The sequence below is a fragment of the Sorex araneus genome, chromosome 4 (assembly GCF_027595985.1).
Source record: "Sorex araneus isolate mSorAra2 chromosome 4, mSorAra2.pri, whole genome shotgun sequence".
In the NCBI taxonomy this organism is placed as follows: Eukaryota; Metazoa; Chordata; class Mammalia; order Eulipotyphla; family Soricidae; genus Sorex; species Sorex araneus.
In genome coordinates, this window is record NC_073305.1 from 60,231,306 (window position 1) to 60,353,201 (window position 121,896).

Consider the following 121,896-nt stretch of genomic DNA (forward strand, 5'->3'; position numbering starts at 1 on the left):
TCATCAGCTTTATACTGTTTATATAAATGTTGAACACTCAGTACTGCCCCTGATCCAACTAGGTCATTGAGACTGTACACTCTTATTGCAGGTAAGTATGTACAATCACTTTGCATTGGCCAATGTACAGTCTCAAGCAAATGGTTTGTTTTGATGAAAATATGTGAAGCAGGTGGTGCCAGGCCAAAATCATTAGCAATATTTTTACTGCCATTTCTCTACATCTAAACACAGGTGTAACAATGAAAGGAAATAAAAAAAAAGCTGGGCACTTTACACTGGAATTGCCTCAAAAAAGACGAGAAATACTGATTGGAGGAGAGGGTGGAATAAGGAGATGCTGAAAATAAGCATGTCCTAGTTACACTTGAGACTTAATTGTTGCTTGTAAAATGCTTTAGAAATAAAATCAAACAGAAATCAGACAAACTTGAGTTGAAATGATAGCACCAGCAGCATTTGCTATGTAGTTTTTTGTTTTATTTGGGAACACTCAACAGTGTTCAGAGCTACTCCTGGCTCTGCTCTCAGGGATCAATCACTCCTGTCACACTCAGGGCATGATATGGCATCAATCTCGGGTTGGCTGCATACAAGGCAAGCATCCTATCCACTGCACTGTCTCAGCACTCACTCCCCCCCACCCCACTAATCTTTTGGTGGTTTTGGGTGAGTGGATTAACTCCCACCGATCTCAGTTCCCTCATTTGTAAAATGAGGATAATAATCACTGTGGACTCCTCCCATGGGTTATTCTTAGTACTGAATGAGTTAGTGAATGATGCACTCTTTCACCGTGCTTCAAAGAGAGCATTTAATCCTTCTTGTTGTTCTCATTGTTATTTTGCTTCTAGTCCCTTCAGCTGCTTTCCTCTGTCCAATTCATTACTAACTTGTCCAATAGTATTTATTGAGTTCTTATTCAATGCTATCACAGAGCAGGCCCAGGAAACACAGAGGACAACAAGACAAATGTCCAACAGTCTATCCATTAAAACTGGTAATAAGCATGTAATATTTCTACTCTGATTGCCCCCTTGATAGTTTCAGTTTCACAGTATCTCTACATGTTTGATTCTGTGATACTTGAACCACAGGGATATTGCTACTTGCACCAGGTCACACAATCAGGTGACTGAGCTGGTTTGAACCAGGCACACTGGATTCCAACTCTGTCTTCATCACAAGAGGCTAGGATGCCCTCACCTGCAGACTTTACCCCAGATAGATTGATCTCTACTATATGACACAAAGTTGCCAACTTGAAAGCTATAAATTCAAGAACACTTAGCACTCAGCAAACCCAGCACATTTCAAGGGCTTTCAGGGGATAACAAATTCTTCTCCTACTAGACCAAAGTTGTGACAAATCTAATCCAATGCTGAAGCTACCTGATTGCTTGTGATTTACCCTGGATGAATGTCTCTGCTTCTCTTCATTTCAAAAAGCATCACTTCCTGTCTGTGACACACAGCCCTAGAGAATACATATTCTTTCCCCAGAAAATCAGCAAAAACTAATTTCCGAAATATTTCCAACAATCCTGCAACACAAAAGCCCAGACAAATGAAATTAAATTCTGCCTTTCCTGAAGGTGAGTCTTTTTTCCCAATGTGAGCAATAGACATGTTTCATTTCAAATTCTCAAACATTGAGGCTATTCATCTTGGTAAGAGTAAAGATTAATATTTCTGACTTTTCTGAAGAGGATACATAGGAAGACATCAGAAAATTGCAAGTAACATCTAATACTAGCACAATAAATACTTAGTAAGTGAAAGAAAATGTCAATATAAAAGGAAAATAGGAGAGGTAGGAGATAAGAACTTGTATTTTTAGAAATTTATATGTATATGAGAATCACAGAAATAATAACTCAGAAAAGTTACCATCTCAGTATTGTTGTTAGAATGGAAGCCTGCTCTAATCCTATCCCCAGAATTTGTATCTCTCTTCATGTCTGAACCTGTTATAACATTAAACTCAGGCAAGTGTGAAAAATACTTGGGTTTTCAGTAAGAAGCCTGGGACTAGGAGTAGAAAATGTCTTATCTAAAAGAAAGAACTGCATTCTAGGATATCAAGGGGACCATTTCCGATTGAACAAAATCAGTTTGGGTTGGATGACTATAACTTCTGAAATTAAGATATGGAACTCAGTGGCTTACTTAATGTCTGACTTACAGCCAGACATGGAAAAATCAATTTTGTATTGGGGTCAAAGTATTTTCCTTTAGAGACCCAGAGATACAGTTATTGTGGTGTATAACTGGAATCCATGAGACCTGGATTCCAGTGTGGTGTGGTTTCCAGAGTACCGCCAGGTTTATCTCTGGAGAAACCCGGCATGCCAAGGTGACCTGAGTATCCTTGGCACTGAAGGGCACTGGTAGCTTCACATACTTGGGTCCCTGCATTAAACCTCTTTCCCAGCCATTCAGAGCTTTTTCTTAAATTATGAATTAAACAAACTCATACATTTTTAAATGAACACTGTAGCATACTGAGATTGTAAGAAACCAATAGATACGTGCCCCTTAAAGGAGTGCCAGGCACATGTTAAGTTACCTTTTTAAACCTCTACTTCTTCATCTCTCACATAGGGATAATAATGCTTCCTAAATAAAGTGAGAACAGCTGTGTAAATCTCTTTACACAGGAGCCAAACTAGCTAAGTTTCCTAGATAATTAACTAGTGTTATTACTCCTGCTATTATTATTACCTTTGTGTTCAATTCTAGGTATTCTCTGTGAAAATAATTTATCGCCATCCCCCTCAAATACTTACAGTGCTTTTTAAATTTTTGTTCTTCAGTTCTTTTAAACACCAAGTATGAAGAATTTTCTAAAGCTGCTCTGGTAAGAAAAAAAAATTTCCCCTGAGTTTCAAATGATTATTCAGGTCAAGGAAGAAGCCAAAGTAGAAGAGGAGGATTATTGTCATGGGATACATTATATATTTACTGATGTAATTAAACCACGTTCACCTTGTTTCAAAAGTTCCATTAATGCAAGCCCAACTTTTACTTTACATGAAAAATGCAATAAAAAGATGACTTATAAGGTCAAGAGAAGGTGGAATTGGCTCTTTTAATAATTAAGACTAAAGTATGGAACTCAAATCTGTAATGTTTTAGTTTGTGAAAGGAGAGTGTTAGTAAAATGATTTGTAATATACATTATCATTGTCTTTGAAATTATGTGATCATCTCATAAAGATGTCCTGATGTTTGTGTGTAACTTTATGTTGTGTTCTAATTTCACACTAAGTACAAGAGCTAAAGTGTGTGTGTGTGTGTGTGTGTGTGTGTGTGTGTGTGAGTATGTGTTCCACTTTCACATTATTTCTTTTCCGATTTTTCTGTCTAGTTTTTGGCCCACATGCAGTGATGCTCAGGGATTACTTCTGGTGGTGCTTGGTGGGGACCTTATAGAGTGCCAAGGAACAAAACTGGGTCAGCTACATGTAAGACAAGCACCTTAGCAGGGTACTCTTTTTAGTCCCAGTTTACTTCTAACAGATGCTATGAGTGTCCTCCCAAATTTCCTGTGCATGACCTGCACAATTCTCTACCTTCTACAACTTTGGCTATTGACTACTCGAATTTGATCCTCTTCAAATACTTGCCCTTGATTGATGAGCTGCCAAGTCTAAATGTGTCTGAGCATTCTAACCCCCACTGCTAACAATATATGGACAATCACGTACCATTGTGGGAATCTATAAGCCAGAACTTTGGGCTGGACAACTTGTAGGTATTTTTACTACTCCAGAACTGCGCCTGCACTAAGATTGAACCCAGCCTGGCTAATTCTGTCAAGCCCATGTTCATCCTCGAACATGAATCTTGCTTGCCTGTCTCTACATCTTCGCTTGTGGCTTTTCCCACTCTGGAGAAGACTGTTACTTTTTACATGCAATTCCTCTTTTCTCCTCCTCTTATCTCCTTCTAAGTAAATTTTGTTCAACAAAATCTATCTTGCATCACTATTTCACCTCTTCCTGAAGCTCCTTTCTGTGAGAGAAGGAGAGGGATCCAGAATGACTATGCAAAGATTAGAAGAGACTTTTCTTTCATGCAAAGAGCAATTTCTTTTTTTTTTTTGATAGTTGTGCTTTAGGCATATAATATGTCAAAACACCAATTCTACCACCAGTGCCAACTTCTCTCCACCAGTATTCCCATACTCCCCACCCCAACCCCACCCCATCCCCACCTGTCAACTTGACAGGCACATTACAAAGTTCCAGTGGCTTCAGCTTAGATCTCAATTTGCAGTTCTGTTGAGTCTGTTGGCCACATATTTTGGCAAAGGCAGGATCAGGAAGGTAATGACTGTAACTGCAGAGCAATGTCTTGCTCCAGTCTCCTTGAGAAATATCCTATCTCCCTGAGAAATCAGGTGGCAGGGATCATCTTCCTCATCTTGCAGAACATGTGAACTGCAGGCACAGCATGATGACCGCTTTATAGGGCTAGTCAGAAGTGGCTGTGCCATGTAGTTGTTTGTAGCATACTTAACCAGTCCTGATACAAGCCAAATACTTTCCCAAGTGAGGGCTGCAGAAGAGTGTCAGCAGAGAGGTGGAAGCCTTCTTTTATTGAGTCTACCTGCTTCACTCCTCACTTTGCAGACCCACTGGCAATGCATTCAAATAGATAATGAGAACAGCTGAGGCAGGGAGTGGGAACAAAGGATGTTGGGGGGAAGGGGAGAGACAACTAATAAAATATAACTCACCTTATTTACTTCCTCTTTTTAACCTATCTCTTCCTCCTAAACAGGTCTCTGCTCAGGTACCCTTTCAAGGAACACACAAAATCTCCCCAGTAAGGTTGATCTTGTAAAGAATGCAGATTAAGATATTCATCCTTGGCAAGTCAAACCAGTGTCATAATGTTAATAGGGGCCTTTATAAAAGAGACTTTGATCATGGTGCATGAAAAAAATTGACCAAAGTGTAGAAAAAGGAAAATGTTGAAAGTAATAGATTAACATCACCATTCCCTTAATTTTCCATCACTATAGTAGGACTAAGTGATAGCACAGCCAACCCGGGTTTTATTCCTCTGTCCCTCTCGAACCCGGCAAGCTACTGAGAATATCCCAACCGCACAGCAGATTCTGGCAGACTCCCTGTGGCACATTTGATATGCCCAAAACAGTAACAAGTCTCACAATGGAGATGTTACTGGTGTCCACTTGAGCAAATCGAGGAACAATGGGATGACAGTGCTACGATGCATACAGTTTGCAATTTTTTTCTCATATCTCAGAGGAATGAGTACTGTCCCTCCCTTTTTCAAGATGAACAAACAGACTTAAAGAGATTGGACTAAGAATATCAAGATTCATAGTAAATATTTGCTAGGTATTGCCTGAATTAATTATTCAAATACAATGCCAGACAGATACTATAGATTCATTCTTTCATTACGATCCAGCCATCTTCTCTTCTGCTTCTCTTAAAACTAGTAAGGGCAATGATTCCTTTTCCTAGATCAATTAGCAGTTTTTGGCATTCATCCTACAAATCTCTGGTCAAATAAATGAAAACTCCTGGGAAGCACTTTTCTACTAAAATGAAAGGGCACAATCTCAAAATGAAATACATAGCTTCTACCTTCCTGCCTGGCACAGGGGTATGAGGCCAGTGTTGTTGCAGCAATGATTTAGGAATGAAAGAAGGATGTATAAATCCAAGAGTGGGAGATGGTGGAGCAAGACAAAGAACCCCAAAGAAAAGATCATGGAACTGGTACACAAGCCATAAACAGCTGCTCACTAATACCAGCTGCCAGATATAAATATTAACTAGACCCTAGTGCTTATTAGAAAAAAATTGGAAATGTTACACATGCTTAGAGAAGCTCAGTGTTATTTAAAAGGTTAGAAAAGGATGCGTATGAGAAACATCAGAGCGAACCAAATTTATTCAGGCTGCTGAGAGGAAAGTCGTGATGCTCATGAAAATTGTTATTCTCCAATAATATAAAACCTTACTCGAACTTCAAAAAGCAAGAGATCTCCGAGTACCTGGATGCAAACACTTTCATTACTACTGAACACAGTGCTAAAATTGTTTTGTTTCGAGACCCAGCAAAACCTCTTTCGGCATGGGCAACTCCTCGCAGAATGTCTCCAGCCTGAGAACTAAGCCTCGGCCCCGTGCCCGCCCAGGAGGGGAAAGGTATTTCTCTCTCTCGCCTCTTTCTCTCCGGGGATGAAGGGCGCGGTGTCCACCATATTATGACGACCACAAATTGGGTTTTCAAGCCTGCAATGATCCAATATCTGGAAGAAATCTCCCTGGACTAAGTTGTTAAAGTACGGAAATTCAAAACCGCGCGGCCGCACTAGACCTCATTTATCTTCACAGTAGGTCTGACTCTAGTGGGGTACTCCTAACAACAATAGTGAGGTTTGTGTTGAAATATTGAATTTAACCAAAGTAAACAGAAAGTAAAATGAAACTTATCAGTTACAAGGCAGGGGGTAGGGGGGCGGGATGGGAGGTGTACTGTGTGGTTTTTTTTGGTGGTGGTATATGGGTGCTGGTGAAGGGATGGTTGTTTCAGCATTGTATAACTGAGACCTAAGCCTGAAAGCATTGTAATCTTCCACATGGTGATTTAATAAAATAAAATTTTTATTTAAAAAAAAACAAAAAGATTGTTTTGTTTCCCCAAAATGTTATTATACAACATAACAGCCCACTGTGAGAATTTTGATTTATAATTTTCTCCTTTTTATAGATGAGAAAATCTAGGTTTGAAAGAAGCCCACTGGGGACAGAAATCTATCATTTGACAATATTCTTATGCAAATATAAATTATTCTAATTTGAACTTCACTTCATCAGTCACATCAGTCAAGCCTTTAGCATGCAATAGACACAGTGAACTGGTGGCTACCATATTGGACAAAACAGATTTATAATATTTTCCATCATGGTCAAAAGCTTCAGCTAGTAAACTTGCTCTGATTGGTGAAGACATAAACCAAGAGATTCTATCATTGTAAGAATTTGGGCTTATCCAAGGCTCTACCTCATCATTGAAAAGAAAATGGGTAAAATCTAAGGATATATTTTATTTCATTTGTAATGGTAAAAATAAGGAAACTAAAAACAATGAAATGAAGTAGATATCTCAATATTTTCACTGAACTTTAGCATACACACACGTAAACACACACACAATACACACTCAGAGAAAGATGAAAGGTATTCTACCATTTCTTGCATATTCAATCTCAGACCTAATTCTGATTCCACATACCTTTATATTCTATAGCATTTTTTCACATTTTGCCTCAGTTTTTGCCTCTACAATAATAATAGAACAAATAATAATAATAATAGAATAAATTACATAAAATTTAGCAATTTTAATAATTACTTAGAACCTTTCCTAAGATAGTATATTAGTTTCACTGTCACTGTCTCTGTCATCCTGTTGCTCATTGATTTGCTCGAGCGGGTACCAATAACGTCTCCATGGTGAGACTTGTTGTTACTGTTTTTGGCATATCGAATACACCACGGGTAACTTGCCAGGCTCTGCCAAGCGGGTAAGATACTCTTGGTAGCTTTCGGAGCTCTCCGAGAGGGGCGGAGGAATCAAAACGGGGTTGGCCTCATGCAAGGTGAATGCCCTGTCCACTGCACTATCGCTCCAACCCTATATTAGTTTACTATTGTTTATTTTAACAAATTACTATAAGCTTACTTACAATATCATAAATTATATTATTGGTTCTGAAATTCATATAAATAAAATAGGACTCTTGTTGGGAAAAAATTAAGGAATTGGTAGAGCGGTAGTTTGTTTGTTTTAGATACTTCAGGAGTTCAATTTACTGCCTTTTTCAGTTTGTAGGACTTCTCATCCCATTCCTTCACACTGAACTGAGTCTTCCTCATGTTGCCATCTCTCTGGTTTTCTCCCTTACTTCTTTTTTCCACTCATAAGAACATGTTTACATTAAGCCGACCTAGATAACACAGGACATTATGCCCACTCGAGTAAATTGATGAGCAATGGGATGACAGTGACAGTGACTAGCCAAATAAAAATATTCACTCTGCTCTAGAAATTCCATAAATTCTAATTAACATGATCAATGCATATTCTATGTTTCAATCCCAAAGAAACACTTCATTTAAAGGAGGTCCATGCTAGAGAAATCTTCAGGCTTTTGTCTTGGAATATGACTTCTTTTTTATATATATCATTAAAATCGTCATCTGCAGCTGAATAAACACACCTAAATTCTACTTATTCTAAATATGACAATTCAAACATTTTCTCCTCAATGTGACTATCCCTGAGGTTACTTCAGATAGCAGCTAGCAGCAGCGTCAGTGAAGAAATACTTGACTGCAGTTGCAAAGATGCTAAAAGTCTATGTGCCTCCTTAAGCGACTTTGAGAGGCAAAAAGTGAGGCAAAATGTAAAAAAAAAAATGCTATAGAATATGGAGGTATGTGGAATCAGAGTTAGGTCTGAGATTGAATATGCAGGAAATGGTAGAATACCTTTCATCTTTCTTTGAGTGTGTGTATGTGTGTGTGTGTGTGTGTGTTTACGTGTGTGTATACTAAAGTCCAGTGAAAATATTAAGATATTCATTTCATTTCATCTTTTTTAGTTTCCTTCTTTTTACCATTACAAATGAAATAAAATGTATCCTTAGATTTTACCCATTTTCTTCTCAATCTGTGATTGTTTACTGTCACCACAATGTCCAGGATGTCAGAGAAATAATTTATAAACTTAAAATAAATCTAGGACTGGAGAGATAGTATAGCAGTTAGGTGTTTGTGCCTCTAAAACAAAAAAAGAAAACAAAATAAATATAGGACTCCACAAAATGAAAAATAAAAACACATTTTTAGTGACATTTATCCAAAGTCATTTACAATAAGAAATTTCAGGGCCAGGAAAAGGAGCCTATCACTCAGGGATATTCCACTATCAAGAAGAATAAGATCATTTATGTACAGCAAAACACCAAAATGCAAGTCAACAAATTCATCTAGAATTAAACTAAAGAAACTTATATAACACTTCCAGTAGCTTTCTGGACTTAGTGAGAGTGCACAAAGTATACACGCAGTTATGAAATGTTCGGAAACTTGTTGATGATTTAAAGAATTTTCAAGAGTAATTTTAGCTCTAAACAATTTTTGTCTTATGTTCTGACTTTAAACACTAACTCCCACACAAGACACAGCTTCACTCTTAAATCCTTTAGCACCTGCAGCCTCGAGAATCATTCATATTATATGAGTTTCTTGAAAGGCTCTCTAATTCTAATCGAAACTGGTCCCACTAAATCCTTGTACTCGTGTTTGCTTTTAGACAGCTCACACCTTGGTTTAATACACAGGAGCTTTCCCCAGGCTTATTTTGACTACTTATTGCTTTGTGGGCTCTGACCCCAAAGAGTGTAGGGTCAGATGGGTTTTGAAGTTTAATTATTAAAGCAGCAATTACACAACTGAGAATGAAATTGGAAATGATTTTAGCAACTGAGAGTGGGAACAATTTGAGAGGAGTCCTGAGGACTGCATGAACTGAGCCAGCAACAAGATCAAGCCTTTCAACCAGCAAGGTTTACATATTCAAATGAGAAGTCAAGAGAACCTATTTTAATGATCTCAGAAAGAAGGAAATCTCACCTTCAAACCATTCTTTCACTTCAGCACCTGAGTCAATTATTTTAAAGGGAGCAACTGGGAATGTGGCTTAGTAATAGACTATACCCTTTGTACGTGTGAGGATATGGATTTATCCCAACACTGCTAAGAAAAGGGAAAAAAGAGTTTTCCTCTCAATGTGTTTTATGGAACACCACTTAGTGAAAAGTAATCCCCATATAAAAGCATTCCATGTTCAAAGATCATTGGCTTAGCAATTTCTCTTGCCTTATTACCTTTGGATAGTCATAATAGATGAGAAATCCTGTAATGTAGAAACTCAATATTTGCCAAATATTCTTTTTCTCTCAAGCACTGTGATTTACAATATTAATAATGATGGGATTTTATGCATAAAACTTTCCACCACCACACTCTTTACCAGTGACAGCTTCCCTCCATCACTGACTATTATGCCCTATCCCTATTTCCCCTCACCCCATTCAAACTTCCCGGCATGATATGCTTCCTCTGTTGTCTTGGGGATTTTGCTGCTTCATTTCTGTGTTTAAATCCTAGATATAAGGAAAATCATTCTATATCTGCCCCTCTCCTTCAAACTTCACTTAGCATGATACTCTCCAAATTTGATCAGATAGTGGCAAATTGCATGATTTTGTCCTTTCATATAGCTGAATTATATTCCATTTAGTTTCTTTATCCAGTCATCTGTTCTTGATATAGGTTGTTTCTAGATTTTTTTGTTTTGTTTTAATTTTATTTTTCATAAAGTAGTTCACAATAATTGATTACATTCAATATTTGAACAGCAATCCCACCACTATTACACCTTCCCACCACCATTATTTCAAATTTTCCCACCACCACTCAATAATCTAGCAGATGCTAGATAATTGCTTTTTTTAAAAAATATATTTTTTAATGAATCACTGTGAGATGCAGTTACAGACTTACAAACTTATGTGATTACATTTCTGTCATACAATGATCAAGTTCCCATCCCTCCAACAGTGCCCATTCTCTACCGCCAATGTCCCCAGTATCCCTTCCTCCACCCCTTCCCACCCCCTGCCTCTGTGGTAGGTGCACTCCCTTTTACTCTCTCTCTCCTTTTGGGTGTTATGGTTTGCAATACAGGTAGTAAGTGGCCATTGTCTTTGGTCTATAGTCTACTTTCAGCATGCATCTCCCATCCTGAGCGAGCCCTACAAGCATCATTCACTTACTGGTCCCTCCTCTATCCCAGCTGCCTTTTCCCTCAGCATGTGAGGCCGGCGCCCAAGCCGTGGAGCAATCCTCCTGGCCATTATCTGATTTTGACTATTGTGAATAGTATTCCAATCAAGGTAGCAGTGCAAATGCCATTTCTAAATAGAGTTGCTGACCCCTTAGTTTAGATGCCAGGAACCGGAATTACTGGATGATAATGTAATATTAATCCCTTGTGTTAAAGAAGTATCCATATCGTTATCCAAAATGGTTGAACTAGTCAACATTCCCATTTGCAGTGGATAAGGGTTCCTTCCCCATCACATCCAGACCTTGTTCTTTGTAATGTGTGCCAGTGTGAGAAAAAGTATGATTATTTTAATTTTCATTTCCCTCATGGTAAGTGATGCAGGGAATTTTGTTATATATATACCTTTTGGGCACCTGTATATCTTGAGAAAGTTTCTTCCCCTCACTTTTTGATATGGATGGTAATTTTTCTTGTGAAGTCCTACCAATATTTGTCTCTTGTTCAGTATTGTTCAATATTGTTACTCGATCAGACGAGTGTCCACAGTTCTTTGTTCAGTACAGTTAGATCTCAGAGGTGATGTTTTCTCCAGTGAATTTTCTCAGTAGACTCCAGGCAGGTTCTTGTATTCCATTTGGTCTTTGTATGTTCTTTGTCTTGGTGTCACACAAGCACTCATAGAGCACTTCCTTTGTTGCCCTCTTGGTCCCACCCTAATGTAACATTAATTAGAGTGTTCTAACATTAATTACTTTGAGAAAATAAACTTTCTGTAAGAGCTTTAAAGGTAATGGGTATTCTGTTTGTTTATATTGTACCTGATACAGAATAAATTTGGGATTGGCAAACTTTATTCTGTCAAGTCCAACTCATAAGTTAAGTGTGGCTTTTACATTTTTATGGTTGGGGGAAAATAAGATCATCATTATTTCCTATCATATAAAAATTACATAAAACTCAAACTTCAGTGTTTAAAATAGTTTTAAAATATGACCATCTTTATTTACTTGTGTGTTTTCTATGACTTTGTTCTATGACTTCCATTAGTAGAGCTAAAGAATTTTGAAAATGACTGTAATGGTCTTCAAAGTTTAAATTCTTTACTTAATCTTTAACCCTTTATAGGAAAAGTTTTCAACCCATCTCCCCTCCAAGAATAAACAATTAAATTGTGTAAACTAACAAATATCTATACTTGACACTCTCCATGCCAAGTACCTTATTATCTGGAGAGAGAATTAAAGATATAACTGGTTGCAGAATGAGATCTTATTTTTTCAAATTTCTCTTAATTATATCTTTTTATCATCTCTACCATAACTCAACAGTGATTGAGTCAAAAAACTGCTTGAATTCCAGTTAGCACCATACCTCAAGTATCAATTTGACTTAATGAGTCTTTCTTAGATGACAGTTACACTCAGGTAACAATGTCAGGAAAGAGAAGAAAAGGAGGAAGAGGAGAAAGGAATTGAAACTTTGGGTTTTCCAGGAGAAGATTGCAGGTTTGTGAAGGCCATATTTAATGGAAAAGTAATGGGCAAGAAGAGGAAAGATAGAAAAAGGCACTTTGGGGTGTGGAATAGATAGTATAGCAGTTAGGGCACTTGTTTTGTATGTGGATGATCTGGTTTGCACCCATCATTCCATATGATCCCCTGAGTCCTGTCAGAAATGATCCCTGAGGGGCTGTAGCGATAGCACAGTGGGTAGGGCCTTTCACACGGTAGACCAGGTTTGATTTCCAGCATCCCATATGATCTCCTGAGCACTGCCAGGAGTAATGCCTGAGTGCATGAGCCAGAAGTAACCCCTGTGCATCACCAGGTGTGACTCAAAAAGCAAAAAAAAAAAAAAAAAATAGTAATGCTACCTGAACACAGAATCAGGAGTAAGCCCTGAGCACAGCTGGGTGTGACCCCCCCAAAAAGGGGGGGGAAGGAGTAGAAGACACTTTTGACTTATTTGTTAACATTCTGATGTATAACCATAGAAATTAGCCCACTGAGAAAAGATCTGGGACATGTTTTCTCATTTTTCTAGCCCAACCTGAAGAAGCAACATAGAAAAACATGGTTGAATCTTGCCCTGCCACTTATTTTCTTTGGGAATTATATATAATTTGTCTAAAAAATAGAGACTCTGCAAGAATTAAATGAGAAAGTTATTTAATAATCACCACTGGAAGAATTAAATCTCCTATCTAAATCCTCACCATAGCTCTGTGAAAGAAACTCCCATTGTCATCCCTACTTTACAGAGACAGGGCTTGACCCTGGGAAGTCTGATTCTAGCTTCTGTGATAGCAATCGCTTACCCACACAGACTGACACATGTTAGTGTTGATAGATGTCAATTTTTAAGTGCCTCTTAAAATTAAAAATACAGAAAAACAATCAAAAACACACTACTTCCCAATACATGTGTAAAGATCAAGCCCTCTGAGATGAGAACAACTTAGATTTTATTCTTGACCCACTGTTTACTACTAGAATTTAATAAATTGTTACATGAAGACCAAGAGTGTTACTTCACTCCCAATGCCATGTCTAGAATATAGGTAGTAATTTTAATATACAAAAAATTAATTTTTAATGTAAGTGTGGCTTCCCAATTAATCAGGATGTACCTGCAGAGCACTTACAGAAAATCTGGAATACAATGATGGAAAATGTCACAGGGTAACTATTTTTAGTTCTTAGAACATCCTATTCTGCCTTCTCAACTTATGAAATCCTGTTTATTCTTCCAAGTCCACCTGAATCCTTCCTCAATTTCTCTTGGGCATACTGTTAGAACTTTTCCTCTCCTGAATCAGTGAGAGAATTTTATTTAGATCTGTCTGACCACAGATGAATTTCTGGTTTTAGGGTTGATGATTAGTTCATCTTGCAAAAAGCCTGAGCAAGATTTCACTTAAAAATACCATGGCGTTCCAGCGAGATACACCATCTTTTCACTTCATTAGAAATTATTCCATTTTTTCAACTGAATAATTTGATTTCTGTCATGCAATTCCTCTGCTCATCTTCCTTTACCACTCACTAGGATAACATCCTGAATCCTCACTCTGCCTCCAGGGGAACTTCCCATACCCCTTTGCACCATTTGCCATCCCTTCCTGTACTTCAGCCTTAATATTTTTCCTCTCTTCCTCAAACTTGCCAATTCACAGTTGCTGTTCTTTTGGCCATGAAGCTTCTTCCTCTCCATCACTCACCTCACACTCATCTGTTTTATTCTTCCTCACCCCTCAAATGGGATCAGGATCCTACTGGCTGCAGCCCTGTGCCTCTTTGTAAACATGTGACACCACAATAGTCATGAAACAGAGCACATCTACATTGCATTCACTGCCTGCCTCCCCTTTACATGGGGCTATTCTAAAGAACTATAATATGAGACCTAGATGTCATTTTAGAGGTTCTTATAGCCATCTCTCTAAAAAAAGAAAGGTGAAAGCAATTTAATTTTGCTAATATATTTTAATCAACTCATACAAAATATTATCACTTCAGTTAGTTATGAATATAAAATAATTGAAAAAGAGTCTCTTGCCCGCGTGCCTGGCTGTCTTCCCCGGGGCCCCTCGGAGGGGATGGGCTCCAGCTTCCCTCCCCACCCTGATCAGAGCTCCCAGCGGCCAAAGACCTCCAGAACCTAGCCACAGTCGTGCTCAAGGCCCCTCTCCACATGTTCGGACCTTCACTCATGAAGGTACCGGCAGAGGAACCAGGTGTGTGTAATCCCATCAATGGCCAACATACAGAGACTTAAAAGCAAGCTCCCAGTAGTGCACGGCCGCTATCTTATCTACTTCTCCCTCTGGGAGAAACTGGCAATCTTCTGAGAGTTTCCTGCCCACATGGGACAGCCTCGCAAGCTTCCCATGGTGTATTCATATGCCAAAGCCAGTAACAAGCTGGGTTTCATTCCCCTGACCCTGAAAGAGCCTCCTATGCGGCATCGTTGGGAAGGCGAAGTAAAGAGAGGCTTCTAAAATCTCAGGGATAGGATGAATGGAGAGGTTACTGAGACCGCTCGAGAAACTGACGATCAAAGAGATGATGATGATTTATGTGTATATACACATCATCATCATCATCATCATCATCATAATCATGTGTATATACACATAAATATGTCCAGGAGCCACACTCAGCTGTGGTCAGGGCTTACTCCTGGCTCAGTGCTCAAGAATCACTCCTGGCTGTTCTCAGGGAACCATATGTGGTGCCAGGGAGGAAACTAGTCATCAGCATGCCATCCAGCACTTTACCCACTGTACCATCTCCCTAGCCCTGAAAGTATATTTTAGTATGATTTTCAATACTAAGTTAAAGAAAGCACTAATGCAAATATGAATACAAAGTCTAGTGTATATGTTACATTTGGGACCAGCCACTTTTCACATGCTGAGTGGCTGCTTGTGGCCTGTGGTTGCCATTCAGTGCTAGACAACAAAGGTATGGGGACAGAGCAGCAGTCCTAAAGTTATATCTGCAGTACAAGGCTAGGGTTAGGTCAAGTTAAAAGCCAAATACATATTTGGATTTAAAAAGTAAAATGCTTATACATTGGGAGCCAGGGAGAATTTGTTAGTCACAAAGTTTATTAATGTAAATGAATGCCAACAACACTCCCTTCCCTCTCACTGCAGCCTATGCCCCAGGACCTCCTAAAATTTTTGCAGTCTTCTCTCAGATTCTCTACGTGAGGTAAAAAGATATTCCCAATGGTAATCTCAAAGCACATTTATTAAAGATTTTACCTTAAAAGACAGGAAAAGTTTGATATTGTGAGAAAAGTTTTCTTTCCATTACCTTGTAAATCCTATATATTGATAGGCATTATGTAAGAGGCATTAAAGTGCGATGCACTGGCTGCTGAAGATGTTATTTTGAAGCTCTCTGTGCAGCTATTGTATTATCAGCAGAGATTTCCTTCAGGATACAGCCTTCAATTTCTCTAGGTGAAGCTGCGAAGCTGTGAGTCAGAATTAGCGTTCATTCCCCGGGTTTGTGGGGGTGGGAGGTGAAGACAGGGACCCTGTTATGCCTCTCCAGGGCATGACCGAGAGAGCATGGACACCCTATCAGCACAGTTCACAATCCAAGCCTTTATTTCTTCCTCTAAAAAGCAGAGTTAGGGCATTCGGGCAGTCATAAGGAAAATGAAGTTACTGTAACCACACACAAAAGAGACAGAGAGAAAGAGAAAATGCAAATATTAGCGATCAGCCTGAAAGAGTTATGCAATGCTATATTAATATGACCTTCTGTTCACATGGGAAAGTCCCATGGAATGCTATTGTTGCCTTAGCTTTTAAGTAAATTACTTCTCTTTTTTTCATGCTCAAATTAGCTCTAAGGACAGAAACCCAGCCCTGGGTGCTATCAATCGCATGAAGAATGCAGCCTCCCCTGGTAAAATAAACAGAAATCCGCACCCACTTGCCAGCTCTCCAGAATTCACAGGTCCTGTAGGACTTGGGTGTGGGAGTCAGAAGGCTGACCCTAGGATTTGACAAAACTGGAATTCAACCTTCTTAACCAGGAAACAGGATACACATCCTCTTTTCTTCTGTTTTAGTGATGATTAATATAAGATTCACTTTATTTGCTCCTCTTCTAAGAGAACTCAGCTTGATCAGGATCTCCAGGAGATTGTTTCAATGAGTTGCATTTCGTTCACCCAGAGGAGGCCTCCCAATCAAAACTTTAGATCTATGGTTCTCCACCAAGTAGATAATACCAACCCCAGAGGACAGTGATTAATATCTGGAGCCATTTTCAGTTGTAGCTAGAGGCGGAATGGGGCTACATATGGAATTTAGTAGGAAAGGAGAGGGATGCTCTTTCAATGCGTTAGAGGAAAGCCCCCTCTAACGATGAGACCATAATACCATCAGTAGTGTAGAGATTGAGAAGCGATGACTTAGTAATGAAGGAAATTATGCAAAAGCCTTAGAGGTATATGCACTTTTATTGAAAGGAGCCATATAACTGGCAGTATTCTCCATGGCCTACAATCCAAGGGAGAATTAGAGTTTGTCTATTTTGATAAATTATCTTTGTGTTCTGAGCTCTCAGTGGGTGTTGAATTTAGGAAGAACAGGCATGGGAAATGGGTTTATTTTATTTTTTATTTTTATTTTTATGAATCACAATTCATTTTGATTCACAGCTTTGCGGCCACGCGGTCCAGGAATATGTTCACTCATGTGTGAGGCTCAGCCTGAGTGTGTGGAAAATGGCCTGGAGTGTGGCAGCGGTTGAGTAGTGGAGGTTGCCTCTGGCTCGCTCTGAGTGAAAACAGCCCGGTGTGGAGTCTGCAATGGTGGCACGGTTTGGGGGACCTAATTTTATGCTCTCTTCCAGGAGGAGCAGCCGTGAGTTCTGGAGGGTGGCTGATGAGGAAATTATCTAGCACCAGTAAGAGGTGGCTTATGGGTGTGATCCCCGGGTCGCCGGAGACTGGGGTAAGCAAGCAGAGGATCTCTGCTCCTGGTTCCCGTTGAACCCAGAATCCAAGATCACAAGACACATCATCATAGAGGGAAATAGATATATATACCCCTCAAAGAGCCCAGCAAGCTACCGAGAGTATCCTGCCCTCAGGCCAGAGCCTGGCAAGCACCCCATGGCACATTTGATATGCCAGAAACAGTAATAATGATGAGTCTCATTCCTCTGACCCTGAAAGAAGCCTTCAATCATTGGGAAAGACAAGTAAAGAGAGGCTGCTAAAAACTCAGGGCTGGGATGAATGGAGATGTTACTGGCGCCTGCTCGAGTAAATTGATGAACAACCGGATGACAGTGATACAGTGATATTTTAGTGAATCATCATGAGATACATTTACAGACTTACAGACTCTCATGATTGCGTTTCAGTCAAACAATGTTCAAACCCATCCCTCTACCGGTTCCCATTCCCCACCCCCAATATTCCCAGTATCCCTCCCCCTACTCCCACCCCTTCCCACTTCCTGCCTCTGTGGCAGGCACAATCGATCTTACTCTCTCTGTCCTTTTGGGTGTTATGGTTTGCAATACAGGTAACAAGCAGCCATCATGTTTGGTCCATAGTTTCCTTTCAACATGCATCTAGTATCCCGAGTGATCCCTCCAACCATCATTTATTTAGTGCTCCTCTCTCCAACCCAGCTACCTTGGGAGACGAGTTTAATTCTAAATGTCAGCTCCAATTTATTGGTGATGACTCACAGGTTAGGTTCTCTGGAAGAACTTGAGATCCAGCTTGGTGTACAAGATGTTGATTAGGGATCAGAGATTGTGAAGAGAATGAAGAAACCACAGGAGGGAACTGAAGGATGAAATGCAGAATAACAAGGCAAGGTTGAAAAAGCTTCAGCCAATGGGGAAGGAAGAGTCCCTAGCTAGCATGTTCCACCTGAGATCAGAGCTGGAAAGACTGAGTCCTTATAACTCCCTCATCTAGCCACCCACTGGGCTCAGTTGCCTCGTAAAAGCAGCCCTGCAAAGGGCACAGCTTCCTGACTAAGGAAGCCCTGCAGCTGAGGCCCACTTCAAAGATGCTGACAGCTGTGTGCTACCTAATTACATTTTCTACAGCTAGACAGTCCATGATTGAAAGGACTTCCCTTCCTTGAAAAGGAATTCGGGTGACCACAGAGTGCATTCGTACTTAGCAAGAAAGTGTGTCATGTTCCATTAATGATATTTGCTCTGTTCCATGTACACAATGACAGAATTTAGCAATCCTGTATTAAAAGCTGAAGCAATAACACAGTGTTTGCCTTGCACGTGTCCGACCTGGGTTCGATTCTTCCATCCCTCTCAGAGAGCCTGGCAAGCTACTGAGAGTATCTCTCCGGCTTGGCAGAGCCTGGCAAGCTACCTGTGTCGTATTCAATATGCCAAAAACAGTAGCAACAAGTCTCACAATGGAGACATTACTGGTGCCCGCTCAAACAAATCGATGAGCATTGGGATGACAGTGACAGTGACAGTGAGTGACAGTATTAGAAGCAAGAGCTATAGTTAAGACCTATAATTCCAACACCATGTTTATACCTAAAACAAGAAGAAAACTGAACTGAACACATAAGTCAAATGAGGAATGAAACCTGTCTGTCAAAAAGTTTACTATTCTTTGACTGCATTGAATATAGAATTATTCCTTTGTTTCTGATAAGAAACTTCTCATACTTCCTTTGTCTACGCAGATTCACTTATCTAGTAACCACTATGTGCTAAGCACAGTGTTTTGATGTGGGGACAGAACAGGGAACCATAGCAGGGAGCATAGAGCTGGTACAAGGGGTAGGACTATTGCCTTGCACACAGCTGACCTGGGTTCCATCCCTGACACCCCACCTAGTCCCCTGAGCCTGCCAGGCGTGATCCCTGAGTGCAGAGCCAAGAGTAAGTCCTGGCAAATGCTGGGTGTGATATAAAACCTAAAAATAAAGATAGGCAAAGCTCATATACCTAATAGAAGTAATAGTACTGACAATTAGTAATAATACCAGTAGTAAAAGTATTTATTATCATTTTTTTAAATTTAGCTACCAAGATTACAAACTTATTCACATTTGAGTCTCAGGCACACAATGTTCCCGCATAAAAGTAGTCACTACTATAATAAGTGTAATCAATTACTTTTATTCAATGCTATGTATTAGATATTTTACTAATCAATTTTATATCAATTTGAGTAGAAAATTACATATTGATTTCTTAAAAGTAAAAGGATAACAGAGAAAAATTACCACTGATAATTTTCATTCTTGAGTTTATCCACAATTAGGTAGCTTGACATTTGTTAAGAGGCTGCATAATGTTTAAAAAGGATCTATATAGTTTAATGCTATTTACTGTAATATATTCAGTTTATTTAATAAATACAAATTTAAAATATTTTAGGTTCTGTGAAATATCTATATTAGTTCAAGAGCCATATGTATCAGTAAGCACTGTTTGCAATACATCAAGATCACACCAAAACTGCTAATTTTTCCTATTTAAAGATGTCCATGGAGAATTTAGATGATGAACTAACAAAATGAGATTCTGTTAATTACATTTCTAGGTAATTGTGATCCAAAAGAGATCATTTTCCTTTTCCAACTGTAAGTAAATCATTTATTTTAAATGAAAAACTGTAATTTTGGAGCTGGATTGCATATAAAGTAACACTACTGAATGGAAGACCTTATGGAGATGCTCTCTTTCATAGGACCTTCTCTAATACTTCATGAAACTATGCCTCTTTCCTTCTTACTGAGGAAATAAAAAACTCACGTTTTTAAAGTATTTAGTTTAAATTTCTGTCAACTAAATATCCTCGCTCCCTGTAGGTGATATTCATTTTCATTAGTCTATTAGATATATATTTTACTAGTAATATTTCAAAGATTATTTAGTTTGTTTTCATGATCCTTTGTGTTTCTCTCTCTTTTTTTTTTTTTTTTTTTGCGTTTTGGGTCATACCCAGTGATGCTCAGGGGTTACTCCTCCTAGGTCTGTGCTCAAGAATTACTCCTGGTGGTTCTCGGGGGACCATATGGGATGCTGGGATTCAAACCAGGGTTGGCCACATGCAAGGCAAATGCCCCACCCACTGTGCTATTGCTCCAGCCCCATTGTGTTTCTGTCTTATCTGTGTTATGATGATTACCTCCAGTAAAATTTTTGCTACAACCTACCAGATCTAATAGGTTATCTGTATCTTTCCTTTTCATTGTTCTCTGAGTAATTCATCTTTCTTCTGATTTCTTCATTGACCCAAAATTTATTCTAAAACAGGTTCTTTAGTCTCTACTCATTCTGGTATTATCTGTTATCTTTTGTTGTTGATATCTTGTCTCTTGCCAATGTGATCAGAAAAGATGCTTGATATGATTTTAGTCTTTACAGACTTATTGACTTTTTATTTCGTTTTTATGAATCTATTCTTGAGAAGGTCCATACACCTGAGAGGAATGTGTATTCATTTATTTGGGGATGGAAATACCTGTATGTATCTTTTCAGTCACTAATGCCATCATTTCTTTGTTAATTTTTTGTCTGAACGATCTGTCCATTGCTCTAAGTGGTAATCTGAGATTCTGTATAGTAAATATGTTTCTGTCAATTTGTGATCTGTTGATAATTGGTTCCTATGTTTTAATGGTTTTGTGTTGGATACACATACATTGGTGACTATGATAGCTTTGTTTGAGACTTTAATGAACATATTCTGTCCATCTTTATCTTTTTTTAATTTTCTCTGACTCAATCCTGATTTATTTTTATTTTTTGGTGTCCCTGGGTGTTTATACTTATTTATTTATTTATTTATTTATTTATTTATTTATTTAGTGAATCACCGTGGGAGTACCGTTACAGACTTACAAACTTTTGTACTTGCAGTTCAGTCATACAATGATTGAATACCCATCCCTCCACCAGTGCTCATTTTCCACCACCAATGGTCCCAGCGTCCCTCCCACCCCGTCTCTGTAGCAGAGCATTCCCTTTTGCTCTCTCTCTCTCTCTCTCCTTTTGGGTGTTGTGGTTTGCAGTAGAGGTATTAAGTAGGCATCATGTTTGGTCTATAGTCTACTTTCAGCCTGCCTTTCCCATCCTGAGCGGGCCCTTCTAGCACCCTTTACTTGGTGTCCCTTCTCTATCTGAGCTGCCTTTTCCCCCAGTATGTGAGGCTGGTTTCTAAGCTGTGGAGTAATCCTCCTGGTACTTATTTCTGCTGTTCTTGGATGTTAGTCTCCCATTCTGTTACTTTACATTCCACAAATGAGTGCTATCTTTCTATATCTGTCCCTCTCTTTCTGACTCATTTCACTTAACATGATACTTTCCATGTTGCTCCACCTATATGCAAATTTCATGACTTCATCTTTTCTAACAGCTGCATAGTATTCCATTGTGTAGATGTACCAAAATTTCTTTAAACAGTCATCTGTTCTTGGGCACTTGTTGTTTTTTTTTTTTTTCAGATTCTGTCTATTGTAAACAGTGCTGCAATGAACATGTAAGTGCAGATGTCATTTCTACAATACTTTTTTGCATCTCTAGAATATACTCCCAGAAGTGGTATTGCTGCATCAAATGGGAGCTCGATTTCTAATTTTTTGAGAAGTGTTCATATTATTTTCCAAAAGTACTGAGCCATTCGGCGTTCCAACCAGCAGTCTTTGTGTGGCTGACTTCTATCTTCAGTGCATCATGGTCGCAAAGGTATATCTTTTCTCAAAGTTTTTAGCTGGAAGTCTACTTTTTCAGGTAAGAGAAGAGCTGTTTTTGGCCTCTTACATTATTGACTCACAACTGCTTGTTCCAGACTTTCAGTCTCTGAGTTTGTTTGTCTTTATATCTGATGTGAGTCTTGCTTATGTAGTATAGATTGATGCTGATTTTTGTTTTGCCTATCCAGACATTCTGTGATTTCAGACTATTCATTTTTATGGTGGTTATTGATTTGTAGGGTTTAGTCACTGCCATCCTATCTTTTGTTTGATGGCTATATTATATGTCTATTGTTTTTATTTTCATTTGTTTCTGTATCTTGCGAATAGTTTTCTCTGGTGATTGACTCCATTTTTCTCTTCTAAGTGTTTCTGCTTCCAATTTTGTTTTGTGGTTACTGTAATGGTATATCAAACTTAATATGTCTAAATAGTTTTTTTGTGTCTATTGGTATTGACTCATTATCTTTAGACTATATAGATTGTGTCACTGTCTTCATTCCCTTTTATGATTTTTTTGTTTTGTTATTTGTTTTTCCAGAGCTGTTTTTGGCAGTAAAGGTCTATTACCCTTGCCTAGAGTGCTGTTGCTATTTTTCATGGCTGGCTTCAAATTTTTTAATAAGGTGTGTGTATGTGTGTGTGTGTGGAAAGAGATAAATTAAAGGATGTCCCTGGTAGTAGTTATGTATAAAAAAACCAGTGACTTTGAACAATAATTTGTGTGGGTATCATAATTCACATAACTAAATATCAACTAAGGGTAGTAAGTTGACAAATTAGTTGCCTTGATAAGTTGGCCATAGTCTAGGATGACCTTGACTCGACATTTCTATTAATCTAATCTATATTCATTTATCTGCAATTAGATTACATAAATTAGTATGAGATAATATAGATTAGTATGCTAGTACTACTCTAGGTGGCTTGCATATAAGGCATGACAGATTGAAAATCTGCCAATACTTTCTCCTGTCTGAATCAGAAGCAAACTGTGAGAGGTCTCTAGGTCTCAAACAAATTAGATCACTACAGAGATCAGGTATACCGGGTCCCTTCCAACAACCTGAGAGTACAGAGTATTAGCCTAAAAATGAAAAATATCTCCCTAAATACTTGCAGATGCACAAAAAGTGTGTGCCATAACAAAGTCTTCTTTGTACCTAGAAATGAGAGGCAAGAAAACCTCTGCTGTCATGATATCTGATAACCTCTCTCTGTTCTACTTGAGATCACACACAGGATAGATAGCAGTGATAGTATCACAGCGCAACTTGACCAAAAGCAGCCAGAGAAAGATGACAAGAAACCAAGAAACTGAAGAGCCTAGAAGAGTCATAAAACAAAAATTAGTCATAGAACAGAACCAAAACATTCAGAATAAACCTCATAGACATATAGAAAAACCAACAAATCTCTAGATAACTTGGATTCATATGTAATGTATAAATGAACATATCTCTCATGTACATACACCAATATACTACACTCTTCTGTAACAAAACTTAAAAATTAAAATTTGATGAGGACGGGACTAACAACAGATGAGAGCTCAAGAGCTGGCACAGGAATTAAGGTACTTGCCTTGCATCTAACTATTCCAGTTTAATCTCTGGCACCACCAAATGAATTAGGGCATGGCTAGGGGTCACTGCTGTGCACAGAGATAACAAGAGTACTACTTATTTTACCCTCAATCCATCCACCTTCAAGAATATCTTTAGTTGAGCTAAATTGGAGGTAGTTACTGGTGAAAACTAAATAAGTTGTCCAGATCAAGAAAAAGGACATTTCTGAGACAGCAAAGTCATAATTTAATGGTTAGAAGTCATGAGATTATAGAAGTCATAAGAGATTTATTCTCTAAATCCTGAAGACTTAACAATAAAATAACCAGTTTTGCAAGGAGAAAAGAGACAGGTGGAAGAGCAACGATAATTATACAAATGAAGGAAGAAAATATCCCATGCTGTAGAAAGGTCTGAAACTAATGTCAAATTGACTTGAAAGAAAAGCCTCAGAGCTTCTACAGAATTCCAGAATAAAATATTATAAAAAGAAATGAATATCTTAAATTATCACCAGCAGATGATACATATTAACATACTCAAAATAGCACATGTATAAGGTTAGAAAATTCAACAGTTCATAAAACAATAGATGTGAAAAACGTCTTTCATTTTCTGCATTTTTCTCTACCAGACATTTTCTAAAAAGTTAATTATCTATTAACATTGTGATTTCTGGCTGCCCATAAAATGTATGTATACTAAGAGGTAACTGTTAGATGCTTTTTTTTTCTTTTTGGGTCACACCCAGCGATGCTCAGGGGTTACTCCTTGCTCTGCATTCAGGAATCACTCCTGGTGGTGCTCAAGGGACCATATGGGATGCTGGGAATCAAACCCGGATCGGCTGTGTACAAGGCAAACGCCCTACCTGCTGTGCTATCCTTCCAGACCCTAGATGCTTATTTTTATTTATTCACACTAATACATATTGTTTGGTTTATCACATTTTGTTATTTAATGTGCCTTTCATATAAATATACACCTAATTCTTTGTAATATCCATATTGTACTTGCTATCATATGAACATGATGTAATCTTTCAGCCATTCCCTTATTAATGAACATTTTTTATCTTATCCCAGTTTCTTTTCTCTTACAAAGAGAAACCGCCTAAAAATAAACTTTGCAGGTCTTTTATAATCACATCTACAGAGACATACTTTAAATTCCTAGGTCAAATACATTTGTATTTATTTGATAACTTCAAACAATCCTGGCATTATATCATAAATGCTCAATAAATGTTTTAAATAAACTAAAAAGGCCATGTTGTTCATAAAATATGCCTCCTTGGTATGTACCTACATTACTAACTCTGTAAGTCATTATAGTTCTTAGAATGGCAATCCCCTTGGGGTCAGAGTGATGTTACAGGTGTCAGAGTGCTTGCCTTGTACAATGCTGACATATTCCTGGCATCCTACAGAGTCTACCAATCTCTGCCAGGACTTATACCTGAGTCACGGTAAGGAGTAAGCATGAGCACCTGAGCACCACCAGATGGGGCCCCCAAACAAGCAAAAAGAATGGCTACACCCAAAATAAGTTGATGATAAATCTTCAGGATCTGTGAACATAATCTTTTTTCAAAGAAAATAATAACTTAGCAGATTTGATTAAGAAGCTTAAATGAGCAGATCATTCTGTATTATCCAGGTAGGTTCTAAAACAAATTATAGATGCCTTATAAGATTAAGAGAGACAACTTTATCAGACACATAGAGGAGACCTGCGGGGTGACACGAGGACAGTTGGACAGATGCCCGAAAATGGATGAGTTAAGGAAGTTTTCTCCTCTGGATCCTTCAGAAATAATGTGGCACTCCTTACAATTAGATATTAGGATTCCAGTTTTCTCAGTGGTTTGTACTAATTGATTATGACTGCCTCAGGAAACTAATATAATCATTATTGTTAAATTGGCACCTGTTAGTAAAATAGAAAAGAGAATCTCGGACAAATGCCAGGAGAATCACTCCGTGGTTTGGAAGCCAGCCTCATGTGCTAGGGGAGAAGGCAGTTGGGATGGAGAAGGAACCACTAAGTCAGCGATGGTTGGAGGGGTCTCTCAGGATAGGATATGTGTGCTGAAAGTAGACAAAGGACCAAACATTATGGCTTCACATTATCTGTACTGCAAACCAGGATGCCCAAAGTAGAGGAAGAGTAAGAAGGAAGGTGCCTGCCACGAGGCAGGGGATGGGATGGGGTGGCTGTGGCAGGAGGGATACTAGGGACATTGGTGGTAGAAAATGCATACTGGTGGAGGGATGGGTGCTCAATCACTGTATGACTGAAACTCAATCATGAAAGTTTTGTAACTGCATCTCACAGTAATTCAATTTTAAAAAAGAAAGTAAATAAGAAAAAAGAGCATCTTGGGTTTAGAGGCAAATTGATAACAAGTCAAATTGCAAAGCCCTTCTCTGAGAGCAGCCTTCATCTTCTTCTTTCCAACCTAATGCTGTTGCCAGCTTATACACTATCTCTTGACCACATATTAAATTGAAATTCAAAACAACTGAACAAAGGAAACACCAGCTTACTAAATTTTCTGCGTTGGGATACAGGTAGAATAAATTGTAATTGATTAAATCAAAACATTTTAAAGGGAATAAATAAGTTTCCCCTTAGAATCTGAAGAAGTGGCATATAGAAGTTTATTTACATATCTTCCTCCATCTCACTGTTATTACTTTAGGAATAGCCTTAATAGAGAAGAGAAGGAATTTTTGACAATCACTGGTCATTTCCCTGGTGAAAAATTATCATATTATGGGAGGAAAACAGCATATTACTTCACAGAAGTTAAGAAACTAATTATCAGTCAATGCTAACAAAAATTGGTTTAGAACTACAAAATGACTCTCTGTAATTCAAGCCACTGATAACTTACTGATAAATTTTGACTTAATGAAACTAATCTTATTTTGCACAAACTTAGTCAAGGACTGCTAAGAATATCATGGGATAGAATGGGGTAAGAAATTATTGTACACATTATTTTCAGAAGAAAGTTCAACTTTATGAGATGGCAACTTGTCCAAGCTCCATATTACAAATCCACCAATATCCTCCACAGCAAAATGCCTCCTTGAGGTTCTATCCATACCAACTAGTCATAAATGAAAATGATTGTTTTCAGATGGCCTCTTGTTCTGTGCGGCATCTTAGGGATCAGAAGGAATCATCTATGTTTTCACATGAATGGGGATCATTATCAAAGCCTTTCATCCAAGTTCTCATCTTCCTCTGACTCAAAGATTAGTTTCTTGCTCATAAAGTATCTCATTTTGTATGTGATTCATTTTTTTAAATTATCCCAAGGTGAACACTATTTTTTTGTTGTTAAATGTGCATTTGATCTCTACCGTAAATAATTGATCTGCACTACTAGTCTAGTGAATCTACTGATATTTATGGAGGAAGAGCACCAGAGAACCCATAAGTATTTTGAAAATTAATTTAGTACATAGCTTGCAGAAAATGTGATTCTTTCATTTTCTTAGTGACTCACTAATGAGTGAAGTTTTCAGGCTGGTCATTCTCTACAGTGCTGTAAAAAGAAAATTAAAATCAAGCTCAATTTTTAAAATTCTGTAAATAGGTCTGTAGTAAAGCCTGCATATTTGAAGTTCTGGAATCAGTTCCTGGCGCTATCTCTCAAATACCTAAAAGAAATGAAAAATAAAAATCTGAGGAAAAAAAATTTCATTTTTCATGACTTAAAGAAACCAAAGAAGTTCTATTCCATAAGTGATTCCCATTTCTATTTGCAGGTGGTAGGTATAATACATATTTTGAATTAAAGACAGAAATATAAAATCACATACTCGTGTTTATTTATCCACCAAATACATAGTGAGTTCACAGTGTGTGCCAAGCATATGAGGGGCCAGAGATAACTGCTAGCCTCGCACGTGGCCAACATAGGTTCAATTCTTGGTACCCCAAAATGGTTCTCTGAGCTCTGTCAGGAATGATCCCTAGCACAGACCCCAGAGAAATTTCTGAGTACCTCTGTGTGTGACCCCAAATAAATAAAAATAGATATGTGCCTAGCATGTGATGAGACTCTAGCAGCGAGCAGAGCAAACTTCCTAGTCCTAACACGTTTTTTATTGAGAAAAATAAGACAATGAGCACATACAGTCTCTATTTTTAGCAAAACATATTCAAAGACTCAAGATTGATCACCCCAACTGCCCTCATCCAGAACTAGAAGAATACCATGACCCATAAATATAAACAAAGCAGCTGACCTCACATCTACAAATGAATTTTAGATAGCCAAGCAAAAGCCCATGACAGTGACATATGCAAAAAAGATACCATTCAAAGACACAGGAAAATGTTATTTATGCATAGGAATTTTTAAGATTGTAGACTCTTCAGAAGAGTGGGCCTTTGGAAGGGAGTATATGCTCGCCAAGGACGACTCCTGGTGTCTCCTGGGGTCTTTCTTCCATTTTCTTGCCCCTGTTCTGCTGTTATACTCATACACGTTCCCAGAGACTATAAAATGAGAACACAAAACGCAGAGAAACTCAATTGTAATGAACTTAAGAGCATTTATTCACTCTATACTGTTTATGGAGTATTTGCTATCCTGCAAATTTGTAGTAATAAGAGTCTTCTCAAGTCTTGCTCGAGAAAGTAGAAGATAGAAACAAAATTTTAAGCAGTACATAACTTCACATGCATTTCATGTGCTCTGTTGGCGGCAGAGCTGTGAGAAAGGGGAGCGATCTGAGAGTGTTTCTGGGACCTCCAAGCCAAAACAGTACCAAAAGTTAAATAGGGTGAGGGAATAAATAAAAAGAAAATAAATTCTGAATTAAACAGAAAATCCTGTATGGTATGCTTTTGAGAAAATTCACAGAAGAACCCAGCCACCAGGACCAGAGTGATAGTACAGTGGGTAGGGCGTTTGCCTTGCACGCGGCTGGCCGGGGTTCAATTCCCGGCAGCATCCCATATGGTCCCCCAAGCACTGCCAGGAGTAATTACTGAGCACAGAGACAGAAGTAATCCCTGAGTATCGCTGAGTGTAACCCAAAAAAGGAAAAAAAAGAATGCAGCAACCATCTCCAGGAGTTACTTTGGAGTGGAACGGGAACAGTAGTTGACTTAAAAGAGCAAAACCTCAAGAAGTGGGTGAAATGGAACATGGGCAGTGAAGGTACTGGCTGCACTCTGGCAAAATGGAAGAGTGAGCGAAAAAATAAAAATGGACCAGAGCTTTAAAACTCAATAAAACCTGATCTGGAGGCAAGAAGCAACACAATACTCAGGGCAAACGCTTACAGAACATGTACATCATTAGCCCACTGAAAGCCATCAGGAAGCCACAAGTTTGAAACTTTTCAGACCAGACAAAACCAACTCCCTACAAAATCACTTCAGAATTATCGCAAGCAGAGAAGAAAATACCTAAAGCCAGAAAGAGCTTGCAGAGACTAAAGGCAACAGGTCTTTCTTTCATTCTCAACTGTGCCTGTGTTTAGCCTATATTTGAATAATTGAACTTTTGTTGGAATTCAATCCTAGTTAAATTTAGGATTACACCACAGGACACTTCCCAGGTTAATCTGAGCTTGGCAATACAGACTGCTAGGTGCCAGCAATAGAAACGCCCTAGCCCTAGCAGATATCAGGTCTGCTTAAGTGTTACTGAGCAAACCCATTTGTGCCCAAATCTTTTAGAAAGTGATACCAAAATCCTTGTCAAGTAGCATCAACTATGAACTTTAAGATTAATTAATTACTCTTTTGCCTGTCCTTATGTATATACCTGATTATAGTAAACTCTGGCCATAAATTTCTAGCAGCAATCCAGTGACAAAAATTGGGCTGGAGCAAGTGGGGGGCACTTGCTCTGCATGCCGCAGAACCAGGTTCGATTCCGAACATCCCATATGAACCTCCAAGCCCTGCCAGGTATGATCCCAAGCAGAGCCAGGAGTAAGCTCTGATCACAGCTGGGTGTGGAAAAAAAACAAAACAACCCCCCCCTTTCGCCGCTGCTGCCGCTCCAGCATGACCGAGGACACCAAAAGAGCTGCTTTGGACACCAGCAGCCCACTGAAATACTTCCAGAATGTGAACTGAGCATTTGCGCCAGGCTGCTACAGCGGGGGCCAGGTATCTCTCTCTAGGTTTTTCCATCTTATGAGCACCATAAAAGGGTAAAAGTTTATAGTGATATAATTTCTGGCAGAATTTTCCCTGGACTTTATACAGAAACCCAAAACCGCGCAGCCGCTGCTGCGGCCACGCAACCGAATGTCATCTAATCATCAGCAATATGAAATGGTTCCTTTGTAACGGGTTGGACTTTGGGGGGATAATCCTAACAAGAATAGTAAGTCTTTTGTTGAAATATTGAAGGCAATCAAAGTAGTAGCCATCTCTCTAGACTGAACTAAACTATAACCCCACGCCGGCTGAGGAGAAGAAATATTTTTCTCGGGAAGAAATGCGGCGTGGCATTAGCCATATTATGATGTCCATTAAGCAGACATGAACCTGGTGGCGTGGGAACGGGATGTAAGGAAAAAAAAAATTATGTACATGGAACAGCGGGACGCTGGTGGAGTCTCGAGCCGGGGCCGATACCAGCGCACTACTATTGGTTCCAGAAACTGCTTGCAGACAAGCTGCAAGACTGTCAACTAAGCTATGGCCCCACGCCAGCTGATGATGGGAAATAACCATCTTTCTCGGGTTTTTTCCCTTTGTCAGGCAGTGTGGCGTCAATCATACTATGAGGATTACTAAGCAGGCATGAACTCGGTGGCATGGGAAGGAGAGGGGAAAAAAAAGAAGAAAAGTTATGTAACAAACAGCGGGACTTAATATCTCTACATTCTCAGCAATGGAAAACTAACTATCAAACGCTTCCTTGGCAGTAGAACTGTCTTTTTTGGGGGGGGAACTCCAGCAACAATAGTGAGTTATGAATTGAAACATGGAACGTAATCAAGATAAAGAGTAAACAAAGTGAAACTTATCACTTATAAGGGCGGGGACTGGGGGGGCGGGAGAGGGCGGGAGGTATACTGGGGTGGTTGGCGATGGAATATGGGCACCGGTGAAGGGAAGGGTGTTTGAGTATTGTATAACTGACATAACCCTGAGAACTATGTAATTTTCCACATGATGATTCAATTAAAAAAAAAAAACAAACCAAACCCCCCCCAAAAAAAAAGACCCGGTTACCCAAATTCAGATCCACAGACTCTGGGTGGATGTAGTGGCCATGACCAGATTGCCATACCCTCACCCCTTTTTCTCACATTGCACCAGATATAGTGAAAAATCAAAGAAGTTCATCTGTACTTGTGGACAAGGACAAAAGTCCAGGAAGGAACTCCATGTACACGAGAGCTCTTTAAACTTTTCAATGGAAACTTGAGAGTGGTTAAAGACATCTGCTGAATTGAGGAAAGTAATAGAAGAGAACTTCAACTAGTAAAGATAAAGAATGAGAAAACTTCCATCAGAAATCACTCAACTGGGCACAGAGAGACAGTACAATAGGAAGGCACTTGCTTTGTACATGTCCAGCCAGGGTTCAATTCCCAGCACCCCACCTGGTTCCCTGAGTCCCCCTGAGTTTTTCTTGAACACAAAGACATCAGTAAGCCCGAACTCTGCCAGGTGTGTCCCAACACCTCCCCCTGAAGAAAAATAGAAGTCACTGAATTGGAGAATAGTGTAGCTAAACTAACTAGCATTACTGAGGAATTCAGCAGTAGAATCAGTAATTATTTCTTATAGGTCAGATTAAAAATCACTGTATTACTGTATCACTGTCATCCTGTTGCTCATTGATTTGCTCAAGCGGGCACCAGTAATGTCTCCATTGTGAGACTTGTTGTTACTGCTTTTGGCATATTGAATATGCACGGGTAACTTGCCGGGCTCTTCTGTATAGTCAAGATACTCTAGGTAGCTTGCCGGGCTAACATCCAAATATATATTTGTATTTTAATATAAATTATGTTACAAATGTGAATCATATTTTATTTAAAGATAAAACTGAGGTGTTAATTGACATTTATGTGAGAATAGGGGTGTAGACCTTTTTGAAAAAATTATGCATATAATTCACAATACTGTCAATGATGGAACTGGGGCCATAGCACAACGAGTAGGGTGCTTGCCTTGCATGCGGCCAACCCATGTTTGATTCCTCCATTCCTCTCAGCCCAGCAAGCTACCGAGAGTATCCCACCCCATGGCAGAGCCTGGCAAGCTACCCGTGGCATATTCGATATACCAAAAACAGTAACAAGTCTTACAATGGAGACGTTACTGGTGCCCGCTTGAGCAAATAATTGAACAACAGGACGACAGTGCAATGCTACAGTGTTGCAGAATAAGTACTAATGTTTCTTTACAGAAAACTTAACTATCAGTGATAAAGAATCAATAACTTTATGCCAAGTCTTTCAGAGTTGTCAAAATTAAACTTGCAATATGTCAAAAGTTGTTCTAGAGCCAAAGACTCATTTGTGACTAATACTTCATGTGAATAAAACATCACAAAATCATTTTTACATCTATTGCATTAATGTTTAAACCTTATAGTCACCCACAAAGAGAAAGCTCAAAGTACAATAGGAGCGTTAGATATGGCAAGTCCACATCTTTTAAATCCATAGCTATGGCTTTATCAATACCTCAAATGACTTTCAATTTCTACCCCTTTCTTTAAAGAAGAAATACATGGAAAGGGGGAAAAATACCTCTGGAATGTTTTATAAACAAAGAGATATAAAACCCTGAGATAATTTTGAGTCTAATATGAGATAAACCTTTAAGCAAAATCTATAACAAACCTTTAGACAAAATCTGGACTGTTTATTTTGTAAGTGGTTAAAAATGATGACAAATTCTTTGATTCTAATTTCTTGAGAGGTTTAGTATATAACATCTCTTTTATTCTGGGAAGACTCTGACTGCTTAGGCCAATAGAAGGTGTGGCATATAAGTGATGCCATGCTATTTTCTAGCTCCGGGCTTCATGGTGTCATTGTATGGTGTTACATAGTAATATATAACAGTTGATAGATGGGGATGGAGGGGTGGGCGAGAGTGTTCCATTTGCACTGCACGATGGAGTTTTTAAATTAGTCATCTACATGTAAAAATGGATTGACTTCATATAGCATGCTGAATTTAAGCTTCTTTTGAAGCATCAAAATTCTGGCAACTCCAGATCTATTTCCAATGTAACGTTTCCAATAGTAATCCAAATTACAATTTGAATGATCTGAGTAATAACCATGTCTCCAAATCATCAGTTACCATTGGTGATTGAATACCCTTGACTTGTAGGACCCCCTTCAGTCATTTATTTTATCTGTCTGGCCTGTAAATGATTTTCTTTAGTACATAGTCTCATAATGTAAAGCATAATTAATAATAATACATTCACACAGCTTAGCATCAATATAGACAAAATGGGGATGATTCAAACAAAATGAAACCACTATACCTGGGTCAATGGCTTCTCCGTCAAACACAGTCTCATATACAATGGTTTCCTTTTTAAAAAAATCACAAAATATTAGCAATAAAGTTGGATTGATAAAATTAGCTTCAACTTGTACTGAGTACTTTGAGTAGATGATTTCTTTTTTCCTTTTTAAAGCAAAATCCAAGTTTTACTGAGCTAAAGATATATGATCAAACTTTTCTTGCTCCTCATCTAATTACATAACCAGATGATTTCTTATAAATTATATGTCTGTAGAAAGCTAACAATTTAAGAAATTCTTAAATGATTTCCTATAAATTATATGTCTATAGAAAGCTAACAATTTAAGAGCCAAAAACTTACTGTTACTTTTTATTTCTTCCAGTCTCCTCCTCAATATTAATCTAACTACAATGACCTTAATCAAACTCAGATCTTCTTTTATAATTTTAAAAAATTATTATAGTTAAGACAATAAGGTAATATGTTTCAAATGGTGTTGACAGTTATGGTCTTGATTTACACAGTTACCTCTCACCATTAAAATTCCAGTATCTTAACCCATACCTTAGATACTTTTATTGATACAAAATCTCTTGGTTTTAAGGTTTTATGAGTTGAATTGATGTTCCCCTAAAGTTCATGTTAAATTCCTAAGCCCCACTACTTAAGAATATAATTTTTAGAGATAGGGTCTTTACAGAGGTGATTAAGGTAGAATTTAATTATATGGATGGTCTTAATCTAATATGCATAACATCATAAAAAGAGGATATGAGAGGGAAGAAGAAATAATAGAGAAAGGCAAGGAGAAGAGAAGAGAAAGGGGTATAGACAGCAACAATTGTGTGATGACTATGTGAAAACACAGGAAGTAAGCAGTCATCAGCAAGTGAGATAAACCTCAAATGAACCAAATTGGGTAAAAATTTAATCTTGGACTTCTGGGTTCCAGAATTGTGAGGATAATTAAATACAATTGCTTAACAACCTGCCTCCTCTGTGGTACTGTGCTATGGCAATCAGGGTTGACTAATACAGATACCTACAGGAAGGGGCACAGGAAGTGAGTACTGAAAGAGAACCTATGAGAATTGAAAAGTGAGTATGGAAAAAAGTTCATAAATTCATTCTATGGTCAGTCAAGACTCAGATGAGAAACTCCTTAATAAATGACAAGGCAGATGGAGTGGGGAAAGTTGGAGATGAAGACTAAGATGTCCTTTGTTATGCCATTCCACGTTTAAAATTTCTGGAACTAACCTTACCCTTGAACATGCGTGTCCTGCATCATTTATCAAATGAATTTCAGACAATTTAGAGAAAGTCTACACAATCCAGGGCACCAACTTTTATCATCTGCTAATATGTATAATGCATTTTCAAATTTAGATACTATTTTTAAGTAATGATATACAGTGCTAGACTTCCATTTGTCTAGATGTTTGCTGAATGCATATCTAATATTTGAGGCTAATTTTTGCTCAGACAAAATTCTACAAACAAAATTGGATCCACCATTCCATCTTTGTAAAAAAAGAGATTTTAAACAGAAGTGAGTACATTGAAAGTACTTTATTTCTTTTATATTATTCTTGAGCAAACATGCTCATATAAAAATTATAGAAACAATGTAGTTAGTTCTTTTTCTGCTACTGTAGAAGAATTGCAATGTATACTTACTGTTAATACTTCTAGCTTTTTGTTTCTGTTACTGGATACAATATTTTCCTTTTGGCTCTTATCTTCTGTTCAAAAATTTTAAAAAGCAGGTATCAGGTGAGTAGCTTTTTAAAAATAACATAACTAATAATAAACATGGGATAAGTAGAAGTATATAACTTACCTGTAATATACTTCATTCCTCTGTATAAAAATAAAATTTAAAAAATATCAGCTTCATTAGTTAATACATGGCAGAAGTTCATTTCTTTTTGCAATACATGACTCTGATCACTTCTCTCCCACTCCCATTTTTTTGACATATTGTCCAGGGAATAATAAAATGCTCTCACTAACCGTCACTATTCCCCTCACTCACATACATTATCTCTACTTAATAGAAATTCATATCCAGCTCTATTTTTGAAGGCATGATATCCTACACCCTGAAGAACTATTTTCAGACGGTAATAAATGCAGTTGCTTTTGCAATACAATTCTTTGGTCATTCTACTTCACAGAGCTTCCAAACAAGAATGAAGCAAGTTTATCTTAGCTGAATTTATTCCCTAAGTTTAGGCTAGTTTTCAGGGGTTGTAAAACACCTGCCAAAGAACTTCTTGCACATGAATATAATGAAAAGTTATCCCCTTGTCTTTTCACAAGCAGATTTGTTTAAAACATTCTCACAGACTCTATTTCATATATTCTAAGGTAAAAAATAATTTAAATATGTGTTTTTAAATTTTTTTTCGAGAGTGCTCCCACATGTTTCTGAGATAGAAAAGATTCACATCAACAATTAAAAGTACAGTTGTGTTTTATTATCTCAAGTACTTTCTTCTGCGCCCCTCACAGGAAAACTTGAACAGAAGAGCTCAGACCAAAGTCACTAAATATCAACCTATTTAACTCTTCAAATGCTAAGAATGGTAAACCACATACTTAAGTTTGGCTTTGGAGACATCCTTGGCTTTCTGGCAACATTCTATAGTGTTTCCGTATCGCCAAAGCAGGAAACACATCCAGGAAACCAAAGCAGCAAAGAAAACAGCCATCAGAGTGAAGATGAAAGGAATGTACCAGTCACTGGATTTGTATGTGTTGATAGCTGTGTACATAATGGTGAGACCTTTCCTTTGCTGGGAAATATTAATTCAAAGCAAACAAAGCATTAGTTTTTGTTTTCCAAGGGCATCTGTTTACACAGAATGCATCACTATAGAGCTGTAGTCCTACACAGAGTGGCAATTCACTCAGTTATATAAATTTATTTTTAATAATTAAAAAAATCTTCCCTCGTGACAAGAACTCTTTTCCTCCCTCCTCCTCCCCCCACTTCCTCTCCTGTGGTGTTGGGAATGCTAGGTTCCTACACTTGGTGAAGTACCTGCTCTTGGTTGTAATGCTCAAGAGCTCTACCCATCCTCAGGCATGCCTGAGGCTTCAGGCATCTGAGGCTCTACCACTGAGCTTTCTGGGCTCTCCATAGATTTTTATTTATTTATTATGTATTGAATACTCTAAGTTTCTCAATAGCTCATATTTAGTGTAAATAATAGCAGCAGAGAGTCTCTTGCCCGCACGCCTGGCTGTCTTCCCTGGGGTCCCTCAGAGGGGATGGGCTCCAGCTTCCCTCCCCGCCCCAAGCAGAGCTCTCGGTGGTCGAAGACCACCAGAACCTAGCCACAGCCATGCTCAAGGCCCCTCTCCACACGTTCGGACAAGCCTCACTCATGAAGGTACCAGCAGAGGAACCCAGGTGTGTGTAATCCCATCAACGGCCAACATACAGAGACTTAAAAGCAAGCTCCCAGAAGATACAAGATATCTTATAACATACTTCTCCTTCTGGGAGAAACTGGCAAGCTACTGAGAGTTTCCTGCCCACATGAGAGAACCTTGCAAGTTTCCCATGGTGTATTCATATGCTAAAGCCTGTAACAAGCTGGATCCCATTCCTCTGACCCTGAAAGAGCCTCCAACGCGGCATCCTTGGGAAGGAGAAGTAGAGAGAGGCTTCTAAAATCTCAGGGATAGGACGAATGGAGAGGTTACTGAGACGGCTCAAAAGTCCACGATCAACGGGATTTCATGATTCCTGATTCGTGAATAGCAGCAGAGAGTTCCTGGGCTACTTTTGCCTTTATGGTAACACTGTAACACTGTCATCCTGTTGTTCATCGATTTGCTCTAGAGCGGGCACCAGTAACATCTCCATTGTGAGACTTGCTGTTACTGTTTTTGGCATATCGAATATGCCACAAGTAGCTTGCCAGGCTCTCTAAGAGGGACAGAGGAATCAAACCCAGGTCGGCTGCGTGCAAGGCAAACGCCCTTCCCACTGTGCTATTACTCCACATAAAATGCAGTCATCTCACACTTTTGCATTTATCATTAAAATAATTTTTCTCCAATAAAAGGCTGCATATAAAATATTCATACATACTTTTTAGGGAGTAGAAAAGTTTATTGGAAAATAGAAGAGAAAGGAAAATGATCTCCCCTCAGCTGGAGATAGTTAGTATTTTTAAACACCACAGGTGGTAGCAAAGAATATTTAAGCCTAGAAAAGAACCCACTTTAAGGTTTAAAGACCTGAATTGTATGCAAAACTTTTTTTGTGTGTGAATCTAACAAACCATTTATACTCTTTGTCCTTAGGTTACTTATCTGCAAAATCAATGGGTTGAACTAAATGATGCCTGATGGCTATACTAGGTTTATATGTATCAGTTGCCTATTTAAACAAGATTAACTCTTTTGCAACTTGAGAAAATAGTGTGCAGAAAATAAAATATTTTTTAAAAATCTAGTGGCTATTTCATCCATATAGGAAAAACAAGCCTCTACTCAAAAGATAGATGACAATAAAATGTTAACATAAATTCTGCTCTATGGACTTTATAAAGCCATTCAGAAATTCTACAGAGGCTATCCATATGTATTTTTGAAAAAAAAGAAAAATAAAATTCTAAAGGGTCTGCTAAACTTTTAGTATAGCATATGTTGGACAAAATAACAGCCCTAAAACCATGTACTACAATATAAGCACACTGTGGGTGTCCATTAATATGAATAGCCTGATCATTAGGGAATACTATTTTATTTTATTTTAGTTTTGCTTTTTGGGTCACACCATCGTTCCTCAGGGGTTATTCCTGGCTCTGCACCCAGGAATTACTCCTGGTGGTGCTTGGGGGATCATATGGGATGCCGGAGATTGAACCCAGGTTGGCCACGTGCAAGGCAAATGCCCTACCCGCTATCACTCCAGCCAGGAATACAATTTTAAAGTGTCCATTGATATACATTTTTAAGGAACAGGTTTCATTAACTGGTGGATCTCCCTATTGAACATGACTCTTTGACCATTCAGACATAATCACTGAAATTCACAATGGATCCACGTACAACTGTCACAAATTCTTACACAGTTTATATTTACCAATTCACATTCTAATATGCCGGCTAGGAGCTAGAAAGGGTAATGCCCAGTGGAAAGGTTTATGGGAGCTGCTCTAGTAACCTTGTAGCCTTTCTGCACGAACTTCAATTTACAACAAGATATTTCTCACACAAAGATCCAAATTAAATTCCATAATTCTTTACTTCAAAATTAGTGGTTGGAGGTGGTGGAGTATTGGCCCTTGTCACATAAATATCTATAATAGCCGTGCCTGTCCTGGGGTTGGTGGCTTTGCTGTATTTCAGGTTGTCATCAATAATATGCACTACAAGATGGAACCGCCATTGCCGTTCAGCTCCAGATTCAAAGTTAAAGGGATTCTTCACAATTAATTTTGGAGAACTTGAACCACGAGTTGGGTCAAATCCAAAATGTTGTTTCTCATTTCCTTTAAAAGAGATCATTCAAAAGTTATAATTATTTTATGATTTATTCAATGATTATTTCCAAGCTACCTGACATAGCCTTTGAAACACAGTAGGTAAAAAAAAATTGTGTTCTTATTTCTTTTATATAAAGCTTATAGTAAAGTTGAGATCTACTAATAGATCAATTTCATTTCATATGAAAAACTTTTGTTTTAAAGACTAAATCACTTGAATCTGATCTATATATGTGATCAGTAATATTTCACTATTTTTAAATGATTCTGCCTATTTACCCTTCCTTTATCTCCCAGTTGGAGCTGTTTTATGCTCACATTCAGCACAGTTTCGACCAACATGAGATGAAGGTTTCCAATCATACATATTTATTGTACTGTTTCAAATCATTCAAAAGGTGTATAGATATGTTGTAAATAAGATTTATTTACTTCTCATATTCATGACACTTACTGTTCAGCAAGAGAAGCAGACGTGGAACTAGCCTTCAAAAATAATTGACAGTAGGCTTACTAATTAATATTCATGTTTCCATTCTTTTGTCAATGTAACAGAAAAACTGACCTCCATACTTTAAATGGGGTTATACTGTCTCATGACATCCAGAAGTTTTCCTTTAAGAAACTTGTCATACTTTATGATGTTATAATTGTTGATGTTTCTACTATTAAAATGAATAGAGTTCCATAAGTAAAAGATCTGTATTTTTTATGTTGCATACCATTTTCTAGCATAAATTTGGTTTTCTATAAATTTTTTCATGTATTACAAGATTCTGACTAAATGAATCTAAGAACAATACAGTTTAAAACATTTATTTTAGTGAATAGATGCTAACATCACATGGAAAAGCTGTTTTTAGCCTTTACTATTGAGAACTGATTTCTTTGTAAATTAACCTTCAGTGTCCCCCATGCAAGCCAAAGTGTTTTTATTGTTATATTCTTTGAAATCATTTATAGTTACAACATAGATTGGGCATGTGAAATAGGCTTTCTCAAGAAAAATCAATGCCACAGATATGAAATAGTTTAAATCTATGGGATTAATAACTTAAAAAGTGCATAACGACTACCATATTGATACATGCTTCTGATTAAAATAAATAATAAGATTATCCACCAGAAACCATTTCGAAGCGCATTTCAAAGTCTTGTGAATCTCTATCATGGCAGTTTAGGCTAAATCCATTGATGTTTGTTCCAGCAACAACACTGTCGAGAATGACTGCCTGATATAGAGACGGTGTACAGACAGGTGCTTCGTCATTCTCATCTTCAATGTTGACAGTGACCTGTCAGCAATAAAAGAAAGAAACATCGCATGTACATCATGTGATCATTTATATACAAAATTAGAAATAAATACTTGGGTAGAGCCAGGATATTTGGGATTATTAAATAAATTTAGCCTGGAGTTTTGAATTTGAAGAAAGGTTTCTGCAGATTAGGTTTCTGCTTGTCAATCAAGTAGTCAGTTGTCTTATTATTCTTGGGTCAACTGTGACATTCTCTGTGGTTATTAGGGAGAGCTTCGGGCTCATTAGAAGAGACGGGAGAGCTCACAAATTATGTAAATAATAAGGAAAGAAAAGTTGAAGAGTGATGACTCAAAAAATTGTGTTCCCTTACACACTTAGTGACTAATATATTCTGAGTTTGCTTCTCTCATAACTTAGGATTCTCCTCTGCACCATTCTCTCATGATATATTTTTGGTAAAAATATTATTTCTTTAAAAAGTGTGATGTGACTATAATTATGGACTATTATCACCCTTTATTAATTAAAATACCATAAAATAGAAAACTGTGGTTTACACAGAAAAAGATCAAAATATCAAAGATTTTTAAATGTCAGTGATCGAATATCAGTCAGCTTAGAAAGGTTATCTGCCTACCTCTTAGATGAGTAATAACTTCTCAACATCATTTGCAGAAGAATCCCTGGTGTGCTTATATTTGCAAGTATTATCTTTTTAAAATGTTGTCTATAATGTTTTAACAAAAGCTAAATTCTGGAGAGATAACTCATTCTTTAGTGCTACTCTGATGGATTAAATATAACTATGTGTTCTATTTAATAAGTGAGATGTCTTATGATTTTATGGACAATGTGATATAATGGAAACGGAATAGGACTTGGTATCATAAATCATTATTACAACCTGAGCTCACTATGTACCAGATTGTTTACTTGGTTCAAATGACTTAACTTTTTTTTTCCTCACGTTTAATTTTGTTTTTCCCCATATTTAAAAAAGTGATTTCCATCCCTCTCTTCCTAGGATTATTAAAGAGAAAAATTCATTCAATAAATATTTAACATTTATTATTTGCTAAGCACTGATAAAATCCAGAAATTAACTCCTTCCCCTATTAAAATTTCTATTCCAATAAAGGAGGCAAAATAAATATATCTAACAATGTCATATAGTTATTGTGCACTTTCTGCACGTTCAAGTGAGAGAAAAGAGCTAATCAAACTACACTGATACAATATTCAGAGAAAGTTCTTTATTTATAAGTCACTCTCCTATTTACTTTCTCTTCTCATATTTTATTTATGCCTTCATACAAGTAAATATCCTTACAAAATAAGTGTTATTTGGTCATGTGATTTTGATTTGCACAAATGATATTGTGCTATAGTTCTTTCCTGTTATCTACTTTTTAAATACAGCACTGTATTTTCTTATTCTCTCCATGTTGCTCGCTGTAAACTAGTTTCATTTCTTTCTGAGTATTCCATAGCATGTTTCTACTACATTTTACTTATTTATTCTCCTAGTGATGAACATTTAAGTTGTTTCAGAATTCCACCATCACACACAATAGAAAAGGTCTTGGTGAGCATGATTTCACTGGTATAAATGTAACTAAATTGAAAATCTGAATCAGGGGCTGGAACAATAGCACAGCGGGTAGGGCATTTGCCTTGCACGCAGTTAACCCGGGTTCGATTCCCAGCATCCCATATGGTCCCTTGAGCACGGCCAGGGGTAATTCCTGAGTGCAGAGCCAGGAGTAACCCCTGTGCATCGCCGGGTGTGACCCAAAAAGCAAAAAGAAAAAAAAAGAAAATCTGAATCATGCGTGTATATTGAGGACAAACATTTGTACCTTGGGCAAAGGCTTTTAGGAGCAAACATATTTGGTGTGTTGAAGAAAAGCAAGAAGTATATACAACCCAAATACCCAACAATGAATGAATGGATAAAGAAACCGTGGTGTTTACACACACACACACACACACACACACACACACACACACACACACACACATGAAATGGAATATAAGCTAAGAGAAAAGATAAACCATTTCAATCTGCTGCAACTTGGATGAAAGCCATTCTAATTGAAGTGACTCAGAACGAAAAAGACAAATACCAGATGATCTCACTCATATGCCAAATATAAAGAAACAAAGTGATTGATTAAAGACTCCCCAAAGAAAATATTCCTGAGATATAGTCCATAGAGTTATGATAAGAGGGTGCTGCAGAAAACAGGAAAGAAGGGAACTTGTAATAATGGTGGACTGATCCTGGCACTTTGTGGAGCGTGGAAATAAGCACTGGAGCAGATAAGACCTTGCAAAGTGGCCCAGAAATAAAGCCTGGCAAGAGGAAGTATCTGAGCAAAGTCGGCAAGAATAGGTTGTCAGCACAAGGTGTTCAGCCTTGACTCAACTCCCTAGTCACATGCACCAAAGACATAGAAACTGTCACATACGTTAAGCAGGTCATCCTGATTGCAGCATCTGGCCTTGATTGAGACTGGACTGAGGCAAAGCATAGTAGGAGAGGTGTTAGGTCAATAATGCTAAACTTTTTGTGATTGGACCTTCCTTAAAGCTGAGACACTCTATAAAATATTTGTGTATACTTGACAATAAAGTGAACAGCCCTCAGCTACTCCCGGAGGGTGTTTCTTTGCAAGCCCATCATTCTTCACCCCACATCTCCCCGGACTGGCGTGCACCATGTCCCGGCACGTTGGGAAAAACTGTTCCCCCACTACACTGTAGAGGTGGACATGGGGTAGCAGCACCACAAGTATAAGAAAAAGAAAAGTCAGTAGTAAAGTGTCTTGGGCACTTTGTGGTGGACTTTGTACATCAAAACCATAAATGTTAATGCAATTGCAATCATTGCCTTAATTACAGTAAAAATGAAAATTTAAAAATTGAAGAAGTTTGGGGCTGGAGAGATAGCACAGCGGGTAGGGCATTTGCCTTGTACGCGGCCTACCCGGGTTCAAATCCCAGCATCCCATATGGTCCCCTGAGCACGGCCAGGGGTAATTCCTGAGTGCAGAGCCAGGAGTAAACCCTGTACATCGCCAGGTGTGACCCAAAAAGCAAAAAAAAAAAAAAAAAAAAAAAAATTGAAGAAGTTTGCATAGCTGAATTGAAATTAAAAGAAGATTCAGATCATGCAGGAAACCTCATTATTTAGAAATAACATTGGTGCTTATGCCAAGTGTAATGGGAGCTTCAAAGAAGGACTTGTCATGTAAAAAGGATCAATCTTGCTGGTGTTGGAAGGATAGATTGTAAAGGGAGGAAGTGGAAGTCCAGATTCTGGTTAAGAGGCGGCTGCATTTAAGAGACGATAGTAACAACCAGTATTTTAGCTGCAGATGGGTAACAAGTCAGAGAATTCAGTATAAAAGTAGGACCGCAGAGATAGTAGAGTGGGGAACACACTAGGTTCCATCCTGGCACCTCCTAGGATCCCCTGAGCCCTGTCAGGAATGATTCCTGAGATAAGAGTCAGGAGTAAGCCCTGAGCACTGCCAACGAAGACCTCCAAACCAAAAATAAATGCATAAATAGAAAGAACATAGGCAACAATATAATTAATAGATAGAAAGAGAATTTGGGGTACATGATACATTATAGTGTTTAAAATATTTATAGTTAATTCTTCTATCTCTTTCTACATGTCTTAGCTGATGATCTTTTCAATTACTAACCCTAGAAAATGAAACTTTTCCATTTATAAGCAAAGAAATAGGTTACTACTTTATGGGAATGAAGACTAAATAAGATAGAAAATGAAAATTTGTCACCCCAAAATATGGCTTTGACAAACATTAATTTCATGGGAGGGGCTAAGAAGACTGGGTAGAAGTCACATCTTATGAAAACATTTATATGTAAACCTGTTCCTTGAGAATGTGTTACTGTGAAAGATCTTTTCTTCTTTTACCAGAGAAGCCTGACTTAGATCTGCATGCTTTTAATTATGCCTTACTTGGTAATTCTCTAATTGAGTTTTCTTTACTCCTTTCCAGTACCCTCTGTGTTAGCTAAACAGCTTAAGATGCCATCCATCATCTCTCTCTCTCTATCTCTCTCTATTTCTCTCTCTGTTTTTTCTTTCTCACACACACCCACTCACACACCCACACACCCACACACACACACACACACACACACACACAGAAATCTGGAACCATTTGAGTTATTCACTGTTAAGGAATGTCTCCCATACATACCAGTTATCTATATATGTATATATACTTTTACTTATATACATATGTTTATGTATGTATATATACATATATCCATATTATACATGTTAGTATTAAATTTCTTTTATCAATATGCTGATAGTGACAATGGTGATAATGAAGATTCCTAAACTTTGGGAGTCCCATGTTGGTAATTTAAAGTATATACTTATGTAAAGTACCTACTTATTTGTTACAAACTTTCATATTTTCATGCTAAAATGGTGAAGCTCTCTAAAGACATACATATTATCTTATACTTTTTTGTGATTTATGATATTGTGCACAGAGTAATAATTAATAAACATTTTTAAAGGAAATTAAGAAATGACATGTTCATGCTTTATCTTGAGGCAAAAGAAAAATTATTTTTATAAGTATAGAGTCACTTGAAATATTTTAATCTGCATTTCCTCCTTTATAATGAGTGATAATTGCATAAGTGTGTCACCCTATACTATTTGGGGAACTTTTTAATTTCTACAGGAAAAACTTTCACCGCTTCCTAAGTGCAAATATCTGTCTCATATTGGAGGTATCATCCTGAAACAATTAAGTCACATAATCTCATCTGCGAACTATAGTTCAGTCCCTGAAAAAGTCATCTAACTGTTGAAACGCATGAGCCTGACATTTCCCACACAATGACACACTCGGGAAACTGATCTCCACAATAGATGCAAACCACAGGGTCTCTGTACAGAGAAGGTGATGCACAGTGACTCATCAGGCCAAATGGGGCCTTAAAATTCTTCAGTCTTCCTCTGTCTCTTCTTCAACTAAAAAGTTCAAACCTTACTGTCATTTATAATTACTAATCAGACAATGGTTCACACCACAACATCAATACAGCACCAGTCACTTTTGATGTCTTTATAGAGTCCTTTGAAGTTGATAAAATAATTTTGAGGCTTACATTTTCCCCCACTGATGCTAAAAGAATAAACCTTGGTTAATGACCTTCCTTATAAATATACCACTCAGTGTGAGAGTCAGCCAATATTTGAATATAGCTCTGCAAATCTTATGAGTAAATTCAGACAAGTTTTCAATATCCTGTGCTTCATTTTCCTTGTCTGTGGAAATTATGATAATGTCAAAGCTTTTTACAACTTTGTCCCTTCTTTCCCCCCCTCCAATACTTAGGACTCTCTGGAGATAGAAAACAATAAAACTGATTATCCTGTAGTTTGTCACTGTCACTGTCATCCCGTTGTTCATCAATTTGCTCGAGCAGGCACCAGTAACATCTCCATTTTGAGACTTGTTGTTACTGTTTTTGGCATATCAAATACGCCCTGGGTAGCTTGCCAGGCTCTGATGTCTGGGCTAGATACTCTTGCCGGGCTCTCCGAGAGGGCCTGAGGAATCAAACTTGGGGTCAGCCGCATGCAAGGCAAATGCCCTGCCCACTGTGCTATCTCTCCAGCACTCTGTAGCTTGTAGTAACCTGTAATTTGGAGGGTGCAACAACCGTCTCTGGGAGAAGCTCCCCTGTTGCTTATTACTGGCTACAATTGTTCCAGTGCAGAATTTAAAGAACACTTTTGCACTGATAAGAACTCAAGGCCGTAGTCAGATGATACCAGCCAGTGGAGACTGGGGAATAGAACCCTCTTCCTAAGCTTCCTGGATCTTTAATACCATATTAAAAATACACCCCAGAGTATTTTTCTGTCGTTTTCTGTATATGCGATAGATGTTCTTTGTATGTTCTTCAAGTACACATGCTTCCCGTTGTCCCTCATGAAAATGTATGGGTTTCCTGAAAAACTACCAGAATATGCATAAGCCATTAAGTCAGTCTGTGGCTGCACATAAATCCAGAGCTCACTTCCTCTATTGGAAATTGTTCTTCAGACTGTGCTGGTGCACATCCTTCCCAATTGCAGTTGTTTCATGACCAATAAAGCCCCTGCATTCTATTGTTTCTGTGATTTTTCTAAGATGAATATATTACTGCTCACCCTGAACCTCACCAACATATCAATGGAGCCCGTACAGGAATGGGCACAGGAGAGGAACTAGATGCATATAGCTATTGTTACAAATTTTGTAACCTTATGAAAGTGAGATGAGTTATCAGAGTCTTCTCAAGCAAATCTTAAATTTCCAAGGTTTGTCAGTAATCTCTTATATAAGGGCTTAATGTCTCCATGGTGACATACAACAATCTTCGTTAACTTTATTTTTAGAAAACATTTTTTATCATACTTTTAGCAAATTATTTATAACAATCAATATAAAATAAATTATTGAGGGCCTGCTATGGGGGCAGGCTTAAGGTGTGATTGGGAAAATTGGAGAAAACAATGGTGGGAAGGTGCAATGGTGGTGAGATTGGTATTGGTATATTAGATGTCTATAACAAATTATTATAAACTGTAACTGTCATCCTGTTGTTCATCTATTTACTTGAGTGGGTGCCAGTAACGTCTCTATTCGTCCCAGCCCTGAGATTTTAGCAACCTCTCCTTATTCATATTTCCCAACAATTGGAGGCTCTTTTCAGGGTCAGGGGAATGAGGCTGTTATTGTTACTGTATCTGGCATATCAAACATGCCACAGGGAGCTTGTCAGGCTCTGCCGTGCAGGCGGGATACTCTGGGTAGCTTGCCAGGCTCTCTGAGAGGCATATATATATATATATATTTATTTATATATGCAAAATGCAAAAATAAGTTAATTAAATTAAATGCTTTCAGTGGGACTGGATCCGTAGTCCAGCAGGAAAGGCATTTGCCTTGCACATAGCCAACCCAGGTTTGATCCCTGGCATCCCGTATGTTCTCCTGAGCACCACCAGCAATAATTCCTGAGTGAAAAGTCAGGAATAAGCCCTGATCATCGCCAGGAGTGACCCCAGAAGACCAAAATAAATAAATTTTAAAGATAAAATAAAAGCTTTCGGTGTTGATTGCTTAAGCCAGCCTCTGCATCTGGCTGGCCTGCAGCAAGCGCCTCCTCTATCAGGGCTCCCCCCCTATCCCCCCACCCTGCTTACTTAACAACTTTGTAAAATATGAATTAATTAAAAATAAAACTGAAACACAAATTTAAGGTTATAGAACAAGAGAAAGAGGGTTCAAAGATTTGTTCTTATAACATATTACAGTTATAGATTCTTGGAAAGTAAGACAAAGTTCTGTGATTTTCCTATTGTCTGTGGTCAGTTGCTTGATTATTTTGATTGTAATATATTAGAACATAATCTAGTAGTTCTCTTCTTTTCAGACTTAGGGATCACTACTTACCACAGTTGTTGCTGTTCGAGGATGAAACTTGTCACAGTCCACCCCTTCCACAGTGAGGTTATATTGCTTCACAGTCTCGAAATCTGGTTGTGTGGTGAGTTCGATCATTCCAGAGAGAGGATGAATCCAGAATTTTTGTATAATCTGGACATCTCCATTAGTTATCTTGTACCTCACACAGCTGGGGTAGTCTTCATCAATGGCAGTAACTTTTCCAACTTTATAGAAAGCTTTAAAAATAAGAGCAATTATTTAGGCTCATTTTTGCCATGTAGATACACTGTTTTTACTTTATCTTGGGGGGGCCCTTTCAAACAGCTCTCAAAAGTCCTGAGAAATACTCTCAGTGATTCTTAATCTACCAGGTTGCTCAACTACATGCTAGAGTCAGAAGGGGGTGCCATTTTGCCTTAAAGTGACAGGGACCCCCAGGGCTACATATCCTGCAGTGCCTGGGGGCAGACATATTACTTTTTTTTGCTTTTTTTTTTTTTGCTTCTTATGTCAACCTAGTGTTTTTGGACAATGAGATGTGTTGACAGTTCCACTGTACATGACAGAAAATAGTCTTCTGCCACTTTAGATCACAATGATGAATAAAATTCTGTTTTCAATAATAGTGACTTTACATGCAATTTATGCTTATTTTTAACCATAAATAATACAAATATTGGAATCAGATAATATTAACCGTGAGAAATTGTTCAATAACCTAAGGTTGGAATATTCCTCTGGGTAAAATAAGTTTAGTTTAGACAATGAGGGCTGCACATGTATGCCCAGGCAGAAATTAGGTAATCATAACTTCAATGCTATATATTAATGGTGCATAGCTCTTTATCAATTTATGATCACAGTTAGGTAAACATCTCAGCCTTTTTCATTAATGTTCCTGCTAATTATTTTACAGGTACCTGTTTACAACTGTTCTTGATATATCTGAAACAATGGTCTTTGTGTTTGGAGCCAGGGAACCATGGTGGGGAACAGAAAACAGCATTCAACATTCAGTAAATGCCCAGCCTAGTCCCTTGTTTGGAGCTGTCTAGATTAGCTTTCAACCTAGATAAGCCATGGCATCTGTCTATCTCATTCTTTGCAACTAACCCTGCTGGACAGTAGTCAAAGTTGCTAATCTGATTGGCTTTTTTGTGATAAATTGCCACAGCTAACAGTACAGACACAGAAACAGAATTCCTAAATTCTAAATCTCAACTTTGCCACATGCTAGCTATACCTATTGGAAAATTCCATAATCTCTCTTGGCCTCAAGGACGAGAAATAATAAGAGATTTTATCACTGAAGGTTGTGAGAATTAGAGCATTTATAATAGTGGTTACTACAGAGACTGGAACAATAGCACAGCGGGTAGGGCATTTGCCTTGCACGTGGCCGACCGGGGTTCGATTCCTCTGTCCCTCTCAGAGAGTCCAGCAAGCTACCGAGAGTATTCTTCCGTTCATAGCAGAGCCTGGCAAGCTACCCGTGGAGTATTCAATATGCCAAAAGCAGTAACAACAAATCTCACAACACAATGGAGACATTACTGGTGCCCGCTCAACCAAATTGATGAACAATGGGACAACAGTGCTATAGTGCTATTATAGAGTCAATGCTATATGATAGTTATCATTAGCATATATTATCTCAATAAGTCTTCTCAACAACTTGTATAGTACTATACTGGTACATATGTGCTAGTATAGCTTTTATTTCATATATATTAAAACTGCAGCTTGGTAGTATTGTAATCATGGTAAAAATGAGGATTCAAATTTGTGTCTGTTGTATCAATAGCCCACATATTTTTTAATCACATTGCTGCAATTGCAGCATGTATTTCTCCCTAAGTAATCTTTTGGATTAAAGATGAGGACAGTAGAGTCCCATGTCTCCTCCTCTGCCTTGAGAACAAGCTTGATTTAGGCAGTGGGAGGATGAAAGAGGAGCCAAACCATCTAATCAAGCCAGTTCAAACAGTTAGATCATCAAAAGCCGTTTAGTTCTCACAATTTTGACCAAAGCAGTCCAGTCCAAAGGGACCCATCAACCTTATCTCAGGCTTATTTATTATTTTAAAGTAAATAAAATGCATTGTTGTATTATTCTAACTTTTGTAAGTTGAATTACACAGCATATAGTGATAATTAATTGATGCAATAAATTTGCCTCTCAACCATTTTTGATCTGGATTAGAGTCTCTAGGGAATTGCTTGGCCTCCTCTACTTTCTGAAATATCACAATTCAATGATTTGGCACCAACAACCTATGTATAGAACATTTTGCTTTGTTTTTTGTTTTTTAATTTGGGGGCCATACCCAGTGGTGCTAAATGTTAACAGGATTTACTCCTGGTTTTGCACAGTGATCATTCTTGGCAAGGCTTGGAGGACCGTATGTGGTGCCAGGGATCAAATGCCAGCCAGTATGGATAAAGCAAGTGCCCAAACTGCAGTACTATCTCTCCAGTCCCTGTCTAGAACATTTTGGTTACCGATAATCAAGAATTTAAAATCCTGTAAACAAATTAATTAATGTACTGTACCCAATACTTTCATTCTCAGAATTTCTTTCAGTTTGCATTTTCCTCTTACCAGATCACACCAGTCTCTAATACGATGCTAAGAAGGCAATGAATACAGCTCATACTAACAAAGCTAGAGAGAACACATTTGTGGGAAAGAATGTAACATTTCATATTGGGCTATTCATAGTATAAAGAAACTTATCTATTGTTTGTAAAAGCATCACTACTAAGATAAAATATGGTAAGATCACAGAAAACAGATTAAGGGTAAATTTTCTATCTCTATCATATTGTACCAACAAAGATTGGTAACATTTTCACTTTTAATATCCGATTAAGTAAAATAGTGAACTTAGTTCCTGTTAGACATAAAATCAATCATTTTTATAAAACTAAAATCGTCTTTTACTTGAGCACCAATACCTGAAGCTTAAATTAGAGTAGTTATGAAACTGTAACTCAATCAAACATATTGTCAATAATTCTCATAAAAATTATTGACAATAAAATATGCTTTTCCTTATGGTATGATACCCAGTGTGATTTCATTCTTTGTTTTCTCTAGGACAGTTACAACAAAGATGTTTTTGTGTGCTTTGTTTTACCTATTTCTATTACTTTCCAAACGTTTTTTGTCATTGAAAAGTTCAATTATTCATCATATAACATCATCAGATTATTTTTTTCATTTTAAAATTCAAAATCATTTGAGGAGGAAAAAAATCTTCATATAGTCCTCAAATCATGTGCAAGTGTGGAAGTATACTCTGTATCATTGAATATAATATTTTAACAAACATTAAGACTCATGATGTTTGGGGGCCAGAGTGATAGTATAGTGGGTAGGGCACTTGCCTTGCATGTGGCTGCCCTGGCTTCCATCTCTGGCATAGCATATGGTCCCCTGAGCACCGCCAGGAGTAATTCCTGAGTGCAGAGACAGGAGTAATTCCTGAGCATAGCCAGTGTGACCCAAAAAGCCAAAAAAATTTAATTAAATTTTTTAGTGTCCTCAAGGATAAATGTTTGATTTCTGAGGAGAGACAGTTTTCAGAGTAACTTCAGCTTTTCAGTTTCTTCCTTGAAAACAAAATGCCATTGTATTGTAATATTTTGTCTCCTTTGATGGGATCACCTTAAAAAAATTCCATAATTGATTCAATTTATATATCTTGGTAGGAAATATCAAAAGATGATTTTAAGAGGCAAAGGAGGGGCTGGAGCGATAGCACAGTGCGTGGGGCATTTGCCTTGCACGCAGCCAACCTGGGTTCGATTCCCAGCATCCCATGAGGTCCCTTGAGCGCCGCCAGGAGTGATTCCTGAGTGCATGAGCCAGGAGAAACCCCTGTGCATTGCCGGGTGTGACCCAAAAAGAAGAAAAAATAATAATAATAAGAGGCAAAGGAAAAGTTATGGAACATTGTAAATAAGTCAAATAATGTTAACGATTATTATATCACCATCAGCATTATTATTATGTTACATCAGCCCTAGTGTGTGTCATGTAGTTAACATATACACAATAATCCTCATTTTAATTGTCTGACACATTATTATAATCTTCATTTCCTAGATTAAGAATTGAAGGCAATCAGAGGTTATATATGCTGCCTATGTTCATTGTAGGTCATTTTGTTAGAAATATAATTTCATGATTCCATCATGGCTTTCTATTATATAATCTTGCTCCCTATGAAACGTAGAAGTCTTTGCCCTAGAAGTCTTCACTATCAGCTACTCTAAGATTAGTACATATTGTAATACTCCACACAAATTTTTATATGGTTTCTAGGGACTTGTTTTTACTCCCTTTTTTTTTTTTTTCTTTTGGTGTCACACCCGGCAATGTACACGGGTTACCTCCTGGCTTTGAAATCAGGAACTACTCCTGGCGGTGCTCAGGGGACCATATGGGATGCTGGAAATCGATCCCAGGTCAACTGCATGCAAGGCAAACGCCCTACCCGCTGTGCTATTGCTCCAGCCCTGGGACTTGCCTTTAGACTTTTAGTGACCTGTCATCAAAAATCATCTGTGAAAAGCACCCTGACTGCTGAAGACAGTTTTCAAACTAGAGATTTGAAAGTTGTATTTAGCCATCATTTCGGCCACTCGTTAGCTTTGCAACCAATTTTCTCTTCAGTCCCAAATCTCTTATAATAGAATAAAGAGGTTGAAGGGTCGGTAAAATAGATAGGGATTAAGGAGTGTGCCTTGCATGGGCTATCCTGGTTTAATCTCTAGCATCCAAATATTGTGAGGTGATGGGTAATTCCAGGCAATTTACCTCACATTGACCTGTTTGGGAGACATCCATCTCCTAAGAAAAGAGGTTGAATTTTTCCAGCCCATCCATATTGACAATACTGTATTTGGGAAATTCTAAATCCGTCTTCTTCTTCATCAAAATTTACATTTTACTGTGAATTCCCAGAAAGACAATTAAATCTCCCTAAGTGCTTTCATTATTTTTTGTCAGACTTGCCTATCCAGATATGATCGTTGCAGTTGGTAAAAGAAGGAAGATATTTCAACATAAATATTAACTGATGTTTTCATTTTTAAAGACTGAGCCCTCAGTGTGTTCCCCAAATAACAAAGAAAATGAACAAACAAATAATACAAAACAAAAAGCCAGAGCAGAGGCAATAGGGGAGAAAACAATACAATTAATGTCATGTGTACTTCTTGATCTGACATCAAATTTAATAGGAAGCTCTGGAGAACCATCAGGAAAATACATAAGATATTAACAATGAAAATGAACTTCTCTGGATATCTAAATCCTACAGTGTTTCCTCATCTGCTTGCAATTTATCATTGTATTTAATCTTTTCCATTGGTATCATTTGAAATATAGTAGATATTTCCTGTGCATGCTTTAACACCACAGGAGCAAAAATATCTCTTACCTCCTGATGTTTCTGGAACAGAGAATGAATAGTGCGAGACCTCAAACACGGGGCTGAAATCATTGGCAGGAGCAATCTCTATGATGACAGTCACAGTTACTGTTAAATTGAACAGTAAATAAACACTTTGTTGTGGTAGCAGTTTTATTCTACAAACCAGCTAAATGTGCCTCCAGCAGCACACTTTGTGCAGGATTTTAAGATTAAGGTAGATTTTTCCTGCACCCAAATGACCCCTGTTCCTAGAATGTACATTCTCAAGGAACACAAATAACGTTGATGCTAGTCAAAGCAACTTATCAAATATTGATAATATACATACGCCTCTGGGGAGCCACACCCATCAGTACTATATTATAGTACTGATATATAATATAATATATTATACTATATTATATTCTTGGAAAGTAAGATAAAGTTCTGTGATTCTCTATTGTTTGTGGTTACTTGCTTATTTTGATTGTAATATATTAGAACTTAATTTAGTAGCTCTCTTTTTTTCAGATTTGGGGACCACTACTTACCTCAGTTGTTGCTGTTCGAGGAAAAAACTTATCACAGTCCACCCCAGTACTACTCTCTGGCCAATGCTCAGTAGTTGCTCCTGTCAGTGGGTGGGAGATTATGTGGTACCAGAGATTGAACCTGGGCCTCTGTCATGCAAAGCATGCACACCAGTCCATTAAGCTCTCTCCAGACTCCTAGATGTCATATTTTATTTATGGCTTTATGTGTGTGTGTCATGTATAAATTTTTAATTATATATTTCTCCAAAAGACTTTATTATGTTTGTCATAAGTACAATCTCCTCCATTAGAAAGTTTATTGGGGTGTCATTCTCAACTGAGCATATGACATTCTACATTCTGAATTTAATATATATCTTAGGAGTTGAAATAGAATGAGACTTGGAAAACCTATGTTTAAGAATTGACTTTGACATATGCCTTGTGGCCTTGAACTAGCTCAGCTTCTCAGAGGCCCATTTTTATTGTCAATAAAAAAGGAATAACATCACTTTCATTCTCACACTTCAGAGTGTGTATTTAAAGACAAATTGAGATCATGCTCCAGAGGCTTTTTTCACATGATGAAAGGCTAAATGAGAAGTAGTTATTGCATTTTATTCATTCAGCCAGATGTTTGTATATCATGTCGTATAGAAAATGAATTATATATTTCATAGCAATCAGCTCAAATTAGCATATCACAAAATTTCAAAAAGAAAAAATTTAATAGCCATATGATAAACAACAAACAGGAACTTTTATAACAAAAATATAATACTAACTAGCATTTATTTGGTAAGGCACTAGCTCGGCATTAAGGTTTTTTCCCTCTTTTAACAGGAATAAGAACGCTTAAAGTTCACAGACAAATTCTTTGCCAAAGGTCATAAAACTAAGTTAGTCATAGAGTAGGTATTGGATTAAGTTATATTTGCCAAAATGTCCCAAAATGTCCCCTCTAACATGCTACTGTATAAAATGCAACTGAAAGTTAACTAAGATAAAAAGATTCCTTTAAGACAAAATTTCTTGGAGCTTCTAAAATACCTTATGTATTTTGAATCTCAAACTATACATTAAACCCAAATTTAGTTTGAGCATGAAACTTTTTAGTATACTAATGTGTAGAAATCATTTTCTGAAGAATATTTTATATTGCATGTGTATTTATATATTGCATATAGTAATCTGTTCACTATATATGTCAAAACATTATGTGGGATCCATAGAATCTTTTCTTCAGGGAATATATGATATTCTTTATATTTAATATCTTTTATTATTTGTACTTTTCTATAACAAGGTCCTGCAACTTTCATTACTGTCTCAAAGTTCATTCTATGAAGACACTGCAGATGAAGCACTGTTCTGTGGAAACAGATGATTTATATAAAGCCTCTATATTTCTTTCAATAAATTCCATTATGTTCTAGCACAGCAGATAGGGCATTTGCCTTGCACACAGCCGGCCCAGGTTCGATTCCTCCGTCCCTCTTGGAGAGCCAGCAAGCAACCAAGAGTATCTCGTCCGCACGGCAGAGCCTAGCAAGCTACCAATGGTGTATTTGATATGCCAAAAACAGTAACCACAAGTTTCACAATGGAGATGTTACTGGTGCCCTCTCAAGCAAATCGATGAGCAACGGGATGACAGTGATACTATGTTCTACAAGACCAAGTGCCATTTATAGCTTTGCCATGCTATGAATTTTATTGCATTCATAAGACTAAAAGCGGTGTTAATTACCTGGTATAAAAACAGAGAAAACTACGTGTGGGATGTTATAAGCACCATTTATAGGCAGTTGTTGATAAATATGCTAGGGAATGGATATTAGAGAGGAGGTGGATTTATGATGGAAAGATTTATTTTTGCTTTATATTAAAGAAATGCTTAGATCTGACTCACTGTCACTGTCATATCGAGTACACCACGGGTAGCTTGCCAGGCTCTGCCATGCGGGTGAGACACTCTCGGTAGCTTGCGGGGCTCTCAAAGAGGGGCAGAGGAATATGGGTTGGCCGCGTGCAAGGCGAATGCCCTACCGCTGTGCTATCGCTCCAGCCCTGATCTGACTCAAGGGGTAAATTTATTTATTTATTTATTTATTTATTTATTTATTTATTTATTTATTTATTTTGCTTTTTTGGTCACACCCAGCGATGCTCAGGGGTTACTCCTGGCTCTGCACTCAGGAATAACTCCTGGCGGTGCTCAGGGGACCATATGGGGTGCTGGAAATCGAACCCGGGTTGGCCGCGTGCAAGGCAAACGCCCTACCCGCTGTGCTATCGCTCCAGCCCCTCAGGGGGTAAATTTAATCTAGACTAGTTTGGAAACCAGGATGAACAACTGTAAGTAAAAGCACTTATTTTTTCTAAAATGGCAGTTAGGCAATGTGTCAGGTTGATACAAGAAACACTGAAATTCCACCAGTGTTGACGGAGAAATTGCAAAAACATTTCTGGACATATTCTTCTGCCTGAATATTCTACATTTCACTTCTCCATGTAACTGAGCCATTTCAGTCTACAAGTAATATCTGTAAACTTAGCTTCAGTAAAACCTTTATAGCAGTGTGTCAAGAGAAATTTAAAGAACATTGTCCCCACTGCTCAAAATTCAGCATTTGACTCCCTTAGTTTGTCAATACCCAGTACAGATGCACACCATCATTCCTCATTCTGTATCCATGACAGCTACATTTTCCCACTACTTCCAGATGCAGCCTGGATTCCTTCTCAACTAGTAGTGGGTACCGCACTTGCCTTGCACACAGCCCCCCCCAGGTTCTATTTCCAGCACCACATATTGTTCCCCAAACCCCACTGGAAATGATTCCAGAGCACAGAACCAGGAGTAATCCTTGAACACCACTGGTGTGCCCGCAAATAAATAAATAAAGGAAACTTTTTCAATTAAATGGTTAAGGCAACCACATGAGTTGAAAGAAATAAAACTCAAAATGCTTTTTTTAAGTCTTCCTCTCTTTCTATTTCTCTCCTAATTATTGACATTCTCTTACTAAGACTGTGTTCCCCATCTAATCACTCACATCTTGGATATTTTTATTTCAATCAGCTACTAGATCAACTATTTATATACCTTCCATATATAATAAATACTTGATATTAATAATAATAATAATAACTGCATCCAGAAAACTTTTAAAACCTCTTTTTAAAAAAACACTTCTGAGAAACAAATTCACTCTTCAAATGTGGTAATATGTATTAAAACATGTAAATGATCTTTTGTTCCTTAGGCCCCTTTTATTTTTAATCAGTTCATTTTTTTACAAAGTCATTCATAATAATTTGTTACAGGGATCCAATATACTATTGCACCTTCCCACCACCATTATCTACAATTTTTCCAACCACCCCTTAAGCCTCCCCCCATACCAGGCCCTCAATAATTTATTTTATATTGCTTGTTACAAATCATTTGCTAAAAGAATGCTCAAAAACTGTTTCTTAAGAAGAAAGCTTATAGAGATTGTTCTATTCATCATGGAGACACTAACAATCTTTAAAACTATAGTTTTACTTATAAAACTATAAGTAAAGGTTGACGAGTGGCAGGTGATTGGCTTAGCTCACTTACTAGCTGTGCACTCTGCTTTGACTCCATAACACATAATTTAAATCTGTATCCCAGAATGCTTTGTGATTGTCAAATATAACTATTGATTACAAATGCCAAGTAATCTGTGACCTCCCTCTTTTACCATTTGGTACATTATTACCTAAGCCATGCCAAATATTTTGCATTTTTACATTTAAAAGTCTAAAATGAATAGTCTATTTTAAGAAAAGGCATTTACTGCTTCTTGAAAAGCTTACCAAGCTTACCTGTGTGTGAGGAATGTAAGTCATCAAATACTGAAATTTTCATTTCATAGATATGTCCAGCTGCAATTATTTCTGGGTTTTCATAATCCAATTCCTTAGCAACCTTATTTCAGGAAACATTATTTCAAGAACAACATTATTTCAGGAAAAGAGGCTGAATTTTTTAAAATATAGATAATTTTAGAAAAATAATTCCAGAAAATACCACTCCCATTTAATAAAAATGACACTAGAATATAACTAAGACTGATAAAGACTGGCACACAGGGGCTGGAATGATAGTACAACATGTAGAAATATTTCCTTCTATGCTTTCTACCTGGGTTTGATCCCCTGGGTTTTGATCCCCATATGGTTCCCTGAGCCCAGCCAGAAGTGATCTGTGAGTGAAGAGCCAGGAGTAAGCCCTGAGTACCACCAGATGCAGCTGCTAAAAACAAAACAAAAAAAATCTAACACAGGAATAAATGTTTGGGTGGTCCAAAGGGATATCTCGGATGTTGCTTATTTTATTTTTTTTATTTCCTGTATTGGGGGGCCACCACAGCGGTGCTTAGGGTTTACTCCTGGCTCTGCACTAAGGGATCACTCCTGGCAGGCTCAAGGGACCAAAGGGATGCGGGGGAATCTAATGAGGTTGATCCTAGGCAAGGTAAATGTGTTACATGATGTACTCTTGCTCATCCCTAATGTTGCTTGTTTTTAGACAAAACAGTACAAAAAAAGGTACAATCATATCCTGTCTTCATTTCATGCCAACTATAGACCATGGGCAAAAATTTAAAAAAATATATTTGAAAGTACTTTGTAAATAATTAAGAACTATAACAAATATAGCCATCCCTATTTTAAAAAGTTATTCACATTTTAAAATATCATCAAATAATAATTCATTCTCAGGACAGGGTTTTGTGTTCTATCAAAAATATAACAATAACTAATATGAAATGACAGCAGTGACTGAAGACAGTTCAAACACACAGTGTTGGCATGGCTTAAAGTTGACATTAATTAGGATTAGTCAATACAACACCAGGTATCCAGGTATTTGCAAACAACTATACTTTACTTTTCAAATATCTTTTACTTCCACCTCAGAGAGTACACATGTAAAGTGCAAAATGTAGAGTACCATATGCTCAGTTGAGAAAAACACCAAAGAACACTCACTAATGTAAGAGAATGTATTTATGACAGACAATTAAAGTCTTCTGGGGAAAAATCAGATATATGAATATATATTATTTACACATGATATATACATAGCAGTATAAATAAAATGCTATTCAGGAGGCTGTAGAGATAGCTTAATCAACTAGACTTCATGCTATGCACGACAGAGGCCCAAGTTCAATATCTAGTACCACATGACCTCCCACACAGCCAGGAGCACCCCCTGAGCACTTACCAAAGAGTAGCCCCCAAAGTACTGCTTGGTGTGGCTCCCTAAAGATATTCATTATATTATAAAATGTTCAACTAATTATTTTGACTAGCTAGTGATGGTAGTAAATGAAATCTTGTAGGAATGAGTGGCATGTGGGACCTAACGGATGATTATGAAAATGTAGAAATTAATCAGGAGGTTGATGGGGGGAAAAGACCTGTTCAGACATACAGCAAGCATATGTGAAGTCATAAATGTTATTTAACATCACATTTACAAATCTTCCATCCTTTTCCCAACTCCACTTTTTAAAAATGATGGTTTTCAGTGCATTTCAAAAAGAACATCAGGCCAGGAAATCTCTTGGCTTTATGTCTAAGCTTCCAAAATCCACAACATATGCAAACATGTAGCTTGTAACTTGCAGTGTTTACGAGAATTTAGGGTGATAAACACAGAAAAAGATTCAACTAAAGAAAGGACCGTCAGGACTTTTCAAAAAATCTTCTAGCTGGGGGACATGGGATTGGTGATATACGAGTTAGAGAACAACAACTTTGAAAAAAAAAAAACAGTAGAAATTAAGAGAGGAATTTTTGTGTGTAAACAAATGGACATGGGGAGTATAATGCCGAGTAAAATGAGTCAGAGGGAAAGGATGGACACAATGATAGTACTCATATGTGGGATATTAAAAAAAAAGAGGTAACATAAGACTAGTACCCCAGGGGCTGGAGCGATAGCACATCGGGTAGGGCATTTGCCTTGCACGCAGCCAACCCAGGTTCAGTTCCCAGCATCTTGTATGTTCCCCTGAGCACCGCCAGGAGTAATTCCTGAGTGCAAAGCCAGGAGTAACCCCGGCACATTGCCAGGTGTGACCCAAAAAGCTCCCCCCAAAAAATAAAAGACTGGTACTCAAGGAGAGTGAAAACAAGGACCAAGATTGGAAGATTGCCACAAGTGGTAGAAGGTGAGGGCAGCGAGGATGAGAAGGCACCACTATGCCAATGGTAGTTGGAAAGGAACACTCTGGACAAAAACTGAGTGCTGAAAGTAGGTAAAGGGACAAACATGATAATTTCTTAGTCCCTGTATTGCAAACCATAATGCCCAAAAAAAGAGAGAAAGAGAGAGGAACAGAGAGAGAGAGAGAGAGAGAGAGAGGAACAAAGAGAGAGAAGTGTTTGTCAAAGAAATAGACTGGAAGTGGGAGGAGGAGAGAAACGGGGGACATTGGTGGTGGGAAATGTGCACCGGTGAATGGATGAGTAATGGAACATTGTATGACTGAAACCCCATCATAAACAACTTTATAACTGTGCATCTTGAATATTTTCTTGAAAAAGGTGGGGGTGGTGTAGCTTACTGTGTCTTTACTCTGTCACACTAAAGTTCATAACCTCAAGAGGCTGCAAAGAAGAGTCGCTGATCCTGACATTGGGAATACCAAGAGAATGAACTATTAATACACTTGTTTGCACAGACATAACCTGAGTAATAAGTGTTCTTATAGCCTCTGATTCATTTCCCTAGTTCAATAAGAAGTTAGTTATTTTATGCTTATCACGTGAATGAGAAAATGATGGCTGGCAGCAAGATAATGAAGAACTTGCCCAAATGCCTTCCAGCAAGACAAGAGACAGGGCCAGACCATGCTGTGTCGGAGCTTTAATTGAATCCTCCAACATCATCCCTACTGTGTTTATGAAATGACTGCATCCTCTTGAGAAAAATCCCTGGAGATATAGCAACTGGTGCTCACCTGGATAAAATTTTCAGCATTTGGCACTTGCTTAAAGAGTTGTCCAGCACCAATTGGCCCCAAGCCCGGAGCATAGTGGATGGTATCTGGTGGCTCATCTAGGTCATGGCACAAGAGTTTTGCAACTATTGTATCTTTTTTGATCACCTCTACACCTGTGTACCTGTTTTATTTTTAAAAAAAAAATTTTAAATATTATTTTGATGGCCTTTATAAACATAATGCTTATCCCATGAGGATTCACTACATTGGAAAGTGCTTATTTGTGATGGTTGGATTTATCTTGAGACACACTATCCTGTTTTGAAATATCTGTTGGGGTACCGTATTTCAAAAGATTCTATGAATTTCTTAAGATTTTGTTAGTTTATTAGTTTGCTTTTCCAAAACTATCTTTTCCTTTTTTGCTTTTGGCTTTTGGGCCATACCCAGTGGTGCTCAAGACTTACTCCTGACTTTGTGCTCAAGGATCACTCCTGGCAGTGATCAGGGAATCAATGATATGGCGCACTGGGGATCAAACTTGGGTCAACATCCTATATGGCAAGCACACTACACGTTGTATTTTCATTCTGGTCTTCAGTATTTATCTTTTGCATCTAACTGGTTTATTGTTTGGAAAAACATCAAAACTTCATTTCAGTGGAAAGAGATTGAGTGGAAATCAGGTCACTGTATCTGTATCACTGTCATCCTGTTGCTCATGGATTTGCTGGAGCAGGCACCAGTGACATCTCCATTGTGAGACTTGTTGTTACTGTTTTTGGCATATTGAATATGGTACGGGTAGCTTGCCAGGCTCCGCCATGCCAGCAAGATACTCTTGGTACCTTGCCGGGCTCTCTGAGAGGGACGAAGGAATAGAACCTGGATCAGCCACATACAAGGCAAATGCCCTAGCCGCTATGCTATTGCTCCAGCCTGGAAATCAGATCATTCTTTGGAATTGTTCCAGTTGCCATAATCAGTGTGGTGTGGCTGAAAATAATAATCCTCAACCATTTTATTATCACAGAAGATTTTCTTCCCCTCTATTTCTTCACTTAGATCTTTCTGCCCCAAACATTCACTCATAAGCCTTCATTCTCTCCATCCTATTCATCCTTCAAAGATTATCATATGTATTTCATTGTTTAGGAAAGTCTGTTGATTATTTCACTCTATATATTCTCCAATTTAACAATCAGAGCACACGACATTTAACTTGGCTTGTAATTACTTTGCATATTTTAAATTGTTTTATATACAGTAACTTTGCCACCATAACAAGATATAACCTTCTTAAAACAAAGGAGCAGTTCTCTTGTCATCCCCAGAGATTAACAAACTATTTTAGGTGCACCCAATGCAGTAGGTGTTAGGTTAATTAGCTGTGTCTTGCTGAGATAGGAAGATGGAAAAAGAGGAAGAGGAGGAAGAAGAGAAGTAGAGTAATTAGGGATCAAAACAGACAACATGGGTAATAATAAACAGACTAAATTTAACTTCATTGGATAATTAGGAATAAATTTTAGAAAGTGAAGTTTAGAAATTGCAGGGAGGAGGAGAGACTTTGAATAATAAAAGATACATGTTTTAAGGAATGAGTTTCAAACAATAAAATTAGCCACATTGACTAAAAAATAACTCATAATTCCCTATCCAAATTTTCTAGATTTTTTATAACTTATTTGTATCAAAATCTGACCTGATATTAAATTTATATCACCATAATTGTCATATCTTTCTTTTTTATTATTATTTTTCCCCAAATGCTAAACAGTTTTATTGTTTTATTGTTTACTTTAAAGTACCTCAACCCGGGGCTGGAGTGATAGCACAGCGGGGTAGGGCGTTTGCCTTGCACTCGGCCGACCCGGGTTCAATTCCCAGCATCCCATATGGTCCCCTGAGCGCCGCCAGGGGTAATTCCTGAGTGCAGAGCCAGGAGTAACCCCTGTGCATCGCCGGGTGTGACCCAAAAAGCAAAAAAAATTAAAAAAATAAAGTACCTCAACCCAAGAACAGTTATAGAGATTGTTGTCACATCTGACAGAAACTGAATAATTGTCATATCTTTCTTTACCCACTTTCTGTTTGTATGTACATGTATATGTATAAATTTCAGAGATATTTATGTATTTGAATACGGGATACCTGCATAATATATAACATGTGTACAATATTACCTTTCTAAATTTACAAAAATATTTTTATAAACCATCCAGTGTCAAGAATTTTAGAAAAGAGATTGTGAAACTATAATAAATAACATTTTCATATACTTAGCAGTGTGCTCAAATATTTCACAAATAATCCCATTTATTTTTTATAACCATTAAGAAGAACAAATGCTGTTGTATACCATTTTATAAAGAAATACACTGAAAAGCTAAGGAATTAAGCATATAGTCTAAGACCACACAGCTACTAAGTAATAGGACAGGATTCCAAGTCAGTCTCCAAAATATAAACTTTTTTTCCCAGTATACAAATCAATCCAAAGGCATAAAAAAGCCAGTAAATTGGGCTAAACCAGTGTATATACTGGATAAGGCTGAAGATAACAATGGATTCACTAATGAGGATTTTATTGTTTGGGTGCGCACTGCAACATTATCTACATTTTGTAAGTTGTATCGTCTTGTAGAGCAAAACAGTGATTTACATCCAACATTACCAGCTGGACAATACTATTTGAATATCTCATACAGTATCCTTTTTTTGTCATGTACACACACTGATAGATGCAAAAAGGAGTGTAGTCAAACCTTATCTCAGTTATGTTGCATGCGTACATTTTTGTTTTAGTTTTGTTCTCTGAATTTTAAAATATGTGTATCAGTGTATCACTGTCATCCCGTTGCTCATCGATTTGTTCGAGTGGACACTAGTAACGTCTCTCATTGAGAGACTAATTGTTACTATTTTTGGCATATCCAATACACACGGGTAGCTTGCCAGGCTCTGCTGCGCTGGGCTCGATACTCTCAGTAGCTTGCTGGGCTCTCCGAGAGGGGCGGAGGAATCAAACTTGGGTCTGCTGCATGAAAGGCAAACGCCCAACCGCTGTGCTATCGCTCCAGCCCAATGTCTCCATTGTGAGACTTATTGTTACTATTTTTGGCATATCAAATTCCCCATGGGTAGCTTGCCAGGCTCTGCCTTGCGGTGCAGGCGAGATACTCTTGGTAGCTTGCCAGGCTCTCTGAGAGGGGCGGAGGAAGTGAACTCCAGTAGGCCGCTAGCGAGGCAAACACCCTACCCACTGCACTATATGTGTATATGTTAGAATAATCTTTTAATATCTTTCAGAAAATTTTTTTCTTCTTACATATCAAATATTATCTAGTGTAATTATTTAAGGGCAGGAGCGATAGCACAGAGGGTAGGGTGTTTGCCTTGCACGCGGCAGACCCAAGTTCGATTCCTCTGCCCCTCTTGGAGAGCCTGGCAAGCTACCGAGAACATTGAGCCCAAGCAGCAGAGCCTGGCAAGCTACCCGTGGCATATTCAACATGCCAAAACCAGTAACAACAAGTCTCACAATAGGGACATTACTGGTGCCTGCTCGAGCAAATCGATGAACAACGGTACAACAGTGCTACAGTGCATTTATTTCTTGATAAAGACTATTTGATTTTATTTTTCTGTTCCTTATAACAACAAAAAATATTCTAAGATACACCTAATTCTTTTTTTTTTCCAGTACTTACTGTCAGATCCAAAAATCCGGTCATTTGAACAGAACATTTGAAGGACAATAAATAAGAGCAATGTGATGATCAAAAACAAACACTCTTATTGAGTCAATAAATAAATCAATACAGCCTTGCTCACCTAATCAGATATTGATCACAGAAAGGTTTGTTGTCATTAATGCCTTGAATATAGGCAGTCACTGAAATTTTCACACACCGCTGGTCCTGGTCACAAGCCTTAATGGTGAAGGACTGAACATGTGCAAAGCCAGCTCTCTCCACATCAAGGCGACCAGCAGTAACCACGATCCCATGCTCTGGAACAAAACAGCACATCCTGTTATAAACTGACTCTGCCATCATTTTCATATTACAACACAATAGAAAAGATAAAGTGTGAATTGTCCTTCCCCCTTTGGTTAGAATTAAGAAACTGATGCAAAATTTCAGCATGGTATATAAGCTTTATTCAACAAAATGCCCTCAGTTTTCCTATTGTGCTAGTTGGTATCGCTTCACTTGTATCACTTGTCATCCCGTTGATCTTTGATTTGCTCGAGCAGGTGCCAGTAACGTCTTCATTTGTCCCTGTTGCGTGGGAGTGCAGCCCAATGATATCTGCTTGCTCCAGGAACAGGAAGAACCTCAAATCGTTCATTCAGGGATTTGACGAAGAAATATGACCATCTAGTTGGTGGGTGGCCATGCAGTCTTCTGACATCCCGTGGAATCCAGTCGGTAACCACTCTAGTCCAGCGGTCATCTCTAAATCACATTACGTGACCGGCTCATCTGATTTTTGATGCCTTGGCAAACAAGACAGCGTCCCTGATTCTTGACCTTCGACAGAGGTCAGAACTTCTCTCACTTGAGTGAGACGTGATACTCCTAGCATAGCTCTTTTGATTCTTCTTTGGGATACCCAAGTAGTGTTCTCATCCTATTTGCATAGGGTCCAGGTCTCTGAGGCATATGTTAGTGCAGGAAGAACGGTGGAATTGAAAAGATGTGCCCGGAGTTGGAGGTTCTTTGTCCTCTTTACCACTTCTTCGACGCTCTTGAATTCATTCCATGCTGCTCTCTTCCTCCTGTGCAGTTCTGGCGCAAAGTGGTTCCTCATGTTGATTTCTCGACCCAGGTACACATAGCTGCTGCATTCGGAGATGTTCATTCTATTGAGAGCAAATGGAGCTTCAGGGACTAGTTTGTTTTTCATGAACATCGTCTTGTTGAGATTCAGCTGCAATCTGACCTTTTCACACTCGTGGTCGTAGTCGGCCAGCATTTGTGCCGCTTGGTTAATGTTTGGCATTATGAGAATGATGTCATCAGCAAAGCGGAGGTGGTGTAATTGCCGACCATCTATCTTCACTCCCATTCCTTCCCATTCCAGTCTTCGCATGATGTTCTCAAGGGTGGCACTGAAGAGTTTCGGTGAAATGGTATCACCCTGCCGCACCCCTCCCTTTACATCAATGATCACTTCCTTGTAGAATGGTGAGATCCTGGTGGTGAATTCACAATACAGCTCATGGAGGATTTTAATATACTGAGCTTGAACACCCTGTTTAGCTAGGGTTTTGATGACCGCTTCAGTCTCAACAGAATCGAAGGCCTTCTTTAAGTCGATGAATGTTAGACAGAGCGGCATCCACTACCCAGCCACAGCCACGCTCCAGGCCACTCTCCTGACACTTGGGCCGAACCTCACGCACGAGTGAAGCCCCACAAAACCAGGTAAGCAGAACTTTGTGACCTTGAACTCTAGGTTCAAGGAGACCCGGAAACAAGATCCTCTGCTGTCTCCTAAATCTCCAGCATCTGAGGGAGGGAGTCAAACCCAGACGCCCCACCCTACCCAAGCCAGATAAATAGCTCACTGGCCAATCCCCACTACATCCACTACCCAACCATCGCCACGCTCCAGGCCACTCTCTGGATGGCGATTGGAGGCCTCCCTAACAGCCTCCATCCCTCTCGGAGAGCCCAGCAAGCTACCGAGAGAGAGTATACCGCCCACATGGTAGAGCCTAGCAAGCTACCCGAGGCTTATTCAATATGCCAACAACAGTAATAACAATCGGCCTCATTCACCTGACACCAAAAGAACCCCCAATATGGCAGTGTTAAAAAGGATGAGCAAGGAGAGGCTGAAAAAAATCTCAGGGACGAACTAGACTGCCAAAATGAAGAAAGACTAAAATGATTGTCTGTAATTTAAATGCACGTACACTAGCATCAGAAGCATTCATTGAGGACCTGATGGTGCAAGCACAGAAGATCAAGTATGACATCATTGCTCTGACCGAAACGAGAATACATCAATCACATCATGTCATTTTCAACACTGGAGAAGAGTTTTTCCTTGGAACATGCGACAACAGAGAGGTTGGTGGCATTGGTATCCTTGTCAACACGAACTTGCCATGAGCATTGATTCATTTGAATGCCTAACAACCCAAATCAGATGATTACGCTTGAATAGATGTGACTTACTGCTGGCGGTTTCTATCTTCGTTGTCTACACACCAACTTCCAACTACGATGAAGAAAATGAAAGGTTCTACATGGAACTGGAAAAGTTCTATAAAGAATACCACACCTTCTACAAGATCATTGTTGGTGATTTTAATGCCAAGAAGGTCGCCCGAAGAACTCCACGTTGGGACCCATGGCCTAGAATGAAATTACCAGGGTGAGAGACTGTCTGAATTCATCATGTGGACCAAGACCAACCATGGTAACTCACAGTTCCAGAAGGCCAAATCTAAACATTGGATATGGGAGCCTCCCGGTGGACAGTTCCACAATGAAATTGACCACATCATATTCAATCGAAGGTTTTGCCTGACCGATGTCACTGTTGTCTCAAAATTTCAAATGGGATTGGACCACCGTCTCCTTTGTGCAAAATTCTACTTCACAGAGTGGGGAGAAAGGTCTGCAATATTTAAGTCTAAGAAGGCAACTCCCAGAATGACCACCAACTGGGAGCTCTTTGGCACTATTGCAGCAATGTGGGAAGATGCTCTCCTTGACAACATCAAGGAGGAATACGATTGACTGGTTCAGCACCTCCATGACTGTGTGAAGAATGCTAAGAGTGAGAAAGCCACAGATGCCTGTCTTTGGAAACTCTCGAGCTCATTCATCAACATGGTTTGGCGCAAGCCTCAGGCAACCACAAGTTAGCGTCCGAACTCGAAAAGTTGTGCAGAGATGCAGTAAAGAAAGACCTCATAGAGAGAAGAGCAGCAGTGTTGGCCGATACAGCAGAAGCCAGGAAAAGTATTCGCAATGCTCGCCTATCCTTCGCCAACTACAAGACCAAGATGACTGCCCTCCGATGTCCTGATGGATCTATCACATCTTCCAGAAAGGCAATGGAGAGGATTATTCACAACTTCTACTCGAATCTCTTTGACAGCCATGTCCACCTGCCCACGTACCAAATTCCGCAGGATGGATATGTCATTCCCAACGTCCTCCCTTCAGAAATCTGACACGCCATTTTGTTGGTAAAGATGTGTACATCACCTGGTTCGGACAAGGTCAGACCCAAACACCTGAAGAATCTGCCGCCAGTACTCTTCAATACACTGGCTCGGCTCTTTACACACTACCTGTCTGAATGCAAGGTTTTGTCTCAGTTTTGTCTCAAACCCATAGGACCGTTCTGTTGTACAAGAAGGGAGACATCCACGACATCGCCAACTATCGCCCAATCTGCCTGCTGTCTGTCGTCTATAAGTTGTTCACTTGTGTCATCCTGAATAGAATAGGCAGAACACTAGAGGAAGGACAACCATGCGAGCAAGCTGGGTTCCGAAGGGGATTCAGCACGATAGACCATATCCACACAGTGACCAAACTCATTGAAATTTCGTGAGAGTTCAAGATGCCGCTGTGTCTGTGCTAGTTGGTAGCAAAATTAAACTTGTTTTGGTGTAGAGCAACAGGGAAGATTTTCTATAAGAAGAGACCTTTAATTTAGGTTTTGAAGGAGGTATAGGATAGAAAATGATGGGGTGTAGGAGATGATCCTCAACAGAGAGAAAATCATAAATGAAAATACCTTAATGAGATCATAACTCATTGAATTTTAACCCCCCAATCCATTCAGATAATCACTCTACAAAAACATATGGAGTTTCAAGTATGTGCCAGTAACTGTGATGAATCCTATATATTCCACAATGTATCCCTTGCTTTTAGGTTATTTATAATTGGGACTGAGAAGCAAACCATAAGACAAGTGGTTCAAAAAAATGAGCTTAAAAAAAGACAACTTGCTATTGTTTTAAGAAAGCAAAATCTGTGACATGATTTAAAAAAACTGCCTAATGGTCAGATTCTAAAAATGTAAAAGGAGAGATGTGAAAGCAGTGGATTTACAGGGCTTCAGTGTAATGGACAAGGCAGACAGGATAAGACTGGAGACAAAGACAAGGGTCAGAGAAAACAGGACCTCTGGAATGAAGTGACATGCCTCCTATCATTCTAAGTACAAAGAAAAATCCACCGAAGGATTTTACCCAGAAATACAATGCAATATGACTTCTCCATTTACTCTGTCTGCTCTATTGAGATAATTAGATGAGAAGGTAGAAACTCAGTTAGAACATCTGTGTCATGGTTTGAATAAGAGAAGACAGTGTTTGTCTAGAATAAGGGTCCCTCAGAAGTAATACCAGAATAGTATAAGAATAACTAATGGTGACATACAGTAGAACCTAAGAAATAGTTTACAGACCTAAGTTTACCAAGGGTAGAGATGTGGCAAAGGGACCAGGAGGGGAACCTGCCATAAAATTGGAGGGAAGCAGACACTCTGGGGAAGGGTGCAGCATTGAAAACTTTTATGCACAAAACTGTCTCATCAATTGCATTGCAAATCACACTGCTTTGAAGTTTTTTTGGATTGGGGTGATAGCACAGCGGGTAGGGTGTTTGCCTTGCACACGGACGACCCGAGTTCGATTCCTTCATCCCTTGTGGAGAGTCCAGCAAGCTACCGAGAGTATCCCATCCTATGGCAGAGCCTGGCAAGCTACCCGTGGCATATTCAATATGCCAAAAACAGTAACAACAAGTCTCACAATGGAGACGTTACTGGGTTACTGAGACGTTACTCAAGCAAATCTATGAGAAATGGATGACAGTGATACAGGGATATAGTGATATCAGAGAAGAGAATTTGAAGGAAGTAATTTATTTGGGGAGGTGGTCCAGGACATGTGGCCTGGGGGAAGTGAAGAGAAGGGAAGGTTGCCAATAAAAGTACATATAAAGTACTTGATCATTCTGTCCACAAGATTTTAACACTGGGGGAACTCTGGAATCCAGCAGAAAACATGCACTCAAAATTGGTCCATACTAGAGACAAACATCTGAATTATATTATTTATATATGCCACTTATCTTCTGTCCTTGGTTATGAACTTATGGGTAGAGGTAGTATTTTTTCAACACTTTAAAACTACAATTGGTGGGGGGGAGGCGATTGGGAAAGATGTCAGACTCCAAACAGTACTTCAAGCAAAGATATGTAGGCACAAGCTGATGTTGAGTGTTGAGGGAACACTGTATCTGCGACAGTGACTAGACCTGTGAACGTGTTCAAAAGGACCAATTTTCTCCTCAAATGAATCCCAGAAGTCTCATGGCATAATTTGACCTACTCCTATTCCCAATTTCCATCTCAGACATTGCTCTTTGGATAAAAATCTCAATTAGATTCTCCCTCACAAAAGTTTGAACCAGAATCAGATAGATGAGTAATTTAGATGTGAGCAAATGATTTAGAAGATTTGAGCAGAGAACAAAGGAATCATGAGGAGTCATATGTTAGTTCATGAGAGAACAAAGAACTGTATCTCTAAGAGAGCTACTCAACACATATTATTGCACCTACTAAGCACCCACTACGTGATCTCATAAGGACTTTAAAAATGTAGACAATCTCATTGATAGAAAATGTAGACAATATCCCATAGATACCCTTAATAAACTCAGTCTTAGATAGGATACTCAATATGAATAGATGATAACATTTAAGAGATACAAAATGCTGAGCAATCTCAATTACCTTTGTCAACTGCAAAATGAATATTTTGTGGCTCTAGTTGAAAGGTTAAGTCTCCCAAGTTATCTTCATCAGTTGCCTGGCATATTCCAACTGTAGTACCAATTGGGATTTCTTCATTCAGTGTGATATCCACTTTATTGTGTAGAGTTGAATTTACAGAAGTAGTATTTGACAGAGAGTTTTCAGTGCTGAATAAACTTGTTTCAAAAGAAAAAACAATTAGAGTGGTACTTGCTTTTTATCCCATGATGGTTGCACAGGGGTCAGTTGACTAGAGGTAGTAATGTGGAAAGTAGAAAATGACAACTAGGTGAATTGGCATACCCACTTACAGAATGCTTGTCTATAGTTTAGATACAATTCTCAGCATATTTCATATTTTATCATTTATTAATGACAGAACCGCAGGAAATTGGTACCATTTTTTGTTCTTTTACAGGTGCAAAACAGATTTTGAGAAATAGAGTCATTTTTAAAAATAAATATCTAGATACCTGAGATCTGACCCCAGGTGTATCTGGCTCCAGACACTGTATACTTAACCACTGGCTCTTACTAATTATTAAAACTACTTTCTTAATATTAATAAAATGGCTTTATAAACTTTCTGGTGATTAACTTTACCAGAATTTTTTCTTGAGAAGTAAGAAATAATCCAGTCCAGTGGGCACTAACATTTTCAGTACTAATATACTTTTGAATTATTTTTATTTTGATTTATTCTGCCTCTCTCCAGAATCTTCATCTTTAGTAGCAATTTTCCATAGGACAGGTAAATGTACAAGGAGTAGAGGACACACCTAGCAAGTGCACACTCAGGGTCAGACTCTCACACTGCATGATGACCTGAGAACCATGACCCAAGTGACCCCTTCAGTTCCATAATTCATATAAGCAGAGCTGTGCCAGGGTGACCAGAGGTGATGTCTAGTCAGAAAGAAAGAAAGAAAGAAAGAAAGAAAGAAAGAAAGAAAGAAAGAAAGAAAGAAAGAAAGAAAGAAAGAAAGAAAGAAAGAAAGAAAGAAAGAAAGAAAGAAAGAAGAAAGAGAGAAAGGGAGGAAGAGAGAAAGGGAGGAAGAGAGGAAGAAAGAGAGGAAGAAAGGAAGGAAGAAAGAAAGAAAGAAAGAAAGAAAGAAAGAAAGAAAGAAAGAAAGAAAGAAAGAAAGAAAGAAAGAAAGAAAGAAGAAAGAGAAAGGGAGGAAGAGAGAAAGGGAGGAAGAGATGAAGAAAGAGAGGAAGAAAGGAAGAAAGAAAGAAAGAAAGAAAGAAAGAAAGAAAGAAAGAAAGAAAGAAAGAAAGAAAGAAAGAAAGAAAGAAAGAAAGAAAGAAGAGAGAACGAAAAAAGAGAGAAAGAAAGAAAGAAAGAAAGAAAGAAAGAAAGAAAGAAAGAAAGAAAGAAAGAAAGAAAGAAAGAAAGAAAGAAAGAGAGAAAGAAGAAAGAGAGAAAGGGAAGAAGAGAGAAAGGGAGGAAGAAAGAAAGAAAGAAAGAAAGAAAGAAAGAAAGAAAGGAAAGAAAGAAGAAAGGAAAGAAAGAAAGAAAGAAAGAAAGAAAGAGAGAAGAGAAGAGAGAGAGAGAGAAAGAAAGAAAGAAAGAAAGAAAGAAGAAAGAAAGAAAGAAAGAAAGAAAGAAAGAAAGAAAGAAAGAAAGAAAGAAAGAAAGAAGAGAGAAAGAAGAGAGAAAGAAAGAGAGAAAGAAAGAAAGAAAGAAAGAAAGAAAGAAAGAAAGAAAGAAAGAAAGAAAGAAAGAAAGAAAGAAAGAAAGAAAGAAAGAAAGAAAGAAAGAAAGAAAGAAAGAAAGAAAGAAAGAGAGAAGAAAGAGAGAAAGAAAGAGAGAAAGAAAGAGAGAAAGGAAGGAAGGAAGGAAGGAAGGAAGGAAGGAAGGAAGGAAGGAAGGAAGGAAGGAAGGAAGGAAGGAAGGAAGGAAGGAAGGAAGGGAGGGAGGGAGGGAGGGAGGGAGGGAGGAAGATAATCGTCTTAATTTGGTGTAGTCACATTCTTTTTTGTTTATTTCTGTTTGCTTGACCAGTGATATTGAATCACTGAAGATGCCACTAGAATCTATGCCTTGAAGAATCTGTTTTCTTCAATAAAACTATGGATTAACGTCTCACATTGAGGTCTCTAATCTACTTTGAATTGACATTTGTATAAGAGGTGAGATAGGAGTCTTAATTTGGTCATGTGACTGACCTGTTCTCCCATCACCATTGTTTAAAAGGTCTCCCGTGCTTACTTCACATTTCCAGGTTCTCTGTCAAAGATTAGCTGATATTAAACCTGATGGTCTATCTGTGGGCCCTCAGTTCTATTCCATTGATCTGAAGTTCTGTCTTTATTCCAGTATTACACCATCTTGGTTACTTTAAAGTATAACTTAAGTTTTCTTGCTTTAATTATACTTGCTTTAAAGTATAATTTAAAGTTTGGGAAAGAAAAGTCTCCAATGTTTTTAGTTTTTTTTTTAAGGATTGTTTTGGCTATTTGGAAATGGAATGTGGGTGGGGTATAATTATCCATATAAATTTTAACATCTGGTTTATGTTTCTAAAAATAAAAACTATGGATATTTTATAGGGACTGTATTCAATCTACATATTGTTTTGAGAATGATAGTCATTTTGACAATATTAACCATGCTGATCCTAAACAGAAAATGTGTTTCCACTTCCTTGTGTCTATCTTCTAATTCTTTTGTCTTCTAATTCTTCTAATTTTTCTAATTCTTTTTGTAAAAACATAGTTTTATTTGTTTGTCTTTTGCCTCTTTCATTAACCTGATTCTCAGAGAGATCATTTTTGAGTGTGAAAGAAACAGTGATTAGAATAAAAAGATAACCCACAGAGTGGGAAAAATATTTGCTCACTGGTCATCTGATAGTGTTAATATTCAAAACACACAGAGCACTTGTAAAACTTAGCAACAACAACAAACACAACCCCATCAAAAAAATGGGGGAGAAGAGATGAGCAGACAGTTCTTTAAAGAAGACATTCAGATGGCAAACAGGTTTGTGGGGAAAAAAATGCTCTTCAGAATGATATAGCCAGATATCCAAACCACAGAGCCAACAGTACTGAAAACAAGGTCCAAACTTCAACAAGAAGACTTAAAAATGTACCTGTCAAGATGGCAGGCTGAGAATGTTGGGGGCGGAGGGGGTGGGGAATCTGGGAATCCTGGTTTAGGGAAAAAGACACTGGTGCTGGGATTGGTGCTGGAACATATGTATAATTTTGTAAGTCATAGTGCATTATCTTAAAATTATTTGTAAAGAAGAATGGATCAGAGATCAGACCAAAAACTTAGAGACTATATTAGGCCAAATTCAAGTAAATTAATAATAGAAAAAAATATACTTAACCACTTATCATCCAGGAAATGCAAATCAAAACAGCAATGAAATATGACCTCACTCCAGTGAGATTGGCATAGATGAAAAGGAACCAAAATAAATAAATAAATAAATAAAATCAATTATGGTGTGGATGTGGGGGAAAAGGAACCCCCACTCTCTATTTGTAGGAATGTATACAGTTCAATATTTTAGAAAACGATATGGACACTTCTAAAAATAAATCTAAGCACTGAACTTTCATAGGACTCAGCAATTCCACTACTTGGAATCTACCCTAAGGGCCCAATAACACTGTTTCTAAAAGACATCTGTGAGACCAAAATGATAGTACAGAGGTTAAGGGGCTTGTGAAAGACCAAGTCCAGTTTAATCCCCAGCATCATCTATGGTTCCCTGAGCACACCAGGCGTGATCTATGAGCACAGAGCCAAGAATAAGTCCTGAGTAATGCAAAGTGTTGCCCGAACAGGAAATAAGATTAAAATATATATATATGTATATATATATATATATATATTTGTGCTTCTATGTCCATTGCAACACTATTTGCAATAGCCAAAATATGGAAACAACTCAAGTGCCCAAGAGCAGATGACAAGATAAAATATGCACAATGAAATACTACTCAGCTGAAGGGAAAAAAAATGAAGTCATGCAATTTTTTGTTATGTGAATGGAACTAAAGGGTACCATACTGAGTTATGTCAAAGAGAAGGAGAGGGACAAATATAATAAAATGATCTCTTTCATATGTGGGTTACAAATAAAAATATTAGTGGAACAACAAATGGTCAAAGGCAATAGAACTAGAGTGTTGATCTACAAACTGACCTAACCTGGGGGAAGGGAAGATGGGATTTGAGTGAGGTCCGTGGGACATTGGAGGAGGGAAGCAGGCACTCTGGTGGTGAATGTGGGATTGGGAAAAAATGTATTTATTAGCCTATCATTTACAGTATTGTAATCACAGTATCTCAATAAAAATGGGAAAAATAATTTAAAGCAAATTTAAAATGAGAGACAAAAAACTATTCCATTCTAATAAAAATTTTGCTAATGAACTTTAAATACTATGTTTTCATATTAAATCCTCAGTGTATTTTTAAGTGATATGTATTTTTTCCTTACCTGCAGGTAAGAATAGGGTTTTTGTTGTTGACATTGATGAGAAAAATCTTTAAATTCCCAGCAGTAAACAGTCCTCCAGGATCGACCACTTTAATAACTAATGAGAAACTGAAAACGCAGCCAAGAAATGATTACTAAGACATTATAGTAACTAACAGGCTTTTACAGAAATAGAATCTATTTGGCTTAACTTCTCAGTTAAAACAACTGCCTCTTTTAGTTAAAATATCAGTCAAACTTCATATTTCCAGTCAAAAATGGTTGACACTTTATTAGGGAACAAATTAGTCAAATCCGTTTGCATAACACAAAGAACCTTTGAAAAGTCTATTAATCCCCATTAATAATAAAAAATACAAAGGGAATTCTTTAACATAATAGAACAAACAAAACTATGGTTGTAAGTTCTTACCCTTAAACACTGACTTTTCAATGTGAAAAACTGTTAAGTACAAAGGTATAAGAATGCTCCAAAATAATTAAGAGAATAGGAAAATCATTATGATGGTTGGATGACTAAAGGGTTTTTATGTCATCAGAGGTGTTTGTGGGTTTGAGGAATGAAAAAGCTTGAAATGGGAAAATTAATAAATCCTGATGGAAAAAATTAGTGTTTTATATCTAGAGACTGTGACCTAGAGTGACCAATCCACCAGATTTGTCTGCATCTGTCTTATTTTAGCACTAAAAACCTCATGCACATTCTGGGAAATTTCTCAGTTCCAGGCAAACAGGGACAGTTCACCATTTTCAGGGGAAAAGCATTCTGTTTTTCATTTGAACGGAATTGATAATTTAAACCAAAATTACAGTTTTTCTTCTATTATCAATAAAATTAAACCATCTATGCTTCAATTTTCTTCTCATTTGATAACTTTTCCTATAAGATGATTATTTACAAGATGACTCAATAAAAATGATATTTAATCCACTGTTAAGAGTTGAATCATTCATTTAGCAATTCTGAGAATTTTTTTGTGACAAGAATGAAAGGAATAAGGTACAGACAGCATTCCATAGTCCTTGAGACTTCAAATTCATTTGGTCTACTATAATCTATAGAGCTTACTATAAGGGAATAAGAAAAAAATGAGTCTTTCACATTTTTTGTCAGTATTTAAACAAACACTTTCATGGTCTCTATATTTCCTTTGAATGAAGAGAATTATAAGAAATGATGAGGCATTCCAAATTTCCTTTACTCCTACTTAAAGGTCTATTCAGTGACCTGAAAGCCTCAAGCTAAACAGGAATTAATAAATGGTGTGCTATGTATGGAATTTTAGAGAAAATCAACTGTAAAAACCTTAACCAAATAATTATTTATTCTTCAAACAGAAACTTCATTTTTTTTTTTAGGGTCAGCTGCTCCGATTTCAAAGATACTAAGAAAAACTTTCATTCTCATTTACCAAGGAAAAAGGGTTGATTTCTTAGGTTATAATCAATGATATTTACTCCCATATTTTAGCAAGCCTTAAGACATACAAATATCTTGAAGTTTGCATAGTATTTTATACATATTTTATCCAAGTTCCAAAAAAAAAGGAGAGAAATGCCAAACACTGGGTTGCAAAAAGAGTTAAAAATGTAGAATGTATGCCTGGCAAACACAGGCTCATGGTTTGACCCTTGACACCAAGTGACATCACTACACTGCCAAGTGCAGCTCTGGTGTCCCCCAATACTGATAGGGACCACCCCAAATAATAGAAAGATTTCGATGAGTGCTATCTATTAATCCCAGTTATTGTGAGATTAGCCAACACGAGGCAGAGGAATTGGGGAGTAGAGGAATATGAATAAAAATGCTGGTGATTTCTACCAAAAATATAAAAAGCTAATACAAATTTAGGAAGAGTCTTCACAAAAGGGGAAGGAGTAAGCACACAGCATTCTGAATTTTAAATCTGTGCTACTGAAGATGCTAACGCTTAGGTTAATAACCCAATTTCAAAAGTCGACTTTTGAAATTGGGAAGAATTGTCTTGTATGATTCAGGAGCACCCTGTTTGCAAGGGCTAAAATGTTCATTTCCTTTTCCTGTAAAACACTGTGACACAAAACCTTATTAGTCTGACTAATAAGGGTGCTCATAAAATCTATTGTAAAAATAATAAATTTCTATGCCAATAGCTACCCATTTGACAGATATTGGGAGGAAAGAAACTTTCAAAGCTGCTTGGATTATATGAATTCTGTGCCCTAAATACCCAGGGAAAAGTTCCCACCCTCTTCTACTGCAGGTTGTGAACAGCATCATTGAAATTATTTTGACATTTGGTTCTGGATGATGCAGAAAGGGGACAGTACCTAAATCAGCAATTGTAAGACTGTAGTGTAGATGATCATTTCATATTTTAGGCAAAGCCTAAGCATCTTTATTCAACATTAAGGAGGGATGGGGGAAAACATTCATCACAGGGGAAATATGAACCAAATTATGGGTATTTCAGGGAGTAAAGAGCCCAGAGCAGTATTTTTTACCTTCTAGCTTCACTTTCAAAATCAAAAACTGTTGCTGTAGAAATTGTTCCAACGCTGTCAATTGTAAAGCCAGAGCCCTCCGGGGAAATGAAGTACTGTTTATTGGACAGTAAAGAGAAAAATAACTTATATATATATGTATATATATACATACATATATATTCGGTTCCATAGTGATATCTCAAGCCCAAAATTTCTTGTGCTCACTCCTGAGGTCATCCCTGCTCTGCGGCTGTACCCCCACCCTCACCCCATCCACACTCATTACATGTGAAGACCAAACAAGAAAACTCTACATTTTGTTTCATTAAAAATGTCTCCTCCACTCCGACAGGATGGCCTCAGAAGAAAGGCAAAGTTTTTCTTTGCTGTTAAAAGTCGTATGGCGAGAGGAAAGGAAACATTAGAAAGGTCCATAGTTCAAGTTTGCCTCTGTCATATTTACCAACTACTGGAAGAAGTGATATGAGATCAATGGCTGACTGTGCCCTCAAGTCTAGAAAGTTGCCTTTTAGAATGGAAGCAAATAATCTTTGATCTATGTATCTTCCCAAACACAGGTAACCTAGTTCACTGTAAGATCAATAGATGACTTTAAGTTATGAATAATGCTATTCATATCATTAGCTAAGAATGTTAGAAACCAACCTTTTTAGTTAAGTGGAAATGTAAGAAATTAACTAGATACCTTCTTTTCTATGTATTCCTTCGATGTGTGTTGCTTACCTCTATCGTAAACCAAACTTATGAAAATAGGTCAGTCACTCAGAGAAATCCATTACCTCAGGTCTGGGTTCACAGATTACTCCTTCTAAAGAAACTCTAATTAATTGCTCTCTTAAACATCGAATTTGCTTCCTAGCAGTGATTATTTCAGTCAACACACCAATAACGATGATGATGAAATGACATGTCAGCCCACTGACAGAAATAGATTGAAAATCAGATGTGACCCCTCAACCCATTAAGAAGCCCAACCTGCAGATTCCTCAGAGAATGTGTCTCCAAGCAAAACACTGCCCAGCCTACAAATCCTTGAAGGCAAAGTAATCACGCCTTTAATTACAAAATCCTTCCTGCAAGGCAGGAAAGATTGCCTCCCCCTTGCACCTCACCTAGTATTAAGCAACCTGTGTTCTATGCCTGACCTTCCCTCAGGGCAGAACAACTCCACCATTTTAGGCCCTTTGCAATTAATCTCTCTGAGACTTGCCTGCCAGTAAGGCCCCATGTCACACAGATCCTATTTATTAGGTGTGCACAGACCAGCAAGCCACATGCAGTTTCAGCAGTTGAATGCAGCTTTCAAATCTTACTTGCTAGAACTTAAAACCTCTGACCATGCTCCCTTTGGAGACCCATATACTCAATTCTGTGCTCTCTCCCTTGAGTTTGCGCTCAAACCCCTCCTTGTCCTTTAGTAAACCGCTGTCTTCAATAAACTTGACTTGGAAAAAAGTCTGCCTTTTGTAATTTTGGTTTCTGAAGGACCAAAGAACCCAGCGTCTATAATAAGCTGCCCAAACAGTAAGAAATTATTTTTTTCTAATCTCTTATTGTGAGTAAATGAAAATAATAATAAATCCGAATTGGAGTGATTCATATAAGGCCCCACTGAGCCTAAAACCTCACCTATCTACACTTAACCTCTCCCAAAGTAGGATTTTAAACCAATCAAATGCTAACTAGCACAAAAATTCCTAGTCTTGCATCATAAGATTGCTCTGGTTGAAGGTGGCTTTGCTGGAAATAATCTTTCTTCTGTCGATAAACCTGTCCCATCCTTTTTCTCACTAAAAAAATTTTTCCTTTTTCTGTATACCCTTTGCAGAGACATTTGACTTCTTACATGAGCTGCTGCGCAACTAATGAAACATTTAATTAACCCAATCAGATCTCTGAATTTATTCTAAAGAATTTTGTTTTTTAGCAGTATGTTATCCAAACATTTCTCACTTGTAATATTCCACCCAAAGCTAAAGTTAAATAAAAATTCATTACATTCAGAGAAATACGCTGTTTTGATGAGAACTAAGGGATTATTTTGTTTGTTCAGTGGTACTAAAGATACACTTGGGGTGGGGGAGTAGAGGCAGGGAGATGTAGAAAGAAAAAGCTGAAATACTAGAACATCTGTTCCTCTCACTTCATGTGATAGACACAGGCAATATTTTATCAAGTTGTTTTTCTTAGTGTCTCATTGACTTTCATTCATGCTATTTTCTATTTATTCTGCAAAGTTCTTCAAGTAGATTATCTTCATTCCCAGAGCACCTGCCACAGGTACCTATAGTATTCCCATGACAAAAATAGGAACGCTAAGCCTTAGAAAATTTAGGTTCTTTTCCCCCAGTCTGAGAGCTGATTTCATTCTTCATAGTACTCAGTTCATTACCTTGCATCCCTAAGGAAAAAAAAATTTGATGAAAAAAAGATATGGCTATAATTTCTAGAACCAATATTCAGATGATTTATTAAAGCCAGGGAAAAACTCCATGAAAGAATTAATATCAAGAGTTAATTATACCAAGGGCTACTGACTTAATAATTGAGTAGACTCAGAGATAATTTAATAGAAAAGATTAAATCCAGACAGACTGCAAAGCAACCTGAAAATGATTTGGAGGAATTAGTGACCTTTTAATTTATTGACTTTCTGATAAATCTTGGTGTTCAGATTAATTTAAATTTATACATCCATTTCTGCACATATAAGTAGGATGGAATTGATTTCTGCTTCTTCCATGGAACAATGTTAGAGAATATCAGCATTAAAGGACTACAAAACAATCGATCACATGTTTACTTTTAGAGCAAATGCAAGAATAATGATTCTGTTTCATGGTGAAGGGCGGAGGACGGCTGTGGCTACATTACCTAAGAGTGTTCAAAGCACCGCATCTGGTTATATAAAAATGTATCTGACTTTTTAAAGGCCCCACATTTATGATTGTAGTCACTGAAAATTTTGCAGTCTGTGATTCAATTTCAGAATAACACTGCTGTCATCAATTGTTTGGAAACAACACATACTGGGAAGCTATATTTTCATGGGGGTTAATTTTTCATAAAACAAAATTGTCTTTTAAAAAAAATGCTAACACTGCTATGAGTGACTCCTGCCATTGTTCGGGAGAGCTTCGAAGATGGTGGTTGCTAGGCAGCAGTGAGGGCCATCCCTGGGAAAGCTGCCTAAATGAAAACTTCCATGAACAGGAAGGCAGTCCAGGGGATGAGAAATTTACTCTCTGTGGGGTCAGACAACTTAGATTAACTTTGCCTCTGCTTCTCTGTAATAACGGCATCAGCTTGTTAAGAAATCTTAAGGGTAGTCCTATTCCCAGGAACTGACAACAGTTTACAAGGGAGTGTGAGAGGTTTGGGAATAAGGTCCTTCTGGACGGACTTATCCGAAAAATGAAATTCCCTCCATTATCTGAAAGACTTAGTCAGCAGTATTTGCCCTCAGAAAATCTTGGGAATTGAAACTGTTAGAGTCCATACTGCAGGCCAGACCCAATAAAGTGTTTGTGCTGCAAGAACTGCAGAACTGGACCAAGCTGGATTCTTTTGTGTTTGTAGCATCAGTAACAATAAAAACAACTCTGGGGGATGACGACAGTGACTCTGACCCAGAATCTGTGCTCAGTTTTTTTCTCAATTCTTTTGTTTAACCCTAATGGTGATGCCTTGCCATTGCAACTTTTCTCAACTGCCCTACAGGTGAGGATGCACTCACAAAGGTTAAGGAAATGGTCCTTAATATCCACACGTAGCGAGTGAATGGTCAAGCAGGAATCAAGTCCATGGTTCGAACTCCAGAACCATGATGGTTTCCTTCCTGGATAATATAATGGGAAAGTCAGGTGGGAGGAAGAGAGAGAGTGAGAGAGAGAGAGAGAGAGAGAGAGAGAGAGAGAGAGTATGTTCATCTGTTTTAGTGGAGAAATAAAGAATCTAGGTGTAAGAAAACAAAGTGACTGAGCAATTGGGTCTTATGGTTTACAGAGGAAATGGGAAAGGAAGGGGAAGGAAAAGAAGAAAAGGGAGGAAAAATAAAAGGTGAAAAAAAGTGGGAAGAAGAAAGGAAAAGGAAGCCTAAGATGGAGTCCAGAATAACTTTCAAATTTTGAAAATCCAACAAAGGACAATTTAGAAAAAAAGTAGAAAAGGTAAGAAAAAACAAGAATTGATTTACTTAGGCTAATATCAATAATAATATTTATATAATATATACTATTAATAAAGATGATTCTTTTAAAGTGATTATCATGTTAGAATTGCAATAGATTTACTTGGGGGGTTTAAAGCATGTCAATATTCAGAAACCTCTAGGCTAATGAAGTTAGAATCTCATAAGATAAAAGCTGGCATCTGTCACTGTCACTGCCATCCTGTTGCTCGTTGATTTGTTTGAGCGGGCACCAGTAACGTCTCTCATTGAGAGACTTATTGTTTTCTGTTTTTGGCATATCCAATAGGCACGGGTAGCTTGCCAGGCTCTGCCGTTCGGGCTCACTACTCTCGGTAGCCTTCGGGTCTCTCCGAGAGGGGTGGAGGAATCGAATTTGGGTCGGCCGAGTGAAAGGCCCACACCCAACCGCTGTGCTATCGCTCCAGCCCGTAACAACAAATCTCACAATGGAGACGTTACTGGTGCCCGAGCAAATCAATGAACAACGGGATGACAGTGCTACAATGCAGTGCATAATTTCCAAATACAGCCACGTCTAAGATATACATATGATATAGTGCAACCTGCTGTTTCTCACACATCAATGCAGGAATCTATCTAGGTCCCACGTTTATCATGGATTGGAAAAACACATTGTCATACATTCTTTATCATGTTCTCACCCAATGGAACACTACAGGATTCTAACCTTAGTTTCCACCGATATTCCTACAGCCCAGTAGCCTTGAGTTTTAGCATTTACCTTAAGGGGTCCCCAGGAAGAGATTCTGGGATTAAAAAAAAAAAATTAAATAATGTGATTTATTTAGTGTTCCAGGAGAATGAGGGGTGTTAGGACCGAGACCAACCCTCAGTATTCAGAGAGACGAAGAGTCCAGCGGGACTGCAAAACACACACCAAGACTTTATGATTCCAGCTAGCTGGGGCTGAGCTGTCCTGCCGAAGCAGGATGTCAGAGCTCGACCCAAGAGCTTACAGCCAAGGGTTTATATAGCCATGCTGGGCACACAGGCCTCAGGAGTTGGCACAACAAGTCCAAAAGCAGAAAGAACTTCAAACATTTCATAATGAACAGAAGCATATAGGAAAAAAAAACAGAAGTAGCCTAAAATATATCATAATGAACAAAAGCATACAGGAACAATGTATCAATATGAAATTCCCAATTCCATACATCAAGAAAGCAAGGCATTTCCATACATTGAAGAAAGCATCTTTGTAGGTAGACACTTATCAGTTAGACACAGGATACAAGACGCAGGTGCCATTGACGACTCCTGGCCTTCCAGTTCCGTGTCTGTGAAAACACCGGTGAGTTCCTTTAATTCATTAATTCAGACATAAATCCTTCATGGCCAAGGCTGCTTCCCACCAAGTGGTACTGTTAAACAATTAGCTCAGTTAAATCATATATCCCTCCTGGCCCAAGCTGTCTCCTATACACCTTATGGCCAGAGTGAGAAGGGACGAGTTCAGCCCCGCCACCCCCCGCCCCTTTCCTATGATTATACTGAGGAATCTGCCTCTCACAGGTGGAAATTGGAGAGTTGGGGGATTTGGATAGGGAAGAGGAGGCAGACACATAAAGAGCGGCACCTTCACAGCGGCACCTTCAGCCTGATCCCATAGCCGAGCTCAGCACAGGAGCTGAGAGCCATTCTCATCCAGGAAGAAATCAAGTTACATAACAAAATCCAACAGAGTTGATTGTAAAGACCTAATTGTCTTTATTAAGTGTCTTTTGAATGGGACAGCATTCCTTCTGGCAAGCACAAAAGCTCTGGAAGAAATTCTACAAAATACAAGGTTTCGATTATTTCAAGCAAAGCCACCTTCTATTAGAGGAAGGTAAACTGGGTCTTATGAAACAAAACCACTTCACTAATCCAGATGTTGAGCCTCCAGAATAATTCATTTAAAATTCTACCTTGGGGGTCAGAGAGATAGTGCAGGAATTTATTTAGGTGCTTGTCTTGCATACAGTGACAGTGACTCCTGCATTGCTCCCGAAGTACTGCAGGGTGTGGCCAAGATAAAAACAAAACCTTTGGCCTCAGATGGAAAAAATTCATATTACTAAGCAGTGAGGGAAGAGAAAGTGGGGGGAGAGAGGGTGGGGAAGAGAAGGTGGGCAATGAAGAAGTGACTGAAGGATAATGGTGGAAGGGGTCTTGGGCAAAGGGGAGTGGAACACACTCACTTCTTTTTTTAATGTACAAAGACTGCTATTTATTCAGCCACTGATTAAGCTGATTGAAGTGGACATGAATTCTACATTACTTTTCAAAAAAAAAATTTTTTTTCTTTGCTTTTTGGGTCACAACCGGCAATGCACAGGGGTTACTCCTGACTCTGCACTCAGGAATTACTCCTGGCAGTGCTCAGAGGACCAAATGGGATGCTGGGATTCGAACCCAGGTTGGCCGAGTGCAAGGCAAATGCCCTACCCGTGTGCTATCGCTCCAGCCCCTCAAAATTTTTTAATTGAATATCCGTGAGATAGACCATTACAAAGCTGTTCATAATTGGGTTTCAGTCACACAATGATCCAGCAACCATCCCTCCACCTGTGTACATTTCCTACCACCAATGTCACTTGTTTTCCTCCCTCCATCCCCCAACACCACCCCCCTCCACCCACCCACCTCCCACCCCAGCCTCCCTCTATGGGAGGCAGTCTCCTTTTTGCTCTCCCTCTCCTTTTCTTTTTGTGCATTATGGTTTGCAATATAGGTAGTAAGAGGTCATCAGTAACACAGTAACTATACATTAAAGCCATAAGCACTAACACTATTCTAATCATGTCATCAAAAATATTTTGCTCTGAACAAATAAACAAAAACAAAAGTCTTCACATCACCATGACAAAGAAAGAGAAAGAGAAAAAAAAAGGGCCTCCTTATACTGGAATTATGCTTCATACTGCCACTATTGTTTGATAGCTCTGAAAACAGGTCGGCTCACTTCAACTCTGAATTGATTGGTTAAGTACACCCAGAGGATTATGTTGATGAAAATGAAAACTGTCAACTTAGGTTGATAAAGTTGCCAGAATTAATTATTGATGCCTGCAAGCAAATGAGTATTTTGATGTCTGAGGGAAGTTTAGAATACCTGGCAGCTTTCTGTTTATTTATTTTGGAGCCACACCCAGAGGTGGTCCTTACTACTAGACCACTACTAGATGGGCCCAGTCAAAGGTGAAATAAACTGGGGGGGGGTTGAGAAAGTGCTTTATGAAGTAATATGACAACAGGTAGAAAGATGGCAGACTTATGTCCTAGGGAATCATATGAACTGCATTGAATTCAAAAATAGTTGTAATAAATGGGGTGGAGCAATAATACAGTGCATAGGGCACTTGTCTTGGATGCGGCCAACCCAGGTTCAGTGATCCTCAGAACCCTATATGGTCCCGTGAGCCCCACCAAGAGCAATACCTGAGCACAGAGCCAGGAGTAATCCCTGAGCACTGGGTATGGCCCAAACTAAACTAAATAAATAAATGTTTTAAACGGGGTGTTTGCTTTGCGTGCAGCCCACCTGGGTTCAATATCCAGCATCCTATAAGGTTCCCTGAACAGCAGAGCCAGGAGTAAACCCTGAGAACCGCCTAGGTGTTACCCCACCCCCACACCAAAAATAGAAATAGCTTTAATAGACAAGAAAGTCTATTCTTAGAAGGTCACATTGCACACTCATGTTAGGATTATCAATAAAGTCTCTTGTGGACTGATCTGAGATATACTCTACTATATTCATCATTGTATCATCATTATCATCCCGTTGCTCATCGATTTGCTCGAGTGGGCACCAGTAATGTCTCCATTGTGAGATTTCTTGCTTCTGTTTTTGGCATAATGAATACGTCACCGGTAGCTTGCCAGGCTCTGCCATGTGGACAGAATACTCTTGGTAGCTTGCCAGTCTCTCCAAGAGGGATGAAGGAATCGAACCCAGTTCGGCTTCGGGCAAGTCAAACACCCTACCCGCTGTGTTATCACTCCAGCCCAATGTATTCATGAATTTAAAAAATATTTATGATTAAGGGTTCATCCTACATGTAGTTTTCCTTCAGTATGTTTTTCTAGGGGAAGAACGAGGTAAGCAAAACATTCTTTACATCTTCATTGACTATAGCCCAGAGGAGTTCACTAGTTTTAATTGTGAGTCTAGCCCTTAATTCTCCTAGGCCATTTTAATACTAATTCCTGAGTCCCAGGTTACATCTGCAGCGATTTTGATTTCATCTGAAAAAGGATCCTGGCATCTGTGTTCTGTTAAAAGCATCCCAGGTGATTCCAGTATTGCCTCAAATATAAAGAACCACAGTAATATTTAGCATGAATTACCATGATATTTCCCAGTTGTCTCAGGAAATGTTTTAGGGATATTTTCAAATAAAGAAATAAATCTTCCTCAAATGTAAATTGTATTCACAATTTCTTCCTCTGTGACATAAAAAAAAATCTCTTCATGCACAAAGGGCTGAACATTTTTGTTTAATTGGCCTTTCAATATGGAGTCATTTTTGAATAAGCTAATCATTGCCAACCCTCCTTTTGTCGTGTGTGAATAAGTTATTGATCTTTTTCCACATAGTTACATTTCAAAATTCATATCCTCATAAGAGCCTTTATCTATAAAAATACAGAAGGTATATACTTGCAATTTGTAAGGCAAAATAAGAGTTCTGTGGGAATTTTTTGTTGTTATTGCTTATTACAATGTGGGTTAGAAATAGCGGCTCCTGGCTAATGTATGTTACAAACTTGTATGCCATCTTGTGGAGGATGGAGGGATAAAGTAAATTGTATGCAGAAATGTTTATTTAAAATATGATTGTGGTTTTTCTCCAAACATCAGCCTTTCATGTGGAGAATTAAAGATTTTTTTCTAGGCAATTAAAGCTTTTCTTAAAATCATTTTGCCAATTACATACTATTTCAAGCAAAATTGCTCTTTAGCTTGAATAACATAGATAATTACCTCAATTCTCAAATTCACTTGACTCAACTAAATGACATTTCACCACATACCAGAATCAGGAAAAACAAGACCCGCTTAGGTAAATGAAAGATGCAACTGCAGATAATGCAGCTTCAGGAGAGCATTGATTAAACTGTAAGGAATGATGAAATCATGCAACTTGCTGCTACCTGGAGTGAACTGGACAATATCATATTAAATGAAGAAGTAAACCAGAAGAAGGATAAACACAGGATGCTCTCACTTTTATGTGATATTTATAGTAACTGGATGAGGGAATGTAATTAATTGAAGAGGGGTGCCCAGAGAAGGAAACGGGAAAGACAGTGAGTCGAGGGTGGAGGGAGAGACAGATGAGAAGCAACAAGAGTCAAGGGTCAATGTATGCCAGTGAGGTTAAAGAGTGATAGGGCTAAATATCCAAACTGAAGAGTCAGAAACACTGAAATCATGAGACTGAAACTTTAATAACCAAACTTAAAAAGGTATCTGTTGGGGCTGGAGCGATAGAGTGGGTAGGGCGTTTGCCTTGCACCAGGCCAACCCGGGTTAGATTAGTGGGAATTATGTTTTGTCATACACATACTGAGAATTTATCATGTTTGTTCCTTTACCTACTTTCAGCACGCAGCTCTTACCCAGAGTTAGCATTTCCCACTATCGTACCCAGAGTGATTCCTTCTCTAGCCCAATTGCCTTCTCCCCCAGCTCCTGAGGCAGATTCCAACAGTGCACCAATCCTCTTGGCCCATCTTTCTACTGTCTCAAGGTAGTTTTTTTTTTAACGAAACTTGTTTAGAAATATGTGAGGAGAGAAAAAGAGGAAATGTGCTCAAGAGAGAACACGGGCTTCTCCAGAGTGGAAATAAGCAAGCAAAGTAGAACATAGAGACAAGCAAGTGATAAATGTGTTCAAGGCAGAACATGGGCTTGAAGAGTAAGCCACCAAGGCAGGTTTTTAGGAAATCAAGAAGAGATTTTGCTGCTCACAATAGGATAATGACTATTATTCTCCCCTCAGCAACAGGTTGTGCAGCAAGTTCACCAACACACTCAACTTCCTAAGACACTCATTTCATACCATAGTTCTAGTAGCTGCAGGTTATCCCGTTTGTATTCTCACCAACAAACTCCCCTATATCTTGTATCCCCTCTCTGAATCTGTTTTCTTCACCACTATTCTTCCTAGAATACCACTTGGACTCGGTAAATATTCAATTAATAATTATGAAGCAGTAATAGAATAAAAATAAAACCACTATTTCTACTAATATTTCTTCTAATCTATGTGTCCTCTTTCTTTTTCCTTTTTGGGTCACACCTGGCGATGTACAGGGGTTACTCCTGGCTCTGCACTCAGAAATTACTCCTGGTAGTGTTCAGGGGACCATATGGGATGCTGAGAATTGAACCCGGTTCAGCCTTGTGCAAGGCAAACACCTTACCCACTGTGCTATCACTCCAACCCCTCTATATGTCCTCTTACATCCCACATCCCTCCCTGTTTCTAACATTTCTTATTGTCAAGCTCCCCACCAATGTTTTCTCCTCCAGACTACTCAAAGTCCTTATTCCAGCAAGTGTTGCTACTATGTTCAATATTTACTTTCTTCTCTATATATCAGCATAAATTATGACATAATCTCTCATCATTCAAATACAAAAGTTTCCCTTAACTCTACATCTTTGAACAATTTCTTTGCTCTGCAGTTTAGGAAAATTCTTTGAAATTTGTGTCTTCTCATTATTCCCATTACTTTCCCCAGCTTTCAGTTTCTTGAAATATCTGCAAGCCTTCATTATCACAACTCCATGGAGCTACTGCTCTTATCAAGTTCACCAGAGATCTCCACTGATTAACTCACTTTGAACACCACTATGTTGGGTACAGATCTGAGTTCTGTCTGTTCACATTTTGCCCCCATCAAGTGATCAGTCATTTTAGTTCTTATCTATCTCAATAGCTTAGCAACACTTGCTCTATCCTCCTTCTTGAGATAATGTCCTTCTGGGAGCTTCTCGAATTTCCTGAATTTTCTTTTACCTTACTCATCCTCCAAACTCATTTTTTCAATTTTCTTCCTCTTTCTAACTTTCAAATGGCGGGGAATCCATCAAAGCTCAGTTCTTAAAAAAAAAAAATTCTCTTATATCTACACTTATTCTCTGGAAAATCATTTCATTCAAAGTTATAAATACAGTGTCTTAGCAACTAATACTAAATTGATACTCTAGCCTTCATGTCTTGGCTGGACTATAAATATTTTAGTCTAGTTACCTGCTCATTGTAGATGTCTAATTGGCGTCTCACTCTCATTGAGTCCCAAAACAAACATTGCTTTTCCCTCTCAACTCCACTTCTTTTCAACCAGTTGCTCAAGCCAAAGTTCTTGAAACTATCTTCATATCCTACATTCAGTTTGTCTACAAGTCTGTCAACATGATTTGAAAATCATTTCCATGTTTCAGAGTGAAGAATAATGACTGAGAAAAAAAATAGGAATGGTGGGTAATGCAGATATGGCAAGAAGTAAGAAGATATGGATGTTCACTCTCATTTTTTTGTGGGAAAGGGGACCCTTCCAAGCAGTGCTCAAGAGACCCTAGGGGCCCTTTTGGCCACTCTCATACAACTGGACCAACAAACACTTCAACGCAGAGATGTGTTATTGCTCAGGTCCTGAGCATTGGGGGTTTCCAGGCACTCCTGGTTGTGCTCAGAGGACTCCAGAACCATACCCAGTGGTACTTAGAGATCCATGAGATGTTAGAGATCAAATCAGAGTCAGATGTGCTGTAACCCGTATACTTTCTTTGTGGTCCCTTACTCTCAATTTTTAACTCATCTTTTCTATATATATGAATTTTTTCATAGTAATATATAAAAAATTGGTAAAATCTAGTGACTTTTTACCCTTCCAGTTGCCTCCATCATAGACCATTATCCATCATTCTTTTTCATTTGCATTATTGTATCCACCCCAAATCAGAGGTTCCCAAAATTATTTGACCTACCACCCCATTTTTCAGTAAAAAATGATTTTTCAGCACCCCTTGAAATCCATTTTATCTAAGTGAACAAATAGGAAGGCAACCTTAGTTGTACCTGGGGCTATTTGTTTTTTTAATTTTATTCAATCACCGTGAGATAGTTACAAGCTTTCATGTTTGGGTTACAATCACACAATGATCAAACACCCATCCCTCCACCAGTGCACATTCCCCACCACCAATGTCCCCGGTATATCCCCAGTATACCCCCCTTTCCCATCCTCCCCCTGCCTCCATGGCAGACAATATTTCTCATACTCTCTCTCTACATTTGGGCGTTATGTCTTGCAACACAGACACTGAGAGGTCATCATATTTGGTCCATTATCTACTTTTGACACACATGTCCCATTCCAGCTGATTTTCTTAGTGATCTGGGGTTACTTCTACCACCACCACTAACCCCATTGCCATATCATCCACTTCAAGAAACATTGTTCTAAATGGTCTCCCTGCTTCCAGTCTTGCCTCTTCCTAATAAGCCTTTTTCCATACAAAACCAGCATTATCTTTGGAAAATAAAACTAATGTCAGGGCCAAAGAGATAGTGCAGGGATTAAGTATTTACCTTCCATCCAGTTTATCCAGCACCACAAATGGTGCCCCAAGTACCATCAGGATTCATTCCTTAACTCTAAGCTAGGAACAGCAACTGTGCATCACTAGATGTAACCCACTTCATTAAATGTAACTAATATTGTTTATTCCCCTAACCAAACTTTCAAGAAAATGTCACACTAATTAAAATGAAATCTACAGTACTTAACAATGTTTAAAAGAAATTACATAGGGATTCAGGGGTAGAACATAAATCTTGTAGTACGTGTGAGGCCCTTACTTCAATCCCTGGGCTCCTCACGTACATTTAAAGAACATAACATAGTTGCTGGCTAAAGTGGCAATTATCTTGCTAACCTTTCATCTCTCACTTTCTTATCAGTCACCTTGATTTCTTTGTAATTTTAAATATGCAAAGTCCAAGGGTCTTTGCAATTATGTTTGTGTCTGCAGAATCTATTGTCTTTGACTGTTATATGCTCCCAAAAAATATAGATGCAATTTCCTTCCTTACTTCATTCAGGTCTCTGAGGAAATCCTCAGAAAGGCCTCAGTGGATATAAGAATTCAAATAACACACACCATCACTCACTTCTCTTCCTTCTCATCACTTCCTTTTCCTTTTTCCTACTTGAATATTTTCCGCACCAGTCACTAGCTAACGTGATGGCATTTATTTGTTTTTATGGTTGGTGTCAATTTTTTCTCACCAGACTCTGAACTCCAGGAATGCATATGGCTTATCCTTTTCTTAATTCAGTGTTATCTTTCGATATCTAAAGCAGTAGCTACAAAATTGGCACTCAAAACTATTCAAAGAATAAATTAAGGTTTCAAAACAGTTCTAACTGCTTTGAAGTAAACTTTTTATGTGTGAAACTATATCAAATACCAAAACATTTTTATCTATCTTCTCTGAAAATGTTTTGTTTTATGGTCTTTCCCATTGAGTTTAGTTTTTATTTACTAAGCACTTCATAGACACCATGTTACTTAAAAACAAAAACGGAAAACTCTCGTTTTTATGGGGCCTATAGTTTTAGGATAAAGATTATTTTCAATTACAAAGCATTATTGGTATTATAAAAAAAAAAAAAAGCAAGGAGAGTAGCCAGAGTGATAGTACAGCGGGTAGGGCATTTGCCTTGCACGAGGCTGACCCAGGTTTGATTCCCAGAATCCCATATGGTCCCCCAAGCACTGGCAGGGGTGATTCCTGAGTGCAGAGCCAGGAGTAACCCCTGAACATCGCCAGGTGTGACACAAAAAGGGAAAAAAAAAGGCAAGGAGAAATAATATTTTTGTCAAATATTTCACTCTAACAAGCTAATTATTTTGAACAATTTCTATTTCAAATTTCATTCAGGTCAAGCTTTCTTTTATTTGCAACCCAGGAATTTGGCTTTCTGGAGGACGAAATAGACCCTATTCATCAACCATATCTGTAAAAAATATATAAATGATACAACACTTAGAACAGTTAGATATATCATACTTACATATTGTGTTTTCTACCCATATATGAAGCTTAAAAATAGAGAATGTAGATGCTAGTCAAAGATAACATGACTTTCTCCCTAAAGTGATTATACTAAAAATCAATTCATTAAGAACAAAATTGCCATTTCAAATTATAAAGCAAAATTTACATATTCAGATTTCTAATTCAATAGACTCATCTTTTTCTACTCTTTAATGTTTGTTTTACAGCTGAGTTATAAAATAGGAGTATGTAATTAAAATCCTCAGATCTATAATTATAAGCTTTACTGCAGTATAATTGTTGTCTTTTGATGAGTCCATCACTAATTATGCCCCTTAGAATTTCTAAATGTCACTTCATCATAAAAATCTGACACAGTCAGCCTTCAGTCACTATACATGACTGAATAAAAATATTGTTTATTCCTATATATAATTTGTGGCCTATAATGATTCATTGGACTTATTTTCTCAAAGAGGAAAAATAATGAAAGCAGAGAAATAGATTTATATATATTTTAGTGGTACATCTTTATTTCTATCAAAAAATTTACTGGAATTTTACTTATTACTACAGGATTTTTTGCTACTGGATTATTACTACTGGAATTTTAAAAAATATTTTTTAAAAATTATTAAAAAGTTGATATATCTGATAACTTCTTTATTCTACATAAACTGTCCAAATGAAAAATGCATTTATTAATAAAATGACAATGATTATCAAAACTCTTTATTCAAAGGTTTGTTACTAACTTTGAAAAGATATGGAATAAAATTTTGCCTTAACATGGAACTATTAAACCTGACTTCATGAAAATGTTCCAATCATCCTAATTTCAAATTTCCTACCTTCTATCCAATTCTCATTCTTCCCACTACTCTATAAAGCTGTTTGTCCTTACCTGGGTAAATAAATATACACCTACAATTTTTTTTAAATACTTATAATAACTTCATGTTGTCTCTTTGTTGCTCTCTATTTCAATTCTTCTATAAGTTGATAATTTTCTGGCTTTATATTACATTATTTTTAATTTGTGAATATCTTAACACATTATGAAGCCTTGCATGTTGATTAAAGTCATGGAAATTTGAGAGGGGGCCTACACCCAGCAATGCAAGGCAAGAGCCTTACCCACTATACTATCACTCTGGTGCTCTGCAAAAATTTTATTTTGAAACAAAAAAATCTGTTTTGCTTTAAAAAAAAAACTGAATTTATTTCCTCAAGATGCTAATAAACTGTTTCATGGACACATTGTTTTGAAAGATAACTTTAGGTTGTGTTTTATCTAACCATTAAGAAATGAAACTGCACATTTAGATATTACCTCATACTTATTATAATGGCTTTGTCAAATAAGAGATACAAGTATTGTCAAGGAAGTGGGGAAAAAGAAGCTTTTTACACTGTTTATGGGAATGTAAATTGGTGCAACTTCTATAGAAAATAACATGAAGATTTATCAAAAACTTAGACTAGAACTATCGTATGATTCAGCAATTGTACTTCTAAGTATCTATATCCAAAGAAAACTAAAAAAAAATTAGAGATATATATACTCGCATGCTTATTGTAATATTATTGGCAATAGTCAAAATAAAAAACAACCTGAGTTTTTATTGGCTAATGAGTGGATTTAGATGTGGAACATAAATGCAACTGATCATTATTCTGTCATGATAAAGGAGAAAATTCTGCCATGAATGATAACAAGAGTGAATCTTAAAGGTATTATAAGATATAAGAAGACAAATATTATTTAATACAACTTATATGTGGAAGCCTTATTTTAAGTCAACAAATAGAAACAAAATATAAAACATAACTACCCAGGGTTGGGAGGATAGAGAAAAATAAAGTATTAGAGTACAAATTTATAGCTATAAAATTTAAAACCTCAGAGGATAACATGAAAAACATGGTAACTATGTTTGATAGCACATATGTCTATCAGTATGTCTGATTTTTTTCCCTAGAAAAACAGCTATTTTCACCAAAATTAAAAGAAGGAATAAAATAGGTGAGGTGGAGAATGTATTAATTAACCAGATGGGGTAGTTCTTTTACAATATATTTGCGTGTTATACAATCATGTAACACACAACAACAAATATACTGCAATAAAATGAATTTTAAAAATAAAGAAAAAAAACCAAACTCATCTCTAGATAGACAAGCTTTTTCTTCATTTGTTGTTTAACAGACAGAGTTATCCATGCTGTCTCAGGAGGTAGGGTTTTCAAACTAGAAGTGAAGTGGCTTCCAAATATGGGCTATGGAATATTTAAACTTCCCATGCTGACTTTTGATACAATAAATAATAGAGAAAGTCAAAACTATTCCCACCACCACTGAATCACTAAGTCACGTGAGTGGTAATGTTCGGATTTTAAAATATATATGGAGTGTGATAGGAAGAGTTGGAGAAGAGAATCAGGGAAGCATCTGAAAGACTACTTTAGGGACTAGGGACGAGCTTAAGTCACCAAGAAATCTCATCAGTAGGGTATGAGCAGGGAGAAAGATTTTTTATCTGCAGTCATGTTTTAATCAATCCATGTTAGACTCTACATATTGCTGACTGATCCTTTCTTGACAGTCTCTACTGCAAACTCTCGAGTTTTGTTTGTTTGTTTGTTTGTTTGTTTTTCAATTAAATCACCATGAGATACACAGTTGCAAAGCTGTTCTTTATCCGGTTTCAGTCATACAATGTTCCAACACCCAGTCTTCCACCAGTGTATATTTCCCACTTCCAATGTCCCCAGTTTCCCTCCTGCCACCCCTTCCCCAGTCGGCTTCTATGGCAAGCACACTCTGTCCCCTCTCTCCTTCTCTCTCTGTCTCTCTCTGTCTCTGTCTCTGTCTCTTTCTGTCTGTCTGTCTGTTTCTCTTTCTCTTTCTCTCTCTCTCTTTCTCTTTCTTTCTCTCTCTCTCTGTCTCTCTCTCTGTCTCTCTCTCTGTCTCTCTCTCTCTCTCTCTCTCTCTCTCTCTCTCTCTCTCTCTCTCTCTTTCTCCCCCCTCCCCCTTTATGGCATTGTGGTTTGCATACAGATACTGGGAGCGTATCATGTTTGGTCCTTTACCTATTTTGAGCATGCAGTTCTTATCCAGAGGGATCATTTCCAGCTCTCATTATCACAGTGATCTTCTCTATCCCAAGTGTTTTCGTTCTTTCTCCCCCCTGCCCTCCCCAGCACTTGAAGCAGCCTTCCAACCATGACCAATCCTCCAGGCTCATGCTTCTACTGCCCTTGGATGTTAGTCTCATACTCTGTTTTCCCCACCAAGTGTCCAATTTTTGTCTGAAATGCTACACCAGCTTTCCTGGATCAGAGTTAACATGGTATATATTTCCCAGTCTATTTATAATTTAAGGTTTTGTATTTAAAATATTTTTCTACCAGACAACATATAATCAAGCCTCTTTCGTCTGCTCTGAAAATCTCTCTGAAGCCATACATTTAAATTAATGAATAAAATAGATTATATTTGAAACTTTTCTATTTAGGGTATTCATCTTTTTTTCTCCCTTTTTGTTTTAGTTGAATGCTTTATATGACTCCATTTTTTCTCATTTTATCAATTTTACTGTTAAAATTTTTTTAGTTATTCTATCAGCTTTTTTCCAGTATACTTTCATATATGTTGTTTTTTGAGTCACACCCTGCTGTGCTCAGGGCTTACTCCTGGCTCTGTCCTCAGCAACATTTCCTAGAAGGCTTGAGACTACATGGGGTGTTGGGGCTTGAACCTGGGTTGGCTGCACACAAGGCAAGTGTACTCATTGTATTATTTTTCCAGCCCCAACATTTTCAGGTAAGTGTAGCTTCTGTGATACTCTGGTACTTTATCATGAGTATTTAGCAGAGTAATCCCAATTCCTTCTTATTGGGACTTACTTCATTAATTTCACTTATCAATATGGTACAATCTTATAACACATTGTTTTATATAATATATTATAATAATACATTATAATACTTATCTAAAAGTTTTCTTTTATATAAATCAAAATAAATTATTTCATCCTCATTTACTCTCTCATATACTTCATTTTGATCATCTAAATTTTTGACCTGTATGACTTTCCTTCTTGTTGATAAACTTCCTCAAGAATATCTTACAGGTCAGGTATGCTTATAATGAATTTCATCAGCTTTTGTTTTATTGAGAAAGTCTTTTCTTTGACTTTTAAAAAATATTATTAATAGATATGAATTCTTAGTTGATTGAAATATGTTATTCTCCTGTATTCTCATGTTGTTTCTAACAAAAGTCTGCTGTAACATTGTTATTCTTCTGTATGTAAGGTGTTCGATTTCCTACGTATCTCAAGATTTTTGTTTTCTTTGTCTGTTTTTTTCTGAGCTTTGAACATTTGCCTAGGATGGGGGCTGGAGAGATAGTATAGCAGTAAGGCATTTCTCTTGCATGTGGTTGACCCATATTCAATCTCCAGCATCCCAGATGGTCCCCCCAAGCACCACCAGGAGTGATTCCAGAGTGCAGAGCCAGGAGTAACCCCTGAGCACTGCCAGATGTAGCCTAAAAACAAACAAAAAATCGATTTCACTAAGAGTGTGTGTGTGTGTTTGTGCATGTTTGTGTACATGTGTGTGTCCAAAATGATATAAAATTTGGGATGTTTCTTGACCTGCAGAGAAAGCCTTTATTATAAAAAAAAATTGAGGTTATTTCACATTGTTTCTCTTTCTCTCTCAGAGACCTGAGGTTATCTTGCTTTCACCTTCACTGTGAGAATCTAATGGAGTTCCTGATGGTAAAACTGATAAAAGAGTGGGATCCCTGCCCGTCCAATTTTCCTACCCTCATTCTAGCTATTCACCAAAATTACCACCAAAGTCTCTATACACTTTATGGTTCTAATCATTCTGCTATCAGATTATGCTATTAGATGCTGCTATTATGATTATGAACCTCTGGAATAACCGGGGTCCCAGTTGTCGGAGAGCTGGTTTACCCTGGTGGATCTCAAAAATTTGAATTTTTTTTTACCAGGATAAGGGGTCTTTTGTCTGCATCTTAGAATACCACTTAAAACAGTGTGCCATATATTTGGTAATGGGTCCAATAACAATTGAATACAATACAAAGTCAGTCCTAGAACTTAAATATCTGGGTATGAATTAAGCCATTTTCGTTGTATTAATAGCTATTAATTCACCATGACCATCATCTTTCAACATTATAACAACCAATATTTTCACATTATGTCAATATCAGAGAGGTAGCTAGCAAAATTTTCAGACTTTGTGGACTATTAACAAGTACAACATAAAATCAAGAATTTATATTTTCTTTAAAATGTGTTATGGTAAAAACATCTAGTTAAACCAATTACTTTTGAAAACCACTCAGGGCATTTAATATGTTGTTTACTATGAAATCCGAGGAAACATTATGTAGACATAAATTTCCAAAATTATTTAAAGCACAAAATTTTTCTCTTTTCTCAAGGCATATTTGTTGGAATTTGGATTCTGTAGAATTGACTTTGTCGGTATGGTAAGAAATCTTTAGACTTTAAAAATATACTTGAGTTTAAATCTCGGTTCCACTACTTGTTCTTTAGTCAAATCTCTTGATCCTATTAATTCAGTGAACATCATCCATAAATAAAAAAAAACAATACACCTATTAATCCATTAGTTAATATCATAGTAGTTAACTGCATCTATTTTAGGATTTGGCACAGAAAGTCAGTGATATCAGTATATGCCTGTCACATGATAAAACACTGTTATTGATATCATTATTATTACCATCAAACGTCAGACTCCAAGAGGGTGGTAAGCTTATTCCTAGATTAGTGTTTCTGTGAGTCAATGTTAAGGTTTTAATAAATAAAAGTTGTTGCCCAGTCATAAATAGTTGAAAAACACATCTGGTCTGACCTACTGTGTCAGAGGATGTGTGTAGGAGTGCATCTAAAAGTTTTCCCAGCTTATTTCAACACTGAAATGTCATTCCACGTTTGGTATATTTGCAAAGAACATAGCATGAGCCTTCCAAATATGGTCCAGAAACCAATTCTGTTCAAAGAAAAGTATAGGGCCAGAGCCAGAAGTGTTTAATCTGTGTGAGCAAGCATTAGAGAGTCTTTCATTTGAAATGAATTACTTGCATTAATTGGCTGCTAAGTCATTGTTATTGCATGTTAGACTCACAAGTAAACCCTATTGGACTGTGATATGTTTTCTACCCTAAAATGTCAACATGGTGGGTGAGCCACCAGGAAAAACACCAAGGAAGCAATTGAGATATGATATTGAATTCCTGTGCTCTCAGAGTTGCTCAGTGCTGGGTTCAATACTATAATCTTGAACATGTTGATTGGAACAATATGCATGATTAGGTAGCTTAATTGTATGTTTCAGAGGAAGCTGTGACCTTTCTAGATCCATTCTGGATGTGGCATGGTGCTATTGGGAAGAAGATGAGACAAATGTGTGTGGGAGTCATGACATCAGTGCTCCCATGTGTAATTACTCAAGTGTAATCAATACCTTTAAAAACCATGTGGACAGTACCTCAGATATTAGTGGCCACCTATTATTTAAAGAAATTTTTCTAAAAATCAAGTTTCCCCTAGCAAGGATTTAGTATCATGGCCACTAAATCAAAATTTAGAAAATTCTAATTTTCAGTCAATTTGGGAAAGCAATACAATATTATCAATTAAAAAATGATATTCTTTGACTCACTAAAATTATGACAGCTTAATAAGGCCATAATTATGACATCAAAATTTAAGATAATAGTAAAAATATTCTCATTTGCAAAATGTATTATATTTTTAAAACTACTTTAATTTTTATAATGTGAGGGAATATGGGAGAAGATACATTTTTCTCTGTTTTATATAGAAACAGAAAAAGAAGAAATGCTGAATGACTTGCACAAGTTAGTACTTTTACCTAAACATCTTAGCACCAAGCATGTAGTTTGGTCTCATTCCTATGGTATCTATAATTGGAACACACTTTTCTGGAAGCAAGAGCATTCTGAGCATTATAACGTCTATAGATGAGATCTAGCACTTGAAATACAAATGAATTCTTTCAGAAAATGTATTGCTTTATTTATGAAAGCAAGTATGGCCAACACAACTATGAATGAAATAAACTGTTTTGGCATAATTTGCCAAAAGTTACCTAAGGAATACATTGGACCTGCATCCGAAGGGTAGAAAGCACAAGAGAGAGAAAAGCTATGCAGACAACCTAGCTTTCAATCATTTTTACCTGAAATATCCCAATAATTGAAGAAAGCTCTCTTTGGAAACTGAACTGAGGGTATAATTGACCTGGCCATTTCCATTGCTCTATATGTGAACGAACTCACACATAAAAGCATTGGAACTCATAATATCTGCCCTGAACTATAAATTACCTCCAAAACAGCATCCTCTGGATCCTTGGCCACTGCTCTGTAAATGATTGTGCCTAGGGCAGTGTCTTCCTGGATATAAATCTCAGTAGCTGAAAGAAAATATGAAATACATTTGTTTGAAGGAGCATCACTATTATAAGTACCGAAGCATGTCATCCAATTCTAGGTTTAGTTTCATGTAAGACAGGCATTGAACTTGTTCAACATGTATGTTCTTGTAGTGTAATCCCATTATCAGTAATAATCACAATAATAATTATAATAACAATAACATAACAACAGGATCTACTTATAGAGTGTCTATTTAATATCAATATAGAGCAAATATTTTATGAATTGAAACAGTAATAATGTTGCGCATCATCCGAAAGCTTATTAATCGGTAAGGACTTAAGTAATTGGCAACCTGATTGTTACTTCCATCTTACTGTCCTTTAGAAAGGATAACCAGTGGACTCCAGGTCACACTGCTAATATATTAATATTTTCTGATTATTTTATTAATATTTATTTTTTACATTGTTACTTCTATCAATTTTTTAAGTAGTGGAGACAAAGGCTTGAGGAGATGGCTCAAAGGAATGGAGCACATGTTCGCATGTGGGACTTCCAGGTTAAAACCCTGCACCACAAGATTTCCCTGAGCACAGTGCCTGGAGTAGCCCCAGAAACCATTGAGCCCCTAAACGCCTAACCAAAAACTCTTTGTGACACCACTAGGTGTAGTGCAAAAACAGACAAAATAGGGAGCACAAACTTGATATTTGCTGATTAAGACGCTCTTTCCGGGTCAGAAACACTGGAGCAGTGGCAGTCCTCTATGCCTAAGGCAGAAACCCCACCCAGAAAGCCTACTGTCCCCATTTGCCAAAGGGATAGATTTGTGGACAGCAACTGAATCCAAGACCAACTTGGCCTCTTACAAGGACACTGACAAGGCTGTCTTATAAACAAAGGCTTGTGGGGATTTCACAAGCAACCTGGCACTTTGTTCACTGCTTTAGAAGTTAAAAGAGCAAAATTTGACCCTGCATCTTCCCTGGAAGGATTCATCATCTTTTTTGGTAAGAGATTGGAAAGACTAACATTTATTCATCACTTACTCGCTGTCTGGTACTAAGGTTGGCATTTATTAACACACTATCTCAGGTAAGCTTCACCCAGAAGGGATTAGTAATTCAATTTAACGAAGAAACTGATGCGTGGACAAAATTAGTAATGCTCCCCAGTTAATGATGATTTCATTGTCTAAATCTCAACAGTTTGTGTTTTCAGATGAAATCATGAAGGGACCAAAGTTATGGTTCAGAGGTTAATACCGTGCCTAGCCTATGAAGGCCACAGGTTCGAACTATGTCACTACCCAGAACCACCAACTAGCAATCAGAGGTATGTGAGCTTTACAGCCAAGTATGCAAGCACTGCAACAGAGGCACCATGATCAAGTGTGCAAGGACCAGAAACAAGTAACCCCTAGAACTATCCATAACAGCAATGACAACCAAGAGGAGGGAATAGGAAAGAAATAATATAACAATTTTACTGATAAAAAAGTTAAGAGAATATAGATTATCTGCACATAATGCTATTTGATTAGACTCAAAAGAAGCAGAGAAAGAATGAGACACAAGTAATAGAGATTCATACCTAGTGAAATCTAATAGAAAAAAATAACATGATTACTGCCCCCATGAGCCTTCTAACTTAGTGATATAGATACACTGTTAATTAATCCCACAAATATAGGAATAATTTTCATACACAGTTATAAAAAAAGTAAAGTAAGTCTAATACTGTGCATGTTACTTTACCTTTCTGAGTCTATAAAATATAAATTCTATATTTATAAAATAAATACAAGTAGTCTCTCCTCTTAGCAGTTGCATTAAATAGGCTCATTTGTCTGAAGCTCTTTAGACTTCCTGATACAGGTGTCTAGTAAGCAGAAGCCAGTTTCACAAGCTCTGTTATTTGTATCACTATTAAATCATTTAAGTGCAAGAGCACACAGGGCATCAGAGTCTGTCCACTTGATCCTTTCTCCCCCGACAAGAGATCTGTACCTTGATCTTCCTGAGCAAGCGAACCAATGAAGATGGGTGGCTCATTCACATCTGCAATCTGGATTATCATGGTCTGGGATGCTGTAGCCCCTTGGTCATCTTTGGCATAGAGGACCAGGGAGTAGAGTGACACTGTTTCAAAGTCCAGCTTGGGTTTTCCAGTGGTGTGTAACTGTTTTTAAAGAATAAAAAAAAAATACAAGTAAATGACAAGCTTCAGATGGATAGAACCAGAAAAGTTTAAATTTACCACTTTCAATCTGAATAAACACCTTTTTAAGACATAAAAATCTGGTATTCAAAATGTGAAAGCTAGGTAATATGGTTTACTTTTAAAATCCTCATGAGTAGAGACATAATGCATTTTATATCAAATAGGTCTTCTTCAAACTTCCCACCTTTCTATGTTATTCTTCCTAATAACTGTGTATTGAGTCCCTCTTCTAACTATGATCTGTCAGAATTATCTGTCAGATATTTACAAATATCTTCTATCCTTGCTATTGTGAGTGAGTATTATTATTGTATTTACAAATTTGTACAGTACTATTTTACAGATACAGAAATTGAAGGCTGTACAGATTTGACAATGATCAAGTTACCACAGAGAGAAATACAAAGGCTCTGGACTTCATCTGATTTCACACTCACAAACTGAAACTACTAGCACTGAAAAAAAATGGAAGAAAAGGAAGCATACAAGTCTCTTTCGTTCCTCTCCAATCAGACTCCTCACACTGCCATATGTGTTTCCTGTTGGTTTAATGCTGGGTTTTGAGCAACTTTCTTGAAAAATCCTCAGCTGTTGAATCTTAAGAGAACTGGACACAAGCTCTACATCTAATATGAAGTGTCTCTAAACTTTCACTAAGACCTTTTTTTTTCAGGTGTCCTACTTGTATATCTTTACCCTGACATAAGAGGCTGGAATGTTCTTATCCTAGAGAAGAATGTTCTTATACTTTTCAGCCCTAGCTTGATGCAGGTAATTTAGAAAAAAATTGGCTCCAAGGCTTCAACATTGAAATAGTATCAGAAAACTAAAATTTTACTGAGTAATGAAACAAATTGAAAAGGCTGAATACATATTTTTGGGTATATGTTATACCTTGAACTCCTTATCTACAATATCACTGTCATTGTCATCCCATTGTTCATTGATTTGCTCAAGCAGGCATCAGTAACTTCTCCCTTGTGAGACTTATAGTTACTGTTTTTAGCATATCAAATACGCCATGGGGAGCTTGCCAGGCTCTGCCCTGCAGGCAAGATACTTTCAGTAGCTTGTTGGGCTCACCAAAAGAGATGGAGGAATCAAACTCAGGTCAGCCACGTGCAAAGCAAAAGCCCTACCCACTGTGCTATCACTCCAGCCCTATAATAATGATCCTAAAATAATATTAGCTCACATGTGTTTATAATGTGCCAACTGCACATGATTAAAATTATATATTTAATTCTGAAAAAAAATGTGACTGGCTAAATGTCTGTTTTGCAAATAAATTTAGCAGACTTACAGAGACCACCAAGAAAGGAACAGAGAATAGGATAAAATTTCAGGCTTTGATACCAGAGTCCAACCCTTTAATTCCACAAATTGCCTACCAACATGTCTACCTTCCCAGGTAATAGATTCACTGAATCTCAGAACAATGGCCAATCAGGCCACCCTGCCGACCTCCACTCACAAGAATAACTTTTATTGAGTACTTTCTGTGACAGGTGTTGCTTTCCGCTTTCAAAACCTCATTAAAACATCAAAATAAATCTTCGAAGAAAATACTACTATAAGCCCCCTTTTTTTCCTAAACAATGAAGTTGAAATTGAGATTATATAAAACTAGCAGAGTCTTGCTGTGAGAGACAGAATGAGAACCTGAGGCCTGCTCATCTGCCCCAGGATCTTTTACTGAACCAATACTACAGCAGGATGCAAATCTGAATATTTTCCTCCCATGAACACCTATCAGCAATACATTATATTTGACACATTTCCTCTACCAAATACAACACAGGTATTGTACTTTATCTTTCTGACTCATGAGGTAAGTCATATTATCACCCTTGAGCTAATAACCAGGAAACTGAGGTGCAACTGTAGAAACCTAAGTAACACAGCTAGGCAGTGGCAAGGCTGAGATTTAAAGTCAAGATTTCTTTGCTGAGAGTGAAGACTCTATGAGCTTGCGCAGCTGTGGGCAGGCTTGACTGTTAGGGGAAAATTCCAAATAATAGTGAGTTCTCTATTGAAATATTGAATGTATTCAAAGTACAGAGAGAATAAAGTGAAGATCATTAGCCACTCAGGTGGGGGGGGGGTGGGAGGAGGGTATATTGGGGTTCTTGGTGGTGGAACATGTGCACTGGTGAAGGGATGAGGGTTTAATTATTATATGACTGAAACTTAAACTTGAAAGTTTTGGTTTTTTTTTCACGGTGATTCAATTAAAAAAAAAAAAGTCAGGATTTCTTGACTATAAACTTTTCCTTTGCATCACATCAGAGGCTTGCTGATAAGATAAGGTAATTTTATGGTCTGCTTTAAACAGGCAGAGGATTTTCTACTGCAATTAAGCCCAGCATTGTTCTCAATGATTTCCTTACCAAAAGGCGCCTAAGGTCCAGCTGGCCCTACTAGCTATGGGGCCCTTAGTAGCAGCAATTACATCCTTCTTGTTCCCTACATCTTTACATGGCACAAGGCTCTTACATAACTGAATTTTTTAAGATGCAAATGCTATTCTCCATACTGGAAGAAGACAGGAAGATGGTAAGTCCCCCTCTGGTTGATTACTTCCATCCAGGGAACAGATGCACTTGCACATGCAGATGCTCATTTGGAATCTTTTTGCCATCCTGCCTGTGCAACCCCATTTATGACGTTCAGTGATAGGTAGCAATTTGAAAATTACATAACTGGAGCACACCTTATCTCACTTTCCTTGATACATTTGTATAATCAGTTCACTTTAAGCTCTGGTTTTGACTGCTTGGGTTATTTATTTATTTGACAGTCTACCCAATCATCTGTCCTAAACTCAGTCATCTGCAAACTAAACAAGCATATATCCAGCAAAGCCAGAAATTTTCAAAAAGAATGATAATATGCGTAACCTCAAATAGAAAAGTGTATGTCTTTTCATGCTGCAATATTGTAGAAACAGAAATTAGCTCATTTGGCTTTGCCTTTCTGCAGATTTATTACTATGATGGGAAAATGTTTCACATTTGAGCTATTTCCAAAATTATCTAAAGCAGCTCTATGATAGTTGTGATAATATGGCTTTTTTATAGTTTGCTATTATGTAATTTTATTAGAGTAGTGCTAAATATTAAAGTATAAATATGTTTATTATAGCAGCACTATTGTGTGCTAAATTAAATTAGCACACCATCTTATAGGCTCTTCTTACCAAGCTCAGTGACATTGTAGTAGCAGTAGTCATACTAGTAGTAGCAGTATCATCATCATAATCTATTTTTATATAAGAAAGAAAAGTTCAGAAAAACCAAGTAACTTTCTCAAGATCATATTGAGAAATGTGAAGCTATAGTTAACTAGAGAAGGAGAAGTTGTGGTTCAAATCTAAGTATATCAGACCTCTTCCACTGTGCTCAAAATAGCTGATTCACTACATCATGTGCACACATGAATGCACACACACACACACACAGAAACAATGGGCCCAACAACCAAATACTCTTTACTCCATTTTGCTCTTTAAACAAGTGAAAAAAATTGTAACTTATTCAAAGAGGAAAAGAAACTAACTGCTTAGGAACTTAAGTATGGCAAACTTCAGTATGGAAACTCCAGTTGAAGCTTCTGTGTTAGCAGGTAAATAAAATCAGGTTTGCTAAGTATGGAGAGTTCTCAGTAAACTTAGAATTGAGTTTACATATGATACAATAATTTCATTGTTGAGCATCTACTCCCATTCATTTGGAAGGTTGAATGCACACCAATATTCATTGGTGCACTTAGTACAATAGCTAAGATATGGAATCTTCCTTGGTATCCAACAACAGATGAAGGGATTATGAAAGTATGATACATACCTATATATAGATATATACAATGGAATACTATGCAGCTGCAAGGAATGATGAAATCATGCAATTTGCTCCAATCTTGTTGAAACTGGATATCATGTTGAGTGAAGAGAAAAGAAAGACAAACACAGGATGATCTCACTTATCTCTGTATGTAGAATAACTGGAAAAGGAAATGCAGTAAAGGGGGGATGCCTACATCAGCCTTGACCCCAGAGTATCAGGGGGAGAAGGACAAAAAAAGAAATAAAGAAAGGGAGGAAGGAAGAAGATGAGAAAGGGAAGTAATGGGAGAAGATTTTAAGTCAGGGACTTTGATTATTATGGTGATGCGGAAAAGTGGTATAGCTATATCCAAGCACAGACACTAGACCAAAAACATGAGAGCTAAACTGCAATCACTGAACTTTGAAAATGTGCCCGTCAAGGTGGCAGGCAGGTGGAGGCAGGGGGTGAGATGGAGAAAAGTTGACACTGGTTATAAAATTGGTGTCAAAATATTGTATGCCTAACATTCAACTATCAATAATGTTATAAATTGTGTTTCTTTAATTTAACAAAATAAAATGTTTTCAGGGGCTGGAGCAATAGCACAGCGGGTAGGGCATTTGCCTTGCATGCGGCCAACCCGGGTTCGAGTCCCAGCATCCCATATGGTTCCCTGAGCACTGCCAGGAGTAATTCCTGAGTGCATAAACCGGGAGTAACCCCTGTGCATAGCCGGATGTGTGTATCACAGGTGACCCAAAACCAAATAAATAAATAAAATGTTTTTGAATCAGGTTTTCCAGACTAAGGAGACAGGGTACCCAGGAAACTGCTTCCTGGGAGATCAGATTTGAAATACTCAGCCCCTTCAGAACATGATTCCACATCCTTTCCTTGACTCAGTGGCCAATTCCTCCTCAATACTCCCTACTGATGCAGGTATTCCCTGCTTTTAAAAAAGTTGGATTGTGTCACTGCACTTTTATGAAACATGTATATTAGTACATATTTTACTAATTAAAAGAATTCTGAAGAAGGTTTTTATTTTTATAACAGAAGGTGAAGTCAAGAGGAAGAAATAGCATTTGGCATTGGTTGGGAGGCAGTTGTTATAGTGCTGGTGAGTGAGCTGAGCTGAGCACCCAGGATTACGTCACACACTGCTTCCAGGGAACTATTTTATACAGGCTGAATGTGAAGGACATTATTCCTGTTTTTTTTAATACATGGCAATTATATTTGAAACTTTATGTGTTATTTTGGTATGTGGGTGATTTGGGGGACTCAGAATGCTCACAAAGTTTTTCATATATGTTAATTGTATTTTTTTTTTGCATGACACCATTTTGACTTAGCAACGGACACTCCACTTTTGGATATCAAAGGAAACTCTATCTGGTTTTTATGAAATGCTGTATTTCTAGGCTTTTATTGATACTCTTTCTCTGTGCTCTTTCCTATGATATCTTGAAAAGATGTTAGTTCCCTGACACAGCCTTTCCCATGCCTCTTAGTTTGGATTTCTCCTGCACACAACTACTCTTTGCACTAAGCCAAACTCTTTCTAGCCTAGAGCATCCTTGAACTAACATAGTGGCATCATGATAGTACTGACTGACCCCAGGCTGATGAATGCCACTAAAATGTTCCAAGTACTTGATTTACTTAGTATTGTTATCTAGGGAGCTGTTGTTCTTTTCCCCATTTTATATACATGACAAAAAATAGGACACAGAGGTCAAGTAACTTATGTAAAATAGTCGGTTTGAACCCAGGCAATTGGCTCCATCATCCCTGCTATTACACGTTCTTTCAAATGCCCCTTGTAAGTCATAAATGGTTATTGTGATTATTTGTCCAACCCGTGAGTCTTGGGATTTCTTCCTTTTATTTACATGTGCCCCAAGCATAAAATAGCTCTGGTCACCAACACAGGCATTGAGTTAGGATGAACGAAGGACCATCTGCTTTGCCTCTAACTGATATAAGAGCAATACTACCAATGAGGTATAACTTTGTTCATTGCCAGGGATATTTAGAATTTTTTTAAATCAGAAACCAGCTCATCTCTCTCTCTCTCTCTCTCAGGTGAAAACTGCACATTTCCCTAAAGCACAGAAACCAATAGGGGCTTCATAGTCGCATTGATTCCCCTTGTTCTCATGGAGAGTATAGAAAGGGCCTGTGTAAACATTGCACCTAATTTTTGAGGAATTCTGAGTTTAGGAAGCCAAATAATTCTAACTGAGCATTAAGATTGACTAAATTTTTTCCCAAGAAAAAGAAATTAGCTATATTATATCATACTCTTATTAGCAAATAGAACTTTCTATGCTACGGATCACTCCTGACAGGGCCCTGGGGAGCATCTGGGATGTGAAAGATCAGACCTGGGTTGGCCACATGTGAGGAAAGAACCCCACCCGCTCCAGCCAGAACTTTCTAATATGATTCACAAGTCCTAAAATTCATTCCTCTCCTTTACCACTCTGCCCCCACAACACACACAAACACACAATCTCCCTCTCAAGTCTAATCCCTCACTCTGCCCTTTAGCTCCTTTCAGTGATCTTGTCTCCTAAACCACTCTCCATCTTACAGGGGGTTTCATAAATTGCTATTCCCTTCGTCTGGGGAAGGCCCCTTTCCCTCTCATCAATTTAATTATAATGAATTCTGAAGAGTATCATGTAACTTTTTCTTCAGGAAGCCTGGTTAAGTCAAATGTCTATTTAGATATTCTCTTAGACCCATGGCCTTTCAGGGAAGAGAGGAGATGCTAATTTTACTTTAGAATATCTATGATAGAAGTGATACTGTTTGTCTCCAAACATACTTACTTCCCACTGATGTGAGGATTTATGAGACAGCACAAAGGGATGGACAACAGGATTCATGTTAATGATGACAGGATCTCCAATCAGGGAAGCATGAGGTGAGACAGACACAGTAATTGTGGCAACCAATGTATGAATGGAGGCATTTTCCAGAAGGAAGTCAGCTTTCTCAATGACAAAATTTGGAAGAGCTAGAACACCTTAGATAAAACAAGAAGACAAAAAATGTTTCTTTTAAATACTTTGCATTGCTTTCTTATCACCTTTGTATTTTAAAACCAGAAAGGAAATAGCATAATACATAGTTACTTTCTCAATAAGGTTTAAAGTCTGTTGAGTTCACTTGGTAGGTTCATTAAAAATAGTAAAACATCTGAGAATTTACTGTACTTTCAAGCTTGCAATTTAAGCTGCTAGAATTTCAGACACAGCAGAGTCCAAGATTCTTGGATGAGAGACTGTGATGGTTAATTTTATGTGTCATTTTGTCTAGGTCATGAGGTGCCCAATCTTTAGCCAAACCTAGTTCTGGATGTGTCTGTGCCAATGTATCTGAATGAGATTAACATTTAGTTCAGTGAAAATTGCTATGAACCAAATGGTGCCCCCTCCTTCTTATATTGAAGCTAATCTCCAAGGTGACTATTTCTGGAAATAGTATCTTTAGAAGGTAATTAAGGCTAAATGAGGTCTTAAAGTTGAGGCCCTAACCTGGTAGGACTGTTTCATTCTTTAGATAAAAGAAAAGAAAAAGGAAAAAGACACTTCTCTCTCCTTCTCCCTCTTATTCCCATATTCACTCCCTCCATCTTCTCCATCTCTTCTGAGCCTTCTGAGGACACAGCAAGGTCATGAAAAGATCTTGACCAGAACTGAGATGTTTGCACCCTGATTCATACTTGTAGTGTCTGAAACTAAAAGGAAATGAAAAATCTGCATCCTACCTCCCAGTCTATGGCACTTTGCCCAAGCTAAGAGTAGCTTTATATTATATTTATATTTTACGTATGTATACTTTAGTGTATGGTAAGCAAACTGCTTCTGAAGAATGACACTATCTCAATCACTATGTAAATGTTCTAGCAAAGTGATCGAGAACACATGTAGCCAATGTCTAGTCATATGTGAGAATGCAAAGTCTCAAAAAAAAAAAAAACAACTATCCTGGCAGGGCTGATCTCTCTTCTTATTCTTCTTCTTCCTCCTCCTCCTTCTCCTCCTCCTCCTTCTCCTTCTCCTCCTCCTCCTTCTCCTCCTCCTCTCCTCCTCCTCCTCCTCCTCCTCCTCCTTCTTCTTCTTCTTCTTCTTCTTCTTCTTCTTCTTCTTCTTCTTCTTCTTCTTCTTCTTCTTCTTCTTCTTCTTCTTCTTCTTCTTCTTCTTCCTCTTCCTCCTCTTTCTCTTCTTCCTCTTTTTCTTCCTCTTCCTTTTCCTCCTCCTCCTCTTCTTCCTCTTCCTTTTTCCTTCCCCTCCTCCTTCCCCTTCCCCTTCTCCTCCTCCTCCTCTTCCTTCCCCTTCTACTTTTTCCCCTTCTCCTCCTTCCCCTTCTTTTTCCTCTTCTCCTTCTCCTTCCCCTTCCCCTTTCTCTCCTCTTTCTCTTCCTCCTCTTCTTCCTTCTCTTCCTCCACCTTTCTCTCCTCTTTCTCTTCCTCCTCTTCTTCCTTCTCCTCCTACACCTTCTTCTTCTCCTCCTCCTCCTCCTCTTCTTCTTTCTTATTTTGTTCTCCCTCATGTTTAGAAATGTGTAGCAGGTGTTATGTCCCACCCTAACTCCCTTCATACTCATCTCTGTGTGCAGAAAATTCCTGAGATCATGAACAATCCTCAGCTTGGTCTATATGAGGGGCAAGCCAGAATGCCAGGGAGTTTATGTGCCTGGAAACTGCCCTCATCCACTAATGAATAGGGATCTGAAGATTAAGTACCTCAACCTTCTGTATGTCAATGTAGAAAACCCAGCTCCAGACATGTTCCTGTCGTAGTGCCAAGCTCCCCAAGAAGAATCCAGCTCTAGTTAGTGCCCTTGATACTACCAGGCTTGACAGCACCCCCTTTCCCAACTGCTCTCCACCTGTTAATCTCATTTTCTTATTCTTCCTGTGCTTTCGGGGTTGGTCTCACAAATAAATTCACTTGAATCTTGGTTTTCACTTCCAGGAGAATCCAAGTGGTGTGATAGAACATAACTGCTGTTTTGGAGTCTACAATAAAACAAAAGGAACATAGCCGTGGCCACTCACATTCAGAGAAACTGCTCAGGGAATTCGGGCATCTGTATATGGTCAATACTAACCTTTTTGGGGATCAAATCCCTGCCTGCTTCTCTGGTCTGATCTCACTTCTCTATTTACCTCGTCATATTCTAGTGCAGTTATTCTAACTTTTTTCTTGCTCTAGCCAAGCGGTTCGCAAATTTATTTGAACTGTCATTTCCTTTTAAAAAAAAATCAATTAATAACATTCCGTCTCCTCTGAAATCTCTCTTCTTAAAGTGAACAAACAGAAAAAAAACCTGCAAGAATACAACAGGCTACTACTGCCCCCTATATCATTCCACCAGGAGGCTACAGATGGGCAGTGGGAGGAGAAGGGTTCTGTATTGCCCACTCTGGAAATCTAAAGATGGATGGACAGTTATATATTGCATCTAAAATATGTTTTACTTTCAAAAATTCTACCCATCCTCTGCTGCCCCTTAGATGTATTTGCCAAAATCTCCCTGACCTGCCCAGCTGAGATTCTCCTTCTCAGAGTGCCCTGTCTCCTCCCCGAACGCTTGATATCTCATGTCATATCATATCATGTATTATATCATATCATAATGACAGTCATCTATGTGACTCCCCAGGAAACCATAAACACTAAACACTAACTACAAGGAGTGTGTTTATGTTGAACACTAAGTAAAAGCACTGAAAATGTGTTTCTGAATAAGTAATAAACCAGTAATAAATCATTGTAATGATATTTATAGAGCCATTTAATGACCATGCATTCATTCATGTGGTTTTTTTTTTCTTTGATTCCTCTCAAAAACTCTGGGGTGATGGAGTACTAACTTGCTGGATTCCAGTCACGTATACTTTTCTGGTAGAATGGGACTTCCCAAGCAATGCGCAGGGAGCCAGGGTGGCTCCTGATGATACTTGACTCAGCTGTGTGGGTCTGAAGTTTCATCAGTCAGGCCCAGCAGTGTATCAGCCACCAGGAACACACAGAAAATGCACCAAGGGACCATGTGGTGCCAGGGACTCAACTCTGGGGGCCTCTGCATATGAGACATGCGCTCTAGCTCTTTGAGATAACTCCTAGGCCCAAATCACTTTTCTGAGGTATCACAGTTTGCAGTATCACAGTTTGAGGTATTGAGGTCATTATTTTATAGTTGCAGAGCTACTACACAAATTCCACTTGTTTCAAGATCTGTCCACCCTTATTCCACCATCCTTCCCCTGCAACCCCCAGTCCCGCCTCAGTTTTAAATTCTATTGATAATGTCTCAGGATTTGCTTTGATTTGGTTGTCTACTCTCTTCCTTTGTTTCTTTATGTTACATGAGCAAGATCATCTGGTATTTATCTTCTACTTTCTGACTTTCTTTCACTTAGCATGGTATATCCCATTCTAATCCAAGTTGTGGCAAACTGCACTTTTCTCTTTACTCATAGCTAAATTATATTCCATTGTGTAATGAAAAAGAAGGCTTTGTGATTTGGAGTGAAGTTCGAGATAAAAAGGAAAAATACAAAACTTCTCAGAACTTCCCATTTTGAGAAGACTGCACCCAACTTTCTATATGCCCAAAACAGTAACTATAGGTCTCATTCTCCTGACCCTGAAAGAGCCTTCAATCATTGGGAAAGACAAGTAAAGAGAGGCTGCTAAAATCTCAGGGCTGAGTGTAATAGAGACGTTACTGGTACCCGCTCGAGTAAATTGACGAACAACAGGATGACAGTGATACAGTGATACAGTGCACCCAACTTAATGACAGCAATTCTAAGAAGCAAAGAGAGAAAATACATCAAAAATGACTTTTGAATTACTGATATATTGCTTGGGAAAGTGATATGTTTTAAAAATCTTTATCAAATGCTTGATACTTGGAATATTTAATGTTTTTATTTCCATCATTGCAAAGAGAAATAATTTTCTTGAGTACTGGGGAGATATGTTAACAGAAAGTAGATAAATGAAATAGTGGACAGGGCAGGGAATAGATCAACATTGGGTCCTTCACCTATTCACCCTTTCCTGTAAGGGAGGTATACATCTTGTCCTACAGTTGTGTGATCCCTAGAGTTAAATGTCCCAGAATGGGAATATTCCAATACTCAGAAGAAGCTTAGGAGGAAATGAATGTCTCTCCCATCTGTACTCTGTCCCTTAACTAAAAAAAAAAAACAAAAACCTTTATCCAAATATCTTCAAGTTCATTGTGGTGTGTATGAAAAATAAACTGATATTTTATATTAAAAAATAATAAAATAAAATGGACTTTTGAATCAAGTCCACCTTGATTGGAGTCTGAATTCTGCCCTTTGCTTATCACATGTCCAGTTGGGTAAGCAACACATCTTCTCAGGTGATAGAAGTCAGATATTGCTTGATAAGAAATCTCTGTAGAGTGTAGATCATAGTATTTAAGAGATAAGTGATTTGGATTACTGGCCATCATTTTATTAATTTTTTTTCTTTCACTCTCATAGGAAATGTAGGATTTCCTATTACATCAGTTCATTTTGTTTTATTAGACATGAAGCATAAAGTGTGGGTAAAAATAGTCCTCTGAATGACATTATGACATTATTTCATACAACTTGTGTCTAACCCTGCAGAGTCAGGAAATTACTCAGTGTTGGAAGTCACACAGCATTAGAGACAAAAGCCATTATGCGCCCTACTGAGCTGGCCTACTTTGACTCTCTTTTTCTTCCCTTCATTTCCTCATTTTTAGTTTCTCTTTCCCATTATTTCCTCTAAACTTCTTATTTATGGTGAAGATTTCTGGTAAGGTAGATTATCAGAGTAATTTAAAATTCCTTGGGAAAAAAAATCAAAAATTAAGACAACTGTTATTCTTTACTACATCAGTTATTGAATGCTAAAGTAAGACAGTTTGGGTTACATAATTTTTTTTTTGCAGTGGATAATAAGATAAAGACTTTTTCTATGGCCAAGCACTAAGAGAAAATTATTGTGCTTCTGAAAAATGATGATTAGGAGGCTGGGGCGACAGTACACCAGATAGGGTGTTTACCTTGCACACAGATAACCAGGGTTTGATCCCTAGCATCCCATATGGTGCCCGAGCAACCCAAGCAGTAATCCTGAGTGAAGAGCCAAGAGGTAGCCCTGAGCATTGCCATGTGTGATCCCAAAAGAAAGTAAAATAAGACTAGGGCTTCATAACTGCTTCTACTCACACCTCAGTCATTATTAGCCCAATAGTAGGTGTGATATATTTAGGAAGAGGAAAGATGCACTCATATCCCCCTCCCCTCACCTCCCACTAGGACCAAGTTTGCATCTATAAATTTTTGCTGGAAAATTTTAACTTTCTTTCTTTTTTCTTTTGACCTTCATCTAAGGTTTCTTTCTTTCTATCTTTCTGCCTTTTGTTTATTTTGTTTTTTTGTCACACCTGGAAATACTCAGGGGTTACTCTTGGCTCTGCACGCAGGAATTACTCCTGGATTGCTCAGGGGATTATACGAGACACCAGAGATTGAACCCGGATCAGCCATGTGCAAGACAAGAGCCCTACCTATTGTACTATTAGTCTGGCCCCACAGGTTTCTTTGACTATCAGTTATTTCTTGAATTTCTTTCTAAAAATTTCTTCAAGCCTCTTTTTAGTCATAGATACTTTCACCATCCTTTTTCCTACATCAAAAAAAGTACATAGACTCTGATTACTTCTAACCAAATGCTTTTGTTCACAGTCCTATTTAAGAAGTGATTTGAAGGGGCCAGAGAGATTGTACAGTGGGTAAGTTGGTTTTTTTGCACACAATCAACATGGATTCAATCCTAGCAGCATATCTGAGTCCCTGAGCCCCACCAGAAGTCATCCCTCAACACAGAGAGAGACAGGAGTAAGATCTGAGCACTGCTGAGTGAGCCTTCCCCACATCCAAAAAATAAGTGATACAGAAATTTCTGAACCATAAAATTATGTAGAAATTTTAAATTTCTGTCCATTGATTTCCCCCTTGAAACAACTTTTCAAAATCTTAATCAGAACTTTTTTTGGGCTGGAGCCATAGCACAGCGGGTAGGGCATTTGCCTTGTACGCGGCCAACCTGAGTTCGATTTCCAGCATCCCACATGGTCCCTTGAGCACTGCCAGGAGTAACTCTCGAGTGCAGAGCCAGGAATAACCCTTGAGCATCGCCGCGTGTGACCCAAAAAGGAAAAAAAAAAAAAGAGTACTTAAATCAGAACTTTTTTTCCTCCAAAGCTGAAATTTACATTCTATTTGGGAAGCTGTGGAGGGGACTGGAGAGTAAAGAGATTTAGTAAAGAGACTTAGAAGATGTATGGAATAATGGCTCTACCATTTTATATATAATTGGATCAGTGGATCACTGTCATCCCGTTGCTCACCTGTTGCTCATCGATTTGCTCAAGTGGGCACCAGTAACGTCTCCATTGTGAGACTTGTTACTGTTTTTGGCATATCGAATACTCGAGGGATAGCTTGCCAGGTTCTGCGCTGCTGACGGGATATTCTCAGTAGCTTGCCAGGCTTTGCAAGAGGGGCAGAGGAATCGAACCTGGGTCCGCCACGTGCAAGGCAAATGCCCTACCCGTTCTACTATCACTCCAACCCAAAGATACTAAATATTTAGGTAACAAATAATGGTTATATCTGCCTGCTGGTGGAAAAAGGCTGAACCCTGACTTTTTATGCATGTGTGTTGGGGCCACAGCCAGCAGTGCTCAGGGGTTATTCCTGGCTCTATCCTCAGAAACTACTGCTAGCTAACGGTGACTTGAGGGACTATATGGGATACGGAGGCTGGGCCCAGGCTGCGATTCTTCACTTCATTTGAGGGCACCCACCCGTGCCCTCAAATGTTCAGGGCTCTGTGCGGTCCGTGGCCACCAGATGGGGAAACTGGGTTCTCGAACCTTCCCTAGTGCTCAGCCGTGGTAGGGACAAACTCGGAATCCTGGTTCTGGGTGAGGCCGAGCATGGAACAAGCTGCTGCAGGGGCCCAGTGCGCACCCGCCCCACGCCCGCCCGTCCTCTGCGTGGCTGGGGGGGTGCGGTCCGGATGCACGTTCTGCCGGGCACTCTAGCCCTATGAATCTCCGAGTATGTTACATTACATAACAAAAAAGGAATTAGCAAACATGAATAAAAATTGGTGAAGGTGAGATTATCCTGAGGTCTCTCTATAAACTCAGTGTAATAACACAGTCCTCCTTCAAAGTGGAAAAGGAAGAAGAAAATGTGAAGAAAATGGTTGAGCTTTAAGGATCTCTTTTGTTCTAGAATAAACAGAATTGTCTGGAACAAAGGAAAAAGAAAATGTGAAGAAAGATGCCAGCTTTTCAGATGGAACCAGAGGGTGTAACCAAAAAAGTGTTTGTGACATCTAGGCACTGGAAGAGGCAAGGAAATGTCTTCATCTCTAGGTACTCTGTAGCACTGCAGCACTGTCATCCCTTTGCTCATAGATTTGTTCTAGCAGGCACCAGTAATGTCTCCATCGTGAGACTTGTCTAGAAACTCAAAAAAAAAAAAATGCAGCCTTGCCAGTTCTTTGATTTTAGTTTTTGATATCAGGCTCCTAACTGAAAAACTAGAAGATAAATTTATACTGTCTTAAGACATCATCAAGTTTTGTGGCGATTTGTTAGGGTGACAAAAGAAAACCAGTACAGGGGGTTATATAGATTATGTAGGAACATATCAATAAGCACATTGGCATGATTTCCTTTCTATCATAGATGTGACAATGTGCTAAAACTAAAACCAGAAAAAAAATTCTTTATTGGTTGATGGGTGCCAAGGATTCCCCAGTTCCTCCTGAGAACCCGAGAGCCACTTTCAGCAATACTTGGCCCTGTGGTGCCACCCAATGGTCAGGTGTTGGGGGAACAACACTTCCCCCTACCGTCAAAATCTTCTCACAGCTTTACTATATAGAGCAAAGTACATGTGCCAGACCACATGTGAGAGGTCACTGTTTTTTTTTTTTTTCTTTTTGGGTCACACCCAGCAATGCTCAGGGTTTACTCCTGGCTCTGCACTCAGGAATTACTCCTGGTGGTCTTGCGGGAATATATGGGATACCGGGGATCAAACCCAGGTTGGCCACCTGCAATGCAAATGCCCTACCCACTGTGCTATCACCCAACCCCGACAGGGCACCCTTTACCGACCTCCTCATGCTCTACCAGTCATGCTCCCACTTCCTCTGCTCCAGCCCCACAAGCTTTTCTGTTCCTTGGAGAAAGTAAGTCCCACCGCAGGGCCTTTGTCTAACTATTCTCAGGGCCTAAAATGCATTTTCCGGTGTCTACCCATCTCCTTTACCCACTTCCTGTAGATCCTACCCAGTATTTCTATATTGGAGAGATATTTCCAGAACATTCATATATAAAATAGCAACATCCTCACCTCTAAGGTAAAAAAAATCATAATCATTCATACTTTGCTTCTTTTTATTATATAATCTACACAGATTATTTGCTTTCTGCCTCCTCTCTTTCAAATACATCATCATCATCATCATCATCATCATCATCATTATCATCATCCCGTTGATCGTCGAATTTCTCGAGTGGTCTCAGTAACCTCTCCATTCGTCCTAGCCTCTCTCTACTCAGCCTTCCTAATTGGAGGCTCTTTCAGGGTCAGGGGAATGAGACCCAGCTTGTTACTGGCTTTAGCATATGAATACACCATGGGAAGCTTGGGAGGCTGTCCCACCCATGTGGGCAGGAAACTCCCAGTAGCTTGCTAGTTTCTCCCAGAGGGAGAAGTAGGTTATAAGATATTGCTTCTTTGAAGTCTGTTAGGAGTTGTTTTAAATATTTAGCCGGTCGTTCATTAGGAGCATATACGTTTAAGAGTGTGATTTCTTCCTGTTATACATATCCCTTAATAAATAGAAAATGACCTTCGCTGTCCCTTTTAATCTTTTTCAACCTGAAGTCTGTGTTGTCGGATACCAGGATGGCCACTCCAGCTTTTTTAAGGGAGTTGTTTGCTTGCAGGATTGTTTTCCATCCTTTGACTTTGAGTCTATGTTTACTCTGTTTGTTCAGGTGTGTTTCTTGCAGGCAACAGAATGTTGGGTTTAATTTCCGGATCCATTTTGCCACTCTGTGTCTCTTGATGGGTGCATTTAGGCCGTTGACGTTGAGAGAGATTATTGTGATAGGATTTTGTGTCATATTTCTGTGGTATCTGTTGTTTTTATGGGGCTCCACCTTGTCTTACAGTAGCCCCTTTAGACCTTCTTTCAAGTTTGGTTTTGAGTCTATGAAGTTCCTGAGCTGTTGTTTATCCGAGAAATAGTATATGGTTTCTTCGAGTTTGAGTGAGAGTTTAGCCGGATAAAGTATTCTTGGTGAGGCATTCATTTCGTTGAGTTTTTTCACTATGTCCCACCATTGTCTTCGGGCTCAGAGGGTTTCCTCTGACAGGTCTGCTGTAAATCTGAGGGGTGCTCCTTTGTATGTGATTTCCTTCTTTGACCTTGCTGCTTGCAGAATTGTGTCTCTATCCATAGCATCTGTCATTCTGACTATGATATGCCTTGGAGTCTTTTTATTCGGGTCTCTTTTTGCTGGTACTCTTCGGACTCCTTGTATCTGGATGCCTGCCTTCTCCAGCTCTGGGAATTTCTTAGCAATGATGTCTTTGACTGTGTTTTTTTCATTGGGGTTACTTCCCTGCGGTTCATCAATAATAGCACAATTGTAGTCGGAGACTTCAATACGGCCTTATCGCCTCTAGATAGATCGACAAGAACAAAACTCAACAAGGAAACACTGACTCTGAAAGAAGAAATTGAAGAGAGAGGCCTAACAGACCTATACAGGGCCTTACATCCCAAAAAGAAAGAATACACATTCTTTTCCAGTGCACATGGAACATTTTCTAAAATAGACCATGTATTGGGCCCCAGAACATACCTCAATAGAATAAGAAAAATAGAAATTGTATCAACCATCTTTTCAGACCACGATGCGCTGAAGATAGAAGCTAACCACTCACCAACATGGAGAACCAAATCAAACACCTGGAAATTAAACAATTCAATGTTGAACAATGAGTGGGTCAGGAAGCAAATCAAGGAAGAAATCAAAAGATACTTAGAAACAAATGAGAATGAAGACACGAGCTACCAAATCCTATGGGACGCAGCTAAAGCCATGTTAAGGGGAAAATTTATAGCTCTCCAAGCATTCCTCAGGAAGGAAGAAAGGGCCCACATAGATAGCTTGACTTCACGACTCAAGACCTTAGAAAAGGACCAGAAAAAGGAACCCAAACCAAACCGAAGGAAAGAAATAATAAAAATTAGAGCAGAAATTAACGACATCGAAACCAAAAAAACAATCCGAAAGATCAATGAAACAAAGAGCTGGTTCTTCGAGAAAATAAATAAGATTGATAAACCGCTAGCAAGACTCACAAAGAAAGAAAGAGAGAGAGCCCTAATAAATCGAATCAGAAATGAAAAGGGGGACATCATGACAGAAACCAGTGAGATACAAAAGATCATTAGAGACTACTTTGAAGGCCTATACGCCACAAAACAGGATAACCTAAAAGAAATGGATGAATTCCTGGACTCCTACAAACTCCCAAGACTGAACAAAGAAGACTTGGAATACCTGAATAGACCCATCAATAGTAAGGAAATTGAAACTGTAATCAAACATCTCCCCAAAAACAAAAGCCCAGGCCCAGATGGTTTCGCTGGTGAATTCTTCCAAACATTTCAGGAAGACCTATTGCCAGTTCTCCTCAAAATTTTCCAGGAAATTGAAAAAAAAAGGAACTCTCCCAAACAGTTTCTATGAAGCATATATCTCCCTAATACCAAAAGCAAACAAAGAAAGAAAATTACAGACCAATATCCCTGATGAACACCGATGCGAAGATTCTCAACAAAATATTAGCAAATAGGATCTAACAACTCATCAAAAAGATCATACATCATGACCAAGTGGGATTCATTCCGGGGATGCAAGGATGGTTTAACATTCGGAAATCAATCAACATAATCCATCATATCAACAAAAGTAAAGATAAAAACCATATGATCATATCAGTAGATGCAGAGAAAGCATTTGACAAGGTCCAACATCCTTTCATGATGAAAACCCTCACCAAAATGGGGTTTGGAGGAACTTTCCTCAAGATAGTCGAAGCCATCTACCACAAGCCTACAGCAAGCATTATCCTCAACGGGGAAAAACTAAGGGCCTTTCCTCTAAGATCAGGTACAAGACAAGGATGACCGCTCTCACCACTTCTCTTCAATATAGTACTGGAAGTACTTGCGATAGCTATTAGACAAGAAAAAGAGATTAAGGGCATCCAGATAGGAAAGGAAGAAATCAAACTCTCACTATTTGCAGACAATATGATACTATATCTAGAGAAGCCTAAAGCCTCTACTAAGAAACTCTTAGAAACAATAGACTTATACAGTAAAGTTGCAGGCTACAAAATCAATACCCAAAAACCATGGCCTTCCTACACACAAACAATGAGGCAGAGGAAAGGGACATGAAAAAAGCAATCCCATTCACAATCGTACCCCAGAAAATCAAGTACCTCGGAATCAGCTTAACCAAGGAAGTAAAAGACCTTTTCAAAGAAAACTATAAAACGCTACTCCATGAAATAAAAGAGGACATGAGGAAATGGAAACATATACCCTGCTCGTGGATAGGGAGAATCAATGTTGTCAAAATGGCAATACTCCCCAAAGCATTATACAGATTCAACGCGATCCCTATAAGTATACCCATGACATTCTTCAAAGAAATGGATCAAGCAATCCTAAAATTCATATGGAACAATAAACGTCCACGGATAGCTAAAACAATTCTTGGGAAAAAGACGATGGGAGGCATCACCCTCCCCAACCTCAAACTTTACTACAAAGCAGTAACAATTAAAACAGCATGGTACTGGAACAAAGGCAGAGCCGTAGACCAATGGAACAGGGTGGAATATCCCTACACACAACCCCAAATGTATGATCATCTAATCTTTGATAAGGGAGCAAGAGATGTGAAGTGGAGCAAGGAAAGCCTCTTCAACAAATGGTGCTGGCACAACTGGACAACCACATGCAAAAAAATGGGCTTAGACCTTGACCTGACACCATGCACAAAAGTCAGATCAAAATGGATTAAAGACCTCAACATTTGACCACAAACCATAAGGTACATTGAAGACAAGGTCGGCAAAACCCTCCACGATATTGAAGATAAAGGTATCTTCAAAGGTGACACAGAACTAAGCAATCTAGTAAAAACAGAGATCAACAAATGGGACTACATTAAACTAAAAAGCTTCTGCACCGCAAAAGATACAGTGACCAGAATACAAAGACTATCCACAGAATGGGAAAGGATATTTACACAATACCCATCAGATAAGGGGTTGATATCAATGGTATATAAAGCACTGGTTGAACTCTACAAGAAGAAAACATCCAACCCCATTAAAAAATGGGGCGAAGAAATGAACAGAAACTTTACCAAGGAAGAAATACGAATGGCCAAAAGGCACATTAAAAAGTGCTCTACATCACTAATCATCAGAGAGATGCAGATCAAAACAACCACGAGATACCACCTCACACCACAGAGAATAGCACACAGCCAAAAGAACAAAAGCAACCGCTGTTGGAGAGGATGTGGGGAGAAAGGGACCCTTCTTCACTGCTGGTGGGAATGCCGACTGATTCAGCCCTTCTGGAAAACAATATGGACGATTCTCAAAAAACTAGAGGTTGAGCTCCCATTTGACCCAGCAATACCACTGCTGGGAATATATCCCAGAGATGCAAAAAAGTATAATCGAAACAACATCTGCACATGTATGTTCATTGCAGCACTGTTTACAATAGCCAGAATCTGGAAAAAACCCGAATGCCCTAGAACGGATGACTGGTTGAGGAAACTTTGGTACATCTATACAATGGAATACTATGCAGCTGTTAGAAAAAAGGAAGTCAAGAATTTTGTATTCAAGTGGATCGGCATGAAAAGTTTCATGCTAAGTGAAATGAGTCAGAAAGAGAGAGACAGATATAGAAAGATTGCACTCATCTATGGCATATAGAATAACAGAGTGGGAGACTAACACCCAAGAATTGTAGAAATAAGTACCAGGAGGTTGACTCCATGGCTTGGAGACTGACCTCACATTCTGGGGAAAGGGCAACTCAGAGAAGGGATCACCAACTATAATGTAGTTGAAGGCCATGCGGGGGAAGGGAGTTTCGGGCTGAATGAGGGCTGAGCACAGTGGCCACTCAACACCTTTATTGCAAACCTCAACAGCTAATTAGAGAGAGAGAACAGAAGGGGATGCCCTGCCACAGTGGCAGGGTGGGGTGGGGGGAGATGGGATCGGGGAGGGTGGGAGGGATGCTGGGTTTACTGGTGGTGGAGAATGGGCACTGGTGAAGGGATGGGGTCCCGAACTTTGTATGAGGGAAGCATAAGCACAAAAGTGTATAAATCTGTAACTGTACCCTCACGGTGATTCACTAATTAAAAATAAATAAATTAAAAAAAAAAAGATATCGCTTCTGGGAGCTTGCTTTTAAGTCTCTGGATGTTGGCCGTTGATGGGATTACACACACCTGGGTTCCTCTGCTGGTACCTTCATGCGTGAGGCTTGTCTGAATGTGTGGAGAGGGGCCTTGAGCATGGCTGTGGCTAGTTTCTGGAGGTCTTCGGCCGCTGGGAGCTCTGCTCGGGGCTGGGAGGGAAGCTGGAGCCCATCCCCTCTGAGGGGCCCCGGGGAAGACAGCCAGGTGCTCGGGCAAGAGATTCTCTGCCTTTCAAATAGAAGCT

General features: G+C 38.2%; 1 protein-coding gene and 1 pseudogene across 1 annotated transcript; both read right to left on the reverse strand.

Annotated features, from left to right (window-relative positions):
• Positions 1 to 35,784: 35,784 nt before the first annotated feature.
• On the reverse strand, positions 35,785 to 110,998 carry LOC129404326 (cadherin-related family member 3-like). Its single transcript, XM_055136678.1, has 14 exons — positions 110,881 to 110,998; positions 107,828 to 108,024; positions 100,947 to 101,118; positions 98,884 to 98,972; positions 77,185 to 77,279; positions 70,214 to 70,410; positions 64,265 to 64,442; positions 60,446 to 60,608; positions 57,294 to 57,396; positions 52,930 to 53,028; positions 47,486 to 47,715; positions 39,836 to 40,007; positions 38,474 to 38,718; positions 35,785 to 36,003 (listed from the first exon to the last, which is right to left on the reverse strand). Exons 1-14 carry the CDS (start codon positions 110,996 to 110,998, stop codon positions 35,785 to 35,787), a joined length of 2,277 nt encoding a protein of 758 aa, XP_054992653.1.
• On the reverse strand, positions 106,881 to 107,021 carry LOC129404714 (small nucleolar RNA SNORA48; annotated as a pseudogene).
• Positions 110,999 to 121,896: the final 10,898 nt, after the last annotated feature.

What these genes read in the sequence shown, in the direction of transcription:
- LOC129404326 (XM_055136678.1), bottom strand. Translation starts at nt 110,998, where the DNA reads ATGAAACTTCAGACCCACACAGCTGAGTCAAGTATCATCAGGAGCCAC. An exon ending in ATGCTGAAAATTTTATCCAG is followed by an intron (nt 57,397 to 60,445) that starts GTGAGCACCAGT and finishes TCCTGAAATAAG; the next exon opens with GTTGCTAAGGAATTGGATTA. An exon ending in CTCGAACAGCAACAACTGTG is followed by an intron (nt 40,008 to 47,485) that starts GTAAGTAGTGAT and finishes TATTGCTGACAG; the next exon opens with GTCACTGTCAACATTGAAGA.